This window comes from Hyla sarda, unplaced genomic scaffold (assembly GCF_029499605.1).
Source record: "Hyla sarda isolate aHylSar1 unplaced genomic scaffold, aHylSar1.hap1 scaffold_555, whole genome shotgun sequence".
NCBI lineage: Eukaryota > Metazoa > Chordata > Amphibia > Anura > Hylidae > Hyla > Hyla sarda.
Genome location: NW_026610567.1, coordinates 1 through 138979, shown reverse-complemented (window position 1 = coordinate 138979; position 138979 = coordinate 1). Strand labels below are relative to the sequence as shown.

General features: G+C 45.9%; 56 non-coding genes and 1 pseudogene across 56 annotated transcripts; all 57 read left to right on the top strand.

The window, feature by feature from the left end:
• Positions 1 to 1664: 1664 nt before the first annotated feature.
• On the top strand, positions 1665 to 1855 carry LOC130339813 (U2 spliceosomal RNA). The gene has a single exon (XR_008880066.1). It is a non-coding gene; the product is annotated as a U2 spliceosomal RNA (small nuclear RNA).
• Positions 1856 to 3923: 2068 nt separating this feature from the next.
• LOC130339812 (U2 spliceosomal RNA) lies at positions 3924 to 4114 on the top strand. Its single transcript, XR_008880065.1, has one exon. It is a non-coding gene; the product is annotated as a U2 spliceosomal RNA (small nuclear RNA).
• Positions 4115 to 6189: 2075 nt separating this feature from the next.
• LOC130339811 (U2 spliceosomal RNA) lies at positions 6190 to 6380 on the top strand. Its single transcript, XR_008880064.1, has one exon. It is a non-coding gene; the product is annotated as a U2 spliceosomal RNA (small nuclear RNA).
• A 3628-nt stretch (positions 6381 to 10008) lies between these two features.
• LOC130339855 (U2 spliceosomal RNA) lies at positions 10009 to 10192 on the top strand. Its single transcript, XR_008880104.1, has one exon. It is a non-coding gene; the product is annotated as a U2 spliceosomal RNA (small nuclear RNA).
• Positions 10193 to 12257: 2065 nt separating this feature from the next.
• Positions 12258 to 12448, top strand: LOC130339810 (U2 spliceosomal RNA). Its single transcript, XR_008880063.1, has one exon. It is a non-coding gene; the product is annotated as a U2 spliceosomal RNA (small nuclear RNA).
• Positions 12449 to 14520: 2072 nt separating this feature from the next.
• Positions 14521 to 14711, top strand: LOC130339913 (U2 spliceosomal RNA). The gene has a single exon (XR_008880153.1). It is a non-coding gene; the product is annotated as a U2 spliceosomal RNA (small nuclear RNA).
• Positions 14712 to 16785: 2074 nt separating this feature from the next.
• Positions 16786 to 16976, top strand: LOC130339912 (U2 spliceosomal RNA). The gene has a single exon (XR_008880152.1). It is a non-coding gene; the product is annotated as a U2 spliceosomal RNA (small nuclear RNA).
• A 2065-nt stretch (positions 16977 to 19041) lies between these two features.
• On the top strand, positions 19042 to 19232 carry LOC130339911 (U2 spliceosomal RNA). Its single transcript, XR_008880151.1, has one exon. It is a non-coding gene; the product is annotated as a U2 spliceosomal RNA (small nuclear RNA).
• Positions 19233 to 21302: 2070 nt separating this feature from the next.
• LOC130339910 (U2 spliceosomal RNA) lies at positions 21303 to 21493 on the top strand. Its single transcript, XR_008880150.1, has one exon. It is a non-coding gene; the product is annotated as a U2 spliceosomal RNA (small nuclear RNA).
• A 2062-nt stretch (positions 21494 to 23555) lies between these two features.
• On the top strand, positions 23556 to 23746 carry LOC130339909 (U2 spliceosomal RNA). Its single transcript, XR_008880149.1, has one exon. It is a non-coding gene; the product is annotated as a U2 spliceosomal RNA (small nuclear RNA).
• Positions 23747 to 25806: 2060 nt separating this feature from the next.
• On the top strand, positions 25807 to 25997 carry LOC130339907 (U2 spliceosomal RNA). Its single transcript, XR_008880147.1, has one exon. It is a non-coding gene; the product is annotated as a U2 spliceosomal RNA (small nuclear RNA).
• Positions 25998 to 33698: 7701 nt separating this feature from the next.
• LOC130339871 (U2 spliceosomal RNA) lies at positions 33699 to 33889 on the top strand. Its single transcript, XR_008880115.1, has one exon. It is a non-coding gene; the product is annotated as a U2 spliceosomal RNA (small nuclear RNA).
• A 2068-nt stretch (positions 33890 to 35957) lies between these two features.
• Positions 35958 to 36148, top strand: LOC130339809 (U2 spliceosomal RNA). The gene has a single exon (XR_008880062.1). It is a non-coding gene; the product is annotated as a U2 spliceosomal RNA (small nuclear RNA).
• Positions 36149 to 38214: 2066 nt separating this feature from the next.
• LOC130339905 (U2 spliceosomal RNA) lies at positions 38215 to 38405 on the top strand. The gene has a single exon (XR_008880146.1). It is a non-coding gene; the product is annotated as a U2 spliceosomal RNA (small nuclear RNA).
• A 2076-nt stretch (positions 38406 to 40481) lies between these two features.
• Positions 40482 to 40672, top strand: LOC130339904 (U2 spliceosomal RNA). Its single transcript, XR_008880145.1, has one exon. It is a non-coding gene; the product is annotated as a U2 spliceosomal RNA (small nuclear RNA).
• A 2064-nt stretch (positions 40673 to 42736) lies between these two features.
• On the top strand, positions 42737 to 42927 carry LOC130339903 (U2 spliceosomal RNA). The gene has a single exon (XR_008880144.1). It is a non-coding gene; the product is annotated as a U2 spliceosomal RNA (small nuclear RNA).
• A 2072-nt stretch (positions 42928 to 44999) lies between these two features.
• On the top strand, positions 45000 to 45190 carry LOC130339902 (U2 spliceosomal RNA). Its single transcript, XR_008880143.1, has one exon. It is a non-coding gene; the product is annotated as a U2 spliceosomal RNA (small nuclear RNA).
• Positions 45191 to 47260: 2070 nt separating this feature from the next.
• Positions 47261 to 47451, top strand: LOC130339901 (U2 spliceosomal RNA). Its single transcript, XR_008880142.1, has one exon. It is a non-coding gene; the product is annotated as a U2 spliceosomal RNA (small nuclear RNA).
• A 2068-nt stretch (positions 47452 to 49519) lies between these two features.
• On the top strand, positions 49520 to 49710 carry LOC130339900 (U2 spliceosomal RNA). Its single transcript, XR_008880141.1, has one exon. It is a non-coding gene; the product is annotated as a U2 spliceosomal RNA (small nuclear RNA).
• A 2066-nt stretch (positions 49711 to 51776) lies between these two features.
• Positions 51777 to 51967, top strand: LOC130339899 (U2 spliceosomal RNA). Its single transcript, XR_008880140.1, has one exon. It is a non-coding gene; the product is annotated as a U2 spliceosomal RNA (small nuclear RNA).
• Positions 51968 to 54043: 2076 nt separating this feature from the next.
• On the top strand, positions 54044 to 54234 carry LOC130339898 (U2 spliceosomal RNA). The gene has a single exon (XR_008880139.1). It is a non-coding gene; the product is annotated as a U2 spliceosomal RNA (small nuclear RNA).
• Positions 54235 to 56302: 2068 nt separating this feature from the next.
• Positions 56303 to 56493, top strand: LOC130339897 (U2 spliceosomal RNA). The gene has a single exon (XR_008880138.1). It is a non-coding gene; the product is annotated as a U2 spliceosomal RNA (small nuclear RNA).
• A 2066-nt stretch (positions 56494 to 58559) lies between these two features.
• Positions 58560 to 58750, top strand: LOC130339894 (U2 spliceosomal RNA). Its single transcript, XR_008880136.1, has one exon. It is a non-coding gene; the product is annotated as a U2 spliceosomal RNA (small nuclear RNA).
• A 2072-nt stretch (positions 58751 to 60822) lies between these two features.
• LOC130339893 (U2 spliceosomal RNA) lies at positions 60823 to 61013 on the top strand. The gene has a single exon (XR_008880135.1). It is a non-coding gene; the product is annotated as a U2 spliceosomal RNA (small nuclear RNA).
• A 2072-nt stretch (positions 61014 to 63085) lies between these two features.
• Positions 63086 to 63276, top strand: LOC130339892 (U2 spliceosomal RNA). The gene has a single exon (XR_008880134.1). It is a non-coding gene; the product is annotated as a U2 spliceosomal RNA (small nuclear RNA).
• Positions 63277 to 65346: 2070 nt separating this feature from the next.
• Positions 65347 to 65537, top strand: LOC130339891 (U2 spliceosomal RNA). The gene has a single exon (XR_008880133.1). It is a non-coding gene; the product is annotated as a U2 spliceosomal RNA (small nuclear RNA).
• Positions 65538 to 67603: 2066 nt separating this feature from the next.
• On the top strand, positions 67604 to 67794 carry LOC130339890 (U2 spliceosomal RNA). The gene has a single exon (XR_008880132.1). It is a non-coding gene; the product is annotated as a U2 spliceosomal RNA (small nuclear RNA).
• A 2071-nt stretch (positions 67795 to 69865) lies between these two features.
• Positions 69866 to 70056, top strand: LOC130339889 (U2 spliceosomal RNA). Its single transcript, XR_008880131.1, has one exon. It is a non-coding gene; the product is annotated as a U2 spliceosomal RNA (small nuclear RNA).
• A 2062-nt stretch (positions 70057 to 72118) lies between these two features.
• LOC130339888 (U2 spliceosomal RNA) lies at positions 72119 to 72309 on the top strand. The gene has a single exon (XR_008880130.1). It is a non-coding gene; the product is annotated as a U2 spliceosomal RNA (small nuclear RNA).
• Positions 72310 to 74381: 2072 nt separating this feature from the next.
• LOC130339887 (U2 spliceosomal RNA) lies at positions 74382 to 74572 on the top strand. Its single transcript, XR_008880129.1, has one exon. It is a non-coding gene; the product is annotated as a U2 spliceosomal RNA (small nuclear RNA).
• Positions 74573 to 76655: 2083 nt separating this feature from the next.
• On the top strand, positions 76656 to 76846 carry LOC130339886 (U2 spliceosomal RNA). The gene has a single exon (XR_008880128.1). It is a non-coding gene; the product is annotated as a U2 spliceosomal RNA (small nuclear RNA).
• A 2060-nt stretch (positions 76847 to 78906) lies between these two features.
• Positions 78907 to 79097, top strand: LOC130339885 (U2 spliceosomal RNA). Its single transcript, XR_008880127.1, has one exon. It is a non-coding gene; the product is annotated as a U2 spliceosomal RNA (small nuclear RNA).
• A 2068-nt stretch (positions 79098 to 81165) lies between these two features.
• Positions 81166 to 81356, top strand: LOC130339882 (U2 spliceosomal RNA). The gene has a single exon (XR_008880125.1). It is a non-coding gene; the product is annotated as a U2 spliceosomal RNA (small nuclear RNA).
• Positions 81357 to 83427: 2071 nt separating this feature from the next.
• On the top strand, positions 83428 to 83618 carry LOC130339881 (U2 spliceosomal RNA). Its single transcript, XR_008880124.1, has one exon. It is a non-coding gene; the product is annotated as a U2 spliceosomal RNA (small nuclear RNA).
• Positions 83619 to 85678: 2060 nt separating this feature from the next.
• On the top strand, positions 85679 to 85869 carry LOC130339880 (U2 spliceosomal RNA). Its single transcript, XR_008880123.1, has one exon. It is a non-coding gene; the product is annotated as a U2 spliceosomal RNA (small nuclear RNA).
• A 2092-nt stretch (positions 85870 to 87961) lies between these two features.
• On the top strand, positions 87962 to 88152 carry LOC130339879 (U2 spliceosomal RNA). The gene has a single exon (XR_008880122.1). It is a non-coding gene; the product is annotated as a U2 spliceosomal RNA (small nuclear RNA).
• A 2066-nt stretch (positions 88153 to 90218) lies between these two features.
• LOC130339878 (U2 spliceosomal RNA) lies at positions 90219 to 90409 on the top strand. The gene has a single exon (XR_008880121.1). It is a non-coding gene; the product is annotated as a U2 spliceosomal RNA (small nuclear RNA).
• A 2072-nt stretch (positions 90410 to 92481) lies between these two features.
• Positions 92482 to 92672, top strand: LOC130339877 (U2 spliceosomal RNA). The gene has a single exon (XR_008880120.1). It is a non-coding gene; the product is annotated as a U2 spliceosomal RNA (small nuclear RNA).
• Positions 92673 to 94742: 2070 nt separating this feature from the next.
• Positions 94743 to 94875, top strand: LOC130339864 (U2 spliceosomal RNA; annotated as a pseudogene).
• A 5171-nt stretch (positions 94876 to 100046) lies between these two features.
• LOC130339857 (U2 spliceosomal RNA) lies at positions 100047 to 100232 on the top strand. The gene has a single exon (XR_008880105.1). It is a non-coding gene; the product is annotated as a U2 spliceosomal RNA (small nuclear RNA).
• Positions 100233 to 102296: 2064 nt separating this feature from the next.
• Positions 102297 to 102487, top strand: LOC130339876 (U2 spliceosomal RNA). Its single transcript, XR_008880119.1, has one exon. It is a non-coding gene; the product is annotated as a U2 spliceosomal RNA (small nuclear RNA).
• A 2083-nt stretch (positions 102488 to 104570) lies between these two features.
• LOC130339875 (U2 spliceosomal RNA) lies at positions 104571 to 104761 on the top strand. The gene has a single exon (XR_008880118.1). It is a non-coding gene; the product is annotated as a U2 spliceosomal RNA (small nuclear RNA).
• Positions 104762 to 106831: 2070 nt separating this feature from the next.
• Positions 106832 to 107022, top strand: LOC130339874 (U2 spliceosomal RNA). Its single transcript, XR_008880117.1, has one exon. It is a non-coding gene; the product is annotated as a U2 spliceosomal RNA (small nuclear RNA).
• A 2064-nt stretch (positions 107023 to 109086) lies between these two features.
• Positions 109087 to 109277, top strand: LOC130339872 (U2 spliceosomal RNA). Its single transcript, XR_008880116.1, has one exon. It is a non-coding gene; the product is annotated as a U2 spliceosomal RNA (small nuclear RNA).
• Positions 109278 to 111345: 2068 nt separating this feature from the next.
• Positions 111346 to 111536, top strand: LOC130339870 (U2 spliceosomal RNA). Its single transcript, XR_008880114.1, has one exon. It is a non-coding gene; the product is annotated as a U2 spliceosomal RNA (small nuclear RNA).
• A 2070-nt stretch (positions 111537 to 113606) lies between these two features.
• On the top strand, positions 113607 to 113797 carry LOC130339869 (U2 spliceosomal RNA). The gene has a single exon (XR_008880113.1). It is a non-coding gene; the product is annotated as a U2 spliceosomal RNA (small nuclear RNA).
• Positions 113798 to 115870: 2073 nt separating this feature from the next.
• On the top strand, positions 115871 to 116061 carry LOC130339868 (U2 spliceosomal RNA). Its single transcript, XR_008880112.1, has one exon. It is a non-coding gene; the product is annotated as a U2 spliceosomal RNA (small nuclear RNA).
• Positions 116062 to 118105: 2044 nt separating this feature from the next.
• Positions 118106 to 118296, top strand: LOC130339867 (U2 spliceosomal RNA). The gene has a single exon (XR_008880111.1). It is a non-coding gene; the product is annotated as a U2 spliceosomal RNA (small nuclear RNA).
• Positions 118297 to 120382: 2086 nt separating this feature from the next.
• Positions 120383 to 120573, top strand: LOC130339866 (U2 spliceosomal RNA). Its single transcript, XR_008880110.1, has one exon. It is a non-coding gene; the product is annotated as a U2 spliceosomal RNA (small nuclear RNA).
• Positions 120574 to 122654: 2081 nt separating this feature from the next.
• LOC130339865 (U2 spliceosomal RNA) lies at positions 122655 to 122845 on the top strand. Its single transcript, XR_008880109.1, has one exon. It is a non-coding gene; the product is annotated as a U2 spliceosomal RNA (small nuclear RNA).
• A 2072-nt stretch (positions 122846 to 124917) lies between these two features.
• Positions 124918 to 125108, top strand: LOC130339852 (U2 spliceosomal RNA). Its single transcript, XR_008880101.1, has one exon. It is a non-coding gene; the product is annotated as a U2 spliceosomal RNA (small nuclear RNA).
• Positions 125109 to 127176: 2068 nt separating this feature from the next.
• Positions 127177 to 127367, top strand: LOC130339840 (U2 spliceosomal RNA). The gene has a single exon (XR_008880090.1). It is a non-coding gene; the product is annotated as a U2 spliceosomal RNA (small nuclear RNA).
• A 2065-nt stretch (positions 127368 to 129432) lies between these two features.
• Positions 129433 to 129623, top strand: LOC130339827 (U2 spliceosomal RNA). The gene has a single exon (XR_008880079.1). It is a non-coding gene; the product is annotated as a U2 spliceosomal RNA (small nuclear RNA).
• A 2066-nt stretch (positions 129624 to 131689) lies between these two features.
• On the top strand, positions 131690 to 131880 carry LOC130339815 (U2 spliceosomal RNA). Its single transcript, XR_008880068.1, has one exon. It is a non-coding gene; the product is annotated as a U2 spliceosomal RNA (small nuclear RNA).
• A 2067-nt stretch (positions 131881 to 133947) lies between these two features.
• Positions 133948 to 134138, top strand: LOC130339908 (U2 spliceosomal RNA). The gene has a single exon (XR_008880148.1). It is a non-coding gene; the product is annotated as a U2 spliceosomal RNA (small nuclear RNA).
• Positions 134139 to 136204: 2066 nt separating this feature from the next.
• Positions 136205 to 136395, top strand: LOC130339896 (U2 spliceosomal RNA). The gene has a single exon (XR_008880137.1). It is a non-coding gene; the product is annotated as a U2 spliceosomal RNA (small nuclear RNA).
• Positions 136396 to 138462: 2067 nt separating this feature from the next.
• Positions 138463 to 138653, top strand: LOC130339883 (U2 spliceosomal RNA). Its single transcript, XR_008880126.1, has one exon. It is a non-coding gene; the product is annotated as a U2 spliceosomal RNA (small nuclear RNA).
• Positions 138654 to 138979: the final 326 nt, after the last annotated feature.

Genomic DNA, 138979 nt, shown 5'->3' with positions numbered 1-138979 from the left:
TGTCTTTTTTCGACCGTACTAACTATGTAACTATGTAACATAACATGGGGGGGGTCTCCTGGCTGTTCACACAGGTGTGTCATTGCTGTACATTGACCATGCATTGCTTCTGTGGTATTGCAAAGGCAAAGACAAATGCTTCCAGCCATCCATTGCACTAATGGATTGGTCATCAGCTGGCTGTCTATGTCCCGCATCAATATAGACCAAAGTACAGAGGGTTAGGCTATGCTATTGTGCACCTACCTGATGCATCAGAAGGTGCGAGGCCCTTGCTAAATTCTGTGCACAGACTTTGAGATCTATACTTTAGACTGTATCTAAACCTGCTCCAACATGGACTGACATTCTGGCCTACTTTCAGCCGATGCGACTTGTCTGTCGCTGAACAGTCGCTTTTTATGTATTCAGCACCTATGTATAATGTTGTAAAAATGCTCTAGAAGCTAAAGTCGCAGAAATGTCACACATATTTGGCCTGCAACTTTCTGTGCGACAAATTCAGACAGGAAAAATCAGTATAAATCCTTAGAAAATTATCCCCCAGTGTCTCCATCTGCTGGCGGTATTGAATAAGCATTGCTGCACTGATGGGGTATGCATTAGACGAAAAAAAAGAAGAAAAAGAAGAATAATACGCCCAGAAAAGAGGCGAAAAGGAGAAAAACGTAAAAAAACGTGAAAAAAAAGTAAGAGGAAGAGAAGGGAAAAAAAGGTGGAAATGGGTTTAAAAGTGATTTCGGCGGAGAAATATATATATATATATATATATATATATATATATATATATACGCGCACACACACACATATATATAAACGTATTCTCCGTTGAGATATTGCAGCCGCTGCTGTGTCCAGGCCCAGGAGCCTTAGCACTGTGCTGTGATGTCACTCAATACCACTGACATCACTAGGTGTAAACAACATCTCTCCTTTGCTGTGTATGTGACTATGGAGCTGTTTGGTGATGTCGTCTATTATGGCCTTCATAGAAGCAACAGGAGATTGTTGCATCCATCTAGAACCCTCAGAACTACAGTGCTATGATGTCACTCACTTCCACAGGCCTTGCAGAGTGTAAACAACAACAACCCAGCTTTGTTGTGTATGTAACCATAGGGATTTGTGATGTCACCTAGAACCTTCACAGCAGCGACAGCTTTATGAGGAGCATCAGCACTGCTCTGCCTGAGCAGAACCATCACCGCCATAGGTTGTCAAATAACCCGGATTTAACCCACACAGGTAAGTCCAATGGGGTGCAGGCATGTCCTCTATGCTTACAGCTTCCCGTGGGTGTTGGTTTGATACCGTTTGGGGACAGCCAAGGAGGCATCTGCAGGCAACAAAGGTAGGTGTGTGCTTGTGTGTGTGTTTCCTATGCAGATCCTAAGCCCAGTGTCACATGCAAGTAGGAGGAGTAAGAAGGGTTCCTGGCAAATCCGGGTTATGGATTGCATTTAAAAAGGCCCCGTGGGAGTGCAATGGGCCCCTGTCTTGCTGCTTAGCAATAATGGTATGGGTTTAGGTTCTGCTGTGTGTACTGGTGGTTGACTGCCCCCCAGCCCAGAGTGTGCATGGAAAATTGTCTGGCAGCCTCCCTGACAGCAAGCAGTGATAGTGCCCATGAAGGGGACCTTGTTGGGCCCGCCCCTTTCACGGTTATCGCTTCTCGGCCTTTTGGCTAAGATCAAGTGTAGTATCTGTTCTTATCAGTTTAATATCTGATACGTCCCCTATCTGGGGACCATATATTAAATGGATTTTTGAGAACGGGGGCCGATTTCGAAGCTTGCTTCCGTCGCCCTATGCATTGACCCGATATGGCAGTATCTTCGGGTACAGTGCACCACCCCCTTACAGGGTTAAAAAGAAAGATTCCTACTTTCATTGCTACCTGCTTGCTGGCTAGCCAGCTAGCCAGCCCTGTGGGCCTTGCTGCTGCAGCCAAAAAACAAAAGGTGGTGCTGCTGCTGCTGCTTCTGCTTGTGTCTGGCCGCTGTTGGAGCGTCCAGGCACAGGACTTCTGCTGCTGCTGACTAAATGGCCTCCTTAATTGGATCATTTGAGTAGCCAGCACACCTGTGCAGGTAGGGCATGACATGATAGGCAGCTGCCTTGATAGCGGGTGGGTGCTGAATGTTCCTAATTGACAAAATAAGATTAATGCTTATGAAGAAATATAAAATCTCATCCCTTCCCCAATATCGCGCCACACCCCTACCCCTTAATTCCCTGGTTGAACTTGATGGACATATGTCTTTTTTCGACCGTACTAACTATGTAACTATGTAACATAACATGGGGGGGGTCTCCTGGCTGTTCACACAGGTGTGTCATTGCTGTACATTGACCATGCATTGCTTCTGTGGTATTGCAAAGGCAAAGACAAATGCTTCCAGCCATCCATTGCACTAATGGATTGGTCATCAGCTGGCTGTCTATGTCCCGCATCAATATAGACCAAAGTACAGAGGGTTAGGCTATGCTATTGTGCACCTACCTGATGCATCAGAAGGTGCGAGGCCCTTGCTAAATTCTGTGCACAGACTTTGAGATCTATACTTTAGACTGTATCTAAACCTGCTCCAACATGGACTGACATTCTGGCCTACTTTCAGCCGATGCGACTTGTCTGTCGCTGAACAGTCGCTTTTTATGTATTCAGCACCTATGTATAATGTTGTAAAAATGCTCTAGAAGCTAAAGTCGCAGAAATGTCACACATATTTGGCCTGCAACTTTCTGTGCGACAAATTCAGACAGGAAAAATCAGTATAAATCCTTAGAAAATTATCCCCCAGTGTCTCCATCTGCTGGCGGTATTGAATAAGCATTGCTGCACTGATGGGGTATGCATTAGACGAAAAAAAAGAAGAAAAAGAAGAATAATACGCCCAGAAAAGAGGCGAAAAGGAGAAAAACGTAAAAAAACGTGAAAAAAAAGTAAGAGGAAGAGAAGGGAAAAAAAGGTGGAAATGGGTTTAAAAGTGATTTCGGCGGAGAAATATATATATATATATATATATATATATATATATATATATATACGCGCACACACACACATATATATAAACGTATTCTCCGTTGAGATATTGCAGCCGCTGCTGTGTCCAGGCCCAGGAGCCTTAGCACTGTGCTGTGATGTCACTCAATACCACTGACATCACTAGGTGTAAACAACATCTCTCCTTTGCTGTGTATGTGACTATGGAGCTGTTTGGTGATGTCGTCTATTATGGCCTTCATAGAAGCAACAGGAGATTGTTGCATCCATCTAGAACCCTCAGAACTACAGTGCTATGATGTCACTCACTTCCACAGGCCTTGCAGAGTGTAAACAACAACAACCCAGCTTTGTTGTGTATGTAACCATAGGGATTTGTGATGTCACCTAGAACCTTCACAGCAGCGACAGCTTTATGAGGAGCATCAGCACTGCTCTGCCTGAGCAGAACCATCACCGCCATAGGTTGTCAAATAACCCGGATTTAACCCACACAGGTAAGTCCAATGGGGTGCAGGCATGTCCTCTATGCTTACAGCTTCCCGCGGGTGTTGGTTTGATACCGTTTGGGGACAGCCAAGGAGGCATCTGCAGGCAACAAAGGTAGGTGTGTGCTTGTGTGTGTGTTTCCTATGCAGATCCTAAGCCCAGTGTCACATGCAAGTAGGAGGAGTAAGAAGGGTTCCTGGCAAATCCGGGTTATGGATTGCATTTAAAAAGGCCCCGTGGGAGTGCAATGGGCCCCTGTCTTGCTGCTTAGCAATAATGGTATGGGTTTAGGTTCTGCTGTGTGTACTGGTGGTTGACTGCCCCCCAGCCCAGAGTGTGCATGGAAAATTGTCTGGCAGCCTCCCTGACAGCAAGCAGTGATAGTGCCCATGAAGGGGACCTTGTTGGGCCCGCCCCTTTCACGGTTATCGCTTCTCGGCCTTTTGGCTAAGATCAAGTGTAGTATCTGTTCTTATCAGTTTAATATCTGATACGTCCCCTATCTGGGGACCATATATTAAATGGATTTTTGAGAACGGGGGCCGATTTCGAAGCTTGCTTCCGTCGCCCTATGCATTGACCCGATATGGCAGTATCTTCGGGTACAGTGCACCACCCCCTTACAGGGTTAAAAAGAAAGATTCCTACTTTCATTGCTACCTGCTTGCTGGCTAGCCAGCTAGCCAGCCCTGTGGGCCTTGCTGCTGCAGCCAAAAAACAAAAGGTGGTGCTGCTGCTGCTGCTTCTGCTTGTGTCTGGCCGCTTTTGGAGCGTCCAGGCACAGGACTTCTGCTGCTGCTGACTAAATGGCCTCCTTAATTGGATCATTTGAGTAGCCAGCACACCTGTGCAGGTAGGGCATGACATGATAGGCAGCTGCCTTGATAGCGGGTGGGTGCTGAATGTTCCTAATTGACAAAATAAGATTAATGCTTATGAAGAAATATAAAATCTCATCCCTTCCCCAATATCGCGCCACACCCCTACCCCTTAATTCCCTGGTTGAACTTGATGGACATATGTCTTTTTTCGACCGTACTAACTATGTAACTATGTAACATAACATGGGGGGGGGTCTCCTGGCTGTTCACACAGGTGTGTCATTGCTGTACATTGACCATGCATTGCTTCTGTGGTATTGCAAAGGCAAAGACAAATGCTTCCAGCCATCCATTGCACTAATGGATTGGTCATCAGCTGGCTGTCTATGTCCCGCATCAATATAGACCAAAGTACAGAGGGTTAGGCTATGCTATTGTGCACCTACCTGATGCATCAGAAGGTGCGAGGCCCTTGCTAAATTCTGTGCACAGACTTTGAGATCTATACTTTAGACTGTATCTAAACCTGCTCCAACATGGACTGACATTCTGGCCTACTTTCAGCCGATGCGACTTGTCTGTCGCTGAACAGTCGCTTTTTATGTATTCAGCACCTATGTATAATGTTGTAAAAATGCTCTAGAAGCTAAAGTCGCAGAAATGTCACACATATTTGGCCTGCAACTTTCTGTGCGACAAATTCAGACAGGAAAAATCAGTATAAATCCTTAGAAAATTATCCCCCAGTGTCTCCATCTGCTGGCGGTATTGAATAAGCATTGCTGCACTGATGGGGTATGCATTAGACGAAAAAAAAGAAGAAAAAGAAGAATAATACGCCCAGAAAAGAGGCGAAAAGGAGAAAAACGTAAAAAAACGTGAAAAAAAAGTAAGAGGAAGAGAAGGGAAAAAAAGGTGGAAATGGGTTTAAAAGTGATTTCGGCGGAGAAATATATATATATATATATATATATATATATATATATATATATATATATACGCGCACACACACACATATATATAAACGTATTCTCCGTTGAGATATTGCAGCCGCTGCTGTGTCCAGGCCCAGGAGCCTTAGCACTGTGCTGTGATGTCACTCAATACCACTGACATCACTAGGTGTAAACAACATCTCTCCTTTGCTGTGTATGTGACTATGGAGCTGTTTGGTGATGTCGTCTATTATGGCCTTCATAGAAGCAACAGGAGATTGTTGCATCCATCTAGAACCCTCAGAACTACAGTGCTATGATGTCACTCACTTCCACAGGCCTTGCAGAGTGTAAACAACAACAACCCAGCTTTGTTGTGTATGTAACCATAGGGATTTGTGATGTCACCTAGAACCTTCACAGCAGCGACAGCTTTATGAGGAGCATCAGCACTGCTCTGCCTGAGCAGAACCATCACCGCCATAGGTTGTCAAATAACCCGGATTTAACCCACACAGGTAAGTCCAATGGGGTGCAGGCATGTCCTCTATGCTTACAGCTTCCCGTGGGTGTTGGTTTGATACCGTTTGGGGACAGCCAAGGAGGCATCTGCAGGCAACAAAGGTAGGTGTGTGCTTGTGTGTGTGTTTCCTATGCAGATCCTAAGCCCAGTGTCACATGCAAGTAGGAGGAGTAAGAAGGGTTCCTGGCAAATCCGGGTTATGGATTGCATTTAAAAAGGCCCCGTGGGAGTGCAATGGGCCCCTGTCTTGCTGCTTAGCAATAATGGTATGGGTTTAGGTTCTGCTGTGTGTACTGGTGGTTGACTGCCCCCCAGCCCAGAGTGTGCATGGAAAATTGTCTGGCAGCCTCCCTGACAGCAAGCAGTGATAGTGCCCATGAAGGGGACCTTGTTGGGCCCGCCCCTTTCACGGTTATCGCTTCTCGGCCTTTTGGCTAAGATCAAGTGTAGTATCTGTTCTTATCAGTTTAATATCTGATACGTCCCCTATCTGGGGACCATATATTAAATGGATTTTTGAGAACGGGGGCCGATTTCGAAGCTTGCTTCCGTCGCCCTATGCATTGACCCGATATGGCAGTATCTTCGGGTACAGTGCACCACCCCCTTACAGGGTTAAAAAGAAAGATTCCTACTTTCATTGCTACCTGCTTGCTGGCTAGCCAGCTAGCCAGCCCTGTGGGCCTTGCTGCTGCAGCCAAAAAACAAAAGGTGGTGCTGCTGCTGCTGCTTCTGCTTGTGTCTGGCCGCTGTTGGAGCGTCCAGGCACAGGACTTCTGCTGCTGCTGACTAAATGGCCTCCTTAATTGGATCATTTGAGTAGCCAGCACACCTGTGCAGGTAGGGCATGACATGATAGGCAGCTGCCTTGATAGCGGGTGGGTGCTGAATGTTCCTAATTGACAAAATAAGATTAATGCTTATGAAGAAATATAAAATCTCATCCCTTCCCCAATATCGCGCCACACCCCTACCCCTTAATTCCCTGGTTGAACTTGATGGACATATGTCTTTTTTCGACCGTACTAACTATGTAACTATGTAACATAACATGGGGGGGGTCTCCTGGCTGTTCACACAGGTGTGTCATTGCTGTACATTGACCATGCATTGCTTCTGTGGTATTGCAAAGGCAAAGACAAATGCTTCCAGCCATCCATTGCACTAATGGATTGGTCATCAGCTGGCTGTCTATGTCCCGCATCAATATAGACCAAAGTACAGAGGGTTAGGCTATGCTATTGTGCACCTACCTGATGCATCAGAAGGTGCGAGGCCCTTGCTAAATTCTGTGCACAGACTTTGAGATCTATACTTTAGACTGTATCTAAACCTGCTCCAACATGGACTGACATTCTGGCCTACTTTCAGCCGATGCGACTTGTCTGTCGCTGAACAGTCGCTTTTTATGTATTCAGCACCTATGTATAATGTTGTAAAAATGCTCTAGAAGCTAAAGTCGCAGAAATGTCACACATATTTGGCCTGCAACTTTCTGTGCGACAAATTCAGACAGGAAAAATCAGTATAAATCCTTAGAAAATTATCCCCCAGTGTCTCCATCTGCTGGCGGTATTGAATAAGCATTGCTGCACTGATGGGGTATGCATTAGACGAAAAAAAAGAAGAAAAAGAAGAATAATACGCCCAGAAAAGAGGCGAAAAGGAGAAAAACGTAAAAAAACGTGAAAAAAAAGTAAGAGGAAGAGAAGGGAAAAAAAGGTGGAAATGGGTTTAAAAGTGATTTCGGCGGAGAAATATATATATATATATATATATATATATATATATATATATATATACGCGCACACACACACATATATATAAACGTATTCTCCGTTGAGATATTGCAGCCGCTGCTGTGTCCAGGCCCAGGAGCCTTAGCACTGTGCTGTGATGTCACTCAATACCACTGACATCACTAGGTGTAAACAACATCTCTCCTTTGCTGTGTATGTGACTATGGAGCTGTTTGGTGATGTCGTCTATTATGGCCTTCATAGAAGCAACAGGAGATTGTTGCATCCATCTAGAACCCTCAGAACTACAGTGCTATGATGTCACTCACTTCCACAGGCCTTGCAGAGTGTAAACAACAACAACCCAGCTTTGTTGTGTATGTAACCATAGGGATTTGTGATGTCACCTAGAACCTTCACAGCAGCGACAGCTTTATGAGGAGCATCAGCACTGCTCTGCCTGAGCAGAACCATCACCGCCATAGGTTGTCAAATAACCCGGATTTAACCCACACAGGTAAGTCCAATGGGGTGCAGGCATGTCCTCTATGCTTACAGCTTCCCGTGGGTGTTGGTTTGATACCGTTTGGGGACAGCCAAGGAGGCATCTGCAGGCAACAAAGGTAGGTGTGTGCTTGTGTGTGTGTTTCCTATGCAGATCCTAAGCCCAGTGTCACATGCAAGTAGGAGGAGTAAGAAGGGTTCCTGGCAAATCCGGGTTATGGATTGCATTTAAAAAGGCCCCGTGGGAGTGCAATGGGCCCCTGTCTTGCTGCTTAGCAATAATGGTATGGGTTTAGGTTCTGCTGTGTGTACTGGTGGTTGACTGCCCCCCAGCCCAGAGTGTGCATGGAAAATTGTCTGGCAGCCTCCCTGACAGCAAGCAGTGATAGTGCCCATGAAGGGGACCTTGTTGGGCCCGCCCCTTTCACGGTTATCGCTTCTCGGCCTTTTGGCTAAGATCAAGTGTAGTTCTGCTCACTTGGTCTGGCCAGAGGGTGTCTGGGGTACCCGGCTCCTTTGCCTGGGGGGATCGTCCTTCTTAACGGAGGGACTTCACCCCCCTGCTGCTATTAGGGAGCCGGCTTAGTCCCCAGACAACGGGGAGCGATCACCACCACCTACCTGCTTACAGTGGGGGAGGTGTTTATCCTGATGGACATGGCTGGATCAAGTGGAGCATCATCAGAAGGCATCCCTGAGTATGCTAAGCTCAGAAATGGAGTCCGGATTTCCTTATTGGATACCTGTAAGAGAGGAAAAGGATTATGTTTCGTGGTCGAGGAGATCTTATTCAAGTTGCTGGAAATTAAGAAGGAACAAATCCTGTCTATGCTTGAATTCCCAAGAAATGGACACTACGATGTTATATTGGCTTCTGAAGAGGACTTTAATTTTTTTTGCAGCAAGTACCAGCAAAAGAAGGCCAATCCAGTTTTGGAGGGTGTGGAGGTGACCCCGCATTTTCCGAACCAGGAGAAAATATTGACGGTACGGATGTATAGCCCATATATATTGGAAAAAGACATTGAGACTTTTCTTTCTAGATTCTGTGACAATATTCTGTCAAAGGGAAAAGTCCTGAACCAATATGGCCTATGGACTACAAAATGGAAATTTAAAGTTAAATTTAAAATGGAACCTGACGGTAAAGTGATTTATCCACCTGGGCGATTCAAAATTGGATCGGTCAATGGTGACTTGTTCTATTCAGGGATGGAGGAATTTTGCCGTAAATGTAAACAATACGGGCACGGGAAAGACTTATGTACTCACTCGTGGTGCTATAAGTGCCAGGAGGGAGGTCATGAAGCAGACACCTGCAACAACAACAAAAAAAAGAAGTGTCATCTGTGCGGTGAGGAAGATCACCTGGTAAATTTATGTCCCAAGAAACAAACAACGAAAAAGGAAACAGCTAAAAGGAGTAGGGAAGAAGAAGAAATTGTAGAACCTGAGTTGGAGGAAGTTCCAGCCAGAAAAGTGGCTGAAGAAAAGAAAAAGAAAGAAGAGGTTTATGTACCAATGGAATTTGGAGGTGTTTTGGATGGCATGTTGGAAAATATGCCAAAAAAGGAAAGAAAACCATTTGATATGGATTTAATGGAACTAAGGTCGAAATATGGAAATCGGTACGAGGAAGCTAGAGACAAAGTGTATTTTTCATTTCAAGCTGATATGGACAGATTTTTGGACACTTATAAAGTTCCATCTTGGTTGGGACTTCCGGTAAAAAGACAGATGATAAGAGGAACGATAAACCGTGGAATGATAGATTTCTTAATGGTATATGCCTGGAGAAATGGAATTTCTCTATGATTAATTACTGGTCAAAGCAATGTTTGTTTGTTATTGTAAATGTGTATGTTTTTTTTTTTCTGGTTAAATCTTTTTTATTGATTTTATTTCGTGGTCATTAGTGTTAAAAAGAAATAAAAAATGGGTTACCTGATGATGAGCAACAATCGAGTTCAAATAAGATCTTGGAACTCTGATTGAGTTTCTGAGGGCTAACTTAAAAAAAATCTGTTCTTATCAGTTTAATATCTGATACGTCCCCTATCTGGGGACCATATATTAAATGGATTTTTGAGAACGGGGGCCGATTTCGAAGCTTGCTTCCGTCGCCCTATGCATTGACCCGATATGGCAGTATCTTCGGGTACAGTGCACCACCCCCTTACAGGGTTAAAAAGAAAGATTCCTACTTTCATTGCTACCTGCTTGCTGGCTAGCCAGCTAGCCAGCCCTGTGGGCCTTGCTGCTGCAGCCAAAAAACAAAAGGTGGTGCTGCTGCTGCTGCTTCTGCTTGTGTCTGGCCGCTGTTGGAGCGTCCAGGCACAGGACTTCTGCTGCTGCTGACTAAATGGCCTCCTTAATTGGATCATTTGAGTAGCCAGCACACCTGTGCAGGTAGGGCATGACATGATAGGCAGCTGCCTTGATAGCGGGTGGGTGCTGAATGTTCCTAATTGACAAAATAAGATTAATGCTTATGAAGAAATATAAAATCTCATCCCTTCCCCAATATCGCGCCACACCCCTACCCCTTAATTCCCTGGTTGAACTTGATGGACATATGTCTTTTTTCGACCGTACTAACTATGTAACTATGTAACATAACATGGGGGGGGTCTCCTGGCTGTTCACACAGGTGTGTCATTGCTGTACATTGACCATGCATTGCTTCTGTGGTATTGCAAAGGCAAAGACAAATGCTTCCAGCCATCCATTGCACTAATGGATTGGTCATCAGCTGGCTGTCTATGTCCCGCATCAATATAGACCAAAGTACAGAGGGTTAGGCTATGCTATTGTGCACCTACCTGATGCATCAGAAGGTGCGAGGCCCTTGCTAAATTCTGTGCACAGACTTTGAGATCTATACTTTAGACTGTATCTAAACCTGCTCCAACATGGACTGACATTCTGGCCTACTTTCAGCCGATGCGACTTGTCTGTCGCTGAACAGTCGCTTTTTATGTATTCAGCACCTATGTATAATGTTGTAAAAATGCTCTAGAAGCTAAAGTCGCAGAAATGTCACACATATTTGGCCTGCAACTTTCTGTGCGACAAATTCAGACAGGAAAAATCAGTATAAATCCTTAGAAAATTATCCCCCAGTGTCTCCATCTGCTGGCGGTATTGAATAAGCATTGCTGCACTGATGGGGTATGCATTAGACGAAAAAAAAGAAGAAAAAGAAGAATAATACGCCCAGAAAAGAGGCGAAAAGGAGAAAAACGTAAAAAAACGTGAAAAAAAAGTAAGAGGAAGAGAAGGGAAAAAAAGGTGGAAATGGGTTTAAAAGTGATTTCGGCGGAGAAATATATATATATATATATATATATATATATATATATATATATACGCGCACACACACACATATATATAAACGTATTCTCCGTTGAGATATTGCAGCCGCTGCTGTGTCCAGGCCCAGGAGCCTTAGCACTGTGCTGTGATGTCACTCAATACCACTGACATCACTAGGTGTAAACAACATCTCTCCTTTGCTGTGTATGTGACTATGGAGCTGTTTGGTGATGTCGTCTATTATGGCCTTCATAGAAGCAACAGGAGATTGTTGCATCCATCTAGAACCCTCAGAACTACAGTGCTATGATGTCACTCACTTCCACAGGCCTTGCAGAGTGTAAACAACAACAACCCAGCTTTGTTGTGTATGTAACCATAGGGATTTGTGATGTCACCTAGAACCTTCACAGCAGCGACAGCTTTATGAGGAGCATCAGCACTGCTCTGCCTGAGCAGAACCATCACCGCCATAGGTTGTCAACCCGGATTTAACCCACACAGGTAAGTCCAATGGGGGTGCAGGCATGTCCTCTATGCTTACAGCTTCCCGTGGGTGTTGGTTTGATACCGTTTGGGGACAGCCAAGGAGGCATCTGCAGGCAACAAAGGTAGGTGTGTGCTTGTGTGTGTGTTTCCTATGCAGATCCTAAGCCCAGTGTCACATGCAAGTAGGAGGAGTAAGAAGGGTTCCTGGCAAATCCGGGTTATGGATTGCATTTAAAAAGGCCCCGTGGGAGTGCAATGGGCCCCTGTCTTGCTGCTTAGCAATAATGGTATGGGTTTAGGTTCTGCTGTGTGTACTGGTGGTTGACTGCCCCCCAGCCCAGAGTGTGCATGGAAAATTGTCTGGCAGCCTCCCTGACAGCAAGCAGTGATAGTGCCCATGAAGGGGACCTTGTTGGGCCCGCCCCTTTCACGGTTATCGCTTCTCGGCCTTTTGGCTAAGATCAAGTGTAGTATCTGTTCTTATCAGTTTAATATCTGATACGTCCCCTATCTGGGGACCATATATTAAATGGATTTTTGAGAACGGGGGCCGATTTCGAAGCTTGCTTCCGTCGCCCTATGCATTGACCCGATATGGCAGTATCTTCGGGTACAGTGCACCACCCCCTTACAGGGTTAAAAAGAAAGATTCCTACTTTCATTGCTACCTGCTTGCTGGCTAGCCAGCTAGCCAGCCCTGTGGGCCTTGCTGCTGCAGCCAAAAAACAAAAGGTGGTGCTGCTGCTGCTGCTTCTGCTTGTGTCTGGCCGCTGTTGGAGCGTCCAGGCACAGGACTTCTGCTGCTGCTGACTAAATGGCCTCCTTAATTGGATCATTTGAGTAGCCAGCACACCTGTGCAGGTAGGGCATGACATGATAGGCAGCTGCCTTGATAGCGGGTGGGTGCTGAATGTTCCTAATTGACAAAATAAGATTAATGCTTATGAAGAAATATAAAATCTCATCCCTTCCCCAATATCGCGCCACACCCCTACCCCTTAATTCCCTGGTTGAACTTGATGGACATATGTCTTTTTTCGACCGTACTAACTATGTAACTATGTAACATAACATGGGGGGGGGGTCTCCTGGCTGTTCACACAGGTGTGTCATTGCTGTACATTGACCATGCATTGCTTCTGTGGTATTGCAAAGGCAAAGACAAATGCTTCCAGCCATCCATTGCACTAATGGATTGGTCATCAGCTGGCTGTCTATGTCCCGCATCAATATAGACCAAAGTACAGAGGGTTAGGCTATGCTATTGTGCACCTACCTGATGCATCAGAAGGTGCGAGGCCCTTGCTAAATTCTGTGCACAGACTTTGAGATCTATACTTTAGACTGTATCTAAACCTGCTCCAACATGGACTGACATTCTGGCCTACTTTCAGCCGATGCGACTTGTCTGTCGCTGAACAGTCGCTTTTTATGTATTCAGCACCTATGTATAATGTTGTAAAAATGCTCTAGAAGCTAAAGTCGCAGAAATGTCACACATATTTGGCCTGCAACTTTCTGTGCGACAAATTCAGACAGGAAAAATCAGTATAAATCCTTAGAAAATTATCCCCCAGTGTCTCCATCTGCTGGCGGTATTGAATAAGCATTGCTGCACTGATGGGGTATGCATTAGACGAAAAAAAAGAAGAAAAAGAAGAATAATACGCCCAGAAAAGAGGCGAAAAGGAGAAAAACGTAAAAAAACGTGAAAAAAAAGTAAGAGGAAGAGAAGGGAAAAAAAGGTGGAAATGGGTTTAAAAGTGATTTCGGCGGAGAAATATATATATATATATATATATATATATATATATATATATATATACGCGCACACACACACATATATATAAACGTATTCTCCGTTGAGATATTGCAGCCGCTGCTGTGTCCAGGCCCAGGAGCCTTAGCACTGTGCTGTGATGTCACTCAATACCACTGACATCACTAGGTGTAAACAACATCTCTCCTTTGCTGTGTATGTGACTATGGAGCTGTTTGGTGATGTCGTCTATTATGGCCTTCATAGAAGCAACAGGAGATTGTTGCATCCATCTAGAACCCTCAGAACTACAGTGCTATGATGTCACTCACTTCCACAGGCCTTGCAGAGTGTAAACAACAACAACCCAGCTTTGTTGTGTATGTAACCATAGGGATTTGTGATGTCACCTAGAACCTTCACAGCAGCGACAGCTTTATGAGGAGCATCAGCACTGCTCTGCCTGAGCAGAACCATCACCGCCATAGGTTGTCAAATAACCCGGATTTAACCCACACAGGTAAGTCCAATGGGGTGCAGGCATGTCCTCTATGCTTACAGCTTCCCGTGGGTGTTGGTTTGATACCGTTTGGGGACAGCCAAGGAGGCATCTGCAGGCAACAAAGGTAGGTGTGTGCTTGTGTGTGTGTTTCCTATGCAGATCCTAAGCCCAGTGTCACATGCAAGTAGGAGGAGTAAGAAGGGTTCCTGGCAAATCCGGGTTATGGATTGCATTTAAAAAGGCCCCGTGGGAGTGCAATGGGCCCCTGTCTTGCTGCTTAGCAATAATGGTATGGGTTTAGGTTCTGCTGTGTGTACTGGTGGTTGACTGCCCCCCAGCCCAGAGTGTGCATGGAAAATTGTCTGGCAGCCTCCCTGACAGCAAGCAGTGATAGTGCCCATGAAGGGGACCTTGTTGGGCCCGCCCCTTTCACGGTTATCGCTTCTCGGCCTTTTGGCTAAGATCAAGTGTAGTATCTGTTCTTATCAGTTTAATATCTGATACGTCCCCTATCTGGGGACCATATATTAAATGGATTTTTGAGAACGGGGGCCGATTTCGAAGCTTGCTTCCGTCGCCCTATGCATTGACCCGATATGGCAGTATCTTCGGGTACAGTGCACCACCCCCTTACAGGGTTAAAAAGAAAGATTCCTACTTTCATTGCTACCTGCTTGCTGGCTAGCCAGCTAGCCAGCCCTGTGGGCCTTGCTGCTGCAGCCAAAAAACAAAAGGTGGTGCTGCTGCTGCTGCTTCTGCTTGTGTCTGGCCGCTGTTGGAGCGTCCAGGCACAGGACTTCTGCTGCTGCTGACTAAATGGCCTCCTTAATTGGATCATTTGAGTAGCCAGCACACCTGTGCAGGTAGGGCATGACATGATAGGCAGCTGCCTTGATAGCGGGTGGGTGCTGAATGTTCCTAATTGACAAAATAAGATTAATGCTTATGAAGAAATATAAAATCTCATCCCTTCCCCAATATCGCGCCACACCCCTACCCCTTAATTCCCTGGTTGAACTTGATGGACATATGTCTTTTTTCGACCGTACTAACTATGTAACTATGTAACATAACATGGGGGGGGTCTCCTGGCTGTTCACACAGGTGTGTCATTGCTGTACATTGACCATGCATTGCTTCTGTGGTATTGCAAAGGCAAAGACAAATGCTTCCAGCCATCCATTGCACTAATGGATTGGTCATCAGCTGGCTGTCTATGTCCCGCATCAATATAGACCAAAGTACAGAGGGTTAGGCTATGCTATTGTGCACCTACCTGATGCATCAGAAGGTGCGAGGCCCTTGCTAAATTCTGTGCACAGACTTTGAGATCTATACTTTAGACTGTATCTAAACCTGCTCCAACATGGACTGACATTCTGGCCTACTTTCAGCCGATGCGACTTGTCTGTCGCTGAACAGTCGCTTTTTATGTATTCAGCACCTATGTATAATGTTGTAAAAATGCTCTAGAAGCTAAAGTCGCAGAAATGTCACACATATTTGGCCTGCAACTTTCTGTGCGACAAATTCAGACAGGAAAAATCAGTATAAATCCTTAGAAAATTATCCCCCAGTGTCTCCATCTGCTGGCGGTATTGAATAAGCATTGCTGCACTGATGGGGTATGCATTAGACGAAAAAAAAGAAGAAAAAGAAGAATAATACGCCCAGAAAAGAGGCGAAAAGGAGAAAAACGTAAAAAAACGTGAAAAAAAAGTAAGAGGAAGAGAAGGGAAAAAAAGGTGGAAATGGGTTTAAAAGTGATTTCGGCGGAGAAATATATATATATATATATATATATATATATATATATATATATATATATACGCGCACACACACACATATATATAAACGTATTCTCCGTTGAGATATTGCAGCCGCTGCTGTGTCCAGGCCCAGGAGCCTTAGCACTGTGCTGTGATGTCACTCAATACCACTGACATCACTAGGTGTAAACAACATCTCTCCTTTGCTGTGTATGTGACTATGGAGCTGTTTGGTGATGTCGTCTATTATGGCCTTCATAGAAGCAACAGGAGATTGTTGCATCCATCTAGAACCCTCAGAACTACAGTGCTATGATGTCACTCACTTCCACAGGCCTTGCAGAGTGTAAACAACAACAACCCAGCTTTGTTGTGTATGTAACCATAGGGATTTGTGATGTCACCTAGAACCTTCACAGCAGCGACAGCTTTATGAGGAGCATCAGCACTGCTCTGCCTGAGCAGAACCATCACCGCCATAGGTTGTCAAATAACCCGGATTTAACCCACACAGGTAAGTCCAATGGGGTGCAGGCATGTCCTCTATGCTTACAGCTTCCCGTGGGTGTTGGTTTGATACCGTTTGGGGACAGCCAAGGAGGCATCTGCAGGCAACAAAGGTAGGTGTGTGCTTGTGTGTGTGTTTCCTATGCAGATCCTAAGCCCAGTGTCACATGCAAGTAGGAGGAGTAAGAAGGGTTCCTGGCAAATCCGGGTTATGGATTGCATTTAAAAAGGCCCCGTGGGAGTGCAATGGGCCCCTGTCTTGCTGCTTAGCAATAATGGTATGGGTTTAGGTTCTGCTGTGTGTACTGGTGGTTGACTGCCCCCCAGCCCAGAGTGTGCATGGAAAATTGTCTGGCAGCCTCCCTGACAGCAAGCAGTGATAGTGCCCATGAAGGGGACCTTGTTGGGCCCGCCCCTTTCACGGTTATCGCTTCTCGGCCTTTTGGCTAAGATCAAGTGTAGTATCTGTTCTTATCAGTTTAATATCTGATACGTCCCCTATCTGGGGACCATATATTAAATGGATTTTTGAGAACGGGGGCCGATTTCGAAGCTTGCTTCCGTCGCCCTATGCATTGACCCGATATGGCAGTATCTTCGGGTACAGTGCACCACCCCCTTACAGGGTTAAAAAGAAAGATTCCTACTTTCATTGCTACCTGCTTGCTGGCTAGCCAGCTAGCCAGCCCTGTGGGCCTTGCTGCTGCAGCCAAAAAACAAAAGGTGGTGCTGCTGCTGCTGCTTCTGCTTGTGTCTGGCCGCTGTTGGAGCGTCCAGGCACAGGACTTCTGCTGCTGCTGACTAAATGGCCTCCTTAATTGGATCATTTGAGTAGCCAGCACACCTGTGCAGGTAGGGCATGACATGATAGGCAGCTGCCTTGATAGCGGGTGGGTGCTGAATGTTCCTAATTGACAAAATAAGATTAATGCTTATGAAGAAATATAAAATCTCATCCCTTCCCCAATATCGCGCCACACCCCTACCCCTTAATTCCCTGGTTGAACTTGATGGACATATGTCTTTTTTCGACCGTACTAACTATGTAACTATGTAACATAACATGGGGGGGGTCTCCTGGCTGTTCACACAGGTGTGTCATTGCTGTACATTGACCATGCATTGCTTCTGTGGTATTGCAAAGGCAAAGACAAATGCTTCCAGCCATCCATTGCACTAATGGATTGGTCATCAGCTGGCTGTCTATGTCCCGCATCAATATAGACCAAAGTACAGAGGGTTAGGCTATGCTATTGTGCACCTACCTGATGCATCAGAAGGTGCGAGGCCCTTGCTAAATTCTGTGCACAGACTTTGAGATCTATACTTTAGACTGTATCTAAACCTGCTCCAACATGGACTGACATTCTGGCCTACTTTCAGCCGATGCGACTTGTCTGTCGCTGAACAGTCGCTTTTTATGTATTCAGCACCTATGTATAATGTTGTAAAAATGCTCTAGAAGCTAAAGTCGCAGAAATGTCACACATATTTGGCCTGCAACTTTCTGTGCGACAAATTCAGACAGGAAAAATCAGTATAAATCCTTAGAAAATTATCCCCCAGTGTCTCCATCTGCTGGCGGTATTGAATAAGCATTGCTGCACTGATGGGGTATGCATTAGACGAAAAAAAAGAAGAAAAAGAAGAATAATACGCCCAGAAAAGAGGCGAAAAGGAGAAAAACGTAAAAAAACGTGAAAAAAAAGTAAGAGGAAGAGAAGGGAAAAAAAGGTGGAAATGGGTTTAAAAGTGATTTCGGCGGAGAATATATATATATATATATATATATATATATATATATATATACGCGCACACACACACATATATATAAACGTATTCTCCGTTGAGATATTGCAGCCGCTGCTGTGTCCAGGCCCAGGAGCCTTAGCACTGTGCTGTGATGTCACTCAATACCACTGACATCACTAGGTGTAAACAACATCTCTCCTTTGCTGTGTATGTGACTATGGAGCTGTTTGGTGATGTCGTCTATTATGGCCTTCATAGAAGCAACAGGAGATTGTTGCATCCATCTAGAACCCTCAGAACTACAGTGCTATGATGTCACTCACTTCCACAGGCCTTGCAGAGTGTAAACAACAACAACCCAGCTTTGTTGTGTATGTAACCATAGGGATTTGTGATGTCACCTAGAACCTTCACAGCAGCGACAGCTTTATGAGGAGCATCAGCACTGCTCTGCCTGAGCAGAACCATCACCGCCATAGGTTGTCAAATAACCCGGATTTAACCCACACAGGTAAGTCCAATGGGGTGCAGGCATGTCCTCTATGCTTACAGCTTCCCGTGGGTGTTGGTTTGATACCGTTTGGGGACAGCCAAGGAGGCATCTGCAGGCAACAAAGGTAGGTGTGTGCTTGTGTGTGTGTTTCCTATGCAGATCCTAAGCCCAGTGTCACATGCAAGTAGGAGGAGTAAGAAGGGTTCCTGGCAAATCCGGGTTATGGATTGCATTTAAAAAGGCCCCGTGGGAGTGCAATGGGCCCCTGTCTTGCTGCTTAGCAATAATGGTATGGGTTTAGGTTCTGCTGTGTGTACTGGTGGTTGACTGCCCCCCAGCCCAGAGTGTGCATGGAAAATTGTCTGGCAGCCTCCCTGACAGCAAGCAGTGATAGTGCCCATGAAGGGGACCTTGTTGGGCCCGCCCCTTTCACGGTTATCGCTTCTCGGCCTTTTGGCTAAGATCAAGTGTAGTATCTGTTCTTATCAGTTTAATATCTGATACGTCCCCTATCTGGGGACCATATATTAAATGGATTTTTGAGAACGGGGGCCGATTTCGAAGCTTGCTTCCGTCGCCCTATGCATTGACCCGATATGGCAGTATCTTCGGGTACAGTGCACCACCCCCTTACAGGGTTAAAAAGAAAGATTCCTACTTTCATTGCTACCTGCTTGCTGGCTAGCCAGCTAGCCAGCCCTGTGGGCCTTGCTGCTGCAGCCAAAAAACAAAAGGTGGTGCTGCTGCTGCTGCTTCTGCTTGTGTCTGGCCGCTGTTGGAGCGTCCAGGCACAGGACTTCTGCTGCTGCTGACTAAATGGCCTCCTTAATTGGATCATTTGAGTAGCCAGCACACCTGTGCAGGTAGGGCATGACATGATAGGCAGCTGCCTTGATAGCGGGTGGGTGCTGAATGTTCCTAATTGACAAAATAAGATTAATGCTTATGAAGAAATATAAAATCTCATCCCTTCCCCAATATCGCGCCACACCCCTACCCCTTAATTCCCTGGTTGAACTTGATGGACATATGTCTTTTTTCGACCGTACTAACTATGTAACTATGTAACATAACATGGGGGGGGTCTCCTGGCTGTTCACACAGGTGTGTCATTGCTGTACATTGACCATGCATTGCTTCTGTGGTATTGCAAAGGCAAAGACAAATGCTTCCAGCCATCCATTGCACTAATGGATTGGTCATCAGCTGGCTGTCTATGTCCCGCATCAATATAGACCAAAGTACAGAGGGTTAGGCTATGCTATTGTGCACCTACCTGATGCATCAGAAGGTGCGAGGCCCTTGCTAAATTCTGTGCACAGACTTTGAGATCTATACTTTAGACTGTATCTAAACCTGCTCCAACATGGACTGACATTCTGGCCTACTTTCAGCCGATGCGACTTGTCTGTCGCTGAACAGTCGCTTTTTATGTATTCAGCACCTATGTATAATGTTGTAAAAATGCTCTAGAAGCTAAAGTCGCAGAAATGTCACACATATTTGGCCTGCAACTTTCTGTGCGACAAATTCAGACAGGAAAAATCAGTATAAATCCTTAGAAAATTATCCCCCAGTGTCTCCATCTGCTGGCGGTATTGAATAAGCATTGCTGCACTGATGGGGTATGCATTAGACGAAAAAAAAGAAGAAAAAGAAGAATAATACGCCCAGAAAAGAGGCGAAAAGGAGAAAAACGTAAAAAAACGTGAAAAAAAAGTAAGAGGAAGAGAAGGGAAAAAAAGGTGGAAATGGGTTTAAAAGTGATTTCGGCGGAGAAATATATATATATATATATATATATATATATATATATATATATATACGCGCACACACACACATATATATAAACGTATTCTCCGTTGAGATATTGCAGCCGCTGCTGTGTCCAGGCCCAGGAGCCTTAGCACTGTGCTGTGATGTCACTCAATACCACTGACATCACTAGGTGTAAACAACATCTCTCCTTTGCTGTGTATGTGACTATGGAGCTGTTTGGTGATGTCGTCTATTATGGCCTTCATAGAAGCAACAGGAGATTGTTGCATCCATCTAGAACCCTCAGAACTACAGTGCTATGATGTCACTCACTTCCACAGGCCTTGCAGAGTGTAAACAACAACAACCCAGCTTTGTTGTGTATGTAACCATAGGGATTTGTGATGTCACCTAGAACCTTCACAGCAGCGACAGCTTTATGAGGAGCATCAGCACTGCTCTGCCTGAGCAGAACCATCACCGCCATAGGTTGTCAAATAACCCGGATTTAACCCACACAGGTAAGTCCAATGGGGTGCAGGCATGTCCTCTATGCTTACAGCTTCCCGTGGGTGTTGGTTTGATACCGTTTGGGGACAGCCAAGGAGGCATCTGCAGGCAACAAAGGTAGGTGTGTGCTTGTGTGTGTGTTTCCTATGCAGATCCTAAGCCCAGTGTCACATGCAAGTAGGAGGAGTAAGAAGGGTTCCTGGCAAATCCGGGTTATGGATTGCATTTAAAAAGGCCCCGTGGGAGTGCAATGGGCCCCTGTCTTGCTGCTTAGCAATAATGGTATGGGTTTAGGTTCTGCTGTGTGTACTGGTGGTTGACTGCCCCCCAGCCCAGAGTGTGCATGGAAAATTGTCTGGCAGCCTCCCTGACAGCAAGCAGTGATAGTGCCCATGAAGGGGACCTTGTTGGGCCCGCCCCTTTCACGGTTATCGCTTCTCGGCCTTTTGGCTAAGATCAAGTGTAGTATCTGTTCTTATCAGTTTAATATCTGATACGTCCCCTATCTGGGGACCATATATTAAATGGATTTTTGAGAACGGGGGCCGATTTCGAAGCTTGCTTCCGTCGCCCTATGCATTGACCCGATATGGCAGTATCTTCGGGTACAGTGCACCACCCCCTTACAGGGTTAAAAAGAAAGATTCCTACTTTCATTGCTACCTGCTTGCTGGCTAGCCAGCTAGCCAGCCCTGTGGGCCTTGCTGCTGCAGCCAAAAAACAAAAGGTGGTGCTGCTGCTGCTGCTTCTGCTTGTGTCTGGCCGCTGTTGGAGCGTCCAGGCACAGGACTTCTGCTGCTGCTGACTAAATGGCCTCCTTAATTGGATCATTTGAGTAGCCAGCACACCTGTGCAGGTAGGGCATGACATGATAGGCAGCTGCCTTGATAGCGGGTGGGTGCTGAATGTTCCTAATTGACAAAATAAGATTAATGCTTATGAAGAAATATAAAATCTCATCCCTTCCCCAATATCGCGCCACACCCCTACCCCTTAATTCCCTGGTTGAACTTGATGGACATATGTCTTTTTTCGACCGTACTAACTATGTAACTATGTAACATAACATGGGGGGGGTCTCCTGGCTGTTCACACAGGTGTGTCATTGCTGTACATTGACCATGCATTGCTTCTGTGGTATTGCAAAGGCAAAGACAAATGCTTCCAGCCATCCATTGCACTAATGGATTGGTCATCAGCTGGCTGTCTATGTCCCGCATCAATATAGACCAAAGTACAGAGGGTTAGGCTATGCTATTGTGCACCTACCTGATGCATCAGAAGGTGCGAGGCCCTTGCTAAATTCTGTGCACAGACTTTGAGATCTATACTTTAGACTGTATCTAAACCTGCTCCAACATGGACTGACATTCTGGCCTACTTTCAGCCGATGCGACTTGTCTGTCGCTGAACAGTCGCTTTTTATGTATTCAGCACCTATGTATAATGTTGTAAAAATGCTCTAGAAGCTAAAGTCGCAGAAATGTCACACATATTTGGCCTGCAACTTTCTGTGCGACAAATTCAGACAGGAAAAATCAGTATAAATCCTTAGAAAATTATCCCCCAGTGTCTCCATCTGCTGGCGGTATTGAATAAGCATTGCTGCACTGATGGGGTATGCATTAGACGAAAAAAAAGAAGAAAAAGAAGAATAATACGCCCAGAAAAGAGGCGAAAAGGAGAAAAACGTAAAAAAACGTGAAAAAAAAGTAAGAGGAAGAGAAGGGAAAAAAAGGTGGAAATGGGTTTAAAAGTGATTTCGGCGGAGAAATATATATATATATATATATATATATATATATATATACGCGCACACACACACATATATATAAACGTATTCTCCGTTGAGATATTGCAGCCGCTGCTGTGTCCAGGCCCAGGAGCCTTAGCACTGTGCTGTGATGTCACTCAATACCACTGACATCACTAGGTGTAAACAACATCTCTCCTTTGCTGTGTATGTGACTATGGAGCTGTTTGGTGATGTCGTCTATTATGGCCTTCATAGAAGCAACAGGAGATTGTTGCATCCATCTAGAACCCTCAGAACTACAGTGCTATGATGTCACTCACTTCCACAGGCCTTGCAGAGTGTAAACAACAACAACCCAGCTTTGTTGTGTATGTAACCATAGGGATTTGTGATGTCACCTAGAACCTTCACAGCAGCGACAGCTTTATGAGGAGCATCAGCACTGCTCTGCCTGAGCAGAACCATCACCGCCATAGGTTGTCAAATAACCCGGATTTAACCCACACAGGTAAGTCCAATGGGGTGCAGGCATGTCCTCTATGATTACAGCTTCCCGTGGGTGTTGGTTTGATACCGTTTGGGGACAGCCAAGGAGGCATCTGCAGGCAACAAAGGTAGGTGTGTGCTTGTGTGTGTGTTTCCTATGCAGATCCTAAGCCCAGTGTCACATGCAAGTAGGAGGAGTAAGAAGGGTTCCTGGCAAATCCGGGTTATGGATTGCATTTAAAAAGGCCCCGTGGGAGTGCAATGGGCCCCTGTCTTGCTGCTTAGCAATAATGGTATGGGTTTAGGTTCTGCTGTGTGTACTGGTGGTTGACTGCCCCCCAGCCCAGAGTGTGCATGGAAAATTGTCTGGCAGCCTCCCTGACAGCAAGCAGTGATAGTGCCCATGAAGGGGACCTTATTGGGCCCGCCCCTTTCACGGTTATCGCTTCTCGGCCTTTTGGCTAAGATCAAGTGTAGTATCTGTTCTTATCAGTTTAATATCTGATACGTCCCCTATCTGGGGACCATATATTAAATGGATTTTTGAGAACGGGGGCCGATTTCGAAGCTTGCTTCCGTCGCCCTATGCATTGACCCGATATGGCAGTATCTTCGGGTACAGTGCACCACCCCCTTACAGGGTTAAAAAGAAAGATTCCTACTTTCATTGCTACCTGCTTGCTGGCTAGCCAGCTAGCCAGCCCTGTGGGCCTTGCTGCTGCAGCCAAAAAACAAAAGGTGGTGCTGCTGCTGCTGCTTCTGCTTGTGTCTGGCCGCTGTTGGAGCGTCCAGGCACAGGACTTCTGCTGCTGCTGACTAAATGGCCTCCTTAATTGGATCATTTGAGTAGCCAGCACACCTGTGCAGGTAGGGCATGACATGATAGGCAGCTGCCTTGATAGCGGGTGGGTGCTGAATGTTCCTAATTGACAAAATAAGATTAATGCTTATGAAGAAATATAAAATCTCATCCCTTCCCCAATATCGCGCCACACCCCTACCCCTTAATTCCCTGGTTGAACTTGATGGACATATGTCTTTTTTCGACCGTACTAACTATGTAACTATGTAACATAACATGGGGGGGGTCTCCTGGCTGTTCACACAGGTGTGTCATTGCTGTACATTGACCATGCATTGCTTCTGTGGTATTGCAAAGGCAAAGACAAATGCTTCCAGCCATCCATTGCACTAATGGATTGGTCATCAGCTGGCTGTCTATGTCCCGCATCAATATAGACCAAAGTACAGAGGGTTAGGCTATGCTATTGTGCACCTACCTGATGCATCAGAAGGTGCGAGGCCCTTGCTAAATTCTGTGCACAGACTTTGAGATCTATACTTTAGACTGTATCTAAACCTGCTCCAACATGGACTGACATTCTGGCCTACTTTCAGCCGATGCGACTTGTCTGTCGCTGAACAGTCGCTTTTTATGTATTCAGCACCTATGTATAATGTTGTAAAAATGCTCTAGAAGCTAAAGTCGCAGAAATGTCACACATATTTGGCCTGCAACTTTCTGTGCGACAAATTCAGACAGGAAAAATCAGTATAAATCCTTAGAAAATTATCCCCCAGTGTCTCCATCTGCTGGCGGTATTGAATAAGCATTGCTGCACTGATGGGGTATGCATTAGACAAAAAAAAAGAAGAAAAAGAAGAATAATACGCCCAGAAAAGAGGCGAAAAGGAGAAAAACGTAAAAAAACGTGAAAAAAAAGTAAGAGGAAGAGAAGGGAAAAAAAGGTGGAAATGGGTTTAAAAGTGATTTCGGCGGAGAAATATATATATATATATATATATATATATATATATACGCGCACACACACACATATATATAAACGTATTCTCCGTTGAGATATTGCAGCCGCTGCTGTGTCCAGGCCCAGGAGCCTTAGCACTGTGCTGTGATGTCACTCAATACCACTGACATCACTAGGTGTAAACAACATCTCTCCTTTGCTGTGTATGTGACTATGGAGCTGTTTGGTGATGTCGTCTATTATGGCCTTCATAGAAGCAACAGGAGATTGTTGCATCCATCTAGAACCCTCAGAACTACAGTGCTATGATGTCACTCACTTCCACAGGCCTTGCAGAGTGTAAACAACAACAACCCAGCTTTGTTGTGTATGTAACCATAGGGATTTGTGATGTCACCTAGAACCTTCACAGCAGCGACAGCTTTATGAGGAGCATCAGCACTGCTCTGCCTGAGCAGAACCATCACCGCCATAGGTTGTCAAATAACCCGGATTTAACCCACACAGGTAAGTCCAATGGGGTGCAGGCATGTCCTCTATGCTTACAGCTTCCCGTGGGTGTTGGTTTGATACCGTTTGGGGACAGCCAAGGAGGCATCTGCAGGCAACAAAGGTAGGTGTGTGCTTGTGTGTGTGTTTCCTATGCAGATCCTAAGCCCAGTGTCACATGCAAGTAGGAGGAGTAAGAAGGGTTCCTGGCAAATCCGGGTTATGGATTGCATTTAAAAAGGCCCCGTGGGAGTGCAATGGGCCCCTGTCTTGCTGCTTAGCAATAATGGTATGGGTTTAGGTTCTGCTGTGTGTACTGGTGGTTGACTGCCCCCCAGCCCAGAGTGTGCATGGAAAATTGTCTGGCAGCCTCCCTGACAGCAAGCAGTGATAGTGCCCATGAAGGGGACCTTGTTGGGCCCGCCCCTTTCACGGTTATCGCTTCTCGGCCTTTTGGCTAAGATCAAGTGTAGTATCTGTTCTTATCAGTTTAATATCTGATACGTCCCCTATCTGGGGACCATATATTAAATGGATTTTTGAGAACGGGGGCCGATTTCGAAGCTTGCTTCCGTCGCCCTATGCATTGACCCGATATGGCAGTATCTTCGGGTACAGTGCACCACCCCCTTACAGGGTTAAAAAGAAAGATTCCTACTTTCATTGCTACCTGCTTGCTGGCTAGCCAGCTAGCCAGCCCTGTGGGCCTTGCTGCTGCAGCCAAAAAACAAAAGGTGGTGCTGCTGCTGCTGCTTCTGCTTGTGTCTGGCCGCTGTTGGAGCGTCCAGGCACAGGACTTCTGCTGCTGCTGACTAAATGGCCTCCTTAATTGGATCATTTGAGTAGCCAGCACACCTGTGCAGGTAGGGCATGACATGATAGGCAGCTGCCTTGATAGCGGGTGGGTGCTGAATGTTCCTAATTGACAAAATAAGATTAATGCTTATGAAGAAATATAAAATCTCATCCCTTCCCCAATATCGCGCCACACCCCTACCCCTTAATTCCCTGGTTGAACTTGATGGACATATGTCTTTTTTCGACCGTACTAACTATGTAACTATGTAACATAACATGGGGGGGGTCTCCTGGCTGTTCACACAGGTGTGTCATTGCTGTACATTGACCATGCATTGCTTCTGTGGTATTGCAAAGGCAAAGACAAATGCTTCCAGCCATCCATTGCACTAATGGATTGGTCATCAGCTGGCTGTCTATGTCCCGCATCAATATAGACCAAAGTACAGAGGGTTAGGCTATGCTATTGTGCACCTACCTGATGCATCAGAAGGTGCGAGGCCCTTGCTAAATTCTGTGCACAGACTTTGAGATCTATACTTTAGACTGTATCTAAACCTGCTCCAACATGGACTGACATTCTGGCCTACTTTCAGCCGATGCGACTTGTCTGTCGCTGAACAGTCGCTTTTTATGTATTCAGCACCTATGTATAATGTTGTAAAAATGCTCTAGAAGCTAAAGTCGCAGAAATGTCACACATATTTGGCCTGCAACTTTCTGTGCGACAAATTCAGACAGGAAAAATCAGTATAAATCCTTAGAAAATTATCCCCCAGTGTCTCCATCTGCTGGCGGTATTGAATAAGCATTGCTGCACTGATGGGGTATGCATTAGACGAAAAAAAAGAAGAAAAAGAAGAATAATACGCCCAGAAAAGAGGCGAAAAGGAGAAAAACGTAAAAAAACGTGAAAAAAAAGTAAGAGGAAGAGAAGGGAAAAAAAGGTGGAAATGGGTTTAAAAGTGATTTCGGCGGAGAAATATATATATATATATATATATATATATATATATATATACGCGCATGTTACGCCGAGCGCTCCGGGTCCCCGCTCCTCCCCGGAGCGCTCGCTACACTCCTCTCACTGCAGCGCTCCGGTCGGTTCCACGGACCCGGGGCGCTGCGATACCGCCTCTGGCCGGGATGCGATTCGCGATGCGGGTAGCGCCCGCTCGCGATGCGCACCCCGGCTCCCGTACCTGACTCGCTCTCCGTCAGTTCTGTCCCGGCGCGCGCGGCCCCGCTCCCTAGGGCGCGCGCGCGCCGGGTCTTTGCGATTTAAAGGGCCACTGCGCCGCTGATTGGCGCAGTGGTTCCAATTAGTGTTTACACCTGTGCACTTCCCTATATCACCTCACTTCCCCTTCACTCCCTCGCCGGATCTTGTTGCCTTAGTGCCAGTGAAAGCGTTTCCTTGTGTGTTCCTAGCCTGTGTTCCAGACCTCCTGCCGTTGCCCCTGACTACGATCCTTGCTGCCTGCCCCGACCTTCTGCTACGTCCGACCTTGCTTCTGTCTACTCCCTTGTACCGCGCCTATCTTCAGCAGCCAGAGAGGTTGAGCCGTTGCTAGGGGATACGACCTGGTCACTACCGCCGCAGCAAGACCATCCCGCTTTGCGGCGGGCTCTGGTGAAAACCAGTAGTGACTTAGAACCGATCCTCTAGCACGGTCCACGCCAATCCCTCTCTGGCACAGAGGATCCACTACCTGCCAGCCGGCATCGTGACAGTAGATCCGGCCATGGATCCCGCTGAAGTTCCTCTGCCAGTTGTCGCTGACCTCACCACGGTGGTCGCCCAGCAGTCACAACAGATTGCGCAACAAGGCCAACAGCTGTCTCAACTGACTGTTATGCTACAACAGTTACTACCACAGCTCCAGCAACCATCTCCTCCGCCAGCTCCTGTACCTCCCCCGCAGCGAGTGGCCGCTTCTGGACTACGACTATCCTTGCCGGATAAATTTGATGGGGACTCTAAGTTTTGCCGTGGCTTCCTTTCCCAATGTTCATTACACTTGGAGATGATGTCGGACCAGTTCCCCACTGAAAGGTCTAAGGTGGCTTTCGTAGTCAGCCTGCTGTCTGGAAAAGCCCTGGCTTGGGCCACACCGCTCTGGGACCGCAATGACCCCGTCACTGCCTCTGTACACTCCTTCTTCTCGGAAATTCGAAGTGTCTTTGAGGAACCTGCCCGAGCCTCTTCTGCTGAGACTGCCCTGTTGAACCTGGTCCAGGGTAATTCTTCCGTTGGCGAGTATGCCGTACAATTCCGTACTCTTGCTTCTGAATTATCCTGGAACAATGAGGCCCTCTGCGCGACCTTTAAAAAAGGCCTATCCAGCAACATTAAAGATGTTCTGGCCGCACGAGAAATGCCTGCTAATCTTCATGAACTTATTCACCTAGCCACTCGCATTGACATGCGTTTTTCCGAAAGGCGTCAGGAGCTCCGCCAAGATATGGACTCTGTTCGCACGAGGCGTTTCTTCTCCTCGGCTCCTCTCTCCTCTGGTTCCCTGCAATCTGTTCCTGTGCCTCCCGCCGTGGAGGCTATGCAGGTCGACCGGTCTCGCCTGACATCTCAAGAGAGGACACGACGCCGCATGGAGAACCTCTGCCTGTACTGTGCTAGTACCGAACACTTCCTGAGGGATTGTCCTATCCGCCCTCCTCGCCTGGAAAGACGTACCCTGACTCCGCACAAAGGTGAGACAATCCTTGATGTCCACTCTGCTTCTCCACGTCTTACTGTGCCTGTGCAGATGTCAGCCTCTGCCTTCTCCTTCTCTTCTGTGGCCTTCTTGGACTCTGGATCTGCAGGAAATTTTATTTTGGCCTCTCTCGTCAACAGGTTCAACATCCCAGTGACCAGTCTCACCAGACCCCTTTACATCAATTGTATAAACAATGAAAGATTGGACTGTTCCATACGTTTCCGCACGGAGCCCCTTCTAATGAGCATCGGATCTCATCACGAGAGGATTGAACTTTTGGTCCTCCCCAATTGCACCTCGGAAATTCTCCTTGGACTTCCCTGGCTTCAACTTCATTCCCCAACCCTGGATTGGTCCACTGGGGAGATCAAGAGTTGGGGGCCCTCTTGTTCCAAGGACTGTCTAAAACCGGTTCCCAGTACCCCTTGCCGTGACTCTGTGGTTCCTCCAGTAACCGGTCTCCCTAAGGCCTATATGGACTTCGCGGATGTTTTCTGCAAAAAACAAGCGGAGACTCTACCTCCTCACAGGCCTTATGATTGTCCTATCGACCTCCTCCCGGGCACTACTCCACCCCGGGGCAGAATTTATCCTCTCTCTGCCCCAGAGACTCTTGCCATGTCTGAATACGTCCAGGAGAATCTAAAAAAGGGCTTTATCCGCAAATCCTCCTCTCCTGCCGGAGCCGGATTTTTCTTTGTGTCCAAAAAAGATGGCTCTCTACGTCCTTGCATTGACTACCGCGGACTTAATAAAATCACGGTTAAGAACCGCTACCCCTTACCCCTCATCTCTGAACTCTTTGATCGCCTCCAAGGTGCCCACATCTTTACTAAATTGGACTTAAGAGGCGCCTATAACCTCATCCGCATCAGAGAGGGGGATGAGTGGAAAACAGCATTTAACACCAGAGATGGACACTTTGAGTATCTGGTCATGCCCTTTGGCCTGTGCAACGCCCCTGCTGTCTTCCAAGACTTTGTTAATGAAATTTTTCGTGATCTGTTATACTCCTGTGTTGTTGTATATCTTGATGATATCCTAATTTTTTCGGCCAATCTAGAAGAACACCGCCAGCATGTCCGTATGGTTCTTCAGAGACTTCGTGACAATCAACTCTATGCTAAAATTGAGAAATGTCTGTTTGAATGCCAATCTCTTCCTTTTCTAGGATACTTGGTCTCTGGCCAGGGACTACAAATGGATCCAGATAAACTCTCTGCCGTCTTAGATTGGCCACGCCCCTCCGGACTCCGTGCCATCCAACGTTTTTTGGGGTTCGCCAATTATTACAGGCAATTTATTCCACATTTTTCTACCATTGTGGCTCCTATTGTGGCTTTAACCAAAAAAAATGCCGATCCCAAGTCTTGGCCTCCTCAAGCGGAAGACGCCTTTAAACGACTCAAGTCTGCCTTCTCTTCGGCTCCCGTGCTCTCCAGACCTGACCCATCTAAACCCTTCCTATTGGAGGTTGATGCCTCCTCAGTGGGAGCTGGAGCTGTCCTTCTACAAAAAAACTCTTCCGGGCATGCTGTTACTTGTGGGTTTTTTTCTAGGACCTTCTCTCCGGCGGAGAGGAACTACTCCATCGGGGATCGAGAGCTTCTAGCCATTAAATTAGCACTTGAGGAATGGAGGCATCTGCTGGAGGGATCAAGATTTCCAGTTATTATTTACACCGATCACAAGAACCTCTCATACCTCGAGTCTGCCCAACGGCTGAATCCTCGTCAGGCCAGGTGGTCTCTGTTCTTTGCCCGATTTAATTTTGAAATTCACTTTCGGCCTGCTGATAAGAACATTAGGGCCGATGCTCTCTCTCGTTCCTCAGATGCTTCTGAAATTGAACTCTCCCCTCAACACATCATTCCTCCTGACTGCCTGATTTCCACTTCTCCAGCCTCCATCAGGCAAACTCCTCCAGGAAAGACCTTTGTTTCTCCACGCCAACGCCTCGGAATCCTCAAATGGGGTCACTCCTCCCATCTCGCAGGTCATGCGGGCATCAAGAAATCTGTGCAACTCATCTCTCGCTTCTATTGGTGGCCGACTCTAGAGACTGATGTGGTGGACTTTGTGCGAGCCTGCACTATCTGTGCCCGGGATAAGACTCCTCGCCAGAAGCCCGCTGGTTTTCTTCTTCCTCTGCCTGTTCCCGAACAACCTTGGTCTCTGATTGGTATGGATTTTATTACTGACTTACCCCCATCCCATGGCAACACTGTTATTTGGGTGGTCGTTGATCGATTCTCCAAAATGGCACATTTCATCCCTCTTCCTGGTCTTCCTTCAGCGCCTCAGTTGGCTAAACAATTTTTTGTACACATTTTTCGTCTTCACGGGTTGCCTACGCAGATCGTCTCGGATAGAGGCGTCCAATTTGTGTCTAAATTCTGGAGGGCTCTCTGTAAACAACTCAAGATTAAATTAAATTTTTCTTCTGCATACCATCCTCAATCCAATGGACAAGTAGAAAGAATTAACCAGATCTTGGGTGACTATTTACGACATTTTGTTTCCTCCCGCCAGGATGACTGGGCAGATCTTCTACCTTGGGCCGAATTCTCGTATAATTTCAGAATCTCTGAATCTTCCTCCAAATCCCCGTTTTTCGTGGTGTACGGCCGTCACCCTCTTCCCCCCCTCCCTACCCCCTTGCCCTCTGGTCTGCCCGCTGTGGATGAAATTTCTCGTGATCTTTCCATCATATGGAGAGAGACCCAAAATTCTCTCTTACAGGCTTCTTCACGCATGAAGAGATTCGCGGATAAGAAAAGAAGAGCTCCTCCCATTTTTTCCCCTGGAGACAAGGTATGGCTCTCCGCTAAATATGTCCGCTTCCGTGTCCCTAGCTATAAGTTGGGACCACGCTATCTTGGTCCTTTCAAGATTTTGCGCCAGATTAATCCTGTCTCTTACAAACTTCTTCTTCCTCCTTCTCTTCGTATTCCTAATGCCTTTCATGTTTCTCTTCTTAAACCACTTATCATTAACCGTTTCTCTCCCAAATCTGTTCCCCCCACTCCTGTCTCCGGCTCCTCGGACATCTTCTCCGTCAAAGAAATTTTAGCATCTAAAAAGGTCAGAGGGAAAACCTTCTTTCTAGTGGATTGGGAGGGTTGTGGTCCTGAAGAGAGGTCCTGGGAACCTGAGGACAATATCCTGGACAAAAGTCTGGTCCTCAGGTTCTCAGGCTCCAAGAAGAGGGGGAGACCCAAGGGGGGGGGTACTGTTACGCCGAGCGCTCCGGGTCCCCGCTCCTCCCCGGAGCGCTCGCTACACTCCTCTCACTGCAGCGCTCCGGTCGGTTCCACGGACCCGGGGCGCTGCGATACCGCCTCTGGCCGGGATGCGATTCGCGATGCGGGTAGCGCCCGCTCGCGATGCGCACCCCGGCTCCCGTACCTGACTCGCTCTCCGTCAGTTCTGTCCCGGCGCGCGCGGCCCCGCTCCCTAGGGCGCGCGCGCGCCGGGTCTTTGCGATTTAAAGGGCCACTGCGCCGCTGATTGGCGCAGTGGTTCCAATTAGTGTTTACACCTGTGCACTTCCCTATATCACCTCACTTCCCCTTCACTCCCTCGCCGGATCTTGTTGCCTTAGTGCCAGTGAAAGCGTTTCCTTGTGTGTTCCTAGCCTGTGTTCCAGACCTCCTGCCGTTGCCCCTGACTACGATCCTTGCTGCCTGCCCCGACCTTCTGCTACGTCCGACCTTGCTTCTGTCTACTCCCTTGTACCGCGCCTATCTTCAGCAGCCAGAGAGGTTGAGCCGTTGCTAGGGGATACGACCTGGTCACTACCGCCGCAGCAAGACCATCCCGCTTTGCGGCGGGCTCTGGTGAAAACCAGTAGTGACTTAGAACCGATCCTCTAGCACGGTCCACGCCAATCCCTCTCTGGCACAGAGGATCCACTACCTGCCAGCCGGCATCGTGACAGCGCACACACACACATATATATAAACGTATTCTCCGTTGAGATATTGCAGCCGCTGCTGTGTCCAGGCCCAGGAGCCTTAGCACTGTGCTGTGATGTCACTCAATACCACTGACATCACTAGGTGTAAACAACATCTCTCCTTTGCTGTGTATGTGACTATGGAGCTGTTTGGTGATGTCGTCTATTATGGCCTTCATAGAAGCAACAGGAGATTGTTGCATCCATCTAGAACCCTCAGAACTACAGTGCTATGATGTCACTCACTTCCACAGGCCTTGCAGAGTGTAAACAACAACAACCCAGCTTTGTTGTGTATGTAACCATAGGGATTTGTGATGTCACCTAGAACCTTCACAGCAGCGACAGCTTTATGAGGAGCATCAGCACTGCTCTGCCTGAGCAGAACCATCACCGCCATAGGTTGTCAAATAACCCGGATTTAACCCACACAGGTAAGTCCAATGGGGTGCAGGCATGTCCTCTATGCTTACAGCTTCCCGTGGGTGTTGGTTTGATACCGTTTGGGGACAGCCAAGGAGGCATCTGCAGGCAACAAAGGTAGGTGTGTGCTTGTGTGTGTGTTTCCTATGCAGATCCTAAGCCCAGTGTCACATGCAAGTAGGAGGAGTAAGAAGGGTTCCTGGCAAATCCGGGTTATGGATTGCATTTAAAAAGGCCCCGTGGGAGTGCAATGGGCCCCTGTCTTGCTGCTTAGCAATAATGGTATGGGTTTAGGTTCTGCTGTGTGTACTGGTGGTTGACTGCCCCCCAGCCCAGAGTGTGCATGGAAAATTGTCTGGCAGCCTCCCTGACAGCAAGCAGTGATAGTGCCCATGAAGGGGACCTTGTTGGGCCCGCCCCTTTCACGGTTATCGCTTCTCGGCCTTTTGGCTAAGATCAAGTGTAGTATCTGTTCTTATCAGTTTAATATCTGATATGTCCCCTATCTGGGGACCATATATTAAATGGATTTTTGAGAACGGGGGCCGATTTCGAAGCTTGCTTCCGTCGCCCTATGCATTGACCCGATATGGCAGTATCTTCGGGTACAGTGCACCACCCCCTTACAGGGTTAAAAAGAAAGATTCCTACTTTCATTGCTACCTGCTTGCTGGCTAGCCAGCTAGCCAGCCCTGTGGGCCTTGCTGCTGCAGCCAAAAAACAAAAGGTGGTGCTGCTGCTGCTGCTTCTGCTTGTGTCTGGCCGCTGTTGGAGCATCCAGGCACAGGACTTCTGCTGCTGCTGACTAAATGGCCTCCTTAATTGGATCATTTGAGTAGCCAGCACACCTGTGCAGGTAGGGCATGACATGATAGGCAGCTGCCTTGATAGCGGGTGGGTGCTGAATGTTCCTAATTGACAAAATAAGATTAATGCTTATGAAGAAATATAAAATCTCATCCCTTCCCCAATATCGCGCCACACCCCTACCCCTTAATTCCCTGGTTGAACTTGATGGACATATGTCTTTTTTCGACCGTACTAACTATGTAACTATGTAACATAACATGGGGGGGGTCTCCTGGCTGTTCACACAGGTGTGTCATTGCTGTACATTGACCATGCATTGCTTCTGTGGTATTGCAAAGGCAAAGACAAATGCTTCCAGCCATCCATTGCACTAATGGATTGGTCATCAGCTGGCTGTCTATGTCCCGCATCAATATAGACCAAAGTACAGAGGGTTAGGCTATGCTATTGTGCACCTACCTGATGCATCAGAAGGTGCGAGGCCCTTGCTAAATTCTGTGCACAGACTTTGAGATCTATACTTTAGACTGTATCTAAACCTGCTCCAACATGGACTGACATTCTGGCCTACTTTCAGCCGATGCGACTTGTCTGTCGCTGAACAGTCGCTTTTTATGTATTCAGCACCTATGTATAATGTTGTAAAAATGCTCTAGAAGCTAAAGTCGCAGAAATGTCACACATATTTGGCCTGCAACTTTCTGTGCGACAAATTCAGACAGGAAAAATCAGTATAAATCCTTAGAAAATTATCCCCCAGTGTCTCCATCTGCTGGCGGTATTGAATAAGCATTGCTGCACTGATGGGGTATGCATTAGACGAAAAAAAAGAAGAAAAAGAAGAATAATACGCCCAGAAAAGAGGCGAAAAGGAGAAAAACGTAAAAAAACGTGAAAAAAAAGTAAGAGGAAGAGAAGGGAAAAAAAGGTGGAAATGGGTTTAAAAGTGATTTCGGCGGAGAAATATATATATATATATATATATATATATATATATATATATATACGCGCACACACACACATATATATAAACGTATTCTCCGTTGAGATATTGCAGCCGCTGCTGTGTCCAGGCCCAGGAGCCTTAGCACTGTGCTGTGATGTCACTCAATACCACTGACATCACTAGGTGTAAACAACATCTCTCCTTTGCTGTGTATGTGACTATGGAGCTGTTTGGTGATGTCGTCTATTATGGCCTTCATAGAAGCAACAGGAGATTGTTGCATCCATCTAGAACCCTCAGAACTACAGTGCTATGATGTCACTCACTTCCACAGGCCTTGCAGAGTGTAAACAACAACAACCCAGCTTTGTTGTGTATGTAACCATAGGGATTTGTGATGTCACCTAGAACCTTCACAGCAGCGACAGCTTTATGAGGAGCATCAGCACTGCTCTGCCTGAGCAGAACCATCACCGCCATAGGTTGTCAAATAACCCGGATTTAACCCACACAGGTAAGTCCAATGGGGTGCAGGCATGTCCTCTATGCTTACAGCTTCCCGTGGGTGTTGGTTTGATACCGTTTGGGGACAGCCAAGGAGGCATCTGCAGGCAACAAAGGTAGGTGTGTGCTTGTGTGTGTGTTTCCTATGCAGATCCTAAGCCCAGTGTCACATGCAAGTAGGAGGAGTAAGAAGGGTTCCTGGCAAATCCGGGTTATGGATTGCATTTAAAAAGGCCCCGTGGGAGTGCAATGGGCCCCTGTCTTGCTGCTTAGCAATAATGGTATGGGTTTAGGTTCTGCTGTGTGTACTGGTGGTTGACTGCCCCCCAGCCCAGAGTGTGCATGGAAAATTGTCTGGCAGCCTCCCTGACAGCAAGCAGTGATAGTGCCCATGAAGGGGACCTTGTTGGGCCCGCCCCTTTCACGGTTATCGCTTCTCGGCCTTTTGGCTAAGATCAAGTGTAGTATCTGTTCTTATCAGTTTAATATCTGATATGTCCCCTATCTGGGGACCATATATTAAATGGATTTTTGAGAACGGGGGCCGATTTCGAAGCTTGCTTCCGTCGCCCTATGCATTGACCCGATATGGCAGTATCTTCGGGTACAGTGCACCACCCCCTTACAGGGTTAAAAAGAAAGATTCCTACTTTCATTGCTACCTGCTTGCTGGCTAGCCAGCTAGCCAGCCCTGTGGGCCTTGCTGCTGCAGCCAAAAAACAAAAGGTGGTGCTGCTGCTGCTGCTTCTGCTTGTGTCTGGCCGCTGTTGGAGCATCCAGGCACAGGACTTCTGCTGCTGCTGACTAAATGGCCTCCTTAATTGGATCATTTGAGTAGCCAGCACACCTGTGCAGGTAGGGCATGACATGATAGGCAGCTGCCTTGATAGCGGGTGGGTGCTGAATGTTCCTAATTGACAAAATAAGATTAATGCTTATGAAGAAATATAAAATCTCATCCCTTCCCCAATATCGCGCCACACCCCTACCCCTTAATTCCCTGGTTGAACTTGATGGACATATGTCTTTTTTCGACCGTACTAACTATGTAACTATGTAACATAACATGGGGGGGGTCTCCTGGCTGTTCACACAGGTGTGTCATTGCTGTACATTGACCATGCATTGCTTCTGTGGTATTGCAAAGGCAAAGACAAATGCTTCCAGCCATCCATTGCACTAATGGATTGGTCATCAGCTGGCTGTCTATGTCCCGCATCAATATAGACCAAAGTACAGAGGGTTAGGCTATGCTATTGTGCACCTACCTGATGCATCAGAAGGTGCGAGGCCCTTGCTAAATTCTGTGCACAGACTTTGAGATCTATACTTTAGACTGTATCTAAACCTGCTCCAACATGGACTGACATTCTGGCCTACTTTCAGCCGATGCGACTTGTCTGTCGCTGAACAGTCGCTTTTTATGTATTCAGCACCTATGTATAATGTTGTAAAAATGCTCTAGAAGCTAAAGTCGCAGAAATGTCACACATATTTGGCCTGCAACTTTCTGTGCGACAAATTCAGACAGGAAAAATCAGTATAAATCCTTAGAAAATTATCCCCCAGTGTCTCCATCTGCTGGCGGTATTGAATAAGCATTGCTGCATGGGGTATGCATTAGACGAAAAAAAAGAAGAAAAAGAAGAATAATACGCCCAGAAAAGAGGCGAAAAGGAGAAAAACGTAAAAAAACGTGAAAAAAAAGTAAGAGGAAGAGAAGGGAAAAAAAGGTGGAAATGGGTTTAAAAGTGATTTCGGCGGAGAAATATATATATATATATATATATATATATATATATATATATATATACGCGCACACACACACATATATATAAACGTATTCTCCGTTGAGATATTGCAGCCGCTGCTGTGTCCAGGCCCAGGAGCCTTAGCACTGTGCTGTGATGTCACTCAATACCACTGACATCACTAGGTGTAAACAACATCTCTCCTTTGCTGTGTATGTGACTATGGAGCTGTTTGGTGATGTCGTCTATTATGGCCTTCATAGAAGCAACAGGAGATTGTTGCATCCATCTAGAACCCTCAGAACTACAGTGCTATGATGTCACTCACTTCCACAGGCCTTGCAGAGTGTAAACAACAACAACCCAGCTTTGTTGTGTATGTAACCATAGGGATTTGTGATGTCACCTAGAACCTTCACAGCAGCGACAGCTTTATGAGGAGCATCAGCACTGCTCTGCCTGAGCAGAACCATCACCGCCATAGGTTGTCAAATAACCCGGATTTAACCCACACAGGTAAGTCCAATGGGGTGCAGGCATGTCCTCTATGCTTACAGCTTCCCGTGGGTGTTGGTTTGATACCGTTTGGGGACAGCCAAGGAGGCATCTGCAGGCAACAAAGGTAGGTGTGTGCTTGTGTGTGTGTTTCCTATGCAGATCCTAAGCCCAGTGTCACATGCAAGTAGGAGGAGTAAGAAGGGTTCCTGGCAAATCCGGGTTATGGATTGCATTTAAAAAGGCCCCGTGGGAGTGCAATGGGCCCCTGTCTTGCTGCTTAGCAATAATGGTATGGGTTTAGGTTCTGCTGTGTGTACTGGTGGTTGACTGCCCCCCAGCCCAGAGTGTGCATGGAAAATTGTCTGGCAGCCTCCCTGACAGCAAGCAGTGATAGTGCCCATGAAGGGGACCTTGTTGGGCCCGCCCCTTTCACGGTTATCGCTTCTCGGCCTTTTGGCTAAGATCAAGTGTAGTATCTGTTCTTATCAGTTTAATATCTGATACGTCCCCTATCTGGGGACCATATATTAAATGGATTTTTGAGAACGGGGGCCGATTTCGAAGCTTGCTTCCGTCGCCCTATGCATTGACCCGATATGGCAGTATCTTCGGGTACAGTGCACCACCCCCTTACAGGGTTAAAAAGAAAGATTCCTACTTTCATTGCTACCTGCTTGCTGGCTAGCCAGCTAGCCAGCCCTGTGGGCCTTGCTGCTGCAGCCAAAAAACAAAAGGTGGTGCTGCTGCTGCTGCTTCTGCTTGTGTCTGGCCGCTGTTGGAGCGTCCAGGCACAGGACTTCTGCTGCTGCTGACTAAATGGCCTCCTTAATTGGATCATTTGAGTAGCCAGCACACCTGTGCAGGTAGGGCATGACATGATAGGCAGCTGCCTTGATAGCGGGTGGGTGCTGAATGTTCCTAATTGACAAAATAAGATTAATGCTTATGAAGAAATATAAAATCTCATCCCTTCCCCAATATCGCGCCACACCCCTACCCCTTAATTCCCTGGTTGAACTTGATGGACATATGTCTTTTTTCGACCGTACTAACTATGTAACTATGTAACATAACATGGGGGGGGTCTCCTGGCTGTTCACACAGGTGTGTCATTGCTGTACATTGACCATGCATTGCTTCTGTGGTATTGCAAAGGCAAAGACAAATGCTTCCAGCCATCCATTGCACTAATGGATTGGTCATCAGCTGGCTGTCTATGTCCCGCATCAATATAGACCAAAGTACAGAGGGTTAGGCTATGCTATTGTGCACCTACCTGATGCATCAGAAGGTGCGAGGCCCTTGCTAAATTCTGTGCACAGACTTTGAGATCTATACTTTAGACTGTATCTAAACCTGCTCCAACATGGACTGACATTCTGGCCTACTTTCAGCCGATGCGACTTGTCTGTCGCTGAACAGTCGCTTTTTATGTATTCAGCACCTATGTATAATGTTGTAAAAATGCTCTAGAAGCTAAAGTCGCAGAAATGTCACACATATTTGGCCTGCAACTTTCTGTGCGACAAATTCAGACAGGAAAAATCAGTATAAATCCTTAGAAAATTATCCCCCAGTGTCTCCATCTGCTGGCGGTATTGAATAAGCATTGCTGCACTGATGGGGTATGCATTAGACGAAAAAAAAGAAGAAAAAGAAGAATAATACGCCCAGAAAAGAGGCGAAAAGGAGAAAAACGTAAAAAAACGTGAAAAAAAAGTAAGAGGAAGAGAAGGGAAAAAAAGGTGGAAATGGGTTTAAAAGTGATTTCGGCGGAGAAATCTATATATATATATATATATATATATATATATATATATATATATATATACGCGCACACACACACATATATATAAACGTATTCTCCGTTGAGATATTGCAGCCGCTGCTGTGTCCAGGCCCAGGAGCCTTAGCACTGTGCTGTGATGTCACTCAATACCACTGACATCACTAGGTGTAAACAACATCTCTCCTTTGCTGTGTATGTGACTATGGAGCTGTTTGGTGATGTCGTCTATTATGGCCTTCATAGAAGCAACAGGAGATTGTTGCATCCATCTAGAACCCTCAGAACTACAGTGCTATGATGTCACTCACTTCCACAGGCCTTGCAGAGTGTAAACAACAACAACCCAGCTTTGTTGTGTATGTAACCATAGGGATTTGTGATGTCACCTAGAACCTTCACAGCAGCGACAGCTTTATGAGGAGCATCAGCACTGCTCTGCCTGAGCAGAACCATCACCGCCATAGGTTGTCAAATAACCCGGATTTAACCCACACAGGTAAGTCCAATGGGGTGCAGGCATGTCCTCTATGCTTACAGCTTCCCGTGGGTGTTGGTTTGATACCGTTTGGGGACAGCCAAGGAGGCATCTGCAGGCAACAAAGGTAGGTGTGTGCTTGTGTGTGTGTTTCCTATGCAGATCCTAAGCCCAGTGTCACATGCAAGTAGGAGGAGTAAGAAGGGTTCCTGGCAAATCCGGGTTATGGATTGCATTTAAAAAGGCCCCGTGGGAGTGCAATGGGCCCCTGTCTTGCTGCTTAGCAATAATGGTATGGGTTTAGGTTCTGCTGTGTGTACTGGTGGTTGACTGCCCCCCAGCCCAGAGTGTGCATGGAAAATTGTCTGGCAGCCTCCCTGACAGCAAGCAGTGATAGTGCCCATGAAGGGGACCTTGTTGGGCCCGCCCCTTTCACGGTTATCGCTTCTCGGCCTTTTGGCTAAGATCAAGTGTAGTATCTGTTCTTATCAGTTTAATATCTGATACGTCCCCTATCTGGGGACCATATATTAAATGGATTTTTGAGAACGGGGGCCGATTTCGAAGCTTGCTTCCGTCGCCCTATGCATTGACCCGATATGGCAGTATCTTCGGGTACAGTGCACCACCCCCTTACAGGGTTAAAAAGAAAGATTCCTACTTTCATTGCTACCTGCTTGCTGGCTAGCCAGCTAGCCAGCCCTGTGGGCCTTGCTGCTGCAGCCAAAAAACAAAAGGTGGTGCTGCTGCTGCTGCTTCTGCTTGTGTCTGGCCGCTGTTGGAGCGTCCAGGCACAGGACTTCTGCTGCTGCTGACTAAATGGCCTCCTTAATTGGATCATTTGAGTAGCCAGCACACCTGTGCAGGTAGGGCATGACATGATAGGCAGCTGCCTTGATAGCGGGTGGGTGCTGAATGTTCCTAATTGACAAAATAAGATTAATGCTTATGAAGAAATATAAAATCTCATCCCTTCCCCAATATCGCGCCACACCCCTACCCCTTAATTCCCTGGTTGAACTTGATGGACATATGTCTTTTTTCGACCGTACTAACTATGTAACTATGTAACATAACATGGGGGGGGTCTCCTGGCTGTTCACACAGGTGTGTCATTGCTGTACATTGACCATGCATTGCTTCTGTGGTATTGCAAAGGCAAAGACAAATGCTTCCAGCCATCCATTGCACTAATGGATTGGTCATCAGCTGGCTGTCTATGTCCCGCATCAATATAGACCAAAGTACAGAGGGTTAGGCTATGCTATTGTGCACCTACCTGATGCATCAGAAGGTGCGAGGCCCTTGCTAAATTCTGTGCACAGACTTTGAGATCTATACTTTAGACTGTATCTAAACCTGCTCCAACATGGACTGACATTCTGGCCTACTTTCAGCCGATGCGACTTGTCTGTCGCTGAACAGTCGCTTTTTATGTATTCAGCACCTATGTATAATGTTGTAAAAATGCTCTAGAAGCTAAAGTCGCAGAAATGTCACACATATTTGGCCTGCAACTTTCTGTGCGACAAATTCAGACAGGAAAAATCAGTATAAATCCTTAGAAAATTATCCCCCAGTGTCTCCATCTGCTGGCGGTATTGAATAAGCATTGCTGCACTGATGGGGTATGCATTAGACGAAAAAAAAGAAGAAAAAGAAGAATAATACGCCCAGAAAAGAGGCGAAAAGGAGAAAAACGTAAAAAAACGTGAAAAAAAAGTAAGAGGAAGAGAAGGGAAAAAAAGGTGGAAATGGGTTTAAAAGTGATTTCGGCGGAGAAATATATATATATATATATATATATATATATATATATATACGCGCACACACACACATATATATAAACGTATTCTCCGTTGAGATATTGCAGCCGCTGCTGTGTCCAGGCCCAGGAGCCTTAGCACTGTGCTGTGATGTCACTCAATACCACTGACATCACTAGGTGTAAACAACATCTCTCCTTTGCTGTGTATGTGACTATGGAGCTGTTTGGTGATGTCGTCTATTATGGCCTTCATAGAAGCAACAGGAGATTGTTGCATCCATCTAGAACCCTCAGAACTACAGTGCTATGATGTCACTCACTTCCACAGGCCTTGCAGAGTGTAAACAACAACAACCCAGCTTTGTTGTGTATGTAACCATAGGGATTTGTGATGTCACCTAGAACCTTCACAGCAGCGACAGCTTTATGAGGAGCATCAGCACTGCTCTGCCTGAGCAGAACCATCACCGCCATAGGTTGTCAAATAACCCGGATTTAACCCACACAGGTAAGTCCAATGGGGTGCAGGCATGTCCTCTATGCTTACAGCTTCCCGTGGGTGTTGGTTTGATACCGTTTGGGGACAGCCAAGGAGGCATCTGCAGGCAACAAAGGTAGGTGTGTGCTTGTGTGTGTGTTTCCTATGCAGATCCTAAGCCCAGTGTCACATGCAAGTAGGAGGAGTAAGAAGGGTTCCTGGCAAATCCGGGTTATGGATTGCATTTAAAAAGGCCCCGTGGGAGTGCAATGGGCCCCTGTCTTGCTGCTTAGCAATAATGGTATGGGTTTAGGTTCTGCTGTGTGTACTGGTGGTTGACTGCCCCCCAGCCCAGAGTGTGCATGGAAAATTGTCTGGCAGCCTCCCTGACAGCAAGCAGTGATAGTGCCCATGAAGGGGACCTTGTTGGGCCCGCCCCTTTCACGGTTATCGCTTCTCGGCCTTTTGGCTAAGATCAAGTGTAGTATCTGTTCTTATCAGTTTAATATCTGATACGTCCCCTATCTGGGGACCATATATTAAATGGATTTTTGAGAACGGGGGCCGATTTCGAAGCTTGCTTCCGTCGCCCTATGCATTGACCCGATATGGCAGTATCTTCGGGTACAGTGCACCACCCCCTTACAGGGTTAAAAAGAAAGATTCCTACTTTCATTGCTACCTGCTTGCTGGCTAGCCAGCTAGCCAGCCCTGTGGGCCTTGCTGCTGCAGCCAAAAAACAAAAGGTGGTGCTGCTGCTGCTGCTTCTGCTTGTGTCTGGCCGCTGTTGGAGCGTCCAGGCACAGGACTTCTGCTGCTGCTGACTAAATGGCCTCCTTAATTGGATCATTTGAGTAGCCAGCACACCTGTGCAGGTAGGGCATGACATGATAGGCAGCTGCCTTGATAGCGGGTGGGTGCTGAATGTTCCTAATTGACAAAATAAGATTAATGCTTATGAAGAAATATAAAATCTCATCCCTTCCCCAATATCGCGCCACACCCCTACCCCTTAATTCCCTGGTTGAACTTGATGGACATATGTCTTTTTTCGACCGTACTAACTATGTAACTATGTAACATAACATGGGGGGGGTCTCCTGGCTGTTCACACAGGTGTGTCATTGCTGTACATTGACCATGCATTGCTTCTGTGGTATTGCAAAGGCAAAGACAAATGCTTCCAGCCATCCATTGCACTAATGGATTGGTCATCAGCTGGCTGTCTATGTCCCGCATCAATATAGACCAAAGTACAGAGGGTTAGGCTATGCTATTGTGCACCTACCTGATGCATCAGAAGGTGCGAGGCCCTTGCTAAATTCTGTGCACAGACTTTGAGATCTATACTTTAGACTGTATCTAAACCTGCTCCAACATGGACTGACATTCTGGCCTACTTTCAGCCGATGCGACTTGTCTGTCGCTGAACAGTCGCTTTTTATGTATTCAGCACCTATGTATAATGTTGTAAAAATGCTCTAGAAGCTAAAGTCGCAGAAATGTCACACATATTTGGCCTGCAACTTTCTGTGCGACAAATTCAGACAGGAAAAATCAGTATAAATCCTTAGAAAATTATCCCCCAGTGTCTCCATCTGCTGGCGGTATTGAATAAGCATTGCTGCACTGATGGGGTATGCATTAGACGAAAAAAAAGAAGAAAAAGAAGAATAATACGCCCAGAAAAGAGGCGAAAAGGAGAAAAACGTAAAAAAACGTGAAAAAAAAGTAAGAGGAAGAGAAGGGAAAAAAAGGTGGAAATGGGTTTAAAAGTGATTTCGGCGGAGAAATATATATATATATATATATATATATATATATATATATATATATATACGCGCACACACACACATATATATAAACGTATTCTCCGTTGAGATATTGCAGCCGCTGCTGTGTCCAGGCCCAGGAGCCTTAGCACTGTGCTGTGATGTCACTCAATACCACTGACATCACTAGGTGTAAACAACATCTCTCCTTTGCTGTGTATGTGACTATGGAGCTGTTTGGTGATGTCGTCTATTATGGCCTTCATAGAAGCAACAGGAGATTGTTGCATCCATCTAGAACCCTCAGAACTACAGTGCTATGATGTCACTCACTTCCACAGGCCTTGCAGAGTGTAAACAACAACAACCCAGCTTTGTTGTGTATGTAACCATAGGGATTTGTGATGTCACCTAGAACCTTCACAGCAGCGACAGCTTTATGAGGAGCATCAGCACTGCTCTGCCTGAGCAGAACCATCACCGCCATAGGTTGTCAAATAACCCGGATTTAACCCACACAGGTAAGTCCAATGGGGTGCAGGCATGTCCTCTATGCTTACAGCTTCCCGTGGGTGTTGGTTTGATACCGTTTGGGGACAGCCAAGGAGGCATCTGCAGGCAACAAAGGTAGGTGTGTGCTTGTGTGTGTGTTTCCTATGCAGATCCTAAGCCCAGTGTCACATGCAAGTAGGAGGAGTAAGAAGGGTTCCTGGCAAATCCGGGTTATGGATTGCATTTAAAAAGGCCCCGTGGGAGTGCAATGGGCCCCTGTCTTGCTGCTTAGCAATAATGGTATGGGTTTAGGTTCTGCTGTGTGTACTGGTGGTTGACTGCCCCCCAGCCCAGAGTGTGCATGGAAAATTGTCTGGCAGCCTCCCTGACAGCAAGCAGTGATAGTGCCCATGAAGGGGACCTTGTTGGGCCCGCCCCTTTCACGGTTATCGCTTCTCGGCCTTTTGGCTAAGATCAAGTGTAGTATCTGTTCTTATCAGTTTAATATCTGATACGTCCCCTATCTGGGGACCATATATTAAATGGATTTTTGAGAACGGGGGCCGATTTCGAAGCTTGCTTCCGTCGCCCTATGCATTGACCCGATATGGCAGTATCTTCGGGTACAGTGCACCACCCCCTTACAGGGTTAAAAAGAAAGATTCCTACTTTCATTGCTACCTGCTTGCTGGCTAGCCAGCTAGCCAGCCCTGTGGGCCTTGCTGCTGCAGCCAAAAAACAAAAGGTGGTGCTGCTGCTGCTGCTTCTGCTTGTGTCTGGCCGCTGTTGGAGCGTCCAGGCACAGGACTTCTGCTGCTGCTGACTAAATGGCCTCCTTAATTGGATCATTTGAGTAGCCAGCACACCTGTGCAGGTAGGGCATGACATGATAGGCAGCTGCCTTGATAGCGGGTGGGTGCTGAATGTTCCTAATTGACAAAATAAGATTAATGCTTATGAAGAAATATAAAATCTCATCCCTTCCCCAATATCGCGCCACACCCCTACCCCTTAATTCCCTGGTTGAACTTGATGGACATATGTCTTTTTTCGACCGTACTAACTATGTAACTATGTAACATAACATGGGGGGGGTCTCCTGGCTGTTCACACAGGTGTGTCATTGCTGTACATTGACCATGCATTGCTTCTGTGGTATTGCAAAGGCAAAGACAAATGCTTCCAGCCATCCATTGCACTAATGGATTGGTCATCAGCTGGCTGTCTATGTCCCGCATCAATATAGACCAAAGTACAGAGGGTTAGGCTATGCTATTGTGCACCTACCTGATGCATCAGAAGGTGCGAGGCCCTTGCTAAATTCTGTGCACAGACTTTGAGATCTATACTTTAGACTGTATCTAAACCTGCTCCAACATGGACTGACATTCTGGCCTACTTTCAGCCGATGCGACTTGTCTGTCGCTGAACAGTCGCTTTTTATGTATTCAGCACCTATGTATAATGTTGTAAAAATGCTCTAGAAGCTAAAGTCGCAGAAATGTCACACATATTTGGCCTGCAACTTTCTGTGCGACAAATTCAGACAGGAAAAATCAGTATAAATCCTTAGAAAATTATCCCCCAGTGTCTCCATCTGCTGGCGGTATTGAATAAGCATTGCTGCACTGATGGGGTATGCATTAGACGAAAAAAAAGAAGAAAAAGAAGAATAATACGCCCAGAAAAGAGGCGAAAAGGAGAAAAACGTAAAAAAACGTGAAAAAAAAGTAAGAGGAAGAGAAGGGAAAAAAAGGTGGAAATGGGTTTAAAAGTGATTTCGGCGGAGAAATATATATATATATATATATATATATATATATATATATATATATACGCGCACACACACACATATATATAAACGTATTCTCCGTTGAGATATTGCAGCCGCTGCTGTGTCCAGGCCCAGGAGCCTTAGCACTGTGCTGTGATGTCACTCAATACCACTGACATCACTAGGTGTAAACAACATCTCTCCTTTGCTGTGTATGTGACTATGGAGCTGTTTGGTGATGTCGTCTATTATGGCCTTCATAGAAGCAACAGGAGATTGTTGCATCCATCTAGAACCCTCAGAACTACAGTGCTATGATGTCACTCACTTCCACAGGCCTTGCAGAGTGTAAACAACAACAACCCAGCTTTGTTGTGTATGTAACCATAGGGATTTGTGATGTCACCTAGAACCTTCACAGCAGCGACAGCTTTATGAGGAGCATCAGCACTGCTCTGCCTGAGCAGAACCATCACCGCCATAGGTTGTCAAATAACCCGGATTTAACCCACACAGGTAAGTCCAATGGGGTGCAGGCATGTCCTCTATGCTTACAGCTTCCCGTGGGTGTTGGTTTGATACCGTTTGGGGACAGCCAAGGAGGCATCTGCAGGCAACAAAGGTAGGTGTGTGCTTGTGTGTGTGTTTCCTATGCAGATCCTAAGCCCAGTGTCACATGCAAGTAGGAGGAGTAAGAAGGGTTCCTGGCAAATCCGGGTTATGGATTGCATTTAAAAAGGCCCCGTGGGAGTGCAATGGGCCCCTGTCTTGCTGCTTAGCAATAATGGTATGGGTTTAGGTTCTGCTGTGTGTACTGGTGGTTGACTGCCCCCCAGCCCAGAGTGTGCATGGAAAATTGTCTGGCAGCCTCCCTGACAGCAAGCAGTGATAGTGCCCATGAAGGGGACCTTGTTGGGCCCGCCCCTTTCACGGTTATCGCTTCTCGGCCTTTTGGCTAAGATCAAGTGTAGTATCTGTTCTTATCAGTTTAATATCTGATACGTCCCCTATCTGGGGACCATATATTAAATGGATTTTTGAGAACGGGGGCCGATTTCGAAGCTTGCTTCCGTCGCCCTATGCATTGACCCGATATGGCAGTATCTTCGGGTACAGTGCACCACCCCCTTACAGGGTTAAAAAGAAAGATTCCTACTTTCATTGCTACCTGCTTGCTGGCTAGCCAGCTAGCCAGCCCTGTGGGCCTTGCTGCTGCAGCCAAAAAACAAAAGGTGGTGCTGCTGCTGCTGCTTCTGCTTGTGTCTGGCCGCTGTTGGAGCGTCCAGGCACAGGACTTCTGCTGCTGCTGACTAAATGGCCTCCTTAATTGGATCATTTGAGTAGCCAGCACACCTGTGCAGGTAGGGCATGACATGATAGGCAGCTGCCTTGATAGCGGGTGGGTGCTGAATGTTCCTAATTGACAAAATAAGATTAATGCTTATGAAGAAATATAAAATCTCATCCCTTCCCCAATATCGCGCCACACCCCTACCCCTTAATTCCCTGGTTGAACTTGATGGACATATGTCTTTTTTCGACCGTACTAACTATGTAACTATGTAACATAACATGGGGGGGGTCTCCTGGCTGTTCACACAGGTGTGTCATTGCTGTACATTGACCATGCATTGCTTCTGTGGTATTGCAAAGGCAAAGACAAATGCTTCCAGCCATCCATTGCACTAATGGATTGGTCATCAGCTGGCTGTCTATGTCCCGCATCAATATAGCACAAAGTACAGAGGGTTAGGCTATGCTATTGTGCACCTACCTGATGCATCAGAAGGTGCGAGGCCCTTGCTAAATTCTGTGCACAGACTTTGAGATCTATACTTTAGACTGTATCTAAACCTGCTCCAACATGGACTGACATTCTGGCCTACTTTCAGCCGATGCGACTTGTCTGTCGCTGAACAGTCGCTTTTTATGTATTCAGCACCTATGTATAATGTTGTAAAAATGCTCTAGAAGCTAAAGTCGCAGAAATGTCACACATATTTGGCCTGCAACTTTCTGTGCGACAAATTCAGACAGGAAAAATCAGTATAAATCCTTAGAAAATTATCCCCCAGTGTCTCCATCTGCTGGCGGTATTGAATAAGCATTGCTGCACTGATGGGGTATGCATTAGACGAAAAAAAAGAAGAAAAAGAAGAATAATACGCCCAGAAAAGAGGCGAAAAGGAGAAAAACGTAAAAAAACGTGAAAAAAAAGTAAGAGGAAGAGAAGGGAAAAAAAGGTGGAAATGGGTTTAAAAGTGATTTCGGCAGAGAAATATATATATATATATATATATATATATATATATATATATATACGCGCACACACACACATATATATAAACGTATTCTCCGTTGAGATATTGCAGCCGCTGCTGTGTCCAGGCCCAGGAGCCTTAGCACTGTGCTGTGATGTCACTCAATACCACTGACATCACTAGGTGTAAACAACATCTCTCCTTTGCTGTGTATGTGACTATGGAGCTGTTTGGTGATGTCGTCTATTATGGCCTTCATAGAAGCAACAGGAGATTGTTGCATCCATCTAGAACCCTCAGAACTACAGTGCTATGATGTCACTCACTTCCACAGGCCTTGCAGAGTGTAAACAACAACAACCCAGCTTTGTTGTGTATGTAACCATAGGGATTTGTGATGTCACCTAGAACCTTCACAGCAGCGACAGCTTTATGAGGAGCATCAGCACTGCTCTGCCTGAGCAGAACCATCACCGCCATAGGTTGTCAAATAACCCGGATTTAACCCACACAGGTAAGTCCAATGGGGTGCAGGCATGTCCTCTATGCTTACAGCTTCCCGTGGGTGTTGGTTTGATACCGTTTGGGGACAGCCAAGGAGGCATCTGCAGGCAACAAAGGTAGGTGTGTGCTTGTGTGTGTGTTTCCTATGCAGATCCTAAGCCCAGTGTCACATGCAAGTAGGAGGAGTAAGAAGGGTTCCTGGCAAATCCGGGTTATGGATTGCATTTAAAAAGGCCCCGTGGGAGTGCAATGGGCCCCTGTCTTGCTGCTTAGCAATAATGGTATGGGTTTAGGTTCTGCTGTGTGTACTGGTGGTTGACTGCCCCCCAGCCCAGAGTGTGCATGGAAAATTGTCTGGCAGCCTCCCTGACAGCAAGCAGTGATAGTGCCCATGAAGGGGACCTTGTTGGGCCCGCCCCTTTCACGGTTATCGCTTCTCGGCCTTTTGGCTAAGATCAAGTGTAGTATCTGTTCTTATCAGTTTAATATCTGATACGTCCCCTATCTGGGGACCATATATTAAATGGATTTTTGAGAACGGGGGCCGATTTCGAAGCTTGCTTCCGTCGCCCTATGCATTGACCCGATATGGCAGTATCTTCGGGTACAGTGCACCACCCCCTTACAGGGTTAAAAAGAAAGATTCCTACTTTCATTGCTACCTGCTTGCTGGCTAGCCAGCTAGCCAGCCCTGTGGGCCTTGCTGCTGCAGCCAAAAAACAAAAGGTGGTGCTGCTGCTGCTGCTTCTGCTTGTGTCTGGCCGCTGTTGGAGCGTCCAGGCACAGGACTTCTGCTGCTGCTGACTAAATGGCCTCCTTAATTGGATCATTTGAGTAGCCAGCACACCTGTGCAGGTAGGGCATGACATGATAGGCAGCTGCCTTGATAGCGGGTGGGTGCTGAATGTTCCTAATTGACAAAATAAGATTAATGCTTATGAAGAAATATAAAATCTCATCCCTTCCCCAATATCGCGCCACACCCCTACCCCTTAATTCCCTGGTTGAACTTGATGGACATATGTCTTTTTTCGACCGTACTAACTATGTAACTATGTAACATAACATGGGGGGGGTCTCCTGGCTGTTCACACAGGTGTGTCATTGCTGTACATTGACCATGCATTGCTTCTGTGGTATTGCAAAGGCAAAGACAAATGCTTCCAGCCATCCATTGCACTAATGGATTGGTCATCAGCTGGCTGTCTATGTCCCGCATCAATATAGACCAAAGTACAGAGGGTTAGGCTATGCTATTGTGCACCTACCTGATGCATCAGAAGGTGCGAGGCCCTTGCTAAATTCTGTGCACAGACTTTGAGATCTATACTTTAGACTGTATCTAAACCTGCTCCAACATGGACTGACATTCTGGCCTACTTTCAGCCGATGCGACTTGTCTGTCGCTGAACAGTCGCTTTTTATGTATTCAGCACCTATGTATAATGTTGTAAAAATGCTCTAGAAGCTAAAGTCGCAGAAATGTCACACATATTTGGCCTGCAACTTTCTGTGCGACAAATTCAGACAGGAAAAATCAGTATAAATCCTTAGAAAATTATCCCCCAGTGTCTCCATCTGCTGGCGGTATTGAATAAGCATTGCTGCACTGATGGGGTATGCATTAGACGAAAAAAAAGAAGAAAAAGAAGAATAATACGCCCAGAAAAGAGGCGAAAAGGAGAAAAACGTAAAAAAACGTGAAAAAAAAGTAAGAGGAAGAGAAGGGAAAAAAAGGTGGAAATGGGTTTAAAAGTGATTTCGGCGGAGAAATATATATATATATATATATATATATATATATATATATATACGCGCACACACACACATATATATAAACGTATTCTCCGTTGAGATATTGCAGCCGCTGCTGTGTCCAGGCCCAGGAGCCTTAGCACTGTGCTGTGATGTCACTCAATACCACTGACATCACTAGGTGTAAACAACATCTCTCCTTTGCTGTGTATGTGACTATGGAGCTGTTTGGTGATGTCGTCTATTATGGCCTTCATAGAAGCAACAGGAGATTGTTGCATCCATCTAGAACCCTCAGAACTACAGTGCTATGATGTCACTCACTTCCACAGGCCTTGCAGAGTGTAAACAACAACAACCCAGCTTTGTTGTGTATGTAACCATAGGGATTTGTGATGTCACCTAGAACCTTCACAGCAGCGACAGCTTTATGAGGAGCATCAGCACTGCTCTGCCTGAGCAGAACCATCACCGCCATAGGTTGTCAAATAACCCGGATTTAACCCACACAGGTAAGTCCAATGGGGTGCAGGCATGTCCTCTATGCTTACAGCTTCCCGTGGGTGTTGGTTTGATACCGTTTGGGGACAGCCAAGGAGGCATCTGCAGGCAACAAAGGTAGGTGTGTGCTTGTGTGTGTGTTTCCTATGCAGATCCTAAGCCCAGTGTCACATGCAAGTAGGAGGAGTAAGAAGGGTTCCTGGCAAATCCGGGTTATGGATTGCATTTAAAAAGGCCCCGTGGGAGTGCAATGGGCCCCTGTCTTGCTGCTTAGCAATAATGGTATGGGTTTAGGTTCTGCTGTGTGTACTGGTGGTTGACTGCCCCCCAGCCCAGAGTGTGCATGGAAAATTGTCTGGCAGCCTCCCTGACAGCAAGCAGTGATAGTGCCCATGAAGGGGACCTTGTTGGGCCCGCCCCTTTCACGGTTATCGCTTCTCGGCCTTTTGGCTAAGATCAAGTGTAGTATCTGTTCTTATCAGTTTAATATCTGATACGTCCCCTATCTGGGGACCATATATTAAATGGATTTTTGAGAACGGGGGCCGATTTCGAAGCTTGCTTCCGTCGCCCTATGCATTGACCCGATATGGCAGTATCTTCGGGTACAGTGCACCACCCCCTTACAGGGTTAAAAAGAAAGATTCCTACTTTCATTGCTACCTGCTTGCTGGCTAGCCAGCTAGCCAGCCCTGTGGGCCTTGCTGCTGCAGCCAAAAAACAAAAGGTGGTGCTGCTGCTGCTGCTTCTGCTTGTGTCTGGCCGCTGTTGGAGCGTCCAGGCACAGGACTTCTGCTGCTGCTGACTAAATGGCCTCCTTAATTGGATCATTTGAGTAGCCAGCACACCTGTGCAGGTAGGGCATGACATGATAGGCAGCTGCCTTGATAGCGGGTGGGTGCTGAATGTTCCTAATTGACAAAATAAGATTAATGCTTATGAAGAAATATAAAATCTCATCCCTTCCCCAATATCGCGCCACACCCCTACCCCTTAATTCCCTGGTTGAACTTGATGGACATATGTCTTTTTTCGACCGTACTAACTATGTAACTATGTAACATAACATGGGGGGGGTCTCCTGGCTGTTCACACAGGTGTGTCATTGCTGTACATTGACCATGCATTGCTTCTGTGGTATTGCAAAGGCAAAGACAAATGCTTCCAGCCATCCATTGCACTAATGGATTGGTCATCAGCTGGCTGTCTATGTCCCGCATCAATATAGACCAAAGTACAGAGGGTTAGGCTATGCTATTGTGCACCTACCTGATGCATCAGAAGGTGCGAGGCCCTTGCTAAATTCTGTGCACAGACTTTGAGATCTATACTTTAGACTGTATCTAAACCTGCTCCAACATGGACTGACATTCTGGCCTACTTTCAGCCGATGCGACTTGTCTGTCGCTGAACAGTCGCTTTTTATGTATTCAGCACCTATGTATAATGTTGTAAAAATGCTCTAGAAGCTAAAGTCGCAGAAATGTCACACATATTTGGCCTGCAACTTTCTGTGCGACAAATTCAGACAGGAAAAATCAGTATAAATCCTTAGAAAATTATCCCCCAGTGTCTCCATCTGCTGGCGGTATTGAATAAGCATTGCTGCACTGATGGGGTATGCATTAGACGAAAAAAAAGAAGAAAAAGAAGAATAATACGCCCAGAAAAGAGGCGAAAAGGAGAAAAACGTAAAAAAACGTGAAAAAAAAGTAAGAGGAAGAGAAGGGAAAAAAAGGTGGAAATGGGTTTAAAAGTGATTTCGGCGGAGAAATATATATATATATATATATATATATATATATATATATATATATATATATACGCGCACACACACACATATATATAAACGTATTCTCCGTTGAGATATTGCAGCCGCTGCTGTGTCCAGGCCCAGGAGCCTTAGCACTGTGCTGTGATGTCACTCAATACCACTGACATCACTAGGTGTAAACAACATCTCTCCTTTGCTGTGTATGTGACTATGGAGCTGTTTGGTGATGTCGTCTATTATGGCCTTCATAGAAGCAACAGGAGATTGTTGCATCCATCTAGAACCCTCAGAACTACAGTGCTATGATGTCACTCACTTCCACAGGCCTTGCAGAGTGTAAACAACAACAACCCAGCTTTGTTGTGTATGTAACCATAGGGATTTGTGATGTCACCTAGAACCTTCACAGCAGCGACAGCTTTATGAGGAGCATCAGCACTGCTCTGCCTGAGCAGAACCATCACCGCCATAGGTTGTCAAATAACCCGGATTTAACCCACACAGGTAAGTCCAATGGGGTGCAGGCATGTCCTCTATGCTTACAGCTTCCCGTGGGTGTTGGTTTGATACCGTTTGGGGACAGCCAAGGAGGCATCTGCAGGCAACAAAGGTAGGTGTGTGCTTGTGTGTGTGTTTCCTATGCAGATCCTAAGCCCAGTGTCACATGCAAGTAGGAGGAGTAAGAAGGGTTCCTGGCAAATCCGGGTTATGGATTGCATTTAAAAAGGCCCCGTGGGAGTGCAATGGGCCCCTGTCTTGCTGCTTAGCAATAATGGTATGGGTTTAGGTTCTGCTGTGTGTACTGGTGGTTGACTGCCCCCCAGCCCAGAGTGTGCATGGAAAATTGTCTGGCAGCCTCCCTGACAGCAAGCAGTGATAGTGCCCATGAAGGGGACCTTGTTGGGCCCGCCCCTTTCACGGTTATCGCTTCTCGGCCTTTTGGCTAAGATCAAGTGTAGTATCTGTTCTTATCAGTTTAATATCTGATACGTCCCCTATCTGGGGACCATATATTAAATGGATTTTTGAGAACGGGGGCCGATTTCGAAGCTTGCTTCCGTCGCCCTATGCATTGACCCGATATGGCAGTATCTTCGGGTACAGTGCACCACCCCCTTACAGGGTTAAAAATAAAGATTCCTACTTTCATTGCTACCTGCTTGCTGGCTAGCCAGCTAGCCAGCCCTGTGGGCCTTGCTGCTGCAGCCAAAAAACAAAAGGTGGTGCTGCTGCTGCTGCTTCTGCTTGTGTCTGGCCGCTGTTGGAGCGTCCAGGCACAGGACTTCTGCTGCTGCTGACTAAATGGCCTCCTTAATTGGATCATTTGAGTAGCCAGCACACCTGTGCAGGTAGGGCATGACATGATAGGCAGCTGCCTTGATAGCGGGTGGGTGCTGAATGTTCCTAATTGACAAAATAAGATTAATGCTTATGAAGAAATATAAAATCTCATCCCTTCCCCAATATCGCGCCACACCCCTACCCCTTAATTCCCTGGTTGAACTTGATGGACATATGTCTTTTTTCGACCGTACTAACTATGTAACTATGTAACATAACATGGGGGGGGTCTCCTGGCTGTTCACACAGGTGTGTCATTGCTGTACATTGACCATGCATTGCTTCTGTGGTATTGCAAAGGCAAAGACAAATGCTTCCAGCCATCCATTGCACTAATGGATTGGTCATCAGCTGGCTGTCTATGTCCCGCATCAATATAGACCAAAGTACAGAGGGTTAGGCTATGCTATTGTGCACCTACCTGATGCATCAGAAGGTGCGAGGCCCTTGCTAAATTCTGTGCACAGACTTTGAGATCTATACTTTAGACTGTATCTAAACCTGCTCCAACATGGACTGACATTCTGGCCTACTTTCAGCCGATGCGACTTGTCTGTCGCTGAACAGTCGCTTTTTATGTATTCAGCACCTATGTATAATGTTGTAAAAATGCTCTAGAAGCTAAAGTCGCAGAAATGTCACACATATTTGGCCTGCAACTTTCTGTGCGACAAATTCAGACAGGAAAAATCAGTATAAATCCTTAGAAAATTATCCCCCAGTGTCTCCATCTGCTGGCGGTATTGAATAAGCATTGCTGCACTGATGGGGTATGCATTAGACGAAAAAAAAGAAGAATACGAAGAATAATACGCCCAGAAAAGAGGCGAAAAGGAGAAAAACGTAAAAAAACGTGAAAAAAAAGTAAGAGGAAGAGAAGGGAAAAAAAGGTGGAAATGGGTTTAAAAGTGATTTCGGCGGAGAAATATATATATATATATATATATATATATATATATATATATATACGCGCACACACACACATATATATAAACGTATTCTCCGTTGAGATATTGCAGCCGCTGCTGTGTCCAGGCCCAGGAGCCTTAGCACTGTGCTGTGATGTCACTCAATACCACTGACATCACTAGGTGTAAACAACATCTCTCCTTTGCTGTGTATGTGACTATGGAGCTGTTTGGTGATGTCGTCTATTATGGCCTTCATAGAAGCAACAGGAGATTGTTGCATCCATCTAGAACCCTCAGAACTACAGTGCTATGATGTCACTCACTTCCACAGGCCTTGCAGAGTGTAAACAACAACAACCCAGCTTTGTTGTGTATGTAACCATAGGGATTTGTGATGTCACCTAGAACCTTCACAGCAGCGACAGCTTTATGAGGAGCATCAGCACTGCTCTGCCTGAGCAGAACCATCACCGCCATAGGTTGTCAAATAACCCGGATTTAACCCACACAGGTAAGTCCAATGGGGTGCAGGCATGTCCTCTATGCTTACAGCTTCCCGTGGGTGTTGGTTTGATACCGTTTGGGGACAGCCAAGGAGGCATCTGCAGGCAACAAAGGTAGGTGTGTGCTTGTGTGTGTGTTTCCTATGCAGATCCTAAGCCCAGTGTCACATGCAAGTAGGAGGAGTAAGAAGGGTTCCTGGCAAATCCGGGTTATGGATTGCATTTAAAAAGGCCCCGTGGGAGTGCAATGGGCCCCTGTCTTGCTGCTTAGCAATAATGGTATGGGTTTAGGTTCTGCTGTGTGTACTGGTGGTTGACTGCCCCCCAGCCCAGAGTGTGCATGGAAAATTGTCTGGCAGCCTCCCTGACAGCAAGCAGTGATAGTGCCCATGAAGGGGACCTTGTTGGGCCCGCCCCTTTCACGGTTATCGCTTCTCGGCCTTTTGGCTAAGATCAAGTGTAGTATCTGTTCTTATCAGTTTAATATCTGATACGTCCCCTATCTGGGGACCATATATTAAATGGATTTTTGAGAACGGGGGCCGATTTCGAAGCTTGCTTCCGTCGCCCTATGCATTGACCCGATATGGCAGTATCTTCGGGTACAGTGCACCACCCCCTTACAGGGTTAAAAAGAAAGATTCCTACTTTCATTGCTACCTGCTTGCTGGCTAGCCAGCTAGCCAGCCCTGTGGGCCTTGCTGCTGCAGCCAAAAAACAAAAGGTGGTGCTGCTGCTGCTGCTTCTGCTTGTGTCTGGCCGCTGTTGGAGCGTCCAGGCACAGGACTTCTGCTGCTGCTGACTAAATGGCCTCCTTAATTGGATCATTTGAGTAGCCAGCACACCTGTGCAGGTAGGGCATGACATGATAGGCAGCTGCCTTGATAGCGGGTGGGTGCTGAATGTTCCTAATTGACAAAATAAGATTAATGCTTATGAAGAAATATAAAATCTCATCCCTTCCCCAATATCGCGCCACACCCCTACCCCTTAATTCCCTGGTTGAACTTGATGGACATATGTCTTTTTTCGACCGTACTAACTATGTAACTATGTAACATAACATGGGGGGGGTCTCCTGGCTGTTCACACAGGTGTGTCATTGCTGTACATTGACCATGCATTGCTTCTGTGGTATTGCAAAGGCAAAGACAAATGCTTCCAGCCATCCATTGCACTAATGGATTGGTCATCAGCTGGCTGTCTATGTCCCGCATCAATATAGACCAAAGTACAGAGGGTTAGGCTATGCTATTGTGCACCTACCTGATGCATCAGAAGGTGCGAGGCCCTTGCTAAATTCTGTGCACAGACTTTGAGATCTATACTTTAGACTGTATCTAAACCTGCTCCAACATGGACTGACATTCTGGCCTACTTTCAGCCGATGCGACTTGTCTGTCGCTGAACAGTCGCTTTTTATGTATTCAGCACCTATGTATAATGTTGTAAAAATGCTCTAGAAGCTAAAGTCGCAGAAATGTCACACATATTTGGCCTGCAACTTTCTGTGCGACAAATTCAGACAGGAAAAATCAGTATAAATCCTTAGAAAATTATCCCCCAGTGTCTCCATCTGCTGGCGGTATTGAATAAGCATTGCTGCACTGATGGGGTATGCATTAGACGAAAAAAAAGAAGAAAAAGAAGAATAATACGCCCAGAAAAGAGGCGAAAAGGAGAAAAACGTAAAAAAACGTGAAAAAAAAGTAAGAGGAAGAGAAGGGAAAAAAAGGTGGAAATGGGTTTAAAAGTGATTTCGGCGGAGAAATATATATATATATATATATATATATATATATATATATATATACGCGCACACACACACATATATATAAACGTATTCTCCGTTGAGATATTGGCCGCTGCTGTGTCCAGGCCCAGGAGCCTTAGCACTGTGCTGTGATGTCACTCAATACCACTGACATCACTAGGTGTAAACAACATCTCTCCTTTGCTGTGTATGTGACTATGGAGCTGTTTGGTGATGTCGTCTATTATGGCCTTCATAGAAGCAACAGGAGATTGTTGCATCCATCTAGAACCCTCAGAACTACAGTGCTATGATGTCACTCACTTCCACAGGCCTTGCAGAGTGTAAACAACAACAACCCAGCTTTGTTGTGTATGTAACCATAGGGATTTGTGATGTCACCTAGAACCTTCACAGCAGCGACAGCTTTATGAGGAGCATCAGCACTGCTCTGCCTGAGCAGAACCATCACCGCCATAGGTTGTCAAATAACCCGGATTTAACCCACACAGGTAAGTCCAATGGGGTGCAGGCATGTCCTCTATGCTTACAGCTTCCCGTGGGTGTTGGTTTGATACCGTTTGGGGACAGCCAAGGAGGCATCTGCAGGCAACAAAGGTAGGTGTGTGCTTGTGTGTGTGTTTCCTATGCAGATCCTAAGCCCAGTGTCACATGCAAGTAGGAGGAGTAAGAAGGGTTCCTGGCAAATCCGGGTTATGGATTGCATTTAAAAAGGCCCCGTGGGAGTGCAATGGGCCCCTGTCTTGCTGCTTAGCAATAATGGTATGGGTTTAGGTTCTGCTGTGTGTACTGGTGGTTGACTGCCCCCCAGCCCAGAGTGTGCATGGAAAATTGTCTGGCAGCCTCCCTGACAGCAAGCAGTGATAGTGCCCATGAAGGGGACCTTGTTGGGCCCGCCCCTTTCACGGTTATCGCTTCTCGGCCTTTTGGCTAAGATCAAGTGTAGTATCTGTTCTTATCAGTTTAATATCTGATACGTCCCCTATCTGGGGACCATATATTAAATGGATTTTTGAGAACGGGGGCCGATTTCGAAGCTTGCTTCCGTCGCCCTATGCATTGACCCGATATGGCAGTATCTTCGGGTACAGTGCACCACCCCCTTACAGGGTTAAAAAGAAAGATTCCTACTTTCATTGCTACCTGCTTGCTGGCTAGCCAGCTAGCCAGCCCTGTGGGCCTTGCTGCTGCAGCCAAAAAACAAAAGGTGGTGCTGCTGCTGCTGCTTCTGCTTGTGTCTGGCCGCTGTTGGAGCGTCCAGGCACAGGACTTCTGCTGCTGCTGACTAAATGGCCTCCTTAATTGGATCATTTGAGTAGCCAGCACACCTGTGCAGGTAGGGCATGACATGATAGGCAGCTGCCTTGATAGCGGGTGGGTGCTGAATGTTCCTAATTGACAAAATAAGATTAATGCTTATGAAGAAATATAAAATCTCATCCCTTCCCCAATATCGCGCCACACCCCTACCCCTTAATTCCCTGGTTGAACTTGATGGACATATGTCTTTTTTCGACCGTACTAACTATGTAACTATGTAACATAACATGGGGGGGGTCTCCTGGCTGTTCACACAGGTGTGTCATTGCTGTACATTGACCATGCATTGCTTCTGTGGTATTGCAAAGGCAAAGACAAATGCTTCCAGCCATCCATTGCACTAATGGATTGGTCATCAGCTGGCTGTCTATGTCCCGCATCAATATAGACCAAAGTACAGAGGGTTAGGCTATGCTATTGTGCACCTACCTGATGCATCAGAAGGTGCGAGGCCCTTGCTAAATTCTGTGCACAGACTTTGAGATCTATACTTTAGACTGTATCTAAACCTGCTCCAACATGGACTGACATTCTGGCCTACTTTCAGCCGATGCGACTTGTCTGTCGCTGAACAGTCGCTTTTTATGTATTCAGCACCTATGTATAATGTTGTAAAAATGCTCTAGAAGCTAAAGTCGCAGAAATGTCACACATATTTGGCCTGCAACTTTCTGTGCGACAAATTCAGACAGGAAAAATCAGTATAAATCCTTAGAAAATTATCCCCCAGTGTCTCCATCTGCTGGCGGTATTGAATAAGCATTGCTGCACTGATGGGGTATGCATTAGACGAAAAAAAAGAAGAAAAAGAAGAATAATACGCCCAGAAAAGAGGCGAAAAGGAGAAAAACGTAAAAAAACGTGAAAAAAAAGTAAGAGGAAGAGAAGGGAAAAAAAGGTGGAAATGGGTTTAAAAGTGATTTCGGCGGAGATATATATATATATATATATATATATATATATATATATATATATATATACGCGCACACACACACATATATATAAACGTATTCTCCGTTGAGATATTGCAGCCGCTGCTGTGTCCAGGCCCAGGAGCCTTAGCACTGTGCTGTGATGTCACTCAATACCACTGACATCACTAGGTGTAAACAACATCTCTCCTTTGCTGTGTATGTGACTATGGAACTGTTTGGTGATGTCGTCTATTATGGCCTTCATAGAAGCAACAGGAGATTGTTGCATCCATCTAGAACCCTCAGAACTACAGTGCTATGATGTCACTCACTTCCACAGGCCTTGCAGAGTGTAAACAACAACAACCCAGCTTTGTTGTGTATGTAACCATAGGGATTTGTGATGTCACCTAGAACCTTCACAGCAGCGACAGCTTTATGAGGAGCATCAGCACTGCTCTGCCTGAGCAGAACCATCACCGCCATAGGTTGTCAAATAACCCGGATTTAACCCACACAGGTAAGTCCAATGGGGTGCAGGCATGTCCTCTATGCTTACAGCTTCCCGTGGGTGTTGGTTTGATACCGTTTGGGGACAGCCAAGGAGGCATCTGCAGGCAACAAAGGTAGGTGTGTGCTTGTGTGTGTGTTTCCTATGCAGATCCTAAGCCCAGTGTCACATGCAAGTAGGAGGAGTAAGAAGGGTTCCTGGCAAATCCGGGTTATGGATTGCATTTAAAAAGGCCCCGTGGGAGTGCAATGGGCCCCTGTCTTGCTGCTTAGCAATAATGGTATGGGTTTAGGTTCTGCTGTGTGTACTGGTGGTTGACTGCCCCCCAGCCCAGAGTGTGCATGGAAAATTGTCTGGCAGCCTCCCTGACAGCAAGCAGTGATAGTGCCCATGAAGGGGACCTTGTTGGGCCCGCCCCTTTCACGGTTATCGCTTCTCGGCCTTTTGGCTAAGATCAAGTGTAGTATCTGTTCTTATCAGTTTAATATCTGATACGTCCCCTATCTGGGGACCATATATTAAATGGATTTTTGAGAACGGGGGCCGATTTCGAAGCTTGCTTCCGTCGCCCTATGCATTGACCCGATATGGCAGTATCTTCGGGTACAGTGCACCACCCCCTTACAGGGTTAAAAAGAAAGATTCCTACTTTCATTGCTACCTGCTTGCTGGCTAGCCAGCTAGCCAGCCCTGTGGGCCTTGCTGCTGCAGCCAAAAAACAAAAGGTGGTGCTGCTGCTGCTGCTTCTGCTTGTGTCTGGCCGCTGTTGGAGCGTCCAGGCACAGGACTTCTGCTGCTGCTGACTAAATGGCCTCCTTAATTGGATCATTTGAGTAGCCAGCACACCTGTGCAGGTAGGGCATGACATGATAGGCAGCTGCCTTGATAGCGGGTGGGTGCTGAATGTTCCTAATTGACAAAATAAGATTAATGCTTATGAAGAAATATAAAATCTCATCCCTTCCCCAATATCGCGCCACACCCCTACCCCTTAATTCCCTGGTTGAACTTGATGGACATATGTCTTTTTTCGACCGTACTAACTATGTAACTATGTAACATAACATGGGGGGGGTCTCCTGGCTGTTCACACAGGTGTGTCATTGCTGTACATTGACCATGCATTGCTTCTGTGGTATTGCAAAGGCAAAGACAAATGCTTCCAGCCATCCATTGCACTAATGGATTGGTCATCAGCTGGCTGTCTATGTCCCGCATCAATATAGACCAAAGTACAGAGGGTTAGGCTATGCTATTGTGCACCTACCTGATGCATCAGAAGGTGCGAGGCCCTTGCTAAATTCTGTGCACAGACTTTGAGATCTATACTTTAGACTGTATCTAAACCTGCTCCAACATGGACTGACATTCTGGCCTACTTTCAGCCGATGCGACTTGTCTGTCGCTGAACAGTCGCTTTTTATGTATTCAGCACCTATGTATAATGTTGTAAAAATGCTCTAGAAGCTAAAGTCGCAGAAATGTCACACATATTTGGCCTGCAACTTTCTGTGCGACAAATTCAGACAGGAAAAATCAGTATAAATCCTTAGAAAATTATCCCCCAGTGTCTCCATCTGCTGGCGGTATTGAATAAGCATTGCTGCACTGATGGGGTATGCATTAGACGAAAAAAAAGAAGAAAAAGAAGAATAATACGCCCAGAAAAGAGGCGAAAAGGAGAAAAACGTAAAAAAACGTGAAAAAAAAGTAAGAGGAAGAGAAGGGAAAAAAAGGTGGAAATGGGTTTAAAAGTGATTTCGGCGGAGAAATATATATATATATATATATATATATATATATATATATATATATATACGCGCACACACACACATATATATAAACGTATTCTCCGTTGAGATATTGCAGCCGCTGCTGTGTCCAGGCCCAGGAGCCTTAGCACTGTGCTGTGATGTCACTCAATACCACTGACATCACTAGGTGTAAACAACATCTCTCCTTTGCTGTGTATGTGACTATGGAGCTGTTTGGTGATGTCGTCTATTATGGCCTTCATAGAAGCAACAGGAGATTGTTGCATCCATCTAGAACCCTCAGAACTACAGTGCTATGATGTCACTCACTTCCACAGGCCTTGCAGAGTGTAAACAACAACAACCCAGCTTTGTTGTGTATGTAACCATAGGGATTTGTGATGTCACCTAGAACCTTCACAGCAGCGACAGCTTTATGAGGAGCATCAGCACTGCTCTGCCTGAGCAGAACCATCACCGCCATAGGTTGTCAAATAACCCGGATTTAACCCACACAGGTAAGTCCAATGGGGTGCAGGCATGTCCTCTATGCTTACAGCTTCCCGTGGGTGTTGGTTTGATACCGTTTGGGGACAGCCAAGGAGGCATCTGCAGGCAACAAAGGTAGGTGTGTGCTTGTGTGTGTGTTTCCTATGCAGATCCTAAGCCCAGTGTCACATGCAAGTAGGAGGAGTAAGAAGGGTTCCTGGCAAATCCGGGTTATGGATTGCATTTAAAAAGGCCCCGTGGGAGTGCAATGGGCCCCTGTCTTGCTGCTTAGCAATAATGGTATGGGTTTAGGTTCTGCTGTGTGTACTGGTGGTTGACTGCCCCCCAGCCCAGAGTGTGCATGGAAAATTGTCTGGCAGCCTCCCTGACAGCAAGCAGTGATAGTGCCCATGAAGGGGACCTTGTTGGGCCCGCCCCTTTCACGGTTATCGCTTCTCGGCCTTTTGGCTAAGATCAAGTGTAGTATCTGTTCTTATCAGTTTAATATCTGATACGTCCCCTATCTGGGGACCATATATTAAATGGATTTTTGAGAACGGGGGCCGATTTCGAAGCTTGCTTCCGTCGCCCTATGCATTGACCCGATATGGCAGTATCTTCGGGTACAGTGCACCACCCCCTTACAGGGTTAAAAAGAAAGATTCCTACTTTCATTGCTACCTGCTTGCTGGCTAGCCAGCTAGCCAGCCCTGTGGGCCTTGCTGCTGCAGCCAAAAAACAAAAGGTGGTGCTGCTGCTGCTGCTTCTGCTTGTGTCTGGCCGCTGTTGGAGCGTCCAGGCACAGGACTTCTGCTGCTGCTGACTAAATGGCCTCCTTAATTGGATCATTTGAGTAGCCAGCACACCTGTGCAGGTAGGGCATGACATGATAGGCAGCTGCCTTGATAGCGGGTGGGTGCTGAATGTTCCTAATTGACAAAATAAGATTAATGCTTATGAAGAAATATAAAATCTCATCCCTTCCCCAATATCGCGCCACACCCCTACCCCTTAATTCCCTGGTTGAACTTGATGGACATATGTCTTTTTTCGACCGTACTAACTATGTAACTATGTAACATAACATGGGGGGGGTCTCCTGGCTGTTCACACAGGTGTGTCATTGCTGTACATTGACCATGCATTGCTTCTGTGGTATTGCAAAGGCAAAGACAAATGCTTCCAGCCATCCATTGCACTAATGGATTGGTCATCAGCTGGCTGTCTATGTCCCGCATCAATATAGACCAAAGTACAGAGGGTTAGGCTATGCTATTGTGCACCTACCTGATGCATCAGAAGGTGCGAGGCCCTTGCTAAATTCTGTGCACAGACTTTGAGATCTATACTTTAGACTGTATCTAAACCTGCTCCAACATGGACTGACATTCTGGCCTACTTTCAGCCGATGCGACTTGTCTGTCGCTGAACAGTCGCTTTTTATGTATTCAGCACCTATGTATAATGTTGTAAAAATGCTCTAGAAGCTAAAGTCGCAGAAATGTCACACATATTTGGCCTGCAACTTTCTGTGCGACAAATTCAGACAGGAAAAATCAGTATAAATCCTTAGAAAATTATCCCCCAGTGTCTCCATCTGCTGGCGGTATTGAATAAGCATTGCTGCACTGATGGGGTATGCATTAGACGAAAAAAAAGAAGAAAAAGAAGAATAATACGCCCAGAAAAGAGGCGAAAAGGAGAAAAACGTAAAAAAACGTGAAAAAAAAGTAAGAGGAAGAGAAGGGAAAAAAAGGTGGAAATGGGTTTAAAAGTGATTTCGGCGGAGAAATATATATATATATATATATATATATATATATATATATATATATACGCGCACACACACACATATATATAAACGTATTCTCCGTTGAGATATTGCAGCCGCTGCTGTGTCCAGGCCCAGGAGCCTTAGCACTGTGCTGTGATGTCACTCAATACCACTGACATCACTAGGTGTAAACAACATCTCTCCTTTGCTGTGTATGTGACTATGGAGCTGTTTGGTGATGTCGTCTATTATGGCCTTCATAGAAGCAACAGGAGATTGTTGCATCCATCTAGAACCCTCAGAACTACAGTGCTATGATGTCACTCACTTCCACAGGCCTTGCAGAGTGTAAACAACAACAACCCAGCTTTGTTGTGTATGTAACCATAGGGATTTGTGATGTCACCTAGAACCTTCACAGCAGCGACAGCTTTATGAGGAGCATCAGCACTGCTCTGCCTGAGCAGAACCATCACCGCCATAGGTTGTCAAATAACCCGGATTTAACCCACACAGGTAAGTCCAATGGGGTGCAGGCATGTCCTCTATGCTTACAGCTTCCCGTGGGTGTTGGTTTGATACCGTTTGGGGACAGCCAAGGAGGCATCTGCAGGCAACAAAGGTAGGTGTGTGCTTGTGTGTGTGTTTCCTATGCAGATCCTAAGCCCAGTGTCACATGCAAGTAGGAGGAGTAAGAAGGGTTCCTGGCAAATCCGGGTTATGGATTGCATTTAAAAAGGCCCCGTGGGAGTGCAATGGGCCCCTGTCTTGCTGCTTAGCAATAATGGTATGGGTTTAGGTTCTGCTGTGTGTACTGGTGGTTGACTGCCCCCCAGCCCAGAGTGTGCATGGAAAATTGTCTGGCAGCCTCCCTGACAGCAAGCAGTGATAGTGCCCATGAAGGGGACCTTGTTGGGCCCGCCCCTTTCACGGTTATCGCTTCTCGGCCTTTTGGCTAAGATCAAGTGTAGTATCTGTTCTTATCAGTTTAATATCTGATACGTCCCCTATCTGGGGACCATATATTAAATGGATTTTTGAGAACGGGGGCCGATTTCGAAGCTTGCTTCCGTCGCCCTATGCATTGACCCGATATGGCAGTATCTTCGGGTACAGTGCACCACCCCCTTACAGGGTTAAAAAGAAAGATTCCTACTTTCATTGCTACCTGCTTGCTGGCTAGCCAGCTAGCCAGCCCTGTGGGCCTTGCTGCTGCAGCCAAAAAACAAAAGGTGGTGCTGCTGCTGCTGCTTCTGCTTGTGTCTGGCCGCTGTTGGAGCGTCCAGGCACAGGACTTCTGCTGCTGCTGACTAAATGGCCTCCTTAATTGGATCATTTGAGTAGCCAGCACACCTGTGCAGGTAGGGCATGACATGATAGGCAGCTGCCTTGATAGCGGGTGGGTGCTGAATGTTCCTAATTGACAAAATAAGATTAATGCTTATGAAGAAATATAAAATCTCATCCCTTCCCCAATATCGCGCCACACCCCTACCCCTTAATTCCCTGGTTGAACTTGATGGACATATGTCTTTTTTCGACCGTACTAACTATGTAACTATGTAACATAACATGGGGGGGGTCTCCTGGCTGTTCACACAGGTGTGTCATTGCTGTACATTGACCATGCATTGCTTCTGTGGTATTGCAAAGGCAAAGACAAATGCTTCCAGCCATCCATTGCACTAATGGATTGGTCATCAGCTGGCTGTCTATGTCCCGCATCAATATAGACCAAAGTACAGAGGGTTAGGCTATGCTATTGTGCACCTACCTGATGCATCAGAAGGTGCGAGGCCCTTGCTAAATTCTGTGCACAGACTTTGAGATCTATACTTTAGACTGTATCTAAACCTGCTCCAACATGGACTGACATTCTGGCCTACTTTCAGCCGATGCGACTTGTCTGTCGCTGAACAGTCGCTTTTTATGTATTCAGCACCTATGTATAATGTTGTAAAAATGCTCTAGAAGCTAAAGTCGCAGAAATGTCACACATATTTGGCCTGCAACTTTCTGTGCGACAAATTCAGACAGGAAAAATCAGTATAAATCCTTAGAAAATTATCCCCCAGTGTCTCCATCTGCTGGCGGTATTGAATAAGCATTGCTGCACTGATGGGGTATGCATTAGACGAAAAAAAAGAAGAAAAAGAAGAATAATACGCCCAGAAAAGAGGCGAAAAGGAGAAAAACGTAAAAAAACGTGAAAAAAAAGTAAGAGGAAGAGAAGGGAAAAAAAGGTGGAAATGGGTTTAAAAGTGATTTTGGCGGAGAAATATATATATATATATATATATATATATATATATATATATACGCGCACACACACACATATATATAAACGTATTCTCCGTTGAGATATTGCAGCCGCTGCTGTGTCCAGGCCCAGGAGCCTTAGCACTGTGCTGTGATGTCACTCAATACCACTGACATCACTAGGTGTAAACAACATCTCTCCTTTGCTGTGTATGTGACTATGGAGCTGTTTGGTGATGTCGTCTATTATGGCCTTCATAGAAGCAACAGGAGATTGTTGCATCCATCTAGAACCCTCAGAACTACAGTGCTATGATGTCACTCACTTCCACAGGCCTTGCAGAGTGTAAACAACAACAACCCAGCTTTGTTGTGTATGTAACCATAGGGATTTGTGATGTCACCTAGAACCTTCACAGCAGCGACAGCTTTATGAGGAGCATCAGCACTGCTCTGCCTGAGCAGAACCATCACCGCCATAGGTTGTCAAATAACCCGGATTTAACCCACACAGGTAAGTCCAATGGGGTGCAGGCATGTCCTCTATGCTTACAGCTTCCCGTGGGTGTTGGTTTGATACCGTTTGGGGACAGCCAAGGAGGCATCTGCAGGCAACAAAGGTAGGTGTGTGCTTGTGTGTGTGTTTCCTATGCAGATCCTAAGCCCAGTGTCACATGCAAGTAGGAGGAGTAAGAAGGGTTCCTGGCAAATCCGGGTTATGGATTGCATTTAAAAAGGCCCCGTGGGAGTGCAATGGGCCCCTGTCTTGCTGCTTAGCAATAATGGTATGGGTTTAGGTTCTGCTGTGTGTACTGGTGGTTGACTGCCCCCCAGCCCAGAGTGTGCATGGAAAATTGTCTGGCAGCCTCCCTGACAGCAAGCAGTGATAGTGCCCATGAAGGGGACCTTGTTGGGCCCGCCCCTTTCACGGTTATCGCTTCTCGGCCTTTTGGCTAAGATCAAGTGTAGTATCTGTTCTTATCAGTTTAATATCTGATACGTCCCCTATCTGGGGACCATATATTAAATGGATTTTTGAGAACGGGGGCCGATTTCGAAGCTTGCTTCCGTCGCCCTATGCATTGACCCGATATGGCAGTATCTTCGGGTACAGTGCACCACCCCCTTACAGGGTTAAAAAGAAAGATTCCTACTTTCATTGCTACCTGCTTGCTGGCTAGCCAGCTAGCCAGCCCTGTGGGCCTTGCTGCTGCAGCCAAAAAACAAAAGGTGGTGCTGCTGCTGCTGCTTCTGCTTGTGTCTGGCCGCTGTTGGAGCGTCCAGGCACAGGACTTCTGCTGCTGCTGACTAAATGGCCTCCTTAATTGGATCATTTGAGTAGCCAGCACACCTGTGCAGGTAGGGCATGACATGATAGGCAGCTGCCTTGATAGCGGGTGGGTGCTGAATGTTCCTAATTGACAAAATAAGATTAATGCTTATGAAGAAATATAAAATCTCATCCCTTCCCCAATATCGCGCCACACCCCTACCCCTTAATTCCCTGGTTGAACTTGATGGACATATGTCTTTTTTCGACCGTACTAACTATGTAACTATGTAACATAACATGGGGGGGGGTCTCCTGGCTGTTCACACAGGTGTGTCATTGCTGTACATTGACCATGCATTGCTTCTGTGGTATTGCAAAGGCAAAGACAAATGCTTCCAGCCATCCATTGCACTAATGGATTGGTCATCAGCTGGCTGTCTATGTCCCGCATCAATATAGACCAAAGTACAGAGGGTTAGGCTATGCTATTGTGCACCTACCTGATGCATCAGAAGGTGCGAGGCCCTTGCTAAATTCTGTGCACAGACTTTGAGATCTATACTTTAGACTGTATCTAAACCTGCTCCAACATGGACTGACATTCTGGCCTACTTTCAGCCGATGCGACTTGTCTGTCGCTGAACAGTCGCTTTTTATGTATTCAGCACCTATGTATAATGTTGTAAAAATGCTCTAGAAGCTAAAGTCGCAGAAATGTCACACATATTTGGCCTGCAACTTTCTGTGCGACAAATTCAGACAGGAAAAATCAGTATAAATCCTTAGAAAATTATCCCCCAGTGTCTCCATCTGCTGGCGGTATTGAATAAGCATTGCTGCACTGATGGGGTATGCATTAGACGAAAAAAAAGAAGAAAAAGAAGAATAATACGCCCAGAAAAGAGGCGAAAAGGAGAAAAACGTAAAAAAACTTGAAAAAAAAGTAAGAGGAAGAGAAGGGAAAAAAAGGTGGAAATGGGTTTAAAAGTGATTTCGGCGGAGAAATATATATATATATATATATATATATATATATATATATATATATACGCGCACACACACACATATATATAAACGTATTCTCCGTTGAGATATTGCAGCCGCTGCTGTGTCCAGGCCCAGGAGCCTTAGCACTGTGCTGTGATGTCACTCAATACCACTGACATCACTAGGTGTAAACAACATCTCTCCTTTGCTGTGTATGTGACTATGGAGCTGTTTGGTGATGTCGTCTATTATGGCCTTCATAGAAGCAACAGGAGATTGTTGCATCCATCTAGAACCCTCAGAACTACAGTGCTATGATGTCACTCACTTCCACAGGCCTTGCAGAGTGTAAACAACAACAACCCAGCTTTGTTGTGTATGTAACCATAGGGATTTGTGATGTCACCTAGAACCTTCACAGCAGCGACAGCTTTATGAGGAGCATCAGCACTGCTCTGCCTGAGCAGAACCATCACCGCCATAGGTTGTCAAATAACCCGGATTTAACCCACACAGGTAAGTCCAATGGGGTGCAGGCATGTCCTCTATGCTTACAGCTTCCCGTGGGTGTTGGTTTGATACCGTTTGGGGACAGCCAAGGAGGCATCTGCAGGCAACAAAGGTAGGTGTGTGCTTGTGTGTGTGTTTCCTATGCAGATCCTAAGCCCAGTGTCACATGCAAGTAGGAGGAGTAAGAAGGGTTCCTGGCAAATCCGGGTTATGGATTGCATTTAAAAAGGCCCCGTGGGAGTGCAATGGGCCCCTGTCTTGCTGCTTAGCAATAATGGTATGGGTTTAGGTTCTGCTGTGTGTACTGGTGGTTGACTGCCCCCCAGCCCAGAGTGTGCATGGAAAATTGTCTGGCAGCCTCCCTGACAGCAAGCAGTGATAGTGCCCATGAAGGGGACCTTGTTGGGCCCGCCCCTTTCACGGTTATCGCTTCTCGGCCTTTTGGCTAAGATCAAGTGTAGTATCTGTTCTTATCAGTTTAATATCTGATACGTCCCCTATCTGGGGACCATATATTAAATGGATTTTTGAGAACGGGGGCCGATTTCGAAGCTTGCTTCCGTCGCCCTATGCATTGACCCGATATGGCAGTATCTTCGGGTACAGTGCACCACCCCCTTACAGGGTTAAAAAGAAAGATTCCTACTTTCATTGCTACCTGCTTGCTGGCTAGCCAGCTAGCCAGCCCTGTGGGCCTTGCTGCTGCAGCCAAAAAACAAAAGGTGGTGCTGCTGCTGCTGCTTCTGCTTGTGTCTGGCCGCTGTTGGAGCGTCCAGGCACAGGACTTCTGCTGCTGCTGACTAAATGGCCTCCTTAATTGGATCATTTGAGTAGCCAGCACACCTGTGCAGGTAGGGCATGACATGATAGGCAGCTGCCTTGATAGCGGGTGGGTGCTGAATGTTCCTAATTGACAAAATAAGATTAATGCTTATGAAGAAATATAAAATCTCATCCCTTCCCCAATATCGCGCCACACCCCTACCCCTTAATTCCCTGGTTGAACTTGATGGACATATGTCTTTTTTCGACCGTACTAACTATGTAACTATGTAACATAACATGGGGGGGGTCTCCTGGCTGTTCACACAGGTGTGTCATTGCTGTACATTGACCATGCATTGCTTCTGTGGTATTGCAAAGGCAAAGACAAATGCTTCCAGCCATCCATTGCACTAATGGATTGGTCATCAGCTGGCTGTCTATGTCCCGCATCAATATAGACCAAAGTACAGAGGGTTAGGCTATGCTATTGTGCACCTACCTGATGCATCAGAAGGTGCGAGGCCCTTGCTAAATTCTGTGCACAGACTTTGAGATCTATACTTTAGACTGTATCTAAACCTGCTCCAACATGGACTGACATTCTGGCCTACTTTCAGCCGATGCGACTTGTCTGTCGCTGAACAGTCGCTTTTTATGTATTCAGCACCTATGTATAATGTTGTAAAAATGCTCTAGAAGCTAAAGTCGCAGAAATGTCACACATATTTGGCCTGCAACTTTCTGTGCGACAAATTCAGACAGGAAAAATCAGTATAAATCCTTAGAAAATTATCCCCCAGTGTCTCCATCTGCTGGCGGTATTGAATAAGCATTGCTGCACTGATGGGGTATGCATTAGACGAAAAAAAAGAAGAAAAAGAAGAATAATACGCCCAGAAAAGAGGCGAAAAGGAGAAAAACGTAAAAAAACGTGAAAAAAAAGTAAGAGGAAGAGAAGGGAAAAAAAGGTGGAAGTGGGTTTAAAAGTGATTTCGGCGGAGAAATATATATATATATATATATATATATATATATATATACGCGCACACACACACATATATATAAACGTATTCTCCGTTGAGATATTGCAGCCGCTGCTGTGTCCAGGCCCAGGAGCCTTAGCACTGTGCTGTGATGTCACTCAATACCACTGACATCACTAGGTGTAAACAACATCTCTCCTTTGCTGTGTATGTGACTATGGAGCTGTTTGGTGATGTCGTCTATTATGGCCTTCATAGAAGCAACAGGAGATTGTTGCATCCATCTAGAACCCTCAGAACTACAGTGCTATGATGTCACTCACTTCCACAGGCCTTGCAGAGTGTAAACAACAACAACCCAGCTTTGTTGTGTATGTAACCATAGGGATTTGTGATGTCACCTAGAACCTTCACAGCAGCGACAGCTTTATGAGGAGCATCAGCACTGCTCTGCCTGAGCAGAACCATCACCGCCATAGGTTGTCAAATAACCCGGATTTAACCCACACAGGTAAGTCCAATGGGGTGCAGGCATGTCCTCTATGCTTACAGCTTCCCGTGGGTGTTGGTTTGATACCGTTTGGGGACAGCCAAGGAGGCATCTGCAGGCAACAAAGGTAGGTGTGTGCTTGTGTGTGTGTTTCCTATGCAGATCCTAAGCCCAGTGTCACATGCAAGTAGGAGGAGTAAGAAGGGTTCCTGGCAAATCCGGGTTATGGATTGCATTTAAAAAGGCCCCGTGGGAGTGCAATGGGCCCCTGTCTTGCTGCTTAGCAATAATGGTATGGGTTTAGGTTCTGCTGTGTGTACTGGTGGTTGACTGCCCCCCAGCCCAGAGTGTGCATGGAAAATTGTCTGGCAGCCTCCCTGACAGCAAGCAGTGATAGTGCCCATGAAGGGGACCTTGTTGGGCCCGCCCCTTTCACGGTTATCGCTTCTCGGCCTTTTGGCTAAGATCAAGTGTAGTATCTGTTCTTATCAGTTTAATATCTGATACGTCCCCTATCTGGGGACCATATATTAAATGGATTTTTGAGAACGGGGGCCGATTTCGAAGCTTGCTTCCGTCGCCCTATGCATTGACCCGATATGGCAGTATCTTCGGGTACAGTGCACCACCCCCTTACAGGGTTAAAAAGAAAGATTCCTACTTTCATTGCTACCTGCTTGCTGGCTAGCCAGCTAGCCAGCCCTGTGGGCCTTGCTGCTGCAGCCAAAAAACAAAAGGTGGTGCTGCTGCTGCTGCTTCTGCTTGTGTCTGGCCGCTGTTGGAGCGTCCAGGCACAGGACTTCTGCTGCTGCTGACTAAATGGCCTCCTTAATTGGATCATTTGAGTAGCCAGCACACCTGTGCAGGTAGGGCATGACATGATAGGCAGCTGCCTTGATAGCGGGTGGGTGCTGAATGTTCCTAATTGACAAAATAAGATTAATGCTTATGAAGAAATATAAAATCTCATCCCTTCCCCAATATCGCGCCACACCCCTACCCCTTAATTCCCTGGTTGAACTTGATGGACATATGTCTTTTTTCGACCGTACTAACTATGTAACTATGTAACATAACATGGGGGGGGTCTCCTGGCTGTTCACACAGGTGTGTCATTGCTGTACATTGACCATGCATTGCTTCTGTGGTATTGCAAAGGCAAAGACAAATGCTTCCAGCCATCCATTGCACTAATGGATTGGTCATCAGCTGGCTGTCTATGTCCCGCATCAATATAGACCAAAGTACAGAGGGTTAGGCTATGCTATTGTGCACCTACCTGATGCATCAGAAGGTGCGAGGCCCTTGCTAAATTCTGTGCACAGACTTTGAGATCTATACTTTAGACTGTATCTAAACCTGCTCCAACATGGACTGACATTCTGGCCTACTTTCAGCCGATGCGACTTGTCTGTCGCTGAACAGTCGCTTTTTATGTATTCAGCACCTATGTATAATGTTGTAAAAATGCTCTAGAAGCTAAAGTCGCAGAAATGTCACACATATTTGGCCTGCAACTTTCTGTGCGACAAATTCAGACAGGAAAAATCAGTATAAATCCTTAGAAAATTATCCCCCAGTGTCTCCATCTGCTGGCGGTATTGAATAAGCATTGCTGCACTGATGGGGTATGCATTAGACGAAAAAAAAGAAGAAAAAGAAGAATAATACGCCCAGAAAAGAGGCGAAAAGGAGAAAAACGTAAAAAAACGTGAAAAAAAAGTAAGAGGAAGAGAAGGGAAAAAAAGGTGGAAATGGGTTTAAAAGTGATTTCGGCGGAGAAATATATATATATATATATATATATATGTATATATATATATATATATACGCGCACACACACACATATATATAAACGTATTCTCCGTTGAGATATTGCAGCCGCTGCTGTGTCCAGGCCCAGGAGCCTTAGCACTGTGCTGTGATGTCACTCAATACCACTGACATCACTAGGTGTAAACAACATCTCTCCTTTGCTGTGTATGTGACTATGGAGCTGTTTGGTGATGTCGTCTATTATGGCCTTCATAGAAGCAACAGGAGATTGTTGCATCCATCTAGAACCCTCAGAACTACAGTGCTATGATGTCACTCACTTCCACAGGCCTTGCAGAGTGTAAACAACAACAACCCAGCTTTGTTGTGTATGTAACCATAGGGATTTGTGATGTCACCTAGAACCTTCACAGCAGCGACAGCTTTATGAGGAGCATCAGCACTGCTCTGCCTGAGCAGAACCATCACCGCCATAGGTTGTCAAATAACCCGGATTTAACCCACACAGGTAAGTCCAATGGGGTGCAGGCATGTCCTCTATGCTTACAGCTTCCCGTGGGTGTTGGTTTGATACCGTTTGGGGACAGCCAAGGAGGCATCTGCAGGCAACAAAGGTAGGTGTGTGCTTGTGTGTGTGTTTCCTATGCAGATCCTAAGCCCAGTGTCACATGCAAGTAGGAGGAGTAAGAAGGGTTCCTGGCAAATCCGGGTTATGGATTGCATTTAAAAAGGCCCCGTGGGAGTGCAATGGGCCCCTGTCTTGCTGCTTAGCAATAATGGTATGGGTTTAGGTTCTGCTGTGTGTACTGGTGGTTGACTGCCCCCCAGCCCAGAGTGTGCATGGAAAATTGTCTGGCAGCCTCCCTGACAGCAAGCAGTGATAGTGCCCATGAAGGGGACCTTGTTGGGCCCGCCCCTTTCACGGTTATCGCTTCTCGGCCTTTTGGCTAAGATCAAGTGTAGTATCTGTTCTTATCAGTTTAATATCTGATACGTCCCCTATCTGGGGACCATATATTAAATGGATTTTTGAGAACGGGGGCCGATTTCGAAGCTTGCTTCCGTCGCCCTATGCATTGACCCGATATGGCAGTATCTTCGGGTACAGTGCACCACCCCCTTACAGGGTTAAAAAGAAAGATTCCTACTTTCATTGCTACCTGCTTGCTGGCTAGCCAGCTAGCCAGCCCTGTGGGCCTTGCTGCTGCAGCCAAAAAACAAAAGGTGGTGCTGCTGCTGCTGCTTCTGCTTGTGTCTGGCCGCTGTTGGAGCGTCCAGGCACAGGACTTCTGCTGCTGCTGACTAAATGGCCTCCTTAATTGGATCATTTGAGTAGCCAGCACACCTGTGCAGGTAGGGCATGACATGATAGGCAGCTGCCTTGATAGCGGGTGGGTGCTGAATGTTCCTAATTGACAAAATAAGATTAATGCTTATGAAGAAATATAAAATCTCATCCCTTCCCCAATATCGCGCCACACCCCTACCCCTTAATTCCCTGGTTGAACTTGATGGACATATGTCTTTTTTCGACCGTACTAACTATGTAACTATGTAACATAACATGGGGGGGGGTCTCCTGGCTGTTCACACAGGTGTGTCATTGCTGTACATTGACCATGCATTGCTTCTGTGGTATTGCAAAGGCAAAGACAAATGCTTCCAGCCATCCATTGCACTAATGGATTGGTCATCAGCTGGCTGTCTATGTCCCGCATCAATATAGACCAAAGTACAGAGGGTTAGGCTATGCTATTGTGCACCTACCTGATGCATCAGAAGGTGCGAGGCCCTTGCTAAATTCTGTGCACAGACTTTGAGATCTATACTTTAGACTGTATCTAAACCTGCTCCAACATGGACTGACATTCTGGCCTACTTTCAGCCGATGCGACTTGTCTGTCGCTGAACAGTCGCTTTTTATGTATTCAGCACCTATGTATAATGTTGTAAAAATGCTCTAGAAGCTAAAGTCGCAGAAATGTCACACATATTTGGCCTGCAACTTTCTGTGCGACAAATTCAGACAGGAAAAATCAGTATAAATCCTTAGAAAATTATCCCCCAGTGTCTCCATCTGCTGGCGGTATTGAATAAGCATTGCTGCACTGATGGGGTATGCATTAGACGAAAAAAAAGAAGAAAAAGAAGAATAATACGCCCAGAAAAGAGGCGAAAAGGAGAAAAACGTAAAAAAACGTGAAAAAAAAGTAAGAGGAAGAGAAGGGAAAAAAAGGTGGAAATGGGTTTAAAAGTGATTTCGGCGGAGAAATATATATATATATATATATATATATATATATATATATATATATATATATATATACACGCGCACACACACACATATATATAAACGTATTCTCCGTTGAGATATTGCAGCCGCTGCTGTGTCCAGGCCCAGGAGCCTTAGCACTGTGCTGTGATGTCACTCAATACCACTGACATCACTAGGTGTAAACAACATCTCTCCTTTGCTGTGTATGTGACTATGGAGCTGTTTGGTGATGTCGTCTATTATGGCCTTCATAGAAGCAACAGGAGATTGTTGCATCCATCTAGAACCCTCAGAACTACAGTGCTATGATGTCACTCACTTCCACAGGCCTTGCAGAGTGTAAACAACAACAACCCAGCTTTGTTGTGTATGTAACCATAGGGATTTGTGATGTCACCTAGAACCTTCACAGCAGCGACAGCTTTATGAGGAGCATCAGCACTGCTCTGCCTGAGCAGAACCATCACCGCCATAGGTTGTCAAATAACCCGGATTTAACCCACACAGGTAAGTCCAATGGGGTGCAGGCATGTCCTCTATGCTTACAGCTTCCCGTGGGTGTTGGTTTGATACCGTTTGGGGACAGCCAAGGAGGCATCTGCAGGCAACAAAGGTAGGTGTGTGCTTGTGTGTGTGTTTCCTATGCAGATCCTAAGCCCAGTGTCACATGCAAGTAGGAGGAGTAAGAAGGGTTCCTGGCAAATCCGGGTTATGGATTGCATTTAAAAAGGCCCCGTGGGAGTGCAATGGGCCCCTGTCTTGCTGCTTAGCAATAATGGTATGGGTTTAGGTTCTGCTGTGTGTACTGGTGGTTGACTGCCCCCCAGCCCAGAGTGTGCATGGAAAATTGTCTGGCAGCCTCCCTGACAGCAAGCAGTGATAGTGCCCATGAAGGGGACCTTGTTGGGCTCGCCCCTTTCACGGTTATCGCTTCTCGGCCTTTTGGCTAAGATCAAGTGTAGTATCTGTTCTTATCAGTTTAATATCTGATACGTCCCCTATCTGGGGACCATATATTAAATGGATTTTTGAGAACGGGGGCCGATTTCGAAGCTTGCTTCCGTCGCCCTATGCATTGACCCGATATGGCAGTATCTTCGGGTACAGTGCACCACCCCCTTACAGGGTTAAAAAGAAAGATTCCTACTTTCATTGCTACCTGCTTGCTGGCTAGCCAGCTAGCCAGCCCTGTGGGCCTTGCTGCTGCAGCCAAAAAACAAAAGGTGGTGCTGCTGCTGCTGCTTCTGCTTGTGTCTGGCCGCTGTTGGAGCGTCCAGGCACAGGACTTCTGCTGCTGCTGACTAAATGGCCTCCTTAATTGGATCATTTGAGTAGCCAGCACACCTGTGCAGGTAGGGCATGACATGATAGGCAGCTGCCTTGATAGCGGGTGGGTGCTGAATGTTCCTAATTGACAAAATAAGATTAATGCTTATGAAGAAATATAAAATCTCATCCCTTCCCCAATATCGCGCCACACCCCTACCCCTTAATTCCCTGGTTGAACTTGATGGACATATGTCTTTTTTCGACCGTACTAACTATGTAACTATGTAACATAACATGGGGGGGGTCTCCTGGCTGTTCACACAGGTGTGTCATTGCTGTACATTGACCATGCATTGCTTCTGTGGTATTGCAAAGGCAAAGACAAATGCTTCCAGCCATCCATTGCACTAATGGATTGGTCATCAGCTGGCTGTCTATGTCCCGCATCAATATAGACCAAAGTACAGAGGGTTAGGCTATGCTATTGTGCACCTACCTGATGCATCAGAAGGTGCGAGGCCCTTGCTAAATTCTGTGCACAGACTTTGAGATCTATACTTTAGACTGTATCTAAACCTGCTCCAACATGGACTGACATTTGGCCTACTTTCAGCCGATGCGACTTGTCTGTCGCTGAACAGTCGCTTTTTATGTATTCAGCACCTATGTATAATGTTGTAAAAATGCTCTAGAAGCTAAAGTCGCAGAAATGTCACACATATTTGGCCTGCAACTTTCTGTGCGACAAATTCAGACAGGAAAAATCAGTATAAATCCTTAGAAAATTATCCCCCAGTGTCTCCATCTGCTGGCGGTATTGAATAAGCATTGCTGCACTGATGGGGTATGCATTAGACGAAAAAAAAGAAGAAAAAGAAGAATAATACGCCCAGAAAAGAGGCGAAAAGGAGAAAAACGTAAAAAAACGTGAAAAAAAAGTAAGAGGAAGAGAAGGGAAAAAAAGGTGGAAATGGGTTTAAAAGTGATTTCGGCGGAGAATATATATATATATATATATATATATATATATATATACGCGCACACACACACATATATATAAACGTATTCTCCGTTGAGATATTGCAGCCGCTGCTGTGTCCAGGCCCAGGAGCCTTAGCACTGTGCTGTGATGTCACTCAATACCACTGACATCACTAGGTGTAAACAACATCTCTCCTTTGCTGTGTATGTGACTATGGAGCTGTTTGGTGATGTCGTCTATTATGGCCTTCATAGAAGCAACAGGAGATTGTTGCATCCATCTAGAACCCTCAGAACTACAGTGCTATGATGTCACTCACTTCCACAGGCCTTGCAGAGTGTAAACAACAACAACCCAGCTTTGTTGTGTATGTAACCATAGGGATTTGTGATGTCACCTAGAACCTTCACAGCAGCGACAGCTTTATGAGGAGCATCAGCACTGCTCTGCCTGAGCAGAACCATCACCGCCATAGGTTGTCAAATAACCCGGATTTAACCCACACAGGTAAGTCCAATGGGGTGCAGGCATGTCCTCTATGCTTACAGCTTCCCGTGGGTGTTGGTTTGATACCGTTTGGGGACAGCCAAGGAGGCATCTGCAGGCAACAAAGGTAGGTGTGTGCTTGTGTGTGTGTTTCCTATGCAGATCCTAAGCCCAGTGTCACATGCAAGTAGGAGGAGTAAGAAGGGTTCCTGGCAAATCCGGGTTATGGATTGCATTTAAAAAGGCCCCGTGGGAGTGCAATGGGCCCCTGTCTTGCTGCTTAGCAATAATGGTATGGGTTTAGGTTCTGCTGTGTGTACTGGTGGTTGACTGCCCCCCAGCCCAGAGTGTGCATGGAAAATTGTCTGGCAGCCTCCCTGACAGCAAGCAGTGATAGTGCCCATGAAGGGGACCTTGTTGGGCCCGCCCCTTTCACGGTTATCGCTTCTCGGCCTTTTGGCTAAGATCAAGTGTAGTATCTGTTCTTATCAGTTTAATATCTGATACGTCCCCTATCTGGGGACCATATATTAAATGGATTTTTGAGAACGGGGGCCGATTTCGAAGCTTGCTTCCGTCGCCCTATGCATTGACCCGATATGGCAGTATCTTCGGGTACAGTGCACCACCCCCTTACAGGGTTAAAAAGAAAGATTCCTACTTTCATTGCTACCTGCTTGCTGGCTAGCCAGCTAGCCAGCCCTGTGGGCCTTGCTGCTGCAGCCAAAAAACAAAAGGTGGTGCTGCTGCTTCTGCTTGTGTCTGGCCGCTGTTGGAGCGTCCAGGCACAGGACTTCTGCTGCTGCTGACTAAATGGCCTCCTTAATTGGATCATTTGAGTAGCCAGCACACCTGTGCAGGTAGGGCATGACATGATAGGCAGCTGCCTTGATAGCGGGTGGGTGCTGAATGTTCCTAATTGACAAAATAAGATTAATGCTTATGAAGAAATATAAAATCTCATCCCTTCCCCAATATCGCGCCACACCCCTACCCCTTAATTCCCTGGTTGAACTTGATGGACATATGTCTTTTTTCGACCGTACTAACTATGTAACTATGTAACATAACATGGGGGGGGTCTCCTGGCTGTTCACACAGGTGTGTCATTGCTGTACATTGACCATGCATTGCTTCTGTGGTATTGCAAAGGCAAAGACAAATGCTTCCAGCCATCCATTGCACTAATGGATTGGTCATCAGCTGGCTGTCTATGTCCCGCATCAATATAGACCAAAGTACAGAGGGTTAGGCTATGCTATTGTGCACCTACCTGATGCATCAGAAGGTGCGAGGCCCTTGCTAAATTCTGTGCACAGACTTTGAGATCTATACTTTAGACTGTATCTAAACCTGCTCCAACATGGACTGACATTCTGGCCTACTTTCAGCCGATGCGACTTGTCTGTCGCTGAACAGTCGCTTTTTATGTATTCAGCACCTATGTATAATGTTGTAAAAATGCTCTAGAAGCTAAAGTCGCAGAAATGTCACACATATTTGGCCTGCAACTTTCTGTGCGACAAATTCAGACAGGAAAAATCAGTATAAATCCTTAGAAAATTATCCCCCAGTGTCTCCATCTGCTGGCGGTATTGAATAAGCATTGCTGCACTGATGGGGTATGCATTAGACGAAAAAAAAGAAGAAAAAGAAGAATAATACGCCCAGAAAAGAGGCGAAAAGGAGAAAAACGTAAAAAAACGTGAAAAAAAAGTAAGAGGAAGAGAAGGGAAAAAAAGGTGGAAATGGGTTTAAAAGTGATTTCGGCGGAGAAATATATATATATATATATATATATATATATATATATATATATATATATACGCGCACACACACACATATATATAAACGTATTCTCCGTTGAGATATTGCAGCCGCTGCTGTGTCCAGGCCCAGGAGCCTTAGCACTGTGCTGTGATGTCACTCAATACCACTGACATCACTAGGTGTAAACAACATCTCTCCTTTGCTGTGTATGTGACTATGGAGCTGTTTGGTGATGTCGTCTATTATGGCCTTCATAGAAGCAACAGGAGATTGTTGCATCCATCTAGAACCCTCAGAACTACAGTGCTATGATGTCACTCACTTCCACAGGCCTTGCAGAGTGTAAACAACAACAACCCAGCTTTGTTGTGTATGTAACCATAGGGATTTGTGATGTCACCTAGAACCTTCACAGCAGCGACAGCTTTATGAGGAGCATCAGCACTGCTCTGCCTGAGCAGAACCATCACCGCCATAGGTTGTCAAATAACCCGGATTTAACCCACACAGGTAAGTCCAATGGGGTGCAGGCATGTCCTCTATGCTTACAGCTTCCCGTGGGTGTTGGTTTGATACCGTTTGGGGACAGCCAAGGAGGCATCTGCAGGCAACAAAGGTAGGTGTGTGCTTGTGTGTGTGTTTCCTATGCAGATCCTAAGCCCAGTGTCACATGCAAGTAGGAGGAGTAAGAAGGGTTCCTGGCAAATCCGGGTTATGGATTGCATTTAAAAAGGCCCCGTGGGAGTGCAATGGGCCCCTGTCTTGCTGCTTAGCAATAATGGTATGGGTTTAGGTTCTGCTGTGTGTACTGGTGGTTGACTGCCCCCCAGCCCAGAGTGTGCATGGAAAATTGTCTGGCAGCCTCCCTGACAGCAAGCAGTGATAGTGCCCATGAAGGGGACCTTGTTGGGCCCGCCCCTTTCACGGTTATCGCTTCTCGGCCTTTTGGCTAAGATCAAGTGTAGTATCTGTTCTTATCAGTTTAATATCTGATACGTCCCCTATCTGGGGACCATATATTAAATGGATTTTTGAGAACGGGGGCCGATTTCGAAGCTTGCTTCCGTCGCCCTATGCATTGACCCGATATGGCAGTATCTTCGGGTACAGTGCACCACCCCCTTACAGGGTTAAAAAGAAAGATTCCTACTTTCATTGCTACCTGCTTGCTGGCTAGCCAGCTAGCCAGCCCTGTGGGCCTTGCTGCTGCAGCCAAAAAACAAAAGGTGGTGCTGCTGCTGCTGCTTCTGCTTGTGTCTGGCCGCTGTTGGAGCGTCCAGGCACAGGACTTCTGCTGCTGCTGACTAAATGGCCTCCTTAATTGGATCATTTGAGTAGCCAGCACACCTGTGCAGGTAGGGCATGACATGATAGGCAGCTGCCTTGATAGCGGGTGGGTGCTGAATGTTCCTAATTGACAAAATAAGATTAATGCTTATGAAGAAATATAAAATCTCATCCCTTCCCCAATATCGCGCCACACCCCTACCCCTTAATTCCCTGGTTGAACTTGATGGACATATGTCTTTTTTCGACCGTACTAACTATGTAACTATGTAACATAACATGGGGGGGGGTCTCCTGGCTGTTCACACAGGTGTGTCATTGCTGTACATTGACCATGCATTGCTTCTGTGGTATTGCAAAGGCAAAGACAAATGCTTCCAGCCATCCATTGCACTAATGGATTGGTCATCAGCTGGCTGTCTATGTCCCGCATCAATATAGACCAAAGTACAGAGGGTTAGGCTATGCTATTGTGCACCTACCTGATGCATCAGAAGGTGCGAGGCCCTTGCTAAATTCTGTGCACAGACTTTGAGATCTATACTTTAGACTGTATCTAAACCTGCTCCAACATGGACTGACATTCTGGCCTACTTTCAGCCGATGCGACTTGTCTGTCGCTGAACAGTCGCTTTTTATGTATTCAGCACCTATGTATAATGTTGTAAAAATGCTCTAGAAGCTAAAGTCGCAGAAATGTCACACATATTTGGCCTGCAACTTTCTGTGCGACAAATTCAGACAGGAAAAATCAGTATAAATCCTTAGAAAATTATCCCCCAGTGTCTCCATCTGCTGGCGGTATTGAATAAGCATTGCTGCACTGATGGGGTATGCATTAGACGAAAAAAAAGAAGAAAAAGAAGAATAATACGCCCAGAAAAGAGGCGAAAAGGAGAAAAACGTAAAAAAACGTGAAAAAAAAGTAAGAGGAAGAGAAGGGAAAAAAAGGTGGAAATGAGTTTAAAAGTGATTTCGGCGGAGAAATATATATATATATATATATATATATATATATATATATATATATATGCGCACACACACACATATATATAAACGTATTCTCCGTTGAGATATTGCAGCCGCTGCTGTGTCCAGGCCCAGGAGCCTTAGCACTGTGCTGTGATGTCACTCAATACCACTGACATCACTAGGTGTAAACAACATCTCTCCTTTGCTGTGTATGTGACTATGGAGCTGTTTGGTGATGTCGTCTATTATGGCCTTCATAGAAGCAACAGGAGATTGTTGCATCCATCTAGAACCCTCAGAACTACAGTGCTATGATGTCACTCACTTCCACAGGCCTTGCAGAGTGTAAACAACAACAACCCAGCTTTGTTGTGTATGTAACCATAGGGATTTGTGATGTCACCTAGAACCTTCACAGCAGCGACAGCTTTATGAGGAGCATCAGCACTGCTCTGCCTGAGCAGAACCATCACCGCCATAGGTTGTCAAATAACCCGGATTTAACCCACACAGGTAAGTCCAATGGGGTGCAGGCATGTCCTCTATGCTTACAGCTTCCCGTGGGTGTTGGTTTGATACCGTTTGGGGACAGCCAAGGAGGCATCTGCAGGCAACAAAGGTAGGTGTGTGCTTGTGTGTGTGTTTCCTATGCAGATCCTAAGCCCAGTGTCACATGCAAGTAGGAGGAGTAAGAAGGGTTCCTGGCAAATCCGGGTTATGGATTGCATTTAAAAAGGCCCCGTGGGAGTGCAATGGGCCCCTGTCTTGCTGCTTAGCAATAATGGTATGGGTTTAGGTTCTGCTGTGTGTACTGGTGGTTGACTGCCCCCCAGCCCAGAGTGTGCATGGAAAATTGTCTGGCAGCCTCCCTGACAGCAAGCAGTGATAGTGCCCATGAAGGGGACCTTGTTGGGCCCGCCCCTTTCACGGTTATCGCTTCTCGGCCTTTTGGCTAAGATCAAGTGTAGTATCTGTTCTTATCAGTTTAATATCTGATACGTCCCCTATCTGGGGACCATATATTAAATGGATTTTTGAGAACGGGGGCCGATTTCGAAGCTTGCTTCCGTCGCCCTATGCATTGACCCGATATGGCAGTATCTTCGGGTACAGTGCACCACCCCCTTACAGGGTTAAAAAGAAAGATTCCTACTTTCATTGCTACCTGCTTGCTGGCTAGCCAGCTAGCCAGCCCTGTGGGCCTTGCTGCTGCAGCCAAAAAACAAAAGGTGGTGCTGCTGCTGCTGCTTCTGCTTGTGTCTGGCCGCTGTTGGAGCGTCCAGGCACAGGACTTCTGCTGCTGCTGACTAAATGGCCTCCTTAATTGGATCATTTGAGTAGCCAGCACACCTGTGCAGGTAGGGCATGACATGATAGGCAGCTGCCTTGATAGCGGGTGGGTGCTGAATGTTCCTAATTGACAAAATAAGATTAATGCTTATGAAGAAATATAAAATCTCATCCCTTCCCCAATATCGCGCCACACCCCTACCCCTTAATTCCCTGGTTGAACTTGATGGACATATGTCTTTTTTCGACCGTACTAACTATGTAACTATGTAACATAACATGGGGGGGGTCTCCTGGCTGTTCACACAGGTGTGTCATTGCTGTACATTGACCATGCATTGCTTCTGTGGTATTGCAAAGGCAAAGACAAATGCTTCCAGCCATCCATTGCACTAATGGATTGGTCATCAGCTGGCTGTCTATGTCCCGCATCAATATAGACCAAAGTACAGAGGGTTAGGCTATGCTATTGTGCACCTACCTGATGCATCAGAAGGTGCGAGGCCCTTGCTAAATTCTGTGCACAGACTTTGAGATCTATACTTTAGACTGTATCTAAACCTGCTCCAACATGGACTGACATTCTGGCCTACTTTCAGCCGATGCGACTTGTCTGTCGCTGAACAGTCGCTTTTTATGTATTCAGCACCTATGTATAATGTTGTAAAAATGCTCTAGAAGCTAAAGTCGCAGAAATGTCACACATATTTGGCCTGCAACTTTCTGTGCGACAAATTCAGACAGGAAAAATCAGTATAAATCCTTAGAAAATTATCCCCCAGTGTCTCCATCTGCTGGCGGTATTGAATAAGCATTGCTGCACTGATGGGGTATGCATTAGACGAAAAAAAAGAAGAAAAAGAAGAATAATACGCCCAGAAAAGAGGCGAAAAGGAGAAAAACGTAAAAAAACGTGAAAAAAAAGTAAGAGGAAGAGAAGGGAAAAAAAGGTGGAAATGGGTTTAAAAGTGATTTCGGCGGAGAAATATATATATATATATATATATATATATATATATACGCGCACACACACACATATATATAAACGTATTCTCCGTTGAGATATTGCAGCCGCTGCTGTGTCCAGGCCCAGGAGCCTTAGCACTGTGCTGTGATGTCACTCAATACCACTGACATCACTAGGTGTAAACAACATCTCTCCTTTGCTGTGTATGTGACTATGGAGCTGTTTGGTGATGTCGTCTATTATGGCCTTCATAGAAGCAACAGGAGATTGTTGCATCCATCTAGAACCCTCAGAACTACAGTGCTATGATGTCACTCACTTCCACAGGCCTTGCAGAGTGTAAACAACAACAACCCAGCTTTGTTGTGTATGTAACCATAGGGATTTGTGATGTCACCTAGAACCTTCACAGCAGCGACAGCTTTATGAGGAGCATCAGCACTGCTCTGCCTGAGCAGAACCATCACCGCCATAGGTTGTCAAATAACCCGGATTTAACCCACACAGGTAAGTCCAATGGGGTGCAGGCATGTCCTCTATGCTTACAGCTTCCCGTGGGTGTTGGTTTGATACCGTTTGGGGACAGCCAAGGAGGCATCTGCAGGCAACAAAGGTAGGTGTGTGCTTGTGTGTGTGTTTCCTATGCAGATCCTAAGCCCAGTGTCACATGCAAGTAGGAGGAGTAAGAAGGGTTCCTGGCAAATCCGGGTTATGGATTGCATTTAAAAAGGCCCCGTGGGAGTGCAATGGGCCCCTGTCTTGCTGCTTAGCAATAATGGTATGGGTTTAGGTTCTGCTGTGTGTACTGGTGGTTGACTGCCCCCCAGCCCAGAGTGTGCATGGAAAATTGTCTGGCAGCCTCCCTGACAGCAAGCAGTGATAGTGCCCATGAAGGGGACCTTGTTGGGCCCGCCCCTTTCACGGTTATCGCTTCTCGGCCTTTTGGCTAAGATCAAGTGTAGTATCTGTTCTTATCAGTTTAATATCTGATACGTCCCCTATCTGGGGACCATATATTAAATGGATTTTTGAGAACGGGGGCCGATTTCGAAGCTTGCTTCCGTCGCCCTATGCATTGACCCGATATGGCAGTATCTTCGGGTACAGTGCACCACCCCCTTACAGGGTTAAAAAGAAAGATTCCTACTTTCATTGCTACCTGCTTGCTGGCTAGCCAGCTAGCCAGCCCTGTGGGCCTTGCTGCTGCTGCTGCAGCCAAAAAACAAAAGGTGGTGCTGCTGCTGCTTCTGCTGCTTCTGCTTCTGCTTGTGTCTGGCCGCTGTTGGAGCGTCCAGGCACAGGACTTCTGCTGCTGCTGACTAAATGGCCTCCTTAATTGGATCATTTGAGTAGCCAGCACACCTGTGCAGGTAGGGCATGACATGATAGGCAGCTGCCTTGATAGCGGGTGGGTGCTGAATGTTCCTAATTGACAAAATAAGATTAATGCTTATGAAGAAATATAAAATCTCATCCCTTCCCCAATATCGCGCCACACCCCTACCCCTTAATTCCCTGGTTGAACTTGATGGACATATGTCTTTTTTCGACCGTACTAACTATGTAACTATGTAACATAACATGGGGGGGGTCTCCTGGCTGTTCACACAGGTGTGTCATTGCTGTACATTGACCATGCATTGCTTCTGTGGTATTGCAAAGGCAAAGACAAATGCTTCCAGCCATCCATTGCACTAATGGATTGGTCATCAGCTGGCTGTCTATGTCCCGCATCAATATAGACCAAAGTACAGAGGGTTAGGCTATGCTATTGTGCACCTACCTGATGCATCAGAAGGTGCGAGGCCCTTGCTAAATTCTGTGCACAGACTTTGAGATCTATACTTTAGACTGTATCTAAACCTGCTCCAACATGGACTGACATTCTGGCCTACTTTCAGCCGATGCGACTTGTCTGTCGCTGAACAGTCGCTTTTTATGTATTCAGCACCTATGTATAATGTTGTAAAAATGCTCTAGAAGCTAAAGTCGCAGAAATGTCACACATATTTGGCCTGCAACTTTCTGTGCGACAAATTCAGACAGGAAAAATCAGTATAAATCCTTAGAAAATTATCCCCCAGTGTCTCCATCTGCTGGCGGTATTGAATAAGCATTGCTGCACTGATGGGGTATGCATTAGACGAAAAAAAAGAAGAAAAAGAAGAATAATACGCCCAGAAAAGAGGCGAAAAGGAGAAAAACGTAAAAAAACGTGAAAAAAAAGTAAGAGGAAGAGAAGGGAAAAAAAGGTGGAAATGGGTTTAAAAGTGATTTCGGCGGAGAAATATATATATATATATATATATATATATATATATATATATATATATATACGCGCACACACACACATATATATAAACGTATTCTCCGTTGAGATATTGCAGCCGCTGCTGTGTCCAGGCCCAGGAGCCTTAGCACTGTGCTGTGATGTCACTCAATACCACTGACATCACTAGGTGTAAACAACATCTCTCCTTTGCTGTGTATGTGACTATGGAGCTGTTTGGTGATGTCGTCTATTATGGCCTTCATAGAAGCAACAGGAGATTGTTGCATCCATCTAGAACCCTCAGAACTACAGTGCTATGATGTCACTCACTTCCACAGGCCTTGCAGAGTGTAAACAACAACAACCCAGCTTTGTTGTGTATGTAACCATAGGGATTTGTGATGTCACCTAGAACCTTCACAGCAGCGACAGCTTTATGAGGAGCATCAGCACTGCTCTGCCTGAGCAGAACCATCACCGCCATAGGTTGTCAAATAACCCGGATTTAACCCACACAGGTAAGTCCAATGGGGTGCAGGCATGTCCTCTATGCTTACAGCTTCCCGTGGGTGTTGGTTTGATACCGTTTGGGGACAGCCAAGGAGGCATCTGCAGGCAACAAAGGTAGGTGTGTGCTTGTGTGTGTGTTTCCTATGCAGATCCTAAGCCCAGTGTCACATGCAAGTAGGAGGAGTAAGAAGGGTTCCTGGCAAATCCGGGTTATGGATTGCATTTAAAAAGGCCCCGTGGGAGTGCAATGGGCCCCTGTCTTGCTGCTTAGCAATAATGGTATGGGTTTAGGTTCTGCTGTGTGTACTGGTGGTTGACTGCCCCCCAGCCCAGAGTGTGCATGGAAAATTGTCTGGCAGCCTCCCTGACAGCAAGCAGTGATAGTGCCCATGAAGGGGACCTTGTTGGGCCCGCCCCTTTCACGGTTATCGCTTCTCGGCCTTTTGGCTAAGATCAAGTGTAGTATCTGTTCTTATCAGTTTAATATCTGATACGTCCCCTATCTGGGGACCATATATTAAATGGATTTTTGAGAACGGGGGCCGATTTCGAAGCTTGCTTCCGTCGCCCTATGCATTGACCCGATATGGCAGTATCTTCGGGTACAGTGCACCACCCCCTTACAGGGTTAAAAAGAAAGATTCCTACTTTCATTGCTACCTGCTTGCTGGCTAGCCAGCTAGCCAGCCCTGTGGGCCTTGCTGCTGCAGCCAAAAAACAAAAGGTGGTGCTGCTGCTGCTGCTTCTGCTTGTGTCTGGCCGCTGTTGGAGCGTCCAGGCACAGGACTTCTGCTGCTGCTGACTAAATGGCCTCCTTAATTGGATCATTTGAGTAGCCAGCACACCTGTGCAGGTAGGGCATGACATGATAGGCAGCTGCCTTGATAGCGGGTGGGTGCTGAATGTTCCTAATTGACAAAATAAGATTAATGCTTATGAAGAAATATAAAATCTCATCCCTTCCCCAATATCGCGCCACACCCCTACCCCTTAATTCCCTGGTTGAACTTGATGGACATATGTCTTTTTTCGACCGTACTAACTATGTAACTATGTAACATAACATGGGGGGGGTCTCCTGGCTGTTCACACAGGTGTGTCATTGCTGTACATTGACCATGCATTGCTTCTGTGGTATTGCAAAGGCAAAGACAAATGCTTCCAGCCATCCATTGCACTAATGGATTGGTCATCAGCTGGCTGTCTATGTCCCGCATCAATATAGACCAAAGTACAGAGGGTTAGGCTATGCTATTGTGCACCTACCTGATGCATCAGAAGGTGCGAGGCCCTTGCTAAATTCTGTGCACAGACTTTGAGATCTATACTTTAGACTGTATCTAAACCTGCTCCAACATGGACTGACATTCTGGCCTACTTTCAGCCGATGCGACTTGTCTGTCGCTGAACAGTCGCTTTTTATGTATTCAGCACCTATGTATAATGTTGTAAAAATGCTCTAGAAGCTAAAGTCGCAGAAATGTCACACATATTTGGCCTGCAACTTTCTGTGCGACAAATTCAGACAGGAAAAATCAGTATAAATCCTTAGAAAATTATCCCCCAGTGTCTCCATCTGCTGGCGGTATTGAATAAGCATTGCTGCACTGATGGGGTATGCATTAGACGAAAAAAAAGAAGAAAAAGAAGAATAATACGCCCAGAAAAGAGGCGAAAAGGAGAAAAACGTAAAAAAACGTGAAAAAAAAGTAAGAGGAAGAGAAGGGAAAAAAAGGTGGAAATGGGTTTAAAAGTGATTTCGGCGGAGAAATATATATATATATATATATATATATATATATATATATATACGCGCACACACACACATATATATAAACGTATTCTCCGTTGAGATATTGCAGCCGCTGCTGTGTCCAGGCCCAGGAGCCTTAGCACTGTGCTGTGATGTCACTCAATACCACTGACATCACTAGGTGTAAACAACATCTCTCCTTTGCTGTGTATGTGACTATGGAGCTGTTTGGTGATGTCGTCTATTATGGCCTTCATAGAAGCAACAGGAGATTGTTGCATCCATCTAGAACCCTCAGAACTACAGTGCTATGATGTCACTCACTTCCACAGGCCTTGCAGAGTGTAAACAACAACAACCCAGCTTTGTTGTGTATGTAACCATAGGGATTTGTGATGTCACCTAGAACCTTCACAGCAGCGACAGCTTTATGAGGAGCATCAGCACTGCTCTGCCTGAGCAGAACCATCACCGCCATAGGTTGTCAAATAACCCGGATTTAACCCACACAGGTAAGTCCAATGGGGTGCAGGCATGTCCTCTATGCTTACAGCTTCCCGTGGGTGTTGGTTTGATACCGTTTGGGGACAGCCAAGGAGGCATCTGCAGGCAACAAAGGTAGGTGTGTGCTTGTGTGTGTGTTTCCTATGCAGATCCTAAGCCCAGTGTCACATGCAAGTAGGAGGAGTAAGAAGGGTTCCTGGCAAATCCGGGTTATGGATTGCATTTAAAAAGGCCCCGTGGGAGTGCAATGGGCCCCTGTCTTGCTGCTTAGCAATAATGGTATGGGTTTAGGTTCTGCTGTGTGTACTGGTGGTTGACTGCCCCCCAGCCCAGAGTGTGCATGGAAAATTGTCTGGCAGCCTCCCTGACAGCAAGCAGTGATAGTGCCCATGAAGGGGACCTTGTTGGGCCCGCCCCTTTCACGGTTATCGCTTCTCGGCCTTTTGGCTAAGATCAAGTGTAGTATCTGTTCTTATCAGTTTAATATCTGATACGTCCCCTATCTGGGGACCATATATTAAATGGATTTTTGAGAACGGGGGCCGATTTCGAAGCTTGCTTCCGTCGCCCTATGCATTGACCCGATATGGCAGTATCTTCGGGTACAGTGCACCACCCCCTTACAGGGTTAAAAAGAAAGATTCCTACTTTCATTGCTACCTGCTTGCTGGCTAGCCAGCTAGCCAGCCCTGTGGGCCTTGCTGCTGCAGCCAAAAAACAAAAGGTGGTGCTGCTGCTGCTGCTTCTGCTTGTGTCTGGCCGCTGTTGGAGCGTCCAGGCACAGGACTTCTGCTGCTGCTGACTAAATGGCCTCCTTAATTGGATCATTTGAGTAGCCAGCACACCTGTGCAGGTAGGGCATGACATGATAGGCAGCTGCCTTGATAGCGGGTGGGTGCTGAATGTTCCTAATTGACAAAATAAGATTAATGCTTATGAAGAAATATAAAATCTCATCCCTTCCCCAATATCGCGCCACACCCCTACCCCTTAATTCCCTGGTTGAACTTGATGGACATATGTCTTTTTTCGACCGTACTAACTATGTAACTATGTAACATAACATGGGGGGGGTCTCCTGGCTGTTCACACAGGTGTGTCATTGCTGTACATTGACCATGCATTGCTTCTGTGGTATTGCAAAGGCAAAGACAAATGCTTCCAGCCATCCATTGCACTAATGGATTGGTCATCAGCTGGCTGTCTATGTCCCGCATCAATATAGACCAAAGTACAGAGGGTTAGGCTATGCTATTGTGCACCTACCTGATGCATCAGAAGGTGCGAGGCCCTTGCTAAATTCTGTGCACAGACTTTGAGATCTATACTTTAGACTGTATCTAAACCTGCTCCAACATGGACTGACATTCTGGCCTACTTTCAGCCGATGCGACTTGTCTGTCGCTGAACAGTCGCTTTTTATGTATTCAGCACCTATGTATAATGTTGTAAAAATGCTCTAGAAGCTAAAGTCGCAGAAATGTCACACATATTTGGCCTGCAACTTTCTGTGCGACAAATTCAGACAGGAAAAATCAGTATAAATCCTTAGAAAATTATCCCCCAGTGTCTCCATCTGCTGGCGGTATTGAATAAGCATTGCTGCACTGATGGGGTATGCATTAGACGAAAAAAAAGAAGAAAAAGAAGAATAATACGCCCAGAAAAGAGGCGAAAAGGAGAAAAACGTAAAAAAACGTGAAAAAAAAGTAAGAGGAAGAGAAGGGAAAAAAAGGTGGAAATGGGTTTAAAAGTGATTTCGGCGGAGAAATATATATATATATATATATATATATATATATATATATATATATATACGCGCACACACACACATATATATAAACGTATTCTCCGTTGAGATATTGCAGCCGCTGCTGTGTCCAGGCCCAGGAGCCTTAGCACTGTGCTGTGATGTCACTCAATACCACTGACATCACTAGGTGTAAACAACATCTCTCCTTTGCTGTGTATGTGACTATGGAGCTGTTTGGTGATGTCGTCTATTATGGCCTTCATAGAAGCAACAGGAGATTGTTGCATCCATCTAGAACCCTCAGAACTACAGTGCTATGATGTCACTCACTTCCACAGGCCTTGCAGAGTGTAAACAACAACAACCCAGCTTTGTTGTGTATGTAACCATAGGGATTTGTGATGTCACCTAGAACCTTCACAGCAGCGACAGCTTTATGAGGAGCATCAGCACTGCTCTGCCTGAGCAGAACCATCACCGCCATAGGTTGTCAAATAACCCGGATTTAACCCACACAGGTAAGTCCAATGGGGTGCAGGCATGTCCTCTATGCTTACAGCTTCCCGTGGGTGTTGGTTTGATACCGTTTGGGGACAGCCAAGGAGGCATCTGCAGGCAACAAAGGTAGGTGTGTGCTTGTGTGTGTGTTTCCTATGCAGATCCTAAGCCCAGTGTCACATGCAAGTAGGAGGAGTAAGAAGGGTTCCTGGCAAATCCGGGTTATGGATTGCATTTAAAAAGGCCCCGTGGGAGTGCAATGGGCCCCTGTCTTGCTGCTTAGCAATAATGGTATGGGTTTAGGTTCTGCTGTGTGTACTGGTGGTTGACTGCCCCCCAGCCCAGAGTGTGCATGGAAAATTGTCTGGCAGCCTCCCTGACAGCAAGCAGTGATAGTGCCCATGAAGGGGACCTTGTTGGGCCCGCCCCTTTCACGGTTATCGCTTCTCGGCCTTTTGGCTAAGATCAAGTGTAGTATCTGTTCTTATCAGTTTAATATCTGATACGTCCCCTATCTGGGGACCATATATTAAATGGATTTTTGAGAACGGGGGCCGATTTCGAAGCTTGCTTCCGTCGCCCTATGCATTGACCCGATATGGCAGTATCTTCGGGTACAGTGCACCACCCCCTTACAGGGTTAAAAAGAAAGATTCCTACTTTCATTGCTACCTGCTTGCTGGCTAGCCAGCTAGCCAGCCCTGTGGGCCTTGCTGCTGCTGCAGCCAAAAAACAAAAGGTGGTGCTGCTGCTGCTGCTTCTGCTTGTGTCTGGCCGCTGTTGGAGCGTCCAGGCACAGGACTTCTGCTGCTGCTGACTAAATGGCCTCCTTAATTGGATCATTTGAGTAGCCAGCACACCTGTGCAGGTAGGGCATGACATGATAGGCAGCTGCCTTGATAGCGGGTGGGTGCTGAATGTTCCTAATTGACAAAATAAGATTAATGCTTATGAAGAAATATAAAATCTCATCCCTTCCCCAATATCGCGCCACACCCCTACCCCTTAATTCCCTGGTTGAACTTGATGGACATATGTCTTTTTTCGACCGTACTAACTATGTAACTATGTAACATAACATGGGGGGGGTCTCCTGGCTGTTCACACAGGTGTGTCATTGCTGTACATTGACCATGCATTGCTTCTGTGGTATTGCAAAGGCAAAGACAAATGCTTCCAGCCATCCATTGCACTAATGGATTGGTCATCAGCTGGCTGTCTATGTCCCGCATCAATATAGACCAAAGTACAGAGGGTTAGGCTATGCTATTGTGCACCTACCTGATGCATCAGAAGGTGCGAGGCCCTTGCTAAATTCTGTGCACAGACTTTGAGATCTATACTTTAGACTGTATCTAAACCTGCTCCAACATGGACTGACATTCTGGCCTACTTTCAGCCGATGCGACTTGTCTGTCGCTGAACAGTCGCTTTTTATGTATTCAGCACCTATGTATAATGTTGTAAAAATGCTCTAGAAGCTAAAGTCGCAGAAATGTCACACATATTTGGCCTGCAACTTTCTGTGCGACAAATTCAGACAGGAAAAATCAGTATAAATCCTTAGAAAATTATCCCCCAGTGTCTCCATCTGCTGGCGGTATTGAATAAGCATTGCTGCACTGATGGGGTATGCATTAGACGAAAAAAAAGAAGAAAAAGAAGAATAATACGCCCAGAAAAGAGGCGAAAAGGAGAAAAACGTAAAAAAACGTGAAAAAAAAGTAAGAGGAAGAGAAGGGAAAAAAAGGTGGAAATGGGTTTAAAAGTGATTTCGGCGGAGAATATATATATATATATATATATATATATATATATATATATATACGCGCACACACACACATATATATAAACGTATTCTCCGTTGAGATATTGCAGCCGCTGCTGTGTCCAGGCCCAGGAGCCTTAGCACTGTGCTGTGATGTCACTCAATACCACTGACATCACTAGGTGTAAACAACATCTCTCCTTTGCTGTGTATGTGACTATGGAGCTGTTTGGTGATGTCGTCTATTATGGCCTTCATAGAAGCAACAGGAGATTGTTGCATCCATCTAGAACCCTCAGAACTACAGTGCTATGATGTCACTCACTTCCACAGGCCTTGCAGAGTGTAAACAACAACAACCCAGCTTTGTTGTGTATGTAACCATAGGGATTTGTGATGTCACCTAGAACCTTCACAGCAGCGACAGCTTTATGAGGAGCATCAGCACTGCTCTGCCTGAGCAGAACCATCACCGCCATAGGTTGTCAAATAACCCGGATTTAACCCACACAGGTAAGTCCAATGGGGTGCAGGCATGTCCTCTATGCTTACAGCTTCCCGTGGGTGTTGGTTTGATACCGTTTGGGGACAGCCAAGGAGGCATCTGCAGGCAACAAAGGTAGGTGTGTGCTTGTGTGTGTGTTTCCTATGCAGATCCTAAGCCCAGTGTCACATGCAAGTAGGAGGAGTAAGAAGGGTTCCTGGCAAATCCGGGTTATGGATTGCATTTAAAAAGGCCCCGTGGGAGTGCAATGGGCCCCTGTCTTGCTGCTTAGCAATAATGGTATGGGTTTAGGTTCTGCTGTGTGTACTGGTGGTTGACTGCCCCCCAGCCCAGAGTGTGCATGGAAAATTGTCTGGCAGCCTCCCTGACAGCAAGCAGTGATAGTGCCCATGAAGGGGACCTTGTTGGGCCCGCCCCTTTCACGGTTATCGCTTCTCGGCCTTTTGGCTAAGATCAAGTGTAGTAATACAGGAGATCTGGTCAGAAGGTACTCGGGTACCCCTCTCCTCGGCCTTGTGGGATCGCCCAGGTTTATTGCCTGGGCTTCACCCACTTGTTGCTATTGGGGAGAGGGCTTAGTCCCAGGGTAACGGGTTGCGATCGCCTCTCAAAGCCTTCGGGTGGAGAGAGGTTTGAGCGAATTGGCTGGTTGGTTGGAGCGGAGAGAACCAGACCAAAACACGAATGAACCATGGATGAAGATCTAGATCCTGGTTCGGTACCGGCTTATGCCCGGATTAAACACACTGTGCGGGTCATTCTCACAGGTGATGCGGCGGATGCACGTGGCATGAGGTTCGTGATAGAGGACGTGCTCGACAAGATTCTTAATGTTCGTAAGCGAGAGATTTTGGCCATCCAGGATTACCCTAAGCGGAGGATCTACGACTGCACTTTCATAGGGGAAGGCGTATTCTTAGATGCAGTAATGAAAATTCCAAAGCAAGATGATCCGAGGCTTAAGGGTATCCAAATTGTCGAGCACGTCCTAGATGAAACCAAGTTGATTGTCGTGAAGATGTACTCCCCTTTTGTAAATCAGAGAGAGATCGATGGGTTCCTGGCAGCCTACTTTAAAAAGGTGGAGTTCAGAGGAAAAATCATGAACGACTGTGGTGTCTGGACCTCAAAATGGCGATATCAAGTCACGTGCAACAAAGACCCCACCCTCCCAGGGGGGATACTATTACCGCCTGCTCGTTTTAAATTAAACAATGTGTGTGGCGACCTCTTTTTTGCGGGAATGCCAAACTTCTGCAGAAGGTGCCAACGTTATGGGCACATAAAGGAAAATTGTGAAAGTTCCTGTAAGAAATGTGGAAGCATGCAACATGAAACAGAAAAATGTGATAAGGGTTTGAGATGTAATTTTTGCCGTCACTTTGGTCACGTGTATGCTTTCTGTCCCCACAGACCAAAAAAAACCACAGAACAGCAAGGGCAACCCAAGAGAGACGTCCGGAGACCAGCCTGGGGAAAAGCCAGAGAGGAGGAGCACCCCCCACAAGAAGAGGTAAGCTGTGAGATGGAGACCACGGCCCCCCCAAAAGAACCCCAGGAGAAAGAGGCACAGGTGGAAAGGGGGACCCCAAATGAGAGGAGGCCGGGGAAGAGAAATGCGAGAGGGGATCGGGCAGATACCTCAGAGAAGGTGGAAGAGCGAGAGGTGCCCGATTCCACCCCGGAAGGTCCTCCTGCTCGGGGTCCCCCTGAGTGTGAAAACCCGGACGGAGTAGCAAAGGTGAAAAGACGAAGGGGCTCCAAAGGGCGTCCGGACTCGGAGGTGGTCCAGGAGGAGCAGATGGAAGTTCCTGTCGTGACGGGGGCTCCAAGTGAAGCTCCTCCACAGGTCCCAGCGGTGGATACCCCTCCTCCTCCCAGCCAGGAGGAGGTTTCAGGGGTGACCATCTCCGAGGTCCCGGAAACGGACCTAAGTACGCACCCGACCCCTATGGAGGGGCAAGAGGTGGACGCCGAAAAAGAGAATGGAGCCCAGAAGCTGTTCTTACCAATGTACTCCGTCTATACACCTGTGGTCTTGGAAGAGGGGGGCTGCTCGAGCGATGGTGGTTCCTCTCCGGCTTCCTCTATGTGTACGGTAGAGTCAGAGGTGGGGGGTAACGAGAGCTCCAGTGCGCAATCTGGTTTTTAGTTTGTTATCTGAGCCTCCCTTTTTTTTACATCTCCAATGGCTGAGTTGTCCGGATTGTCTATGAATGTAAGAAGTATAAGTTCACGAGCAAAACGGGTTGCCCTTTTTAACTACTTGTCTATTTTTGCTGCTTCTGTGGTTTTCCTGCAGGAGTGCGGCATCCCGCATAGTTTAAATTATGAAAAGTATAAAAAAGATTGGGTACACGGTCCATCAGTCTGGTCTGGATCTAACGAATCCAGATCAGCAGGGGTCGCCATACTTTTTAAAGGAAATGCTTTTATTGATTTTATTCATGAGATTTTACCAGGCAGAGTTTTATTGGTTAAAGCTTTTATTGATGGTATTAAATGGCAGTTTTTAAATTTTTATGGTTCACCCAATAAAAATGATAGAGCACGGATGTTAGAGATTTTACCCCTTTTTATCAATGATTCTGAACCTCTTATTTTAGCAGGTGATTTTAATTGTATTTTAAGGGGGGAGCACCGTTTTACCAATTCAGTAAGTAGAAACTATGATAAAACATCTTCTATGTTAAAAAATATGATTATTGATTTTAGACTTACTGATGTTTTTAAGAAATGCAATAGTATTTTACCAGAAAGAGACGGTGTGACCTGGAGCAACGCAAACTGCAGCTCCAGGATCGATTTTATCTTCTGTTCTTATCAAGTACTGCCTTTTAAGTGTGATGTTTTAACCAATGTTTTTTCTGATCACAAACTTTTATCTTTTAAGGTGAAGAGTGATTTTAGAAAAAAGACTGGGAGGAATGCCTGGAAGATGAATGTATCCCTTTTAGAAGATCCGCAGGTTTTATCCGATTTTATCAACTTCTACAAGGACTGCAGACGGGTAAGAGATCCTAACACTCCCATCAGTATATGGTGGGAGAAAATGAAAATAAAAATAAAAGAGTTTTTTATTAGAGTAGGGATCTCTAGAGCTAAAGAGAAGCGTGAGTTTTACTCCCTTCTAAATACCCGTCTGCAAACCCTGTACAAATTCAGAGACAATGGTATAGAGGTTTATAGAGAAATTACTGACTTAAAAAAAGAAATAAAACAGTGCCTGGAGCAGAAGGGAAAAGAGATAATTTTCAGATCCAAAATAAAGCACCTTGAAGAGAACGAGACCTGCTCCAGGTACTTTTTTAAGAAAGTAACGGATAAAAAGGTTTTAATTGATAATATACAAGGAGAAAAAGATGTACAGGGTATTTTAAAAAGGGTACATTCATTTTATGCGGATCTTTTTAATACAAAAAATATTGATATTGATTTTATGAATGACTCATTGAAGGAGATTACCAATGTTTTAGACCCTGTGTCCCAGTCTCTTTTACAGAGGGAGATCTCGGAACAGGAGGTTTTAGAGACGATCAGGAGTTTTAAATCCGGTAAGGTGCCTGGTCCTGACGGTATACCCATTGAGTTTTATGTCATTTTTTATGGTGTTTTAAAAGATGACCTTTTTTCCCTTTTTACAGAAGTATTTAAAACAAAAGCCCTCCCAGGTTCATGGAGGAAGGGTGATGTCTCCCTGCTGTTCAAAAAGGGAGACCGGTCAGATCTAAAGAACTGGAGACCAATCACCCTCCTCAACTGTGACTACAAAGTGATGGCAAAACTGTGCGCAAATAGATTAAAAAGTGTAATAGAGAAAATAATCCATTCAAATCAGGTCTGTGGGGTGCCTGGGAGGAGCATATGGGAAAATCTTAACCTTTTAAAAGATGTGATTAGTGACACAAAGTCTAGAAACGGAAAACTAGCCATTTTATCCTTAGACTTCGAGAAGGCTTTTGACAGAGTGTCACATTTTTATCTTTTTAAGGTTTTAGAGAAAATGGGTATACCTGAAGGCTTTTTATTGTCTCTTAAGGCCTTTTATAAAAACTGCACAAGCAAGATTTTAGTTAACGGTTTTAAGACACAGGATGTGATTTTAAATTCCGGAGTGAAGCAGGGGTGTCCTTTGTCCCCACTACTTTTCATATGTGCGCTTGAGCCTCTACTATGCACCTTGAGGAGAGATAAGCAAATAAGAGGGGTCCCCCTGCCGGGAGGAGGGGGACTAGAGGCTAAAGTAGTGGGGTACATGGACGATGTGGCAGTGCTTGGAAGGGACACCCCATCGCTTCAAAAAGCCCTAAAGCAAGTTGAATTTTTTTGTTGTGCCTCCGGTTTTAAGGTAAATTTTAATAAAAGCAGTGTTTTAAATATAGGAGGACTGTTTTTAAGGGATTTACCCATTCCTGTGTCTGAGTCTGTGCAGATTTTAGGGGTCTCCTTCAGTGAGTCAAACAATGGTTTTAATAGCTGGGACTTGGTGGCTCAAAAAATAAACACAAAAATTTGTATGTGGAACATGAGAAAGCTAACGATGGAGGGGAAGGTTTTAGTTACAAAGATGGTGATTTTACCCATTTTATTGTATCTTGGCATGGTCTTTCCACCCCCCGAAATGATTTTAAATAAAATTATTAAAGCATGTTTTACCTTTTTATGGAGCTCCAAGAGTGAAAAATTGAGAAGAGAGATCGTCATGATGCCAAAAGGTATGGGTGGAAAGGACTTCCCCGACATCAGGGCGTTCCTTTTTACCAAGTTTTTTAGCATGTGTGTTAGCACACTTTTTAAGGATAGTTACTGGTCATATTTTATCCGTTTTAATACAGGTTTTTTTATGAGGAGGAATGGGTGGTTTAAAACTGTTTTAAGCTGTCCTTATGCTTTTAATCTTCCCCAACAATACAAGATTTTAGAGAAAATTTTCAACTTGTATAACTTTAACGGAAAAAGTATTAATGAAGTAACTAATAGCAAAAAAATGTTAAAATATATTAAAGAAAGTGGTTTTATTGCCCCTGTGAATAATTTTAATGAAGAGAAATGCAGGAAAATATGGAAGATGGCAAATATGATTTATCTTTTTAATTCACAGAAAGATCTGGCCTGGAGCTGCATACACGAGTGTCTTCCATGCCGGGCATTCCAGCACCGAAGAAGGATGGCCAACACTGCAGTATGCCCGAGGGAGGGCTGCCAGGAACCCGAGACCGTGTACCACCTTTTCTGGACTTGTTTTTATGCAAAAAGGATATGGACTAAAATACTCCCTCTGGTGAAGAAGATAACAGAAATAAAAGACTTAAACTCTGCAGCTGTTTTTTATGGATGTCTGGAATGCCCAATACGGACTCAAGAGACAATGGCATGGAAGATCATAAACTGTGTTAAAGCAGCTCTATGGAATGCCAGAAACATTTTACTTTTTAAACATGAGATTTTATCTGTGAATGATGTTTTAGCTCTTTGTTTTAGTGATATGTACCAGTACTTTTTATTAGACAAGAAATATTATCCTTTATTAGCTAGAAAATGGTATTTTAATGAATGGAACGCCCTTTTGTAAAGCCACCAAGTGCCCATTTTAAGTGTATTATGATTGTATTTATGTGAACTTTTATTGTTATATGTGATTTTATTATCAAAATTTGTTTTTATTGAAAAAAAAATTATATTTATAAATCGTAATGCACTTTGTAAAATGTTATGAATTCTAAATAAAAAGATACCCCTCAGGGGTAGCCAAGTTAAAAAAAAATCTGTTCTTATCAGTTTAATATCTGATACGTCCCCTATCTGGGGACCATATATTAAATGGATTTTTGAGAACGGGGGCCGATTTCGAAGCTTGCTTCCGTCGCCCTATGCATTGACCCGATATGGCAGTATCTTCGGGTACAGTGCACCACCCCCTTACAGGGTTAAAAAGAAAGATTCCTACTTTCATTGCTACCTGCTTGCTGGCTAGCCAGCTAGCCAGCCCTGTGGGCCTTGCTGCTGCAGCCAAAAAACAAAAGGTGGTGCTGCTGCTGCTGCTTCTGCTTGTGTCTGGCCGCTGTTGGAGCGTCCAGGCACAGGACTTCTGCTGCTGCTGACTAAATGGCCTCCTTAATTGGATCATTTGAGTAGCCAGCACACCTGTGCAGGTAGGGCATGACATGATTAGGCAGCTGCCTTGATAGCGGGTGGGTGCTGAATGTTCCTAATTGACAAAATAAGATTAATGCTTATGAAGAAATATAAAATCTCATCCCTTCCCCAATATCGCGCCACACCCCTACCCCTTAATTCCCTGGTTGAACTTGATGGACATATGTCTTTTTTCGACCGTACTAACTATGTAACTATGTAACATAACATGGGGGGGGTCTCCTGGCTGTTCACACAGGTGTGTCATTGCTGTACATTGACCATGCATTGCTTCTGTGGTATTGCAAAGGCAAAGACAAATGCTTCCAGCCATCCATTGCACTAATGGATTGGTCATCAGCTGGCTGTCTATGTCCCGCATCAATATAGACCAAAGTACAGAGGGTTAGGCTATGCTATTGTGCACCTACCTGATGCATCAGAAGGTGCGAGGCCCTTGCTAAATTCTGTGCACAGACTTTGAGATCTATACTTTAGACTGTATCTAAACCTGCTCCAACATGGACTGACATTCTGGCCTACTTTCAGCCGATGCGACTTGTCTGTCGCTGAACAGTCGCTTTTTATGTATTCAGCACCTATGTATAATGTTGTAAAAATGCTCTAGAAGCTAAAGTCGCAGAAATGTCACACATATTTGGCCTGCAACTTTCTGTGCGACAAATTCAGACAGGAAAAATCAGTATAAATCCTTAGAAAATTATCCCCCAGTGTCTCCATCTGCTGGCGGTATTGAATAAGCATTGCTGCACTGATGGGGTATGCATTAGACGAAAAAAAAGAAGAAAAAGAAGAATAATACGCCCAGAAAAGAGGCGAAAAGGAGAAAAACGTAAAAAAACGTGAAAAAAAAGTAAGAGGAAGAGAAGGGAAAAAAAGGTGGAAATGGGTTTAAAAGTGATTTCGGCGGAGAATATATATATATATATATATATATATATATATATATATACGCGCACACACACACATATATATAAACGTATTCTCCGTTGAGATATTGCAGCCGCTGCTGTGTCCAGGCCCAGGAGCCTTAGCACTGTGCTGTGATGTCACTCAATACCACTGACATCACTAGGTGTAAACAACATCTCTCCTTTGCTGTGTATGTGACTATGGAGCTGTTTGGTGATGTCGTCTATTATGGCCTTCATAGAAGCAACAGGAGATTGTTGCATCCATCTAGAACCCTCAGAACTACAGTGCTATGATGTCACTCACTTCCACAGGCCTTGCAGAGTGTAAACAACAACAACCCAGCTTTGTTGTGTATGTAACCATAGGGATTTGTGATGTCACCTAGAACCTTCACAGCAGCGACAGCTTTATGAGGAGCATCAGCACTGCTCTGCCTGAGCAGAACCATCACCGCCATAGGTTGTCAAATAACCCGGATTTAACCCACACAGGTAAGTCCAATGGGGTGCAGGCATGTCCTCTATGCTTACAGCTTCCCGTGGGTGTTGGTTTGATACCGTTTGGGGACAGCCAAGGAGGCATCTGCAGGCAACAAAGGTAGGTGTGTGCTTGTGTGTGTGTTTCCTATGCAGATCCTAAGCCCAGTGTCACATGCAAGTAGGAGGAGTAAGAAGGGTTCCTGGCAAATCCGGGTTATGGATTGCATTTAAAAAGGCCCCGTGGGAGTGCAATGGGCCCCTGTCTTGCTGCTTAGCAATAATGGTATGGGTTTAGGTTCTGCTGTGTGTACTGGTGGTTGACTGCCCCCCAGCCCAGAGTGTGCATGGAAAATTGTCTGGCAGCCTCCCTGACAGCAAGCAGTGATAGTGCCCATGAAGGGGACCTTGTTGGGCCCGCCCCTTTCACGGTTATCGCTTCTCGGCCTTTTGGCTAAGATCAAGTGTAGTATCTGTTCTTATCAGTTTAATATCTGATACGTCCCCTATCTGGGGACCATATATTAAATGGATTTTTGAGAACGGGGGCCGATTTCGAAGCTTGCTTCCGTCGCCCTATGCATTGACCCGATATGGCAGTATCTTCGGGTACAGTGCACCACCCCCTTACAGGGTTAAAAAGAAAGATTCCTACTTTCATTGCTACCTGCTTGCTGGCTAGCCAGCTAGCCAGCCCTGTGGGCCTTGCTGCTGCTGCAGCCAAAAAACAAAAGGTGGTGCTGCTGCTGCTGCTTCTGCTTGTGTCTGGCCGCTGTTGGAGCGTCCAGGCACAGGACTTCTGCTGCTGCTGACTAAATGGCCTCCTTAATTGGATCATTTGAGTAGCCAGCACACCTGTGCAGGTAGGGCATGACATGATAGGCAGCTGCCTTGATAGCGGGTGGGTGCTGAATGTTCCTAATTGACAAAATAAGATTAATGCTTATGAAGAAATATAAAATCTCATCCCTTCCCCAATATCGCGCCACACCCCTACCCCTTAATTCCCTGGTTGAACTTGATGGACATATGTCTTTTTTCGACCGTACTAACTATGTAACTATGTAACATAACATGGGGGGGGTCTCCTGGCTGTTCACACAGGTGTGTCATTGCTGTACATTGACCATGCATTGCTTCTGTGGTATTGCAAAGGCAAAGACAAATGCTTCCAGCCATCCATTGCACTAATGGATTGGTCATCAGCTGGCTGTCTATGTCCCGCATCAATATAGACCAAAGTACAGAGGGTTAGGCTATGCTATTGTGCACCTACCTGATGCATCAGAAGGTGCGAGGCCCTTGCTAAATTCTGTGCACAGACTTTGAGATCTATGCTTTAGACTGTATCTAAACCTGCTCCAACATGGACTGACATTCTGGCCTACTTTCAGCCGATGCGACTTGTCTGTCGCTGAACAGTCGCTTTTTATGTATTCAGCACCTATGTATAATGTTGTAAAAATGCTCTAGAAGCTAAAGTCGCAGAAATGTCACACATATTTGGCCTGCAACTTTCTGTGCGACAAATTCAGACAGGAAAAATCAGTATAAATCCTTAGAAAATTATCCCCCAGTGTCTCCATCTGCTGGCGGTATTGAATAAGCATTGCTGCACTGATGGGGTATGCATTAGACGAAAAAAAAGAAGAAAAAGAAGAATAATACGCCCAGAAAAGAGGCGAAAAGGAGAAAAACGTAAAAAAACGTGAAAAAAAAGTAAGAGGAAGAGAAGGGAAAAAAAGGTGGAAATGGGTTTAAAAGTGATTTCGGCGGAGAAATATATATATATATATATATATATATATATATATATATATATATATATATATATACGCGCACACACACACATATATATAAACGTATTCTCCGTTGAGATATTGCAGCCGCTGCTGTGTCCAGGCCCAGGAGCCTTAGCACTGTGCTGTGATGTCACTCAATACCACTGACATCACTAGGTGTAAACAACATCTCTCCTTTGCTGTGTATGTGACTATGGAGCTGTTTGGTGATGTCGTCTATTATGGCCTTCATAGAAGCAACAGGAGATTGTTGCATCCATCTAGAACCCTCAGAACTACAGTGCTATGATGTCACTCACTTCCACAGGCCTTGCAGAGTGTAAACAACAACAACCCAGCTTTGTTGTGTATGTAACCATAGGGATTTGTGATGTCACCTAGAACCTTCACAGCAGCGACAGCTTTATGAGGAGCATCAGCACTGCTCTGCCTGAGCAGAACCATCACCGCCATAGGTTGTCAAATAACCCGGATTTAACCCACACAGGTAAGTCCAATGGGGTGCAGGCATGTCCTCTATGCTTACAGCTTCCCGTGGGTGTTGGTTTGATACCGTTTGGGGACAGCCAAGGAGGCATCTGCAGGCAACAAAGGTAGGTGTGTGCTTGTGTGTGTGTTTCCTATGCAGATCCTAAGCCCAGTGTCACATGCAAGTAGGAGGAGTAAGAAGGGTTCCTGGCAAATCCGGGTTATGGATTGCATTTAAAAAGGCCCCGTGGGAGTGCAATGGGCCCCTGTCTTGCTGCTTAGCAATAATGGTATGGGTTTAGGTTCTGCTGTGTGTACTGGTGGTTGACTGCCCCCCAGCCCAGAGTGTGCATGGAAAATTGTCTGGCAGCCTCCCTGACAGCAAGCAGTGATAGTGCCCATGAAGGGGACCTTGTTGGGCCCGCCCCTTTCACGGTTATCGCTTCTCGGCCTTTTGGCTAAGATCAAGTGTAGTATCTGTTCTTATCAGTTTAATATCTGATACGTCCCCTATCTGGGGACCATATATTAAATGGATTTTTGAGAACGGGGGCCGATTTCGAAGCTTGCTTCCGTCGCCCTATGCATTGACCCGATATGGCAGTATCTTCGGGTACAGTGCACCACCCCCTTACAGGGTTAAAAAGAAAGATTCCTACTTTCATTGCTACCTGCTTGCTGGCTAGCCAGCTAGCCAGCCCTGTGGGCCTTGCTGCTGCAGCCAAAAAACAAAAGGTGGTGCTGCTGCTGCTGCTTCTGCTTGTGTCTGGCCGCTGTTGGAGCGTCCAGGCACAGGACTTCTGCTGCTGCTGACTAAATGGCCTCCTTAATTGGATCATTTGAGTAGCCAGCACACCTGTGCAGGTAGGGCATGACATGATAGGCAGCTGCCTTGATAGCGGGTGGGTGCTGAATGTTCCTAATTGACAAAATAAGATTAATGCTTATGAAGAAATATAAAATCTCATCCCTTCCCCAATATCGCGCCACACCCATACCCCTTAATTCCCTGGTTGAACTTGATGGACATATGTCTTTTTTCGACCGTACTAACTATGTAACTATGTAACATAACATGGGGGGGGTCTCCTGGCTGTTCACACAGGTGTGTCATTGCTGTACATTGACCATGCATTGCTTCTGTGGTATTGCAAAGGCAAAGACAAATGCTTCCAGCCATCCATTGCACTAATGGATTGGTCATCAGCTGGCTGTCTATGTCCTGCATCAATATAGACCAAAGTACAGAGGGTTAGGCTATGCTATTGTGCACCTACCTGATGCATCAGAAGGTGCGAGGCCCTTGCTAAATTCTGTGCACAGACTTTGAGATCTATACTTTAGACTGTATCTAAACCTGCTCCAACATGGACTGACATTCTGGCCTACTTTCAGCCGATGCGACTTGTCTGTCGCTGAACAGTCGCTTTTTATGTATTCAGCACCTATGTATAATGTTGTAAAAATGCTCTAGAAGCTAAAGTCGCAGAAATGTCACACATATTTGGCCTGCAACTTTCTGTGCGACAAATTCAGACAGGAAAAATCAGTATAAATCCTTAGAAAATTATCCCCCAGTGTCTCCATCTGCTGGCGGTATTGAATAAGCATTGCTGCACTGATGGGGTATGCATTAGACGAAAAAAAAGAAGAAAAAGAAGAATAATACGCCCAGAAAAGAGGCGAAAAGGAGAAAAACGTAAAAAAACGTGAAAAAAAAGTAAGAGGAAGAGAAGGGAAAAAAAGGTGGAAATGGGTTTAAAAGTGATTTCGGCGGAGAAATATATATATATATATATATATATATATATATATATATATATATACGCGCACACACACACATATATATAAACGTATTCTCCGTTGAGATATTGCAGCCGCTGCTGTGTCCAGGCCCAGGAGCCTTAGCACTGTGCTGTGATGTCACTCAATACCACTGACATCACTAGGTGTAAACAACATCTCTCCTTTGCTGTGTATGTGACTATGGAGCTGTTTGGTGATGTCGTCTATTATGGCCTTCATAGAAGCAACAGGAGATTGTTGCATCCATCTAGAACCCTCAGAACTACAGTGCTATGATGTCACTCACTTCCACAGGCCTTGCAGAGTGTAAACAACAACAACCCAGCTTTGTTGTGTATGTAACCATAGGGATTTGTGATGTCACCTAGAACCTTCACAGCAGCGACAGCTTTATGAGGAGCATCAGCACTGCTCTGCCTGAGCAGAACCATCACCGCCATAGGTTGTCAAATAACCCGGATTTAACCCACACAGGTAAGTCCAATGGGGTGCAGGCATGTCCTCTATGCTTACAGCTTCCCGTGGGTGTTGGTTTGATACCGTTTGGGGACAGCCAAGGAGGCATCTGCAGGCAACAAAGGTAGGTGTGTGCTTGTGTGTGTGTTTCCTATGCAGATCCTAAGCCCAGTGTCACATGCAAGTAGGAGGAGTAAGAAGGGTTCCTGGCAAATCCGGGTTATGGATTGCATTTAAAAAGGCCCCGTGGGAGTGCAATGGGCCCCTGTCTTGCTGCTTAGCAATAATGGTATGGGTTTAGGTTCTGCTGTGTGTACTGGTGGTTGACTGCCCCCCAGCCCAGAGTGTGCATGGAAAATTGTCTGGCAGCCTCCCTGACAGCAAGCAGTGATAGTGCCCATGAAGGGGACCTTGTTGGGCCCGCCCCTTTCACGGTTATCGCTTCTCGGCCTTTTGGCTAAGATCAAGTGTAGTATCTGTTCTTATCAGTTTAATATCTGATACGTCCCCTATCTGGGGACCATATATTAAATGGATTTTTGAGAACGGGGGCCGATTTCGAAGCTTGCTTCCGTCGCCCTATGCATTGACCCGATATGGCAGTATCTTCGGGTACAGTGCACCACCCCCTTACAGGGTTAAAAAGAAAGATTCCTACTTTCATTGCTACCTGCTTGCTGGCTAGCCAGCTAGCCAGCCCTGTGGGCCTTGCTGCTGCAGCCAAAAAACAAAAGGTGGTGCTGCTGCTGCTGCTTCTGCTTGTGTCTGGCCGCTGTTGGAGCGTCCAGGCACAGGACTTCTGCTGCTGCTGACTAAATGGCCTCCTTAATTGGATCATTTGAGTAGCCAGCACACCTGTGCAGGTAGGGCATGACATGATAGGCAGCTGCCTTGATAGCGGGTGGGTGCTGAATGTTCCTAATTGACAAAATAAGATTAATGCTTATGAAGAAATATAAAATCTCATCCCTTCCCCAATATCGCGCCACACCCCTACCCCTTAATTCCCTGGTTGAACTTGATGGACATATGTCTTTTTTCGACCGTACTAACTATGTAACTATGTAACATAACATGGGGGGGGTCTCCTGGCTGTTCACACAGGTGTGTCATTGCTGTACATTGACCATGCATTGCTTCTGTGGTATTGCAAAGGCAAAGACAAATGCTTCCAGCCATCCATTGCACTAATGGATTGGTCATCAGCTGGCTGTCTATGTCCCGCATCAATATAGACCAAAGTACAGAGGGTTAGGCTATGCTATTGTGCACCTACCTGATGCATCAGAAGGTGCGAGGCCCTTGCTAAATTCTGTGCACAGACTTTGAGATCTATACTTTAGACTGTATCTAAACCTGCTCCAACATGGACTGACATTCTGGCCTACTTTCAGCCGATGCGACTTGTCTGTCGCTGAACAGTCGCTTTTTATGTATTCAGCACCTATGTATAATGTTGTAAAAATGCTCTAGAAGCTAAAGTCGCAGAAATGTCACACATATTTGGCCTGCAACTTTCTGTGCGACAAATTCAGACAGGAAAAATCAGTATAAATCCTTAGAAAATTATCCCCCAGTGTCTCCATCTGCTGGCGGTATTGAATAAGCATTGCTGCACTGATGGGGTATGCATTAGACGAAAAAAAAGAAGAAAAAGAAGAATAATACGCCCAGAAAAGAGGCGAAAAGGAGAAAAACGTAAAAAAACGTGAAAAAAAAGTAAGAGGAAGAGAAGGGAAAAAAAGGTGGAAATGGGTTTAAAAGTGATTTCGGCGGAGAAATATATATATATATATATATATATATATATATATATATACGCGCACACACACACATATATATAAACGTATTCTCCGTTGAGATATTGCAGCCGCTGCTGTGTCCAGGCCCAGGAGCCTTAGCACTGTGCTGTGATGTCACTCAATACCACTGACATCACTAGGTGTAAACAACATCTCTCCTTTGCTGTGTATGTGACTATGGAGCTGTTTGGTGATGTCGTCTATTATGGCCTTCATAGAAGCAACAGGAGATTGTTGCATCCATCTAGAACCCTCAGAACTACAGTGCTATGATGTCACTCACTTCCACAGGCCTTGCAGAGTGTAAACAACAACAACCCAGCTTTGTTGTGTATGTAACCATAGGGATTTGTGATGTCACCTAGAACCTTCACAGCAGCGACAGCTTTATGAGGAGCATCAGCACTGCTCTGCCTGAGCAGAACCATCACCGCCATAGGTTGTCAAATAACCCGGATTTAACCCACACAGGTAAGTCCAATGGGGTGCAGGCATGTCCTCTATGCTTACAGCTTCCCGTGGGTGTTGGTTTGATACCGTTTGGGGACAGCCAAGGAGGCATCTGCAGGCAACAAAGGTAGGTGTGTGCTTGTGTGTGTGTTTCCTATGCAGATCCTAAGCCCAGTGTCACATGCAAGTAGGAGGAGTAAGAAGGGTTCCTGGCAAATCCGGGTTATGGATTGCATTTAAAAAGGCCCAGTGGGAGTGCAATGGGCCCCTGTCTTGCTGCTTAGCAATAATGGTATGGGTTTAGGTTCTGCTGTGTGTACTGGTGGTTGACTGCCCCCCAGCCCAGAGTGTGCATGGAAAATTGTCTGGCAGCCTCCCTGACAGCAAGCAGTGATAGTGCCCATGAAGGGGACCTTGTTGGGCCCGCCCCTTTCACGGTTATCGCTTCTCGGCCTTTTGGCTAAGATCAAGTGTAGTATCTGTTCTTATCAGTTTAATATCTGATACGTCCCCTATCTGGGGACCATATATTAAATGGATTTTTGAGAACGGGGGCCGATTTCGAAGCTTGCTTCCGTCGCCCTATGCATTGACCCGATATGGCAGTATCTTCGGGTACAGTGCACCACCCCCTTACAGGGTTAAAAAGAAAGATTCCTACTTTCATTGCTACCTGCTTGCTGGCTAGCCAGCTAGCCAGCCCTGTGGGCCTTGCTGCTGCAGCCAAAAAACAAAAGGTGGTGCTGCTGCTGCTGCTTCTGCTTGTGTCTGGCCGCTGTTGGAGCGTCCAGGCACAGGACTTCTGCTGCTGCTGACTAAATGGCCTCCTTAATTGGATCATTTGAGTAGCCAGCACACCTGTGCAGGTAGGGCATGACATGATAGGCAGCTGCCTTGATAGCGGGTGGGTGCTGAATGTTCCTAATTGACAAAATAAGATTAATGCTTATGAAGAAATATAAAATCTCATCCCTTCCCCAATATCGCGCCACACCCCTACCCCTTAATTCCCTGGTTGAACTTGATGGACATATGTCTTTTTTCGACCGTACTAACTATGTAACTATGTAACATAACATGGGGGGGGTCTCCTGGCTGTTCACACAGGTGTGTCATTGCTGTACATTGACCATGCATTGCTTCTGTGGTATTGCAAAGGCAAAGACAAATGCTTCCAGCCATCCATTGCACTAATGGATTGGTCATCAGCTGGCTGTCTATGTCCCGCATCAATATAGACCAAAGTACAGAGGGTTAGGCTATGCTATTGTGCACCTACCTGATGCATCAGAAGGTGCGAGGCCCTTGCTAAATTCTGTGCACAGACTTTGAGATCTATACTTTAGACTGTATCTAAACCTGCTCCAACATGGACTGACATTCTGGCCTACTTTCAGCCGATGCGACTTGTCTGTCGCTGAACAGTCGCTTTTTATGTATTCAGCACCTATGTATAATGTTGTAAAAATGCTCTAGAAGCTAAAGTCGCAGAAATGTCACACATATTTGGCCTGCAACTTTCTGTGCGACAAATTCAGACAGGAAAAATCAGTATAAATCCTTAGAAAATTATCCCCCAGTGTCTCCATCTGCTGGCGGTATTGAATAAGCATTGCTGCACTGATGGGGTATGCATTAGACGAAAAAAAAGAAGAAAAAGAAGAATAATACGCCCAGAAAAGAGGCGAAAAGGAGAAAAACGTAAAAAAACGTGAAAAAAAAGTAAGAGGAAGAGAAGGGAAAAAAAGGTGGAAATGGGTTTAAAAGTGATTTCGGCGGAGAAATATATATATATATATATATATATATATATATATATATATATACGCGCACACACACACATATATATAAACGTATTCTCCGTTGAGATATTGCAGCCGCTGCTGTGTCCAGGCCCAGGAGCCTTAGCACTGTGCTGTGATGTCACTCAATACCACTGACATCACTAGGTGTAAACAACATCTCTCCTTTGCTGTGTATGTGACTATGGAGCTGTTTGGTGATGTCGTCTATTATGGCCTTCATAGAAGCAACAGGAGATTGTTGCATCCATCTAGAACCCTCAGAACTACAGTGCTATGATGTCACTCACTTCCACAGGCCTTGCAGAGTGTAAACAACAACAACCCAGCTTTGTTGTGTATGTAACCATAGGGATTTGTGATGTCACCTAGAACCTTCACAGCAGCGACAGCTTTATGAGGAGCATCAGCACTGCTCTGCCTGAGCAGAACCATCACCGCCATAGGTTGTCAAATAACCCGGATTTAACCCACACAGGTAAGTCCAATGGGGTGCAGGCATGTCCTCTATGCTTACAGCTTCCCGTGGGTGTTGGTTTGATACCGTTTGGGGACAGCCAAGGAGGCATCTGCAGGCAACAAAGGTAGGTGTGTGCTTGTGTGTGTGTTTCCTATGCAGATCCTAAGCCCAGTGTCACATGCAAGTAGGAGGAGTAAGAAGGGTTCCTGGCAAATCCGGGTTATGGATTGCATTTAAAAAGGCCCCGTGGGAGTGCAATGGGCCCCTGTCTTGCTGCTTAGCAATAATGGTATGGGTTTAGGTTCTGCTGTGTGTACTGGTGGTTGACTGCCCCCCAGCCCAGAGTGTGCATGGAAAATTGTCTGGCAGCCTCCCTGACAGCAAGCAGTGATAGTGCCCATGAAGGGGACCTTGTTGGGCCCGCCCCTTTCACGGTTATCGCTTCTCGGCCTTTTGGCTAAGATCAAGTGTAGTATCTGTTCTTATCAGTTTAATATCTGATACGTCCCCTATCTGGGGACCATATATTAAATGGATTTTTGAGAACGGGGGCCGATTTCGAAGCTTGCTTCCGTCGCCCTATGCATTGACCCGATATGGCAGTATCTTCGGGTACAGTGCACCACCCCCTTACAGGGTTAAAAAGAAAGATTCCTACTTTCATTGCTACCTGCTTGCTGGCTAGCCAGCTAGCCAGCCCTGTGGGCCTTGCTGCTGCAGCCAAAAAACAAAAGGTGGTGCTGCTGCTGCTGCTTCTGCTTGTGTCTGGCCGCTGTTGGAGCGTCCAGGCACAGGACTTCTGCTGCTGCTGACTAAATGGCCTCCTTAATTGGATCATTTGAGTAGCCAGCACACCTGTGCAGGTAGGGCATGACATGATAGGCAGCTGCCTTGATAGCGGGTGGGTGCTGAATGTTCCTAATTGACAAAATAAGATTAATGCTTATGAAGAAATATAAAATCTCATCCCTTCCCCAATATCGCGCCACACCCCTACCCCTTAATTCCCTGGTTGAACTTGATGGACATATGTCTTTTTTCGACCGTACTAACTATGTAACTATGTAACATAACATGGGGGGGGTCTCCTGGCTGTTCACACAGGTGTGTCATTGCTGTACATTGACCATGCATTGCTTCTGTGGTATTGCAAAGGCAAAGACAAATGCTTCCAGCCATCCATTGCACTAATGGATTGGTCATCAGCTGGCTGTCTATGTCCCGCATCAATATAGACCAAAGTACAGAGGGTTAGGCTATGCTATTGTGCACCTACCTGATGCATCAGAAGGTGCGAGGCCCTTGCTAAATTCTGTGCACAGACTTTGAGATCTATACTTTAGACTGTATCTAAACCTGCTCCAACATGGACTGACATTCTGGCCTACTTTCAGCCGATGCGACTTGTCTGTCGCTGAACAGTCGCTTTTTATGTATTCAGCACCTATGTATAATGTTGTAAAAATGCTCTAGAAGCTAAAGTCGCAGAAATGTCACACATATTTGGCCTGCAACTTTCTGTGCGACAAATTCAGACAGGAAAAATCAGTATAAATCCTTAGAAAATTATCCCCCAGTGTCTCCATCTGCTGGCGGTATTGAATAAGCATTGCTGCACTGATGGGGTATGCATTAGACGAAAAAAAAGAAGAAAAAGAAGAATAATACGCCCAGAAAAGAGGCGAAAAGGAGAAAAACGTAAAAAAACGTGAAAAAAAAGTAAGAGGAAGAGAAGGGAAAAAAAGGTGGAAATGGGTTTAAAAGTGATTTCGGCGGAGAAATATATATATATATATATATATATATATATATATATATATATATACGCGCACACACACACATATATATAAACGTATTCTCCGTTGAGATATTGCAGCCGCTGCTGTGTCCAGGCCCAGGAGCCTTAGCACTGTGCTGTGATGTCACTCAATACCACTGACATCACTAGGTGTAAACAACATCTCTCCTTTGCTGTGTATGTGACTATGGAGCTGTTTGGTGATGTCGTCTATTATGGCCTTCATAGAAGCAACAGGAGATTGTTGCATCCATCTAGAACCCTCAGAACTACAGTGCTATGATGTCACTCACTTCCACAGGCCTTGCAGAGTGTAAACAACAACAACCCAGCTTTGTTGTGTATGTAACCATAGGGATTTGTGATGTCACCTAGAACCTTCACAGCAGCGACAGCTTTATGAGGAGCATCAGCACTGCTCTGCCTGAGCAGAACCATCACCGCCATAGGTTGTCAAATAACCCGGATTTAACCCACACAGGTAAGTCCAATGGGGTGCAGGCATGTCCTCTATGCTTACAGCTTCCCGTGGGTGTTGGTTTGATACCGTTTGGGGACAGCCAAGGAGGCATCTGCAGGCAACAAAGGTAGGTGTGTGCTTGTGTGTGTGTTTCCTATGCAGATCCTAAGCCCAGTGTCACATGCAAGTAGGAGGAGTAAGAAGGGTTCCTGGCAAATCCGGGTTATGGATTGCATTTAAAAAGGCCCCGTGGGAGTGCAATGGGCCCCTGTCTTGCTGCTTAGCAATAATGGTATGGGTTTAGGTTCTGCTGTGTGTACTGGTGGTTGACTGCCCCCCAGCCCAGAGTGTGCATGGAAAATTGTCTGGCAGCCTCCCTGACAGCAAGCAGTGATAGTGCCCATGAAGGGGACCTTGTTGGGCCCGCCCCTTTCACGGTTATCGCTTCTCGGCCTTTTGGCTAAGATCAAGTGTAGTATCTGTTCTTATCAGTTTAATATCTGATACGTCCCCTATCTGGGGACCATATATTAAATGGATTTTTGAGAACGGGGGCCGATTTCGAAGCTTGCTTCCGTCGCCCTATGCATTGACCCGATATGGCAGTATCTTCGGGTACAGTGCACCACCCCCTTACAGGGTTAAAAAGAAAGATTCCTACTTTCATTGCTACCTGCTTGCTGGCTAGCCAGCTAGCCAGCCCTGTGGGCCTTGCTGCTGCAGCCAAAAAACAAAAGGTGGTGCTGCTGCTGCTGCTTCTGCTTGTGTCTGGCCGCTGTTGGAGCATCCAGGCACAGGACTTCTGCTGCTGCTGACTAAATGGCCTCCTTAATTGGATCATTTGAGTAGCCAGCACACCTGTGCAGGTAGGGCATGACATGATAGGCAGCTGCCTTGATAGCGGGTGGGTGCTGAATGTTCCTAATTGACAAAATAAGATTAATGCTTATGAAGAAATATAAAATCTCATCCCTTCCCCAATATCGCGCCACACCCCTACCCCTTAATTCCCTGGTTGAACTTGATGGACATATGTCTTTTTTCGACCGTACTAACTATGTAACTATGTAACATAACATGGGGGGGGGTCTCCTGGCTGTTCACACAGGTGTGTCATTGCTGTACATTGACCATGCATTGCTTCTGTGGTATTGCAAAGGCAAAGACAAATGCTTCCAGCCATCCATTGCACTAATGGATTGGTCATCAGCTGGCTGTCTATGTCCCGCATCAATATAGACCAAAGTACAGAGGGTTAGGCTATGCTATTGTGCACCTACCTGATGCATCAGAAGGTGCGAGGCCCTTGCTAAATTCTGTGCACAGACTTTGAGATCTATACTTTAGACTGTATCTAAACCTGCTCCAACATGGACTGACATTCTGGCCTACTTTCAGCCGATGCGACTTGTCTGTCGCTGAACAGTCGCTTTTTATGTATTCAGCACCTATGTATAATGTTGTAAAAATGCTCTAGAAGCTAAAGTCGCAGAAATGTCACACATATTTGGCCTGCAACTTTCTGTGCGACAAATTCAGACAGGAAAAATCAGTATAAATCCTTAGAAAATTATCCCCCAGTGTCTCCATCTGCTGGCGGTATTGAATAAGCATTGCTGCACTGATGGGGTATGCATTAGACGAAAAAAAAGAAGAAAAAGAAGAATAATACGCCCAGAAAAGAGGCGAAAAGGAGAAAAACGTAAAAAAACGTGAAAAAAAAGTAAGAGGAAGAGAAGGGAAAAAAAGGTGGAAATGGGTTTAAAAGTGATTTCGGCGGAGAAATATATATATATATATATATATATATATATATATATATATATATATATACGCGCACACACACACATATATATAAACGTATTCTCCGTTGAGATATTGCAGCCGCTGCTGTGTCCAGGCCCAGGAGCCTTAGCACTGTGCTGTGATGTCACTCAATACCACTGACATCACTAGGTGTAAACAACATCTCTCCTTTGCTGTGTATGTGACTATGGAGCTGTTTGGTGATGTCGTCTATTATGGCCTTCATAGAAGCAACAGGAGATTGTTGCATCCATCTAGAACCCTCAGAACTACAGTGCTATGATGTCACTCACTTCCACAGGCCTTGGAGTGTAAACAACAACAACCCAGCTTTGTTGTGTATGTAACCATAGGGATTTGTGATGTCACCTAGAACCTTCACAGCAGCGACAGCTTTATGAGGAGCATCAGCACTGCTCTGCCTGAGCAGAACCATCACCGCCATAGGTTGTCAAATAACCCGGATTTAACCCACACAGGTAAGTCCAATGGGGTGCAGGCATGTCCTCTATGCTTACAGCTTCCCGTGGGTGTTGGTTTGATACCGTTTGGGGACAGCCAAGGAGGCATCTGCAGGCAACAAAGGTAGGTGTGTGCTTGTGTGTGTGTTTCCTATGCAGATCCTAAGCCCAGTGTCACATGCAAGTAGGAGGAGTAAGAAGGGTTCCTGGCAAATCCGGGTTATGGATTGCATTTAAAAAGGCCCCGTGGGAGTGCAATGGGCCCCTGTCTTGCTGCTTAGCAATAATGGTATGGGTTTAGGTTCTGCTGTGTGTACTGGTGGTTGACTGCCCCCCAGCCCAGAGTGTGCATGGAAAATTGTCTGGCAGCCTCCCTGACAGCAAGCAGTGATAGTGCCCATGAAGGGGACCTTGTTGGGCCCGCCCCTTTCACGGTTATCGCTTCTCGGCCTTTTGGCTAAGATCAAGTGTAGTATCTGTTCTTATCAGTTTAATATCTGATACGTCCCCTATCTGGGGACCATATATTAAATGGATTTTTGAGAACGGGGGCCGATTTCGAAGCTTGCTTCCGTCGCCCTATGCATTGACCCGATATGGCAGTATCTTCGGGTACAGTGCACCACCCCCTTACAGGGTTAAAAAGAAAGATTCCTACTTTCATTGCTACCTGCTTGCTGGCTAGCCAGCTAGCCAGCCCTGTGGGCCTTGCTGCTGCAGCCAAAAAACAAAAGGTGGTGCTGCTGCTGCTGCTTCTGCTTGTGTCTGGCCGCTGTTGGAGCGTCCAGGCACAGGACTTCTGCTGCTGCTGACTAAATGGCCTCCTTAATTGGATCATTTGAGTAGCCAGCACACCTGTGCAGGTAGGGCATGACATGATAGGCAGCTGCCTTGATAGCGGGTGGGTGCTGAATGTTCCTAATTGACAAAATAAGATTAATGCTTATGAAGAAATATAAAATCTCATCCCTTCCCCAATATCGCGCCACACCCCTACCCCTTAATTCCCTGGTTGAACTTGATGGACATATGTCTTTTTTCGACCGTACTAACTATGTAACTATGTAACATAACATGGGGGGGGGTCTCCTGGCTGTTCACACAGGTGTGTCATTGCTGTACATTGACCATGCATTGCTTCTGTGGTATTGCAAAGGCAAAGACAAATGCTTCCAGCCATCCATTGCACTAATGGATTGGTCATCAGCTGGCTGTCTATGTCCCGCATCAATATAGACCAAAGTACAGAGGGTTAGGCTATGCTATTGTGCACCTACCTGATGCATCAGAAGGTGCGAGGCCCTTGCTAAATTCTGTGCACAGACTTTGAGATCTATACTTTAGACTGTATCTAAACCTGCTCCAACATGGACTGACATTCTGGCCTACTTTCAGCCGATGCGACTTGTCTGTCGCTGAACAGTCGCTTTTTATGTATTCAGCACCTATGTATAATGTTGTAAAAATGCTCTAGAAGCTAAAGTCGCAGAAATGTCACACATATTTGGCCTGCAACTTTCTGTGCGACAAATTCAGACAGGAAAAATCAGTATAAATCCTTAGAAAATTATCCCCCAGTGTCTCCATCTGCTGGCGGTATTGAATAAGCATTGCTGCACTGATGGGGTATGCATTAGACGAAAAAAAAGAAGAAAAAGAAGAATAATACGCCCAGAAAAGAGGCGAAAAGGAGAAAAACGTAAAAAAAACGTGAAAAAAAAGTAAGAGGAAGAGAAGGGAAAAAAAGGTGGAAATGGGTTTAAAAGTGATTTCGGCGGAGAAATATATATATATATATATATATATATATATATATATATATATATACGCGCACACACACACATATATATAAACGTATTCTCCGTTGAGATATTGCAGCCGCTGCTGTGTCCAGGCCCACTCAATACCACTGACATCACTAGGTGTAAACAACATCTCTCCTTTGCTGTGTATGTGACTATGGAGCTGTTTGGTGATGTCGTCTATTATGGCCTTCATAGAAGCAACAGGAGATTGTTGCATCCATCTAGAACCCTCAGAACTACAGTGCTATGATGTCACTCACTTCCACAGGCCTTGCAGAGTGTAAACAACAACAACCCAGCTTTGTTGTGTATGTAACCATAGGGATTTGTGATGTCACCTAGAACCTTCACAGCAGCGACAGCTTTATGAGGAGCATCAGCACTGCTCTGCCTGAGCAGAACCATCACCGCCATAGGTTGTCAAATAACCCGGATTTAACCCACACAGGTAAGTCCAATGGGGTGCAGGCATGTCCTCTATGCTTACAGCTTCCCGTGGGTGTTGGTTTGATACCGTTTGGGGACAGCCAAGGAGGCATCTGCAGGCAACAAAGGTAGGTGTGTGCTTGTGTGTGTGTTTCCTATGCAGATCCTAAGCCCAGTGTCACATGCAAGTAGGAGGAGTAAGAAGGGTTCCTGGCAAATCCGGGTTATGGATTGCATTTAAAAAGGCCCCGTGGGAGTGCAATGGGCCCCTGTCTTGCTGCTTAGCAATAATGGTATGGGTTTAGGTTCTGCTGTGTGTACTGGTGGTTGACTGCCCCCCAGCCCAGAGTGTGCATGGAAAATTGTCTGGCAGCCTCCCTGACAGCAAGCAGTGATAGTGCCCATGAAGGGGACCTTGTTGGGCCCGCCCCTTTCACGGTTATCGCTTCTCGGCCTTTTGGCTAAGATCAAGTGTAGTATCTGTTCTTATCAGTTTAATATCTGATACGTCCCCTATCTGGGGACCATATATTAAATGGATTTTTGAGAACGGGGGCCGATTTCGAAGCTTGCTTCCGTCGCCCTATGCATTGACCCGATATGGCAGTATCTTCGGGTACAGTGCACCACCCCCTTACAGGGTTAAAAAGAAAGATTCCTACTTTCATTGCTACCTGCTTGCTGGCTAGCCAGCTAGCCAGCCCTGTGGGCCTTGCTGCTGCAGCCAAAAAACAAAAGGTGGTGCTGCTGCTGCTGCTTCTGCTGCTTCTGCTTGTGTCTGGCCGCTGTTGGAGCGTCCAGGCACAGGACTTCTGCTGCTGCTGACTAAATGGCCTCCTTAATTGGATCATTTGAGTAGCCAGCACACCTGTGCAGGTAGGGCATGACATGATAGGCAGCTGCCTTGATAGCGGGTGGGTGCTGAATGTTCCTAATTGACAAAATAAGATTAATGCTTATGAAGAAATATAAAATCTCATCCCTTCCCCAATATCGCGCCACACCCCTACCCCTTAATTCCCTGGTTGAACTTGATGGACATATGTCTTTTTTCGACCGTACTAACTATGTAACTATGTAACATAACATGGGGGGGGGGGGGGTCTCCTGGCTGTTCACACAGGTGTGTCATTGCTGTACATTGACCATGCATTGCTTCTGTGGTATTGCAAAGGCAAAGACAAATGCTTCCAGCCATCCATTGCACTAATGGATTGGTCATCAGCTGGCTGTCTATGTCCCGCATCAATATAGACCAAAGTACAGAGGGTTAGGCTATGCTATTGTGCACCTACCTGATGCATCAGAAGGTGCGAGGCCCTTGCTAAATTCTGTGCACAGACTTTGAGATCTATACTTTAGACTGTATCTAAACCTGCTCCAACATGGACTGACATTCTGGCCTACTTTCAGCCGATGCGACTTGTCTGTCGCTGAACAGTCGCTTTTTATGTATTCAGCACCTATGTATAATGTTGTAAAAATGCTCTAGAAGCTAAAGTCGCAGAAATGTCACACATATTTGGCCTGCAACTTTCTGTGCGACAAATTCAGACAGGAAAAATCAGTATAAATCCTTAGAAAATTATCCCCCAGTGTCTCCATCTGCTGGCGGTATTGAATAAGCATTGCTGCACTGATGGGGTATGCATTAGACGAAAAAAAAGAAGAAAAAGAAGAATAATACGCCCAGAAAAGAGGCGAAAAGGAGAAAAACGTAAAAAAACGTGAAAAAAAAGTAAGAGGAAGAGAAGGGAAAAAAAGGTGGAAATGGGTTTAAAAGTGATTTCGGCGGAGAAATATATATATATATATATATATATATATATAGTATATATATATATACGCGCACACACACACATATATATAAACGTATTCTCCGTTGAGATATTGCAGCCGCTGCTGTGTCCAGGCCCAGGAGCCTTAGCACTGTGCTGTGATGTCACTCAATACCACTGACATCACTAGGTGTAAACAACATCTCTCCTTTGCTGTGTATGTGACTATGGAGCTGTTTGGTGATGTCGTCTATTATGGCCTTCATAGAAGCAACAGGAGATTGTTGCATCCATCTAGAACCCTCAGAACTACAGTGCTATGATGTCACTCACTTCCACAGGCCTTGCAGAGTGTAAACAACAACAACCCAGCTTTGTTGTGTATGTAACCATAGGGATTTGTGATGTCACCTAGAACCTTCACAGCAGCGACAGCTTTATGAGGAGCATCAGCACTGCTCTGCCTGAGCAGAACCATCACCGCCATAGGTTGTCAAATAACCCGGATTTAACCCACACAGGTAAGTCCAATGGGGTGCAGGCATGTCCTCTATGCTTACAGCTTCCCGTGGGTGTTGGTTTGATACCGTTTGGGGACAGCCAAGGAGGCATCTGCAGGCAACAAAGGTAGGTGTGTGCTTGTGTGTGTGTTTCCTATGCAGATCCTAAGCCCAGTGTCACATGCAAGTAGGAGGAGTAAGAAGGGTTCCTGGCAAATCCGGGTTATGGATTGCATTTAAAAAGGCCCCGTGGGAGTGCAATGGGCCCCTGTCTTGCTGCTTAGCAATAATGGTATGGGTTTAGGTTCTGCTGTGTGTACTGGTGGTTGACTGCCCCCCAGCCCAGAGTGTGCATGGAAAATTGTCTGGCAGCCTCCCTGACAGCAAGCAGTGATAGTGCCCATGAAGGGGACCTTGTTGGGCCCGCCCCTTTCACGGTTATCGCTTCTCGGCCTTTTGGCTAAGATCAAGTGTAGTATCTGTTCTTATCAGTTTAATATCTGATACGTCCCCTATCTGGGGACCATATATTAAATGGATTTTTGAGAACGGGGGCCGATTTCGAAGCTTGCTTCCGTCGCCCTATGCATTGACCCGATATGGCAGTATCTTCGGGTACAGTGCACCACCCCCTTACAGGGTTAAAAAGAAAGATTCCTACTTTCATTGCTACCTGCTTGCTGGCTAGCCAGCTAGCCAGCCCTGTGGGCCTTGCTGCTGCAGCCAAAAAACAAAAGGTGGTGCTGCTGCTGCTGCTTCTGCTGCTTCTGCTTGTGTCTGGCCGCTGTTGGAGCGTCCAGGCACAGGACTTCTGCTGCTGCTGACTAAATGGCCTCCTTAATTGGATCATTTGAGTAGCCAGCACACCTGTGCAGGTAGGGCATGACATGATAGGCAGCTGCCTTGATAGCGGGTGGGTGCTGAATGTTCCTAATTGACAAAATAAGATTAATGCTTATGAAGAAATATAAAATCTCATCCCTTCCCCAATATCGCGCCACACCCCTACCCCTTAATTCCCTGGTTGAACTTGATGGACATATGTCTTTTTTCGACCGTACTAACTATGTAACTATGTAACATAACATGGGGGGGGGTCTCCTGGCTGTTCACACAGGTGTGTCATTGCTGTACATTGACCATGCATTGCTTCTGTGGTATTGCAAAGGCAAAGACAAATGCTTCCAGCCATCCATTGCACTAATGGATTGGTCATCAGCTGGCTGTCTATGTCCCGCATCAATATAGACCAAAGTACAGAGGGTTAGGCTATGCTATTGTGCACCTACCTGATGCATCAGAAGGTGCGAGGCCCTTGCTAAATTCTGTGCACAGACTTTGAGATCTATACTTTAGACTGTATCTAAACCTGCTCCAACATGGACTGACATTCTGGCCTACTTTCAGCCGATGCGACTTGTCTGTCGCTGAACAGTCGCTTTTTATGTATTCAGCACCTATGTATAATGTTGTAAAAATGCTCTAGAAGCTAAAGTCGCAGAAATGTCACACATATTTGGCCTGCAACTTTCTGTGCGACAAATTCAGACAGGAAAAATCAGTATAAATCCTTAGAAAATTATCCCCCAGTGTCTCCATCTGCTGGCGGTATTGAATAAGCATTGCTGCACTGATGGGGTATGCATTAGACGAAAAAAAAGAAGAAAAAGAAGAATAATACGCCCAGAAAAGAGGCGAAAAGGAGAAAAACGTAAAAAAAACGTGAAAAAAAAGTAAGAGGAAGAGAAGGGAAAAAAAGGTGGAAATGGGTTTAAAAGTGATTTCGGCGGAGAAATATATATATATATATATATATATATATATATATATATATATATACGCGCACACACACACATATATATAAACGTATTCTCCGTTGAGATATTGCAGCCGCTGCTGTGTCCAGGCCCAGGAGCCTTAGCACTGTGCTGTGATGTCACTCAATACCACTGACATCACTAGGTGTAAACAACATCTCTCCTTTGCTGTGTATGTGACTATGGAGCTGTTTGGTGATGTCGTCTATTATGGCCTTCATAGAAGCAACAGGAGATTGTTGCATCCATCTAGAACCCTCAGAACTACAGTGCTATGATGTCACTCACTTCCACAGGCCTTGCAGAGTGTAAACAACAACAACCCAGCTTTGTTGTGTATGTAACCATAGGGATTTGTGATGTCACCTAGAACCTTCACAGCAGCGACAGCTTTATGAGGAGCATCAGCACTGCTCTGCCTGAGCAGAACCATCACCGCCATAGGTTGTCAAATAACCCGGATTTAACCCACACAGGTAAGTCCAATGGGGTGCAGGCATGTCCTCTATGCTTACAGCTTCCCGTGGGTGTTGGTTTGATACCGTTTGGGGACAGCCAAGGAGGCATCTGCAGGCAACAAAGGTAGGTGTGTGCTTGTGTGTGTGTTTCCTATGCAGATCCTAAGCCCAGTGTCACATGCAAGTAGGAGGAGTAAGAAGGGTTCCTGGCAAATCCGGGTTATGGATTGCATTTAAAAAGGCCCCGTGGGAGTGCAATGGGCCCCTGTCTTGCTGCTTAGCAATAATGGTATGGGTTTAGGTTCTGCTGTGTGTACTGGTGGTTGACTGCCCCCCAGCCCAGAGTGTGCATGGAAAATTGTCTGGCAGCCTCCCTGACAGCAAGCAGTGATAGTGCCCATGAAGGGGACCTTGTTGGGCCCGCCCCTTTCACGGTTATCGCTTCTCGGCCTTTTGGCTAAGATCAAGTGTAGTATCTGTTCTTATCAGTTTAATATCTGATACGTCCCCTATCTGGGGACCATATATTAAATGGATTTTTGAGAACGGGGGCCGATTTCGAAGCTTGCTTCCGTCGCCCTATGCATTGACCCGATATGGCAGTATCTTCGGGTACAGTGCACCACCCCCTTACAGGGTTAAAAAGAAAGATTCCTACTTTCATTGCTACCTGCTTGCTGGCTAGCCAGCTAGCCAGCCCTGTGGGCCTTGCTGCTGCAGCCAAAAAACAAAAGGTGGTGCTGCTGCTGCTGCTTCTGCTTGTGTCTGGCCGCTGTTGGAGCGTCCAGGCACAGGACTTCTGCTGCTGCTGACTAAATGGCCTCCTTAATTGGATCATTTGAGTAGCCAGCACACCTGTGCAGGTAGGGCATGACATGATAGGCAGCTGCCTTGATAGCGGGTGGGTGCTGAATGTTCCTAATTGACAAAATAAGATTAATGCTTATGAAGAAATATAAAATCTCATCCCTTCCCCAATATCGCGCCACACCCCTACCCCTTAATTCCCTGGTTGAACTTGATGGACATATGTCTTTTTTCGACCGTACTAACTATGTAACTATGTAACATAACATGGGGGGGGTCTCCTGGCTGTTCACACAGGTGTGTCATTGCTGTACATTGACCATGCATTGCTTCTGTGGTATTGCAAAGGCAAAGACAAATGCTTCCAGCCATCCATTGCACTAATGGATTGGTCATCAGCTGGCTGTCTATGTCCCGCATCAATATAGACCAAAGTACAGAGGGTTAGGCTATGCTATTGTGCACCTACCTGATGCATCAGAAGGTGCGAGGCCCTTGCTAAATTCTGTGCACAGACTTTGAGATCTATACTTTAGACTGTATCTAAACCTGCTCCAACATGGACTGACATTCTGGCCTACTTTCAGCCGATGCGACTTGTCTGTCGCTGAACAGTCGCTTTTTATGTATTCAGCACCTATGTATAATGTTGTAAAAATGCTCTAGAAGCTAAAGTCGCAGAAATGTCACACATATTTGGCCTGCAACTTTCTGTGCGACAAATTCAGACAGGAAAAATCAGTATAAATCCTTAGAAAATTATCCCCCAGTGTCTCCATCTGCTGGCGGTATTGAATAAGCATTGCTGCACTGATGGGGTATGCATTAGACGAAAAAAAAGAAGAAAAAGAAGAATAATACGCCCAGAAAAGAGGCGAAAAGGAGAAAAACGTAAAAAAACGTGAAAAAAAAGTAAGAGGAAGAGAAGGGAAAAAAAGGTGGAAATGGGTTTAAAAGTGATTTCGGCGGAGAAATATATATATATATATATATATATATATATATATATATATATATATACGCGCACACACACACATATATATAAACGTATTCTCCGTTGAGATATTGCAGCCGCTGCTGTGTCCAGGCCCAGGAGCCTTAGCACTGTGCTGTGATGTCACTCAATACCACTGACATCACTAGGTGTAAACAACATCTCTCCTTTGCTGTGTATGTGACTATGGAGCTGTTTGGTGATGTCGTCTATTATGGCCTTCATAGAAGCAACAGGAGATTGTTGCATCCATCTAGAACCCTCAGAACTACAGTGCTATGATGTCACTCACTTCCACAGGCCTTGCAGAGTGTAAACAACAACAACCCAGCTTTGTTGTGTATGTAACCATAGGGATTTGTGATGTCACCTAGAACCTTCACAGCAGCGACAGCTTTATGAGGAGCATCAGCACTGCTCTGCCTGAGCAGAACCATCACCGCCATAGGTTGTCAAATAACCCGGATTTAACCCACACAGGTAAGTCCAATGGGGTGCAGGCATGTCCTCTATGCTTACAGCTTCCCGTGGGTGTTGGTTTGATACCGTTTGGGGACAGCCAAGGAGGCATCTGCAGGCAACAAAGGTAGGTGTGTGCTTGTGTGTGTGTTTCCTATGCAGATCCTAAGCCCAGTGTCACATGCAAGTAGGAGGAGTAAGAAGGGTTCCTGGCAAATCCGGGTTATGGATTGCATTTAAAAAGGCCCCGTGGGAGTGCAATGGGCCCCTGTCTTGCTGCTTAGCAATAATGGTATGGGTTTAGGTTCTGCTGTGTGTACTGGTGGTTGACTGCCCCCCAGCCCAGAGTGTGCATGGAAAATTGTCTGGCAGCCTCCCTGACAGCAAGCAGTGATAGTGCCCATGAAGGGGACCTTGTTGGGCCCGCCCCTTTCACGGTTATCGCTTCTCGGCCTTTTGGCTAAGATCAAGTGTAGTATCTGTTCTTATCAGTTTAATATCTGATACGTCCCCTATCTGGGGACCATATATTAAATGGATTTTTGAGAACGGGGGCCGATTTCGAAGCTTGCTTCCGTCGCCCTATGCATTGACCCGATATGGCAGTATCTTCGGGTACAGTGCACCACCCCCTTACAGGGTTAAAAAGAAAGATTCCTATTTTCATTGCTACCTGCTTGCTGGCTAGCCAGCTAGCCAGCCCTGTGGGCCTTGCTGCTGCAGCCAAAAAACAAAAGGTGGTGCTGCTGCTGCTGCTTCTGCTTGTGTCTGGCCGCTGTTGGAGCGTCCAGGCACAGGACTTCTGCTGCTGCTGACTAAATGGCCTCCTTAATTGGATCATTTGAGTAGCCAGCACACCTGTGCAGGTAGGGCATGACATGATAGGCAGCTGCCTTGATAGCGGGTGGGTGCTGAATGTTCCTAATTGACAAAATAAGATTAATGCTTATGAAGAAATATAAAATCTCATCCCTTCCCCAATATCGCGCCACACCCCTACCCCTTAATTCCCTGGTTGAACTTGATGGACATATGTCTTTTTTCGACCGTACTAACTATGTAACTATGTAACATAACATGGGGGGGGTCTCCTGGCTGTTCACACAGGTGTGTCATTGCTGTACATTGACCATGCATTGCTTCTGTGGTATTGCAAAGGCAAAGACAAATGCTTCCAGCCATCCATTGCACTAATGGATTGGTCATCAGCTGGCTGTCTATGTCCCGCATCAATATAGACCAAAGTACAGAGGGTTAGGCTATGCTATTGTGCACCTACCTGATGCATCAGAAGGTGCGAGGCCCTTGCTAAATTCTGTGCACAGACTTTGAGATCTATACTTTAGACTGTATCTAAACCTGCTCCAACATGGACTGACATTCTGGCCTACTTTCAGCCGATGCGACTTGTCTGTCGCTGAACAGTCGCTTTTTATGTATTCAGCACCTATGTATAATGTTGTAAAAATGCTCTAGAAGCTAAAGTCGCAGAAATGTCACACATATTTGGCCTGCAACTTTCTGTGCGACAAATTCAGACAGGAAAAATCAGTATAAATCCTTAGAAAATTATCCCCCAGTGTCTCCATCTGCTGGCGGTATTGAATAAGCATTGCTGCACTGATGGGGTATGCATTAGACGAAAAAAAAGAAGAAAAAGAAGAATAATACGCCCAGAAAAGAGGCGAAAAGGAGAAAAACGTAAAAAAACGTGAAAAAAAAGTAAGAGGAAGAGAAGGGAAAAAAAGGTGGAAATGGGTTTAAAAGTGATTTCGGCGGAGAAATATATATATATATATATATATATATATATATATATATATATACGCGCACACACACACATATATATAAACGTATTCTCCGTTGAGATATTGCAGCCGCTGCTGTGTCCAGGCCCAGGAGCCTTAGCACTGTGCTGTGATGTCACTCAATACCACTGACATCACTAGGTGTAAACAACATCTCTCCTTTGCTGTGTATGTGACTATGGAGCTGTTTGGTGATGTCGTCTATTATGGCCTTCATAGAAGCAACAGGAGATTGTTGCATCCATCTAGAACCCTCAGAACTACAGTGCTATGATGTCACTCACTTCCACAGGCCTTGCAGAGTGTAAACAACAACAACCCAGCTTTGTTGTGTATGTAACCATAGGGATTTGTGATGTCACCTAGAACCTTCACAGCAGCGACAGCTTTATGAGGAGCATCAGCACTGCTCTGCCTGAGCAGAACCATCACCGCCATAGGTTGTCAAATAACCCGGATTTAACCCACACAGGTAAGTCCAATGGGGTGCAGGCATGTCCTCTATGCTTACAGCTTCCCGTGGGTGTTGGTTTGATACCGTTTGGGGACAGCCAAGGAGGCATCTGCAGGCAACAAAGGTAGGTGTGTGCTTGTGTGTGTGTTTCCTATGCAGATCCTAAGCCCAGTGTCACATGCAAGTAGGAGGAGTAAGAAGGGTTCCTGGCAAATCCGGGTTATGGATTGCATTTAAAAAGGCCCCGTGGGAGTGCAATGGGCCCCTGTCTTGCTGCTTAGCAATAATGGTATGGGTTTAGGTTCTGCTGTGTGTACTGGTGGTTGACTGCCCCCCAGCCCAGAGTGTGCATGGAAAATTGTCTGGCAGCCTCCCTGACAGCAAGCAGTGATAGTGCCCATGAAGGGGACCTTGTTGGGCCCGCCCCTTTCACGGTTATCGCTTCTCGGCCTTTTGGCTAAGATCAAGTGTAGTATCTGTTCTTATCAGTTTAATATCTGATACGTCCCCTATCTGGGGACCATATATTAAATGGATTTTTGAGAACGGGGGCCGATTTCGAAGCTTGCTTCCGTCGCCCTATGCATTGACCCGATATGGCAGTATCTTCGGGTACAGTGCACCACCCCCTTACAGGGTTAAAAAGAAAGATTCCTACTTTCATTGCTACCTGCTTGCTGGCTAGCCAGCTAGCCAGCCCTGTGGGCCTTGCTGCTGCAGCCAAAAAACAAAAGGTGGTGCTGCTGCTGCTGCTTCTGCTTGTGTCTGGCCGCTGTTGGAGCGTCCAGGCACAGGACTTCTGCTGCTGCTGACTAAATGGCCTCCTTAATTGGATCATTTGAGTAGCCAGCACACCTGTGCAGGTAGGGCATGACATGATAGGCAGCTGCCTTGATAGCGGGTGGGTGCTGAATGTTCCTAATTGACAAAATAAGATTAATGCTTATGAAGAAATATAAAATCTCATCCCTTCCCCAATATCGCGCCACACCCCTACCCCTTAATTCCCTGGTTGAACTTGATGGACATATGTCTTTTTTCGACCGTACTAACTATGTAACTATGTAACATAACATGGGGGGGGTCTCCTGGCTGTTCACACAGGTGTGTCATTGCTGTACATTGACCATGCATTGCTTCTGTGGTATTGCAAAGGCAAAGACAAATGCTTCCAGCCATCCATTGCACTAATGGATTGGTCATCAGCTGGCTGTCTATGTCCCGCATCAATATAGACCAAAGTACAGAGGGTTAGGCTATGCTATTGTGCACCTACCTGATGCATCAGAAGGTGCGAGGCCCTTGCTAAATTCTGTGCACAGACTTTGAGATCTATACTTTAGACTGTATCTAAACCTGCTCCAACATGGACTGACATTCTGGCCTACTTTCAGCCGATGCGACTTGTCTGTCGCTGAACAGTCGCTTTTTATGTATTCAGCACCTATGTATAATGTTGTAAAAATGCTCTAGAAGCTAAAGTCGCAGAAATGTCACACATATTTGGCCTGCAACTTTCTGTGCGACAAATTCAGACAGGAAAAATCAGTATAAATCCTTAGAAAATTATCCCCCAGTGTCTCCATCTGCTGGCGGTATTGAATAAGCATTGCTGCACTGATGGGGTATGCATTAGACGAAAAAAAAGAAGAAAAAGAAGAATAATACGCCCAGAAAAGAGGCGAAAAGGAGAAAAACGTAAAAAAAACGTGAAAAAAAAGTAAGAGGAAGAGAAGGGAAAAAAAGGTGGAAATGGGTTTAAAAGTGATTTCGGCGGAGAAATATATATATATATATATATATATATATATATATATATACGCGCACACACACACATATATATAAACGTATTCTCCGTTGAGATATTGCAGCCGCTGCTGTGTCCAGGCCCAGGAGCCTTAGCACTGTGCTGTGATGTCACTCAATACCACTGACATCACTAGGTGTAAACAACATCTCTCCTTTGCTGTGTATGTGACTATGGAGCTGTTTGGTGATGTCGTCTATTATGGCCTTCATAGAAGCAACAGGAGATTGTTGCATCCATCTAGAACCCTCAGAACTACAGTGCTATGATGTCACTCACTTCCACAGGCCTTGCAGAGTGTAAACAACAACAACCCAGCTTTGTTGTGTATGTAACCATAGGGATTTGTGATGTCACCTAGAACCTTCACAGCAGCGACAGCTTTATGAGGAGCATCAGCACTGCTCTGCCTGAGCAGAACCATCACCGCCATAGGTTGTCAAATAACCCGGATTTAACCCACACAGGTAAGTCCAATGGGGTGCAGGCATGTCCTCTATGCTTACAGCTTCCCGTGGGTGTTGGTTTGATACCGTTTGGGGACAGCCAAGGAGGCATCTGCAGGCAACAAAGGTAGGTGTGTGCTTGTGTGTGTGTTTCCTATGCAGATCCTAAGCCCAGTGTCACATGCAAGTAGGAGGAGTAAGAAGGGTTCCTGGCAAATCCGGGTTATGGATTGCATTTAAAAAGGCCCCGTGGGAGTGCAATGGGCCCCTGTCTTGCTGCTTAGCAATAATGGTATGGGTTTAGGTTCTGCTGTGTGTACTGGTGGTTGACTGCCCCCCAGCCCAGAGTGTGCATGGAAAATTGTCTGGCAGCCTCCCTGACAGCAAGCAGTGATAGTGCCCATGAAGGGGACCTTGTTGGGCCCGCCCCTTTCACGGTTATCGCTTCTCGGCCTTTTGGCTAAGATCAAGTGTAGTATCTGTTCTTATCAGTTTAATATCTGATACGTCCCCTATCTGGGGACCATATATTAAATGGATTTTTGAGAACGGGGGCCGATTTCGAAGCTTGCTTCCGTCGCCCTATGCATTGACCCGATATGGCAGTATCTTCGGGTACAGTGCACCACCCCCTTACAGGGTTAAAAAGAAAGATTCCTACTTTCATTGCTACCTGCTTGCTGGCTAGCCAGCTAGCCAGCCCTGTGGGCCTTGCTGCTGCAGCCAAAAAACAAAAGGTGGTGCTGCTGCTGCTGCTTCTGCTTGTGTCTGGCCGCTGTTGGAGCGTCCAGGCACAGGACTTCTGCTGCTGCTGACTTAATGGCCTCCTTAATTGGATCATTTGAGTAGCCAGCACACCTGTGCAGGTAGGGCATGACATGATAGGCAGCTGCCTTGATAGCGGGTGGGTGCTGAATGTTCCTAATTGACAAAATAAGATTAATGCTTATGAAGAAATATAAAATCTCATCCCTTCCCCAATATCGCGCCACACCCCTACCCCTTAATTCCCTGGTTGAACTTGATGGACATATGTCTTTTTTCGACCGTACTAACTATGTAACTATGTAACATAACATGGGGGGGGTCTCCTGGCTGTTCACACAGGTGTGTCATTGCTGTACATTGACCATGCATTGCTTCTGTGGTATTGCAAAGGCAAAGACAAATGCTTCCAGCCATCCATTGCACTAATGGATTGGTCATCAGCTGGCTGTCTATGTCCCGCATCAATATAGACCAAAGTACAGAGGGTTAGGCTATGCTATTGTGCACCTACCTGATGCATCAGAAGGTGCGAGGCCCTTGCTAAATTCTGTGCACAGACTTTGAGATCTATACTTTAGACTGTATCTAAACCTGCTCCAACATGGACTGACATTCTGGCCTACTTTCAGCCGATGCGACTTGTCTGTCGCTGAACAGTCGCTTTTTATGTATTCAGCACCTATGTATAATGTTGTAAAAATGCTCTAGAAGCTAAAGTCGCAGAAATGTCACACATATTTGGCCTGCAACTTTCTGTGCGACAAATTCAGACAGGAAAAATCAGTATAAATCCTTAGAAAATTATCCCCCAGTGTCTCCATCTGCTGGCGGTATTGAATAAGCATTGCTGCACTGATGGGGTATGCATTAGACGAAAAAAAAGAAGAAAAAGAAGAATAATACGCCCAGAAAAGAGGCGAAAAGGAGAAAAACGTAAAAAAACGTGAAAAAAAAGTAAGAGGAAGAGAAGGGAAAAAAAGGTGGAAATGGGTTTAAAAGTGATTTCGGCGGAGAAATATATATATATATATATATATATATATATATATATATATACGCGCACACACACACATATATATAAACGTATTCTCCGTTGAGATATTGCAGCCGCTGCTGTGTCCAGGCCCAGGAGCCTTAGCACTGTGCTGTGATGTCACTCAATACCACTGACATCACTAGGTGTAAACAACATCTCTCCTTTGCTGTGTATGTGACTATGGAGCTGTTTGGTGATGTCGTCTATTATGGCCTTCATAGAAGCAACAGGAGATTGTTGCATCCATCTAGAACCCTCAGAACTACAGTGCTATGATGTCACTCACTTCCACAGGCCTTGCAGAGTGTAAACAACAACAACCCAGCTTTGTTGTGTATGTAACCATAGGGATTTGTGATGTCACCTAGAACCTTCACAGCAGCGACAGCTTTATGAGGAGCATCAGCACTGCTCTGCCTGAGCAGAACCATCACCGCCATAGGTTGTCAAATAACCCGGATTTAACCCACACAGGTAAGTCCAATGGGGTGCAGGCATGTCCTCTATGCTTACAGCTTCCCGTGGGTGTTGGTTTGATACCGTTTGGGGACAGCCAAGGAGGCATCTGCAGGCAACAAAGGTAGGTGTGTGCTTGTGTGTGTGTTTCCTATGCAGATCCTAAGCCCAGTGTCACATGCAAGTAGGAGGAGTAAGAAGGGTTCCTGGCAAATCCGGGTTATGGATTGCATTTAAAAAGGCCCCGTGGGAGTGCAATGGGCCCCTGTCTTGCTGCTTAGCAATAATGGTATGGGTTTAGGTTCTGCTGTGTGTACTGGTGGTTGACTGCCCCCCAGCCCAGAGTGTGCATGGAAAATTGTCTGGCAGCCTCCCTGACAGCAAGCAGTGATAGTGCCCATGAAGGGGACCTTGTTGGGCCCGCCCCTTTCACGGTTATCGCTTCTCGGCCTTTTGGCTAAGATCAAGTGTAGTATCTGTTCTTATCAGTTTAATATCTGATACGTCCCCTATCTGGGGACCATATATTAAATGGATTTTTGAGAACGGGGGCCGATTTCGAAGCTTGCTTCCGTCGCCCTATGCATTGACCCGATATGGCAGTATCTTCGGGTACAGTGCACCACCCCCTTACAGGGTTAAAAAGAAAGATTCCTACTTTCATTGCTACCTGCTTGCTGGCTAGCCAGCTAGCCAGCCCTGTGGGCCTTGCTGCTGCAGCCAAAAAACAAAAGGTGGTGCTGCTGCTGCTGCTTCTGCTTGTGTCTGGCCGCTGTTGGAGCGTCCAGGCACAGGACTTCTGCTGCTGCTGACTAAATGGCCTCCTTAATTGGATCATTTGAGTAGCCAGCACACCTGTGCAGGTAGGGCATGACATGATAGGCAGCTGCCTTGATAGCGGGTGGGTGCTGAATGTTCCTAATTGACAAAATAAGATTAATGCTTATGAAGAAATATAAAATCTCATCCCTTCCCCAATATCGCGCCACACCCCTACCCCTTAATTCCCTGGTTGAACTTGATGGACATATGTCTTTTTTCGACCGTACTAACTATGTAACTATGTAACATAACATGGGGGGGGTCTCCTGGCTGTTCACACAGGTGTGTCATTGCTGTACATTGACCATGCATTGCTTCTGTGGTATTGCAAAGGCAAAGACAAATGCTTCCAGCCATCCATTGCACTAATGGATTGGTCATCAGCTGGCTGTCTATGTCCCGCATCAATATAGACCAAAGTACAGAGGGTTAGGCTATGCTATTGTGCACCTACCTGATGCATCAGAAGGTGCGAGGCCCTTGCTAAATTCTGTGCACAGACTTTGAGATCTATACTTTAGACTGTATCTAAACCTGCTCCAACATGGACTGACATTCTGGCCTACTTTCAGCCGATGCGACTTGTCTGTCGCTGAACAGTCGCTTTTTATGTATTCAGCACCTATGTATAATGTTGTAAAAATGCTCTAGAAGCTAAAGTCGCAGAAATGTCACACATATTTGGCCTGCAACTTTCTGTGCGACAAATTCAGACAGGAAAAATCAGTATAAATCCTTAGAAAATTATCCCCCAGTGTCTCCATCTGCTGGCGGTATTGAATAAGCATTGCTGCACTGATGGGGTATGCATTAGACGAAAAAAAAGAAGAAAAAGAAGAATAATACGCCCAGAAAAGAGGCGAAAAGGAGAAAAACGTAAAAAAACGTGAAAAAAAAGTAAGAGGAAGAGAAGGGAAAAAAAGGTGGAAATGGGTTTAAAAGTGATTTCGGCGGAGAATATATATATATATATATATATATATATATATATATATATATACGCGCACACACACACATATATATAAACGTATTCTCCGTTGAGATATTGCAGCCGCTGCTGTGTCCAGGCCCAGGAGCCTTAGCACTGTGCTGTGATGTCACTCAATACCACTGACATCACTAGGTGTAAACAACATCTCTCCTTTGCTGTGTATGTGACTATGGAGCTGTTTGGTGATGTCGTCTATTATGGCCTTCATAGAAGCAACAGGAGATTGTTGCATCCATCTAGAACCCTCAGAACTACAGTGCTATGATGTCACTCACTTCCACAGGCCTTGCAGAGTGTAAACAACAACAACCCAGCTTTGTTGTGTATGTAACCATAGGGATTTGTGATGTCACCTAGAACCTTCACAGCAGCGACAGCTTTATGAGGAGCATCAGCACTGCTCTGCCTGAGCAGAACCATCACCGCCATAGGTTGTCAAATAACCCGGATTTAACCCACACAGGTAAGTCCAATGGGGTGCAGGCATGTCCTCTATGCTTACAGCTTCCCGTGGGTGTTGGTTTGATACCGTTTGGGGACAGCCAAGGAGGCATCTGCAGGCAACAAAGGTAGGTGTGTGCTTGTGTGTGTGTTTCCTATGCAGATCCTAAGCCCAGTGTCACATGCAAGTAGGAGGAGTAAGAAGGGTTCCTGGCAAATCCGGGTTATGGATTGCATTTAAAAAGGCCCCGTGGGAGTGCAATGGGCCCCTGTCTTGCTGCTTAGCAATAATGGTATGGGTTTAGGTTCTGCTGTGTGTACTGGTGGTTGACTGCCCCCCAGCCCAGAGTGTGCATGGAAAATTGTCTGGCAGCCTCCCTGACAGCAAGCAGTGATAGTGCCCATGAAGGGGACCTTGTTGGGCCCGCCCCTTTCACGGTTATCGCTTCTCGGCCTTTTGGCTAAGATCAAGTGTAGTATCTGTTCTTATCAGTTTAATATCTGATACGTCCCCTATCTGGGGACCATATATTAAATGGATTTTTGAGAACGGGGGCCGATTTCGAAGCTTGCTTCCGTCGCCCTATGCATTGACCCGATATGGCAGTATCTTCGGGTACAGTGCACCACCCCCTTACAGGGTTAAAAAGAAAGATTCCTACTTTCATTGCTACCTGCTTGCTGGCTAGCCAGCTAGCCAGCCCTGTGGGCCTTGCTGCTGCAGCCAAAAAACAAAAGGTGGTGCTGCTGCTGCTTCTGCTTGTGTCTGGCCGCTGTTGGAGCGTCCAGGCACAGGACTTCTGCTGCTGCTGACTAAATGGCCTCCTTAATTGGATCATTTGAGTAGCCAGCACACCTGTGCAGGTAGGGCATGACATGATAGGCAGCTGCCTTGATAGCGGGTGGGTGCTGAATGTTCCTAATTGACAAAATAAGATTAATGCTTATGAAGAAATATAAAATCTCATCCCTTCCCCAATATCGCGCCACACCCCTACCCCTTAATTCCCTGGTTGAACTTGATGGACATATGTCTTTTTTCGACCGTACTAACTATGTAACTATGTAACATAACATGGGGGGGGGTCTCCTGGCTGTTCACACAGGTGTGTCATTGCTGTACATTGACCATGCATTGCTTCTGTGGTATTGCAAAGGCAAAGACAAATGCTTCCAGCCATCCATTGCACTAATGGATTGGTCATCAGCTGGCTGTCTATGTCCCGCATCAATATAGACCAAAGTACAGAGGGTTAGGCTATGCTATTGTGCACCTACCTGATGCATCAGAAGGTGCGAGGCCCTTGCTAAATTCTGTGCACAGACTTTGAGATCTATACTTTAGACTGTATCTAAACCTGCTCCAACATGGACTGACATTCTGGCCTACTTTCAGCCGATGCGACTTGTCTGTCGCTGAACAGTCGCTTTTTATGTATTCAGCACCTATGTATAATGTTGTAAAAATGCTCTAGAAGCTAAAGTCGCAGAAATGTCACACATATTTGGCCTGCAACTTTCTGTGCGACAAATTCAGACAGGAAAAATCAGTATAAATCCTTAGAAAATTATCCCCCAGTGTCTCCATCTGCTGGCGGTATTGAATAAGCATTGCTGCACTGATGGGGTATGCATTAGACGAAAAAAAAGAAGAAAAAGAAGAATAATACGCCCAGAAAAGAGGCGAAAAGGAGAAAAACGTAAAAAAACGTGAAAAAAAAGTAAGAGGAAGAGAAGGGAAAAAAAGGTGGAAATGGGTTTAAAAGTGATTTCGGCGGAGAAATATATATATATATATATATATATATATATATATATATATATACGCGCACACACACACATATATATAAACGTATTCTCCGTTGAGATATTGCAGCCGCTGCTGTGTCCAGGCCCAGGAGCCTTAGCACTGTGCTGTGATGTCACTCAATACCACTGACATCACTAGGTGTAAACAACATCTCTCCTTTGCTGTGTATGTGACTATGGAGCTGTTTGGTGATGTCGTCTATTATGGCCTTCATAGAAGCAACAGGAGATTGTTGCATCCATCTAGAACCCTCAGAACTACAGTGCTATGATGTCACTCACTTCCACAGGCCTTGCAGAGTGTAAACAACAACAACCCAGCTTTGTTGTGTATGTAACCATAGGGATTTGTGATGTCACCTAGAACCTTCACAGCAGCGACAGCTTTATGAGGAGCATCAGCACTGCTCTGCCTGAGCAGAACCATCACCGCCATAGGTTGTCAAATAACCCGGATTTAACCCACACAGGTAAGTCCAATGGGGTGCAGGCATGTCCTCTATGCTTACAGCTTCCCGTGGGTGTTGGTTTGATACCGTTTGGGGACAGCCAAGGAGGCATCTGCAGGCAACAAAGGTAGGTGTGTGCTTGTGTGTGTGTTTCCTATGCAGATCCTAAGCCCAGTGTCACATGCAAGTAGGAGGAGTAAGAAGGGTTCCTGGCAAATCCGGGTTATGGATTGCATTTAAAAAGGCCCCGTGGGAGTGCAATGGGCCCCTGTCTTGCTGCTTAGCAATAATGGTATGGGTTTAGGTTCTGCTGTGTGTACTGGTGGTTGACTGCCCCCCAGCCCAGAGTGTGCATGGAAAATTGTCTGGCAGCCTCCCTGACAGCAAGCAGTGATAGTGCCCATGAAGGGGACCTTGTTGGGCCCGCCCCTTTCACGGTTATCGCTTCTCGGCCTTTTGGCTAAGATCAAGTGTAGTATCTGTTCTTATCAGTTTAATATCTGATACGTCCCCTATCTGGGGACCATATATTAAATGGATTTTTGAGAACGGGGGCCGATTTCGAAGCTTGCTTCCGTCGCCCTATGCATTGACCCGATATGGCAGTATCTTCGGGTACAGTGCACCACCCCCTTACAGGGTTAAAAAGAAAGATTCCTACTTTCATTGCTACCTGCTTGCTGGCTAGCCAGCTAGCCAGCCCTGTGGGCCTTGCTGCTGCAGCCAAAAAACAAAAGGTGGTGCTGCTGCTGCTGCTTCTGCTTGTGTCTGGCCGCTGTTGGAGCGTCCAGGCACAGGACTTCTGCTGCTGCTGACTAAATGGCCTCCTTAATTGGATCATTTGAGTAGCCAGCACACCTGTGCAGGTAGGGCATGACATGATAGGCAGCTGCCTTGATAGCGGGTGGGTGCTGAATGTTCCTAATTGACAAAATAAGATTAATGCTTATGAAGAAATATAAAATCTCATCCCTTCCCCAATATCGCGCCACACCCCTACCCCTTAATTCCCTGGTTGAACTTGATGGACATATGTCTTTTTTCGACCGTACTAACTATGTAACTATGTAACATAACATGGGGGGGGGTCTCCTGGCTGTTCACACAGGTGTGTCATTGCTGTACATTGACCATGCATTGCTTCTGTGGTATTGCAAAGGCAAAGACAAATGCTTCCAGCCATCCATTGCACTAATGGATTGGTCATCAGCTGGCTGTCTATGTCCCGCATCAATATAGACCAAAGTACAGAGGGTTAGGCTATGCTATTGTGCACCTACCTGATGCATCAGAAGGTGCGAGGCCCTTGCTAAATTCTGTGCACAGACTTTGAGATCTATACTTTAGACTGTATCTAAACCTGCTCCAACATGGACTGACATTCTGGCCTACTTTCAGCCGATGCGACTTGTCTGTCGCTGAACAGTCGCTTTTTATGTATTCAGCACCTATGTATAATGTTGTAAAAATGCTCTAGAAGCTAAAGTCGCAGAAATGTCACACATATTTGGCCTGCAACTTTCTGTGCGACAAATTCAGACAGGAAAAATCAGTATAAATCCTTAGAAAATTATCCCCCAGTGTCTCCATCTGCTGGCGGTATTGAATAAGCATTGCTGCACTGATGGGGTATGCATTAGACGAAAAAAAAGAAGAAAAAGAAGAATAATACGCCCAGAAAAGAGGCGAAAAGGAGAAAAACGTAAAAAAACGTGAAAAAAAAGTAAGAGGAAGAGAAGGGAAAAAAAGGTGGAAATGGGTTTAAAAGTGATTTCGGCGGAGAAATATATATATATATATATATATATATATATATATATATATACGCGCACACACACACATATATATAAACGTATTCTCCGTTGAGATATTGCAGCCGCTGCTGTGTCCAGGCCCAGGAGCCTTAGCACTGTGCTGTGATGTCACTCAATACCACTGACATCACTAGGTGTAAACAACATCTCTCCTTTGCTGTGTATGTGACTATGGAGCTGTTTGGTGATGTCGTCTATTATGGCCTTCATAGAAGCAACAGGAGATTGTTGCATCCATCTAGAACCCTCAGAACTACAGTGCTATGATGTCACTCACTTCCACAGGCCTTGCAGAGTGTAAACAACAACAACCCAGCTTTGTTGTGTATGTAACCATAGGGATTTGTGATGTCACCTAGAACCTTCACAGCAGCGACAGCTTTATGAGGAGCATCAGCACTGCTCTGCCTGAGCAGAACCATCACCGCCATAGGTTGTCAAATAACCCGGATTTAACCCACACAGGTAAGTCCAATGGGGTGCAGGCATGTCCTCTATGCTTACAGCTTCCCGTGGGTGTTGGTTTGATACCGTTTGGGGACAGCCAAGGAGGCATCTGCAGGCAACAAAGGTAGGTGTGTGCTTGTGTGTGTGTTTCCTATGCAGATCCTAAGCCCAGTGTCACATGCAAGTAGGAGGAGTAAGAAGGGTTCCTGGCAAATCCGGGTTATGGATTGCATTTAAAAAGGCCCCGTGGGAGTGCAATGGGCCCCTGTCTTGCTGCTTAGCAATAATGGTATGGGTTTAGGTTCTGCTGTGTGTACTGGTGGTTGACTGCCCCCCAGCCCAGAGTGTGCATGGAAAATTGTCTGGCAGCCTCCCTGACAGCAAGCAGTGATAGTGCCCATGAAGGGGACCTTGTTGGGCCCGCCCCTTTCACGGTTATCGCTTCTCGGCCTTTTGGCTAAGATCAAGTGTAGTATCTGTTCTTATCAGTTTAATATCTGATACGTCCCCTATCTGGGGACCATATATTAAATGGATTTTTGAGAACGGGGGCCGATTTCGAAGCTTGCTTCCGTCGCCCTATGCATTGACCCGATATGGCAGTATCTTCGGGTACAGTGCACCACCCCCTTACAGGGTTAAAAAGAAAGATTCCTACTTTCATTGCTACCTGCTTGCTGGCTAGCCAGCTAGCCAGCCCTGTGGGCCTTGCTGCTGCAGCCAAAAAACAAAAGGTGGTGCTGCTGCTTCTGCTGCTTCTGCTTGTGTCTGGCCGCTGTTGGAGCGTCCAGGCACAGGACTTCTGCTGCTGCTGACTAAATGGCCTCCTTAATTGGATCATTTGAGTAGCCAGCACACCTGTGCAGGTAGGGCATGACATGATAGGCAGCTGCCTTGATAGCGGGTGGGTGCTGAATGTTCCTAATTGACAAAATAAGATTAATGCTTATGAAG